The sequence below is a fragment of the Phoenix dactylifera genome, chromosome 11 (assembly GCF_051530095.1).
Source record: "Phoenix dactylifera cultivar Ajwa chromosome 11, Ajwa_hap1_PhDact_Kaust_v1.1, whole genome shotgun sequence".
NCBI lineage: Eukaryota > Viridiplantae > Streptophyta > Magnoliopsida > Arecales > Arecaceae > Phoenix > Phoenix dactylifera.
The window spans coordinates 3,407,449-3,551,627 of NC_143200.1; the positions used below are offsets into that span (position 1 = coordinate 3,407,449).

General features: G+C 38.0%; 8 protein-coding genes, 1 long non-coding RNA gene and 1 pseudogene across 9 annotated transcripts; 5 read left to right on the forward strand and 5 right to left on the reverse strand.

Annotated features, from left to right (window-relative positions):
- Positions 1-4,658: 4,658 nt before the first annotated feature.
- On the forward strand, positions 4,659-9,224 carry LOC103710619 (70 kDa peptidyl-prolyl isomerase-like). Its single transcript, XM_008796435.6, has 13 exons — positions 4,659-5,080; positions 5,241-5,327; positions 6,515-6,775; positions 6,863-6,937; positions 7,032-7,112; positions 7,213-7,407; positions 7,495-7,584; positions 7,675-7,850; positions 7,942-8,064; positions 8,161-8,307; positions 8,410-8,537; positions 8,624-8,744; positions 8,868-9,224. The coding sequence occupies exons 1-13, from the start codon at positions 4,894-4,896 to the stop codon at positions 8,916-8,918; spliced, it is 1,722 nt and encodes a 573-aa protein (XP_008794657.3). The 5' UTR covers positions 4,659-4,893; the 3' UTR covers positions 8,919-9,224.
- A 2,154-nt stretch (positions 9,225-11,378) lies between these two features.
- On the forward strand, positions 11,379-11,702 carry LOC148700568 (uncharacterized). Its single transcript, XR_015971017.1, has 2 exons — positions 11,379-11,514; positions 11,597-11,702. It is a non-coding gene; the product is annotated as an uncharacterized LOC148700568 (long non-coding RNA).
- Positions 11,644-19,864, reverse strand: LOC103710618 (FK506-binding protein 2-like). Its single transcript, XM_008796434.6, has 6 exons — positions 19,707-19,864; positions 19,544-19,593; positions 17,364-17,426; positions 14,309-14,399; positions 12,150-12,254; positions 11,644-11,988 (listed from the first exon to the last, which is right to left on the reverse strand). Exons 1-6 carry the CDS (start codon positions 19,759-19,761, stop codon positions 11,894-11,896), a joined length of 459 nt encoding a protein of 152 aa, XP_008794656.3. The 5' UTR covers positions 19,762-19,864; the 3' UTR covers positions 11,644-11,893.
- A 1,585-nt stretch (positions 19,865-21,449) lies between these two features.
- On the reverse strand, positions 21,450-28,782 carry LOC103710634 (uncharacterized). Its single transcript, XM_008796448.4, has 5 exons — positions 28,606-28,782; positions 28,281-28,484; positions 28,058-28,183; positions 23,888-26,296; positions 21,450-22,423 (listed from the first exon to the last, which is right to left on the reverse strand). Exons 1-5 carry the CDS (start codon positions 28,655-28,657, stop codon positions 21,807-21,809), a joined length of 3,408 nt encoding a protein of 1,135 aa, XP_008794670.4. The 5' UTR covers positions 28,658-28,782; the 3' UTR covers positions 21,450-21,806.
- A 7,957-nt stretch (positions 28,783-36,739) lies between these two features.
- TIC22-III (Tic22-like family protein) lies at positions 36,740-43,319 on the forward strand. Its single transcript, XM_008796433.5, has 7 exons — positions 36,740-37,435; positions 39,634-39,708; positions 42,074-42,130; positions 42,485-42,544; positions 42,624-42,704; positions 42,793-42,828; positions 42,908-43,319. The coding sequence occupies exons 1-7, from the start codon at positions 36,917-36,919 to the stop codon at positions 42,995-42,997; spliced, it is 918 nt and encodes a 305-aa protein (XP_008794655.2). The 5' UTR covers positions 36,740-36,916; the 3' UTR covers positions 42,998-43,319.
- A 101-nt stretch (positions 43,320-43,420) lies between these two features.
- On the forward strand, positions 43,421-46,782 carry LOC149751592 (uncharacterized; annotated as a pseudogene).
- A 1,790-nt stretch (positions 46,783-48,572) lies between these two features.
- Positions 48,573-95,972, reverse strand: LOC103710616 (putative acyl-activating enzyme 16, chloroplastic). Its single transcript, XM_089926078.1, has 17 exons — positions 95,798-95,972; positions 95,044-95,158; positions 78,906-78,993; positions 72,882-73,093; positions 70,334-70,452; positions 69,777-69,926; positions 69,469-69,536; positions 69,225-69,330; positions 68,847-69,005; positions 68,654-68,707; positions 68,497-68,577; positions 66,944-67,081; positions 64,182-64,341; positions 62,461-62,540; positions 61,531-61,673; positions 49,070-49,127; positions 48,573-48,969 (listed from the first exon to the last, which is right to left on the reverse strand). Exons 3-17 carry the CDS (start codon positions 78,986-78,988, stop codon positions 48,865-48,867), a joined length of 1,716 nt encoding a protein of 571 aa, XP_089782204.1. The 5' UTR covers positions 78,989-78,993; positions 95,044-95,158; positions 95,798-95,972; the 3' UTR covers positions 48,573-48,864.
- On the reverse strand, positions 82,767-90,057 carry LOC148700569 (hAT transposon superfamily protein). Its single transcript, XM_089926032.1, is given in 5 exon segments — positions 82,767-83,049; positions 83,052-83,183; positions 83,266-83,478; positions 88,406-88,677; positions 89,646-90,057. Coding segments are annotated over 5 exon segments (1,035 nt in total). The 5' UTR covers positions 89,911-90,057; the 3' UTR covers positions 82,767-82,896.
- LOC148700570 (uncharacterized) lies at positions 95,972-111,580 on the reverse strand. Its single transcript, XM_089926079.1, has 3 exons — positions 111,073-111,580; positions 104,669-104,860; positions 95,972-98,704 (listed from the first exon to the last, which is right to left on the reverse strand). The coding sequence occupies exons 1-3, from the start codon at positions 111,559-111,561 to the stop codon at positions 98,264-98,266; spliced, it is 1,122 nt and encodes a 373-aa protein (XP_089782205.1). The 5' UTR covers positions 111,562-111,580; the 3' UTR covers positions 95,972-98,263.
- Positions 111,581-117,216: 5,636 nt separating this feature from the next.
- LOC103710615 (GTP cyclohydrolase 1) lies at positions 117,217-128,244 on the forward strand. Its single transcript, XM_008796430.6, has 2 exons — positions 117,217-117,685; positions 126,605-128,244. Exons 1-2 carry the CDS (start codon positions 117,448-117,450, stop codon positions 127,852-127,854), a joined length of 1,488 nt encoding a protein of 495 aa, XP_008794652.4. The 5' UTR covers positions 117,217-117,447; the 3' UTR covers positions 127,855-128,244.
- Positions 128,245-144,179: the final 15,935 nt, after the last annotated feature.

Below are 144,179 nucleotides of genomic sequence, written 5' to 3' on the forward strand. Positions count from 1 at the left end.
TTAAAGAGGCATTAAAAACCTAATTTTTATTAAGGGCACAATAGGAATTATACATAATTTTCTCATGAAAGTGGATGGCCAAACCAAACATAAGCACTTTGGAAATTTGTCACTTTCCCATTGTCAACCAAACATGCCAAAAGTACTTTCCTAAGCATCCTCTTCTTAGAAATTTGTTTCCCAAGAATCATATTTCTAGGAGAGAAAATGCTTCCCGCTAACCAAACGAGCCCCTAATCAGCAGATTATGTGGATATCACAAGGCTCTTTATGGGTTCAAATGGGCCCCATGGGCCTGGTCTCATATGGCGGATTGTTTTTTTTCATTGCACCAAACCCGATTGCTCTCTTGTAACCCAAAAAATCTGATTCCTTTCTTTTTTGTTGTACTTATACAATCCTCCATTGGAATTGCTAGACCTGAGATTGCCTTTGCACTTTGTAGAGCTCGTTATTTGGGAGTTAAATATCATGAAAAAGTTGGCCAACTTTTCTATTGACTAACTTATCCATGCTCATCTAAAAAAAAAATGATATTACTAAGTTACTTTTTCATGAGCATCATTTATCTATAAAATAGGTGGAAATACTTCTCACCTAAAAGATGAGTAAATTAGTTTCCCATTAACCGGTAAAGTGGCTCTATTTTTGTTCCTAAAATATCTTTATAATAATATACTAACAAATCCTAACCTCTCACTTGCTCTTTATATTTATATAGAACCCTAACCTAAGCGGCACCGCTGCAATCCCCACCTAATTTCTGGCTGCAACATCTACAAATTCTGGTGAGTCCTTTCATTTCTTTTTATTAAGTTCCTATGATTGATTTGGTGAGATTCCTACGTTTTTGTTATTTGAAGCTGGCGTTGATAAGCAAAGGGGAAAAAAAATTGCCTTTAGGAAAGGAAATTGATCATTTGGGTCCAGGAATGTTATAATCTGTCATTATGTATAGTAATTTTTTTAACAACCTGATCTTTTCTTGTACCATTGCTTACCTTTGGTATGAGAAAATTGAGCTTCAATCATAAAGGAACAATATATGATAAGTGTGCAAATCGGATCTACAAGCATAAAAGACATAATGGGAAATGCTGATATATCTTAGCAACTTATCCGAGAATGTAATAATGCAAAAAAAATATGGATAATAGGTTTCAAAGCCACTTTCTAATGCATAAAAGAATATAGTTGAATTAGTTTCATGCCAAAATATTGCCCGGATAATACTTATCTAGAAAAATATAGATCCTCGAAAAAAAAAATTTCACGCCCTCCAAAGAATGAGCTCATAAAGTATGTCAATATATGCAACTTCTTTGCATGCTTTCTTATAAGTTGACTGGCTTTTATTTGTAACATGCATCTTCCTCTTTTATCTGCATGCTTTCTTAGATTCTATTTGGGCTGGTTGTTCGGATGACGCATTTCATTTTCTTGGACCTCATCTTATGGAACTAGAAAGAAACACACAGTGACATGATCTAGTATAGAATCTGAATCCAACCCATGCCATATATAAGAGAGTTGTGTTGGATTCTCTCTCTTCTTTTAGGTGAGTTGTATCTCTCTCTCTTTCTCTCTGTCTTTGCAAACCTCCTAGCTATGGTGTGATAACATCAGGATTACTTATATCCTGTTTTCCATACAAGAACCAAGTACAAACAATCAGATGTAGGCTTCACTTCGACAATTGTTCAGGGTTTTTTTTTTTTCCTGTGAAACGGCAGCTCACACACGCCGGATGTGAGTACAACCAATAAAATTAGAAAAAAACATATAACACAGAGACTAGAGCACAAACGCATGGTTACCCCTGATGAATCATTCTGAGTGATGGGCCGCAAATGAGGCCACCTAGTCGGCCGCAAATCAAGTCTTCAATTTCCAAGAGATAAGCTTACCATGGTTCTACCAGTCTCGATTGTAGGAGACAGAAGGTTCAATGCCAAGTTAGCTTCAATTCAAGAATTGTTGGTTCCATGACCACCTATATTAATTATAAAAGCCTATTTCCTTAGTTATCATCAGCTTCTAGAACAAATATTTTTGTATTCAAATACTATGAGAAGATAAAGAACCATGAGAGAGAGAGAGATCAACCACATTCAAACCTAATTCATCTTTCTTTTCATCCTTTCCACCCAATCAGCCATACTACATGGGCAACTCATGGTTCCGGATTTACTAAAGTTTGGTTGTATCTTTCATTTAAAATAGGGAAATAACAATTTTCTTCATTTAGACAAAAATCGAGAAGAAAAAAATAATATTGGGAGAAGATGGATGGTTTTGAACATGTTTGATCAAAGAAGTGGAATGTGGATAATTTTTAACAATATTTTTTGACGATACATATGCAATTTTGATTCTAATGTTTTTATTTTCTTCGAGTTGACCCAAGTAGTCAAAATATTTATATTTACTATCTCATTGGCATAAATTATATTTGGCAATGCTTCCGTGATTTCAAGTGAAGGAACTTGCAAGTGTTCCAGCAAAGAAGATATATAAATTGAAAGAAAAAGAGTCTGATCCATAGAACAGGTTGGCAAGTGATTATAAAGTTTGTCAATAATATGTAATCACCAGGTTGTTTAATGAATAATCGACAAGTGGAGTCATTCTATGGGTATTTTTGCTATGTATTATTAACTATTTCGAGTTTTTGCCTAATGACAAATTTTGTCATTATATATAAATTGAATTATAAGCCATTCATTTTTCTACCCATGTATTTGATGATTTCAAAAAATCTACGATTCATTAGTATTTTTTGTTTATATAATATTAACATCTTTGTAAATCTCATACCTGTTTTTATTTACAAACCTAAAAACTCATTTTGAACGGGCAGTTAGTCGGTAGAGTACCATTCTTATTCTATTTTATTTTTAAACAAAAGTGCAAAATCCAATGAAAAAAATATGTTTGGTTATTATATTTCTATTTCTATTTTATCAACAACTTCTATTATTTATAAAAAAATAAAAATAAAATTTTTTTACTTCCATTTTTTTTTAAAAAATAAATTTTTATCTTTCTCACCCTATCCTCACCCAACCATACTAGCTCTCTAGGCCTCACAAGCCATCTCTCAATCTGATATCGGGCTATGCCTCATTTTCAATCACGTAGTTGGCCCCATTCTTATATTTTTTGTTTTTTACTTCTTCGACTGTCTCTGTACTTGATGTAAAGCTCTACTATGACACTAGCCTCATCACTACTCCTCCCTCATCGCGAATGCTCATAGTTAAAAAAAATAAAAAATAACGAGCGAACTAAATATATTTTTTGTTGTCAGAAATTTTATAAAGTAGAAATAAAATTCATGCTTTTTAATTTATTTTAAAATTAAAGGAGACAATTGTGCCAGCCACAGCCTAAATGGTTTTCTTTTCTGTTCCTCTTGCGGATCCATTTTTTTTTTTTTTTTTGGTAAAAAGCGGTTACTCATTCATATAAGTCTAACCTGAGTACACCCATCTAAATCGCGTGAAAGTAAAGACAACAAAGCAGAGGGGACATCTGAATCCAACGTTCACAAAAAGTACCCGGAGTGCCGGGCGACGTAAGAGGCAACCCAATCTGCAGCCCTGTTCGCCTCCCTAAACACATGAAAAGCCTGAAAGCCGCCCATCGTCTGAGCCATCCTGCGTGTCTCCCGGATAAGGGGGTGACCATCACCATACCTGTCCACCCCCCGGATCCAGTCAATCACCACCACAGAGTCTCCCTCAAGAAACACCCGCTCCACACCAAGCACCTGCCTAGCATAAGATAACCCCTCCCAGGCAGCTCGCAGCTCTGCCTCAACAACCGTGAGCCCAGGAGTCCGGCGCCCACCTGCAACAATCATCCTCCCATGATGGTCTCTGATCACAAAGCTGATCCCTCCAGTCACGCCATCCGCTGACCTGCTACCGTCGAAATTTACCTTGAGATAGCCTGGGGGTGGGGGTACCCAAGAAACAAGGGCAAAACGTGGCGCTAAAATAGCGTGAGTACCCCAGGTGTCCCTGTCTATCCCAGAGGAAATCACAACAGAAGTCGCGATAATCTCTCTCGCATGACGCTCTGCTCTGTCTACCACCATCCACGGAAGCGATCGCCTCCCCTCGAAAATACTAGCATTCCTGTCCAACCAAATATGGTAGGACAGGTATGCCCTAAGAATCCCATCCTCAACAGATCTAGGACACCTCATGGAATCTCTCAATAGCTGCAACAGGTCCTGAGCTGAAGCCATCGAGACAGGTAGTGGAGCCGATGACCTCCGCCATATCTCATAGGCCCTGGGGCACGACAGAAGGACATGCTCGATGGTCTCCTCACTATCACCACATACCTCGCAATGCTGAGGTACTCGCATACCGCGCCGGACCAATAGACTCCTGGTCGGAAGGCATCCCCAAGCCACCTTCCAGATGAAGAGTGCCACTCGGGGATGAATCCGTAGCCTCCATATCCAACCACCCGCAATCTGTCGACCTGGCTCCCTACTGAACAGAGCGAGAAGATCTCTGACCCGCACTTGCGGATCCATTTGATAAATTCGGTTTACCAAAAAAAAAAAAAAAACACCTTTTGAGCCCCGCCCGGCACACGTGACGGCCGTAACGGGATAAAAACCCTAACCGCACGTATTAAAAAAACAAGAAAAAAAAAGGGGGCACCCTCTAGAAGCATCGGGGCCCTTCGTATCGGTCTCGGCCCTTTGGAACTCTCCAGAAGACCACGAAACCGTCTTCTCGCCCCTATAACCCCTTGCCCTCTCCTCACTCTCTTCTCGCCCAATCCAATCCGATACGATCCGATCGGTCTCCGCCACCACTCGCCATTGATTGCTCGCTGCGTAGGAATCCGTAGAGGTTTGGAGGTGTAGGAATGGACGAGGACTTCGATCTCCGGGCGGGCGATGAGATGATGAACGAGGACGCCATGGATTTCGCCGACGAGAGCCCCGTCCTCAAAGTTGGGGAGGAGAAGGAGATCGGGAAGCAGGGCCTCAAGAAGAAGCTCGTCAAGGAGGGCGAGGTCTGGGACACCCCCGAGGTCGGCGACGAGGTCGAAGGTATAGTCAAAAGGCCGTTTTGGATCCAAGTCTCTTCTATCTTTCTTACTCTTCTGCCGGTTCTTCCATGGGTTTTTGGGATGTGGGTGTTGTTTATTTAGTGTTTTCCTGTTAGCTTCTTTGAAAAAAAAAAAATGATCTGTGAGGTTTTGGATTGCAGTGCACTACACTGGAACGCTGCTCGATGGGACAAAGTTTGATTCGAGCCGTGATCGGGGGACGCCGTTCAAGTTTAAGCTTGGACAAGGTGGGATTTCTCTCCTCCATTGGATTTGATTTCTGTTTGATTGATCTTTGAGGTTTTAGGAGTGATGTGAAGACGTGCAGAAACTTTAAACTTCGAACTGGTGTGCTCTTTTTACTTAACTGAAGTGTGTGTGTGTGTGTGTGTGTGTGTGTGTGTGTGTGTGTATATAGATTGGATGATGCTTCTGAAATAGAGAATTGAATGTAAGGTTTATTTATAAGATTTGGCAGGCATGGATCATGTTGATTATATAAATGTACATGTAAGACGATCCTCTCAGAGATCTGTACGTAAATTAAGAAAGTTGGAAGCTACATCTGGATGGGTGCATATCTTTTGATTCGATAACTTTTTTATATAGGCTTAAACTTATGGCAGGAACAATAGATGGTAATTGTCTTTCTTGTTGACAAATACTAGATCTTTGTTCCTGGACTTGTAGTATAATCCTCCGTGGGTTTGACGAATTGGTAGAAAAGAAAATTAGATGGACTCTGTGTTTTCTTTTCATTATTTTGTTACGTACCTCTCAGTGTGCATTCATTTAAAAAGCTCGTATCTGTCCAATATCTTGTCTGATCAAATAATCCATTGTGTTTTGAGGGTGAAATTTCCCATTAAGCCTCCTGTAAACTGGATTTTTATGTCTAGTTTTGGCTATTTAGGGTTGTGACTTGGTTAACGTGTCTTTTTTCCATGGTATAATTAGTAAGATTCTCGACTTCCGTAAGCTAGGTATGCTATATTCTGCATCTTATTTGCCTAAAGTCAAAACCACGAGAAAACAATTATAATGTGACGTACAAATCTTTTTTTAATAAAATAAAGAAGTTATCATTTCTGGTTAGTGTTTTTTAAGAATTTCGATATATGGTCAATGTAAGGAAACAACAAAGCATGCAATTATCTAGATTTGAAAATGCTTAGGCAAGTGAAAATTTGGACGTTGAGGCAAAAGTTCTGTAAATTTTTAGAATCTACTTACGTAGGAGTCATATCTTGCACTTATAGAAACTTGTCTTATTATTATTATTTTTTTTTGATTGTTAAACCAAAATTTTTGGCGTGGCCAAAGGCTTCAGCCAATTACCTTTTTTGAGTACTCCTGTGGGAACCTGTAGTTCTAGTTTCGCTTTAGGATTTTCTTTCACTTCCTAAAATCTTTGGTTTCTTTTTTACTATTGCAGGCCAAGTGATAAAGGGATGGGATCAAGGTATCAAGACGATGAAGAAGGGTGAGAATGCCATCTTCACCATCCCTCCTGAGTTAGCTTATGGTGAATCTGGCTCGCCTCCCACCATTCCGCCCAATGCCACTCTCCAATTTGATGTTGAACTGCTCTCCTGGTCAAGCGTTAAGGACATATGCAAAGATGGAGGCATTATCAAGAAGATCTTGAAAGAAGGGGAAAAATGGGAGAATCCTAAAGATCTTGATGAAGTACTTGGTATATTCTGTTGCTCCCAATTTCTTGTCATTTCCATTATACTTCTGCCTTGCTTCTGAAACTGACAACTCCCTTGTATGAATGTAGTGAAATATGAGGCCCGGCTTGAGGATGGAACTGTAATATCAAAATCTGAGGGAGTAGAGTTCACTGTCAAAGATGGTAGGTATCGTTCATTGATATTGTTCATGTAGTCTGTTAGTAAACTGGTAAGTATAGTAACCTTAACCTAACAGGAATATGTTTTTGGAGCCAGGGTTCTTCTGTCCTGCATTGGCTAAAGCTGTGAAAACGATGAAGAAGGCTGAAAAGGTGCTCCTTACTGTGAAGCCACAATGTAAGTTTGTAGCACAGTTAATTCAAAATGCACTCCTGTTCGGATGCTCAATTAGTTCTTATTTGTAAGACCTTTGTTTTGAAATCTTTCTTGAGGACAGATGCGTTTGGTGAGAAGGGTAGACCCGCTTCTGGTGATGAGGGTGCTGTGCCGCCAAATGCCACCCTTAATGTGGAGCTTGAATTAGTCTCTTGGAAGACTGTTACAGAGATAGGGGATGATAAGAAGATCCTTAAGAAAATTCTTAAGGAAGGCGAGGGATATGAACGTCCAAATGAAGGCGCTGTTGTGACAGGTGATAATTTAGTGCAATGATTTCTTCCAAGTCCATATGTTTGTCATATATTTGGATTCTAATTTTATTTGATTTTGGTGTTGGCAGTGAAATTGATTGGGAAACTTCAAGATGGGACTGTGTTCGTGAAGAAGGGTTATGATGATGAAGCACCATTTGAGTTCAAGACTGATGAAGGTAAAGCCTATCTCATTGTTCTGTGCATTTGTTTCTTATTTATCTTTTTCGCATGATGACAAGAGTCCATGCAAATTGTTACGGACACAGAACAAGCCATTGAGGGTCTGGACCGAGCTGTGATTACCATGAAAAAGGGGGAAGTCGCTTGTATCACAATTCCACCTGAGTATGCATTCTCTTCCACTGAATTAAAGCAGGATCTTGCAGTGATTCCACCAAACTCCACTGTGATTTATGAGGTTGAGCTTGTATCCTTTCTTAAGGTATATGCCTGATCTTGTTCCCACTAGCTCGATTGCGACAGCGTGCGAGAATAATACTCCGGAGAGTAATGTAATAACTTCTTGCTTTCAGGAGAAAGAGTCTTGGGACATGAACAATGCAGAGAAGATTGAAGCAGCTTGTAAGAAGAAAGAAGAAGGAAATGCGCTTTTCAAAGCGGGCAAATATGCAAGAGCTTCCAAGCGATATGAGAAGGTACTTGTCGTACTTGGGTATTTTGTTAAGTGTATGCCCTTCTTTAGCCTGCTTGTTACGGTTTGTTGATTCTATTTTTTAATTTTTTTCATACAGGGTGCGAAGTTTATCGAGTATGATAGCTCATTTAGCGACGAGGAAAAGCAGCAGTCAAAAGTGCTGAAGATTACATGCAACCTCAACGATGCAGCTTGCAAGCTTAAGCTCAAAGACTACAAGCAGGCAGAGAAGCTTTGCACAAAGGTACTGATGATTGATTTGCAACCTATCATCAGAGAATTGCTACGGCACGTCTCTCTTTTATTATTATCTTCTGAATATGCGAATGTTGGGAAAAATTATCAGGTATTGGAGCTTGATAGCAGGAACGTAAAGGCCTTGTACCGAAGGGCCCAAGCTTATATTCAGCTCGCAGATCTGGATTTGGCAGAGCTGGACATTAAGAAAGCTCTTGAGATTGATCCTGACAATAGGTATGCACACCGGCAAGGATCCGCCTCATCCTCTGCTTATTTCTAAATGACAATATTGACAGTCTTCTGATTCTTTGTGGCCTTAGGGATGTGAAGTTGGAATACAGAACTCTGAAGGAGAAGGTGAAGGAGTATAACAAGAAAGATGCCAAATTCTACGGGAACATGTTTGCCAAGATGAGCAAATTAGAGAATATGGAAGCCCATGTAAGGCATCCAAACTTTGGAAAATCATCCATAATTGATGCCTGTTTCTGATGCTTCGTCATTAGGCAATGCATATAGCTGCATTTCTAACTTAAGTTTTTTACTTTTGGTTGATGGTACAAGGCTGCATCAAAGCCGGAGACAGAGCGCATGAGCATTGACAGTGCAGCTTGAGCTGATAATGAAGCTGAGCGGGTTTTGTGAGTGGCTTCCTTTTTGTGGTTAAGCTGCTTCTTTTGGAGTTTTAAGTTAGATTGCTTGATTATGAAGCCTCAGAGAAATTGCTATAAAGTTGTTATATTTGATGCACCGAGTAGTGATCTAAAAATATTTAGAAATTAGCGACATTCTAAGTATTAGTGGTCGAGAGTGCAAAACGTAATCTTGCTGCTTCTCGAATTGACAGACCACTTAATGATTTCTTCCAAGCGATCTTTTTTTTTTTATATATATATTTGTTTCTCTTGTGGTTTTGCTTTATGTTGCTGGTTTAGTAGTTTAGTTGGTCTCCGAAACTGGTGGTGGTGATACTAGGTTAACATCAGTCTCCGCCCATTTGTTAGGCCAGGGAGGTCGGGCATGACTGGATTTAGCTGGGATGAGGATCAAAATGCTAGAGCCTGCGTGATTGCCTGCTGCATTTATTTTTTTTGTAGCGAGAGCATCTTTAGTTGTTGCAGGCTAGAATCCTCGGCTGGCTGGCTTCGGAAAGTGTGACCACGTATCTTAATACGTTTCCCATATGGGAAGATACAAATTGTTCATGGGAGGTGTCATGCGAGAGGTGAGGGCGGAGCTCCGTGAGAGAGGGGTTTTTGTTGTTAAGAGGGTTTTGTTTTTCTTATGTGGGGATGTGTGCGACATGACGTGTGCAAGAGTTGTTGAGGTCTTTTCATTTTTTTTCTTTTTATTTTTTGCCCTTTTTGTGATTCGGAGTAAAGAACGGTATATGCCCAAATGTGCGTATGTATGGTCGTGTGAGACGTGGCGCAGATACCTGCACAAAAATCCCAATGCCTTTGTTTGATCGTCTCCTTACTCTTTGAAAACGAAAAGACCTTTTTTGTCGTCTATTGATTTCTTCGGCTTCATGATTTGGATTTTTTGGCTCTTCCAGTCGCACAGATTGGCGGCTGTCCCAAGCCCCAAAATCCTGTACTAGGGTTTGTAACAGTATTTTATGCTTCAGATTGGTATTTGCAAACTATTTATTTTTAGTTAATTTTTAATATTTTTTTATTGATTTTAAAACGAGATGGAAGTGATTACTCCTTGAGGCTTCACCCCTCCTAAACAAAAATCCTTGGGACAATGATTAAACACTAACTTTGGACTGCTAGCTGTCACTGAGAATTTGCTATATATGATTGGCATGGATGGATAACAAATTGAAGCAGGATTGCAGGAACTTTGCAAGGTCATTTTTCCCAAGCTCCAAAATGATGGTTTGGGAAATGTTCGGAATCCGAAAACTTGATTAGAGAAAAAAAGAAAATATAGTTCTCTTACCTCTCTGAGGAAATATCTGATCAAGGAAGCTAGCATAGTGTGTATCGACTTGCTTCGAGCTCATAGGTTTGTCCAGTCCCTAAGAATGCAGGAACTTCCATAATGTGCTTGAGAAGGACAATGAGGTCCTAGGGATTCGCACTCTCAAGATTGTTAGATCACATTCCAAAAAGTTGAGGTTGGCCTCACTAATTCTTAACTCGGTCACTCCCACCTATGTGGGAAATATAAGATGGGTGGCATAATCGAGTGGTATGTTATTTTCGAAAGTCATGTTAGGTAGCTTTGGGTTACAATTCAAAGATTGCACAGCTCGGTCAAAGCTTATTGACATCCCCATGCAACAGGTGTATGAGTGTCAATTTTCTGAATGTGAACAGATGGTGGAATACTGTATCTCATCGAGAGCTTATTTCCTCCCTATCTTTTGTGATTCGATCTGCTCAAGTCCACCAGTTCTGCATGGTCCATGGGCAGAAACGAAATTGTGGGAAACGGGAGCAGCTCTGATGCGCAACACCTCTCAGATTTATAAGTTCATCACTCAGGATTCATTGGAATTTGCTGATAAAAAGCTTGGTTTTGGACTTTAGAGCGGTCAGAAGCAGCCTAGAACATGTGCTGCTTCAATGTTCAGCGACCACAAGGGTGTGCCAGCTGATGCCAATTCATCATTGCGGTCGCCATTCATTTGGCTCTAAGAGAGGAACACAAGAGGAAGGAGCTAGCGAAGAAATTTACAGGGCATACCCGAGTTCTTTTCCTGCATGACTCTTCTCTCAGGATCAATTTAGGCACTTCAGACAAAAAGGTATCGGTAGAATCTTAAGGTTGGTGCAAGGCATTTCTCCCCAGCTACGGTTCCTTTGGCAGAGCTATGAGCAGCTGCATGGAAGCTTGATCTATGCAACCGACATTGTCAGAGCGTATGGTTCGGTGGTGGCTCCATCACCGCAGCTAGATGCAATTCTGAGTGATAATCATCCACTTCTATTCTAATACCTCACATACTTCCTCCAAAGCCAATCAGCTAGCAGGTAGAGGTCCTTCCCAGCTTAACAGATCTTCTCAAAACTGATTGGAACGGTTGTTTGCAGTGTTACAGTGTTAGCCACTGCAAACCGTCTGGAATGTAAACCGCGGACATGCGCAGTTGAGGGATCCAGTCAAGATAATGGCAACTAACATAGGATGTGTGTCAAGCTGCACCTACTCTAGTAGAGAAACCCATGCGCATGGTTCGACCTTGGGAGCCTTGCAGGTATGGTTAGGGTTGCGCAAGTTACCACATTCCTTACCCCCTTTTACCATCATCCTGTCATGTTTGTGTGATGTAAAAACAGGTATTGCATGTTATGATATACTTGTGAAACCCATGCATGGACTAAACTTATGTGAGCAAAGTCTGCTAGCTGAAATATTGAAGATCAAAGTGCCGCATAAGGTGAAGAATGAACCTCTCGCACCATATGACAAATCATTTCTCAAAGATAAAGATTGCTGCTACATAGGTCCTATGCCGAAATGCCACAATTTTTATATCCTGTCATACTGAGTTGTGTCCATCTAATTTAGGGGTGCACTCCTCTTGGTGGAAGGTAACCAAAGTTGGAAGATCAAAATGCCATACTCCTACAGAACTATAGCTCACTATTGCCCTTTGCGGATTTGTCTCCATCTAATGTCTTCCCATTCACGGCCACAAGCTCTGTGTCGAATATAAGTGTCGCTCCACCTGTCAGTTTTCAGGATCATTTCAGAGAAGTATTCAAAAAAACTATCATGGAGATTGAATATGAGACTAGTGAAAGAAAATGATATATATCTTCTATCTTCAGGATAGTTCCCTTCTACGTTTTACGGTAATCATCATCAGGTAAAAAAATAAATATATACCTGGGATGGTCGGAGGGGATCCTTGAGCTCCATAGCCAAGTTTTGCAGGTATCTTTAGCTTCCGTTTTTCACCCACGCACATCCCCAGAAGACCTTGGTCCCACCCTATGGAGCAGTATTATCTTAGTTCATGGATGAGTGAAATAGTTCTATCAAAATTAAATGTACAAGTCCTCAATAACTGAATGAGTGAAAAGCATACAAGAAAAGCTAATGGATTAATTATTATGACACAATCAACATCTTAAATTATTATGATCCAATCGATATCAATTTAAGACAAAAATATTGTGCTTCTGGTGCTGTTAATATTAAAAGCAAGCTTTATACAGTTTGATAGATGTGGAACTGAGAGAAACCTCTCACATCTAGATATCAATCTCTGCTCTTCTTAGGACAGCTTCTAGCTCTTTGTTTGGGAAAAAAAGGAACGAAAAACTAAGAAAGTGGGAAAATTAAACCTTTCCTGTTATCATGTTGAGTATCGCATTATAGGCAAGATCATATTATAGGTGCAAATTTGATCAAAAGCATGATCAAATAGCAAATAGCACATCTTGTTGAAATAGCAGCTACAATTATGTAAGCAATTAAAACCCATTGACATTTCAGGGGACTTATCGAGGAAGCTTAACAATGTGCTAGGAATTATGCACATTAGAGCACACTGGCAAAATTTACGATGAAATATTTGAAAGTTTGCTAGAGGTGACTGCAAATGCTTCATAATTAGGAGTTCCTTGTCTCAGAGGATAATTCCCTCCTCTTCCTCCCATCTCTCCATATCTACCCTCTTCCTCCCTTCATTCTCTAGCTCTCTCACTCAATTTATCACCAAACCCCATAGCACTCCATCCCAAACTCTTCTGAACCAAAGACATCCTTGTATGTTCCTTTGTAGGAGGATAGAGGGGAGAAACTTGGTTTGTAGACATAACTGAGAGATGGATTGGTTCTTCAGACCAAGGCGAAGTTTACGAACTAGGGATGGAGTTGGGTCAAGGATGCAATTGTCGAGGGGGCAGAGACAAATTATAGGGAAGAAGCAAAGGAGATAAACTTTGGGAGGGATAGTCCAATGGACAAATATAGTGAAAAGAGACATGGGTAACAATGTACAAGAGTTGAAAAGAAACAAGGGGGGTATACTTGGAGACTGCTATTCTTTTCCTGAAGGAACCAAAGGGAATGGTTTTCTGTCTAGCTGTTCCACTTTTGATGTTGGCTGTGGTAATTTTTAGGTGCAGCAAGCAGGCTTGGGAAGTCAAGACTTGGATACTTAGATTCCCTCCAGAATATTTGAGAGGTCTTTTTCTTAATAGAAAGGAAATACTCTCATTATCATCCTACAATTACGGTCTTCAAATTATGAGGAGGCTAACATGCTCACTCTCCTATAGTAAAAGATTTAGAGGTACCCAATGAACTGCCATCGTATCTGCCCCTTGAGTCAAGAAATCCAATAACATTTCTTGCCTCTCTTCTCTCAGCTCTCCTCTTTCCATCCTCCTCCTTTTTCCCAATCCATTTTATTTGGCTTCAATTTCATTCATCCTTTCCAAATGGAATGATGTTAGTGCTAAATTTTGTTGACTGCCATAAAGATTGGAAATCCATGACAGGTTCGACTCTGATTATCAAAAATGCCCCAACTTTGGTAGGTGAAATTATTGACTTGGTCAAGTTGGGATCTTTATGTTATATTCAATATATTTATTACACAGAAATGTGATACTATCATATATGGTTATTCTTATAATTTTGAAAAGCAAACAAGAATAAAAAATAAAAAAATAGCGTAGCTCATCTATGTGCATGGCAACGTGTAAACAAATAATAAATAGGTTATAGCAATTGTAACTTCTTTACAAAGCACCCAAGCCTAATGACAACAAATTTCAAAGTTCAGAGAAATACAGACGTTAAAAAACTTTTCCAGATGATATTGGATTGAAGGATAACATAAGAGGGGCGAGGCTGGGGTTCCTTGTTGCTATCTTGCTCCCATTTTTCCCAAGGATGGATGGAGTCCTTAAATATAAATGGTATTTATTTTATCTGTCACCCATATTTAATGGTATGCCTTTCTTCTTGCTATACATCTTTAGACATTGTTTAAAGAGAAATTAACACAAGGAATGGATTATCAGAAGACATACCTTTGATCACTTGGCCACTACCTAGTTCGAATTCAATTGGGTCGCCTCTTTCAAAGCTGGAATCAAATACTGTTCCATCAGTGAGAGTCCCCTGCAACATCAATTACCAGTGGTTGAGAAAATGAAGAAAGAGAAGTTTCAGAGTAAGAAGGGGAAACAGTAGTTTCATTCTTTCTTTCTATTTCTAAATGCGAGAAGTCTGTACATGGGGCAAATGAAATAAAATAAAAGTTAGAGGCTTGAATATTGAGGAGAGCCCAACCAGACCCTCCAAGACCAAACATCAATTAAAAACATTGCATCAAAAAGAGCTTCAGACTCCCACCCAAACCCTTAGCTTCTCAAAAAAGAAACAAGAGGGGAAAATAATGAAAAAATACAACAAATACCCCTAAAAGAAAACATAACTCCTGAGGGGTACCAACAATACCCAGAAAAAAAGCCAAAGCAGAACATCCATACGCTTAAAACCGGAGACTCAAGCTACATGGTAGGTGGGTGGTCAAGCAAATTAAATGGATGAGTGAGGCACAGCCTTGAAGTAGCAGACATTGAGCAACAAGGTTCGGGTTTGGCCTCATGAGCAGATCCTTAATGGTGGGGTAGCACTGACAAGACGGTAGGTGCTAGGCAAATAGGAGGCTGGGCTAGCTTGGTGTGGTGGCATTGCACAATGGAGAGGTGCAAGAAGAGAGAAGAGAAAAGAAGAAAAGGAAGGAAGAGAAAGCAAGCCATGATGCTAGCAGCCAGCCTCTTGATGTTTAGTACGAGTCAAGAAACCAAGTAATTAACTCCTATCTAAAGTACTTGGTCATGTTTAAGTCCATAAACCTATCTCTTCAAAAGCATATAAAAGTGCATACATCTGGACCATTTAAAATAGAAAATCCAACAGCTAGAAAAATGCAAGGGCTAGATGTCTTCTCCTCTCAAGAGAAAATAGTCCATCTCTCTATTTATGAATTCAACATCCACCCATGGGTCATTGTTAATATTCAGGCCAAACAAGACCATCAATACTATGGACCTATATATTAATTAAACTTTTTTATTTTCTTTCTTCAAAAGGTTCTAACCTTGTGCAAATTTATTTGATCAGACAAGCATGGAATGGTGGTGAAAGAGATTGTCCATGACAAAGGCATATAGATAAGGATAAAGCACTAGCATATTTATGTGAGCACAGTATTTCATTTTAGCTGTTTCATAATGGTTGGAATATAATAAAATATCTAGAAGAGCATAAAGGTCCAATCCTTGGCTGCCCTGTTAGGGAGAAACAGATAGTTAAGCTAAACCCAGGACTATAAGGAAACTATTTGTCACATAACAGTGGTCGCATGTGTTCCATACATGATTAGGGATCAGGTGCCTTCATGGAGCCTTATACTGTAGTCATGTGTCCACATAAATACATATCTACTCTCTCATTGTTGTCATCCATCTACCTTGATAGTATATTGTGATCAAACAAGTGAAAAATTAACATCCTCTCACCAATATTGTGTACCCTACTAATTAAATGAATTTGCACAAGAGAAAATGTTACAGAAAAATAAAAAATTGTTTAATTACTCTTTAAGACCACAATATTTAATACTTTCTTGTGCTTGTTAATCTACCTACTCCTAATTATGCCATCTTTTGATATACCAGTTTGCCTTGCTTTTTTTTCATTTTATTGATAACTGTGAATTCCAAACACTAAGTGCATGCCCTATGTTCCTGTTCCACACTATATCATGAACTCCCTTTGTTAGTTCTAATTTTATGTGGACATAACCTTCATATCATTTTCTCAGTGCATCTCAACCATTGACCCCTCTCTTGTTTTAAAACTTGGCCTTTGCTCCATACAACTTCCCCCATCTCTCTTATGTTCCCCCTATTGTCTCAAACTCTCAATTCTCCACAATCACAATATCTTCCTAAAATCATTAAACATACCAGGATGAAATAAAACACCTATGGCTACATTAATGGAACTTGAAACATTTTTCAAAATACTTAATTAGGATCATTTGCTAGTGGGTTTTGCTCAAGTATATGTCAATGATGAGAATGCCCCCATGGTGATTTAGATGACAAACATGGTATACTTCATTGCAATAGTTATTGCTCGCACATGACCACTCCATTGTATAAAATTTAAAAATACTTTTCATGTACAATGATCTTACGATAGAGATTCCTATTCCATGATAATTGTTAATAATGTGTGCAACATAACTCCAAACTCGCCTCTCACTGGTCATGCCTGCCTCATAGATAATTAAACCGCTAATGGAGCTCCTTTTCAGATTTGACCTCCCAATGGCAAGCCACTTTTTCGTCCCTTGTGCAGTGATCAACTCATCATTGGCCCTTTCTCCCCTTTACTTTCCCTGCAAACGCCATAGCATAAGATCTTTGCTGCATCTTGTACTGCATCAACGAAATCACTGCTTGCTTGTTTCTCCCATCATATTCATCTTCCTTCAGGTTTGATCTTTCAACTATGTTGATCAGATTGCACATTCAACTTATAGACACTCAATTATCTCAGCCAGCTCTCAATAAATCCCTTATCTCTTGACAGTGCAAAAGGTAAGATGCCACTCACTAGTGATTTTAGAACTAAGACCAAGAAATGTGCGGTGGCATGAGATCGCTTTCGAGTTTAGTTAGTGTTAGCATGTTCTTCATGACCTCTAAATTAACTCTCTGGCTTGTTTGTTGCCTCTTGATGAGCAGTGACTTTTGGATAAAGATTTGCCCACTTCTCTCTATCATGAATTGTGAGGTTCTAAACAATCAAATAAACCATGAGGCTGAGAGCTTCTCAATTCCTGCTTATTATCTATAGTATATTATAAGACCATGGTGGATTACACAACGCAACTATATTAACCCTGACCCATTAGTCTTACTCAGTAGGTCCAGGAGAAGGAAGGCAAATAGAAAAAAGACAAAGAAAACAAAACATATATAGTGGAATATTTGAATCTCAGAGATCCTAATTTGTTATCTATTGCAGCATCCATTGTACAGATACATAAATTACATCACTACTTACACGATAGTGTACTTTAATGCTGTCACCTTTGTGAGCTTGGATGCTGCATGACTCCGGCTTGTACTGCAGATACAAAAGCCAAAGTAAATAAATAGATAGATATAATAGTGCAAACAACAAAGTTGGAAGCCCTAGGTATAAAAAATATATATTCTACTAGATCTGCATATTTTAGCAACTTGTGTGATCACATTAACTTTTGGGGCCTGAATGCTGCAAGATTGAAACTCGTACCAGGAACAAGAGAAACCAAATCGTATTACAAGACAATTGCAATAGCGCAAACAAGAGAAACTAAAGATCCAAGAAACAACATATTTTACATGGCATGTGTATCTTTAAGTTTGTACAGGTATATTGTGTAACTCATGGATTTCCAGTAATGGATTAGCACATACTGAAAGAAATCTAAGTACATCTGACAGAAGGGTCATGATTTTTTTTTTTTACTTAGTATATGAAAATATCCATCTCAATTCAGCATGGTGATCTATGGCAAATTAGTCATTTTACATGACTTAGTATACCTAATGATAGAGCTTGCTGGGTAGTAGAACTGGTTACAAAGTCATCTCCAAAGATGAAGATAAGTTCAGATATCAATCTGCTTCCACCTGAACCATAATAAAATGTTGCAGCAACATCTTGAAGCCTTATAAAGAACAACAAGAAATGTACACCTTTTCTTTTTTCTCTTCTAGAGTGAATTTAGCATGTGTCAACTACTACAGATGCATGCTGCATTATTTTCCCCACTTTAGCATTTTATGGACACATAAGTATCCTTTTATTTGTAGTATACCACTGTAGCATATCCTCTTCTAAGCAGCTGCCACACATGGTACCACATGATGAAGGAATGTCTTGGAGATGGACAGCATAGAAAAAATTAAAATCAGCAGTTAACAATGCATGGAAATCTTAGCAAAAGACTTCTTCCTGAGGATTAATTCAACAAAATGCAAGAACAAAACCTGCAAAACTTTGCTGGAGAAAGCAATAGTTCCTCCAACTGCATGAAAAATGTCCTAGTTCTTTGGAACTGATAACAGGAAAAAATGACAAATAGAACAATCTATGGAGTGGAGAACAGATTTGTTGTTGCATTACAGGTTGATCTTAGTCCTCTCCCTTATCAAGAAGGATGATTACTGATTGTTGCTCAAAGCAGAAAAATAGCACCTAACAAAGGGCTGATTCTGCCCTTAATCAGTCCCTTAGAAAAAAAAGTACTGCAGCTAGGATTCTTGTAGCAGAGAAAGAATGTACTTTATGTTAAGAATACACTTGACATCCTTCCTAGCTGGTCCCAACCAATTCAGTAGCGTGCAACAGCATCCAATACAACCAATCAGACCTTTGGATCTAGCAGCGAACTTATCTGCTTAGAAGATTAGCATAAACCTCACAACTGCAACCACCGCCATGTACATCATGCAATGCAAAATTGTTGCATATCATTGCACTTATCGGATTGATGAACTTAACGCCAAGCATACCTCTCCAAAATCACGGTTTTTTGGGTTTTTATATGCAGAAAAGTTTCCATCACTCTTTCCATGAAGGTAATTAAAGAATTTAGGTTGTCCTCACTGCATTTACTTAATCAGACCTTTTACACCCATTAAAGTAAAATTGGTAACTAGCTATGTGATCTAACTTATCCCTCCATGTTATTTGAAAATTATAATATCTTTGATCTTTCATCAGACTGTACAAACTACAAAACCTAACCATTCTCCCCTGCATGTAATACCCCTCAACAGAGTAACATCTACATTATAAAAGGAAAAAAAACATTTCAACCAACATATGATACAACTCTAATCCTTATCATTAACAACGAATCTCTAAAAAAAAAAAAAAATCTAAAGGAAACAAAAAATCAAATATTATCTCATCCGGTAGGGAAAAGAATCTTTTCTTGAACCAAAATCCAAACTAATCTATATTCGTTCAAGTAAGATCTAATTCTTTGATTGACAACGGATCCCAAAAATATGATGTTAAAAAAATACTATCATTGTCTCATATCATTAAAGAAAAAAAAACCCTCACTTTTTAACCAAAAATTCAATCTAATCTAATATCTATTCACCCCCAGCATTTAGAAGTTATAGATTTGGAATATGACAGCCGAAACAATGGAATTATCGAAAGAAATGGAGATAAATATTTACTTTCACACCGATCTGGAGCTCCGTTACATCGCCGGATTTCTTCGCGGAAACTAAAGAAAACAAGAGCAGATCAGATGGAACAAATCTCGAGAATATCGAGGAGATCGGATCGCATGATTCGAAGAAAAAGAAATCTAGGAGTAAGACTGCAGTGATATCTCACCAACAAGCAGGATTAAAGAGGCGGCGAAAACGACCCAGAGATGAAGGTTCGCCATGGTTTTCTTTTCTCGCTCGAAGCCGGCAGCCTTCCGGATGTTCTCGACTCCGCTGTTATGGAAGAGGCCTGCTAAGATATAATGCTCCGGCGGAGCATAGTTAAGTTCCAAGTTCCATCGTTACACTTTTCTCTGTCGTGGCGCAACCAATTGCCGACTGCCACATCAGATGGGTAACAAAGTGGACCAGTGGACGAAGATAACACAGAATAAAAAGGTTCAGAATAATTAGATTAAATAAAGTAAACTCCAGGGGGAAATGAAGGATTAAATTATTCCACCTTTTGTTGGGGTAAGTTGTCCATATACTAAATGGGATAACTAGGCTGGGAAGAAGAAAAGGGTGAAGTATTTATTATTTTTTTCTGAAATTCATATTCTATCTTAATGAGAAGTGATTCATATCCGAGTTTTTTTTTTTTTTTTATGAGCCGGAAAAGCAATACTATTCTAGTACGAATATATCCAATAAAATTAAAAAATAAAATGGCATAAAGAGGACAAAAATTAGTGTCATAATCAATCCATAAAATGCTATGTAAAAAACAATCTGGTCCTTTAACTTTCGATAGACATAAATAGTTCGAAAGAAGCACAGATTTCTACTAATCTTTATATATTCTACAACAAGGGATGTGATTTATCAAAGCAAACTAGTCTTTTGACTTCTAATAGACACATATAGCTTGAAAGGAGGCATGGCTCCCTACTAATCTTCATATATCCTGCAACAAGGGATGTCGATCCACCAAAGCAATCTAGTCTTTAACTTCTGATAGACATATATATAGCTCGAAAGAAGGCACGGGTCCCTACTAATCTTCCTGCAACAAGGAATGTTGGTCTACCAACCACGCCTATCTCACAATCTACCCAAATGATTGTTTGGATGATAAGAGAAGGAACAAGTCAAAAGATTTATTCATCCCCATTCTGCTTCCAAACACAAGATCAGAGACTAGCACCAAGACGGCCAAGATACCGCAGCTTCGACAGACATTGTTGTTGATTAATATCTGCTTCATCTGTGACATTATTTGTTTGATTCTGAAGACTGTTTCCTCACTTAAGGCTGTAGATATATTCTCTCTTCCTACCCAAAATCCCCTCATACGTTCTTAATGTGGAGCTAAGTTAACCCCTCGGATGAACTAGCAACATCTATATCAAGTCTTTTCTTCTTGGGTTCCAAGCATTCTTGCAAGAACAAAGACATCAATCCATCATTACAAGCTAAAAGCTAATCCGAGCTTGAGCAGCTGAGCTGGGGAACGGAGAAAGATCTAAATGCTTTTAAGGTGTTCTATCACTAAACTTTTTTTTGATCAATATATTTATTGTGAGGACAGGGTTTCTTCATTTAACAGTAAATTGGAAGGCTAAAGAAAAGAAATCTCATCAGACATTCAGACTATTTGTCTATGTGCTTGGTTTTATGGGCATCACAATGCCGGGTCTTGATCTGCCGAACATATCCATGAATGTGTTTGCCAACTGCAGTCTGACCAAAACCCACACTTCAAAAAACCATGGATCCTTATTTGGACTCAGACCAGTATACTGATTCCAACCTAACTGCCGGCACCGAGTGGTCTGCAGGGCGATCAAATCTGTGCATGCAAACGAGCTATGTTTCATCAAATTAAATTCAAACAAAAAAAAAAGAAATGTAAGAAGGCAGGAGAAAATGATTGATAATTAAATATAAAATAACAAGGTAAACCATTCATAATTTGGTTTAACTGAAACAACGTCGAAAGACACCTATCCAAGGATATGATACCTATCCAAGGATATGATACCTTGTACTAACTTGACCATTAGCATCGAAATTGCCCTAATTAACAACATGGTAGAAGTTCTGAGGCTAACACTATACAAAAACCAGAAAGGAAAGGGAACACCAAATCACCAACAAAGCTAAATACAGAATTCGAAGAATAATGGTTCTATATTGCAATAGTAATTAAGTGGTGAGGCCACTGCTCCATTTGCAATGGGTGACCAGCCTATGAGAGAGCAGCCACTGGGCACAACAGATGAATTCAATAAATGGATGGGCAGCAACTAAATGATACCCATGGTTGTTTTCCTTTAGCTCTCCTCTTCTGGTTCTTATTGACAGGAAGCCTCGCGGGAGAATTCCACTCGCTGTAATCTGCTCGACTAAGAGAGGACTCAGTAGGCCTCTCAGAAGCTATTTTGGAACTCCAGGCCTTTGCTGTGCATCTCTCATCCTGCGAGGCCCGACTTTTGTCCTCCTCCAATGGTTTGTCATGCTCTCGGGCATTTGCTACCTGCTGGTTCTCAAAGTTCGCCTTGGCAAGGAGGGTTTTCAAGGGAACATGAACTTTTCCAGAATTCCACCTTGCAGCCTTCGCAGTTATCTCTTCATTCTTCTTTCCAGCTTCAGATTCACCTTGTGAATTCTGTATCGACTGGATCTCATGAGAAACTGATAGTCTACCAGGTTCCACTTGGGTCATGAAAGAAGGTTCCTTAAAAATAACACTGTCAATGTCACAGCTCTCTGGAAGAGAACCTTCTTCTACATTAGAAGTACAAAGATCTTCTGGAGTCTGGGTTTTTGCAGGCGACAGAATTTGTGGCTCAAGTATGGATATTCCATCTGTTCTATGTCTTATGGGTGGTACTATCCCATCTGTAGCAACAAATAAACAAACAAATATAATTTCAGGAAAACAGGCTGACGGCTGAAAATAAGAAAAACATTTATGGATATATTTTCAATTGATTACATTGCTATGAGTCAAAAATGACATGACAGTATCCATGTTCAAAAACAAAGGAAAATCTGTAAAAAAACTTGTCTTATAGAAACATAGGCCATGACACACACAACAGGTGAATTCTTCAGTTGCGACTTGAGACACTACTTGAAATAAAATTTTTAATCACAGGTCAACGAAACCATAATTTCTACCAGAAGGTAACAAAACACATTAAAGCAGATTATTAATTCATTTTGGAAGGATGTTGAAGACAAGGATGCGATCATATGTTAAATCAGAGGATTAAATTACTTGACTTTCCAATAAAATCCCATAGGTCGACACAACTACTGGAAGCTAACAATAATTGTATACTTCATAGTCAATTGCAGCTATTGAGTGCAAAATTTTTGACTGAAGCAGTAATCTTAAGCAAAAAAGAAAAAGAAAGAAAGAAAAAGCTTTATATGCAAATCAAAGCCAATCTCCTTAACTAACACTTCTTTGATCTCTATGCCAGATAATCATGCTCCCTTAACTTATTGTCTTTCAGTTTTTATTGCAACAGTGGCTGTGTCCATCCTAATCTAAAATTTGAAAGTGGAAGTTTCATATCATGTTGATGAGATTGTAACTGTATGGATATGAAAGAGAAGTAGGTAAGGTATAACATTGGATTCAAATGACAAAGTAGTCTGGAATATTTCTTAATACATAAAAGAAAACTTAATGAGCATCTTTTAACTCGAAAACTCATCTACAATGAAAAGGATAAAAACTAGAAATCCAAAACTCATCTATATTGAAAAGGATAAAAAACTAAAAGATACATAAAATCATTAAAGTCAACCCACGTGGTAGACTGCAAGAGAAAACTAATGCACTTCTAGGGGTAAGTAATTGGCCCGAACTAAGTCCCAAAATTTGATTTGTTACAACCAAGTTCAACAGTTGTGTTTCAAAGGAACTCATCAGACTATTAGCTTCGTCGTTTTGGGTTTAAATCTAGACAAGACTTATTTTCTTGAGTTTAAAATAATATATGTGCCACCAAGTCTGAAAATCCATTTTGTATTTTCACAAAGAGATAAGTACATTAGCTGAATACAGTAACATGGGCATTAATGTTTATTAAATACATTTAATTAATCAAATGGCTAATGAGATAGCCAATGTTGAATGTAATAAAAGAGAAACAAACAGTTTCTATATGTCAACACTCACCTTCTTTAAAAATTATTAGATATTATGATGTTTTAAGCTTAAAGCAGTTTGTATGCAACCACAAGTAATTGAAGTAATTTTTGTGTTGAAGATAAACTGCACTAAAGAAACTCTCATTCAAGCAGCTTAGGAAGTCAAACATAACATGAAATTGAGGGATAAATTCTTGCCTGAAACAGAGCCCTGTATCTCTTCAACACTGTCCGTTTGGCCATTAGTATCTGCTGAGACATTAGGCTGTTGCTTAGGTTCACCACGGACATGTTCTTCTTGCAGGGACTGATAACATACACCAGAAGCAACTCCAGTTATACCATCCATTTCCAAGTCATTGCAAGTGATGGTATTTTTAAAAGATGACTCCACCGATGTTGATGAAGTGACGTGCCCCTCGAGTGTGAAATCTTGTGCACTGTGAATACATAAATGAACACTGCTTTCTTTTGAGTCTGGTTCTTCACCAGATAGTTTGGCAAGACCATTTTCTGTTTGAATGCATGGAACCTGAACACCCGTTTCTGGAATGGAACAATTATTGTCATCACCAACTGAAGTGACCATTGAATCATCCTGAAAGCCATTCTGAGGTCCCAGCTGAGATCCAGATAAGTTTTCCATACGCTCAGTCTGAACTTTGACGTCATCCAATTCATCATGAAGTTCTTCTGAAAGGCTATTCGCTGTGTTTGTGTGATCATTTTGAAGCTTCATTCTCATATCAGGAACATCAGTATCATCCCCAATTATATATTCTGTAAAATTTATCGGAAGAAATTTTTCGTGTTCTAGTTGATCTGAATGATCTTCAGTTCTATTCTCCAAGTTCCTGGAATTATTTTCATTATGTTCTAAGCCTAAGACATGATCCAAAAGAGTGGATGCACTTAAATCTTTGCCCTTTTCCAGTTGATTCACTCCAATATACTCATAAGGTAGGGGCTCTGATTCCACAGTGTCATATTTCAGTTGAGGATAAGTCTTTGTTGAATGACAACTTTCCTCTTCACATATTTCCTGTTTGAGCTCCCCTGCACTAAAATGATTACTAACCTTTGTTTCTTCATCAATAACAAGTTGAATTTCATTACTTATCTTAGTTGTTACATTAGCTTGACTAAAATCAGATGTTGCAACACCACTGACTTCTGCAGCCACCATATTATCACATAACAAGAGTTCAGTTGATGAGTAGGAGTGCTCTTCAGATTGAAATTCAGTTTCAAATCCCTCTAATCGGATTGATGCAACACATGTTCCATGTGAACCAGTAACTTGATCATCTAAAATTATTTCCTGGACTCCTGATGTTCCTGTAATTGTAATGCATGAATGGGTTTCAAGCCCATCTGATCTTAACCCTTCAAAACCTTCAGAAATTGCCAGAGATAACCCAGCTTCACGTTCAAAATCATCCACCAGAGTAGACCTATCTCCATTAACATGCTCATCCTCACGACTTTGTTCATCATTCAGCTCATTGACTGCATTGATATAAACAGTGTCCTTATAAGGAGGATTGCTCTCATGAACTTGAATGGTTGAAGGGATGCCATTGGCAACTTTGTCCAGTTCCACCACTGGAACTATTTCAGGCATGGTACGCCATACCGGCTCAGTACCTGGTACGGATGGCGTATTGACACTCGATACGCCAAAAAAATTCTGTACCGTACCGCACCGATACTGTGCTAGTGTGGCATCGGTACAGGGTCCGGTACCAAGACGGCGAACATTGATTTCAGAGGCTTCACCTTCCAGATGAAAATTTAGCTCATTTCCAGCCTCAGCACCAGCAGAAATTACAGTTATGTTGGGTTCCACAGATCCATAATCATCACAAAATCCAGGCTCCATTTTAAAAATTTCTCCCAGAGGGGTGTTTGATGGCATTTGTAAAGCATTTATATTCTCCAGTTCATTCCCATTCACCTTCCATTTGTCAGGCTTACCATTTTGATACTCAGTTCGATCAGAATGAGCAGAAGCATCCAGGCACTCACCATCATTATTTTCCATTAGGCATGATCCAGCCTTGGATAATAATTGATTTTGAGACAGTTGTCCTCCTCCATCAGTTTGCTCATCCTGTGCGTGGCAGGGATCTGAATTGGGTTCCTTTATACTTGCTGAAACTTCATCAGGGAAGATGTTCATCAGAGTGCTTACTCTGGCATGATCTAATAGGGCATTGATCTCCACACACCCATCCATCTTCTGTAATTGTGAGTCTAAAATAGAGAAATCACTTGCATGATTACCAAGTAGGGTTGGAGAAACAGGAATATCCCCATTAATATCCCCATTGACAATCACAGTGTTATTAATCTTGGACTGAGCACTAGCAAAATCTTGTCTCTTTTCAGAAGCAACCACAGATGCTTTGGTTAATACAGAAGAAACAGAGCTTTCTGTATGTTTGGTAGCAACATCCACATTCCCACTATATGACACATCAGCATTACAGGACAATGCAATATTATCAAAGTGTTTGTCACTTTCCAATTGACTTGCACTGCATTGAATGCCAGGACCATTAACTTGGCTGCCATGAAGCAAAACATATGGTTCCAGAGTATTATCTGCAGATGGAACTTTAGATTTTTAAGTCCCAGAACTTTGATGGACCATGCTTCCCGCAATGAATTAGTGTCAAAAGATCAGAAAGCATCATCTGAAAGTTTTACTTTACTAAGACAAACAAGAATTCCTAATAATATCAGCATCAATATAAACAAGTAAGTTCATTTTGATGGTTCGAAAAGCATATTTACTTATCAACAATGACGTACTAAAGAATGAAGAAAAAGACCCAGATGTTTCAATGCATAAAGGGATAACAATAAAATAGACAAAGGTTGCGTGTAAATCTACATGGTTGTCAGAAGTTTCCCCAAAATCATTAATGGATCTTTCCAAATTCATATCATTTCTTTCTTCCACTTTATTTTCTGGTATATGGGAACACAAACAACACACAACCATAGTTTGTATGTTTAGAAATGCACAGCGAGAACTGAGGACAAAATGTACATCAGAAAAAAAAAAAAAAGATAAGCTAAGACAGTTGGACCCTACATTCTGATGTGAGTGCAATTTTATACGACAGAGAACTTGGAAGAGCCCAGTTTTGGATTATTTTAGCAGTATCATATGTGGGTAAAACAGGTCATGGTTTATATTAAACAGAAAGTTTCAGAACAGATCCATGCAGTTATTTATGTGTTTTAGGTTTAATGTAGGTTTGAATTGATATGTTGAATTTTTTTGGTCTTCTTTTCAGCTAATTTTCTGTTTTATTAGGTCCTAGGTTTCTTAGATTTAGATCATTTATCTGAAGGTTAGGTACTTATATATCCTGTGAATTTCATACTTGATTTGAGGGCTAATATGGTATTGAGTTTCTGAGTCATATTTTGCTTTGAATAGGTGCATTTAAGTCCAATTATAGTTTGGATTCTCTGGAGAGATCCAATGCAATCTCCAGCAATCTGTATATTGTGGCAGGTGATTGGACTGGGCCAGGGGTGACATGAACTGGACCTCTCCAGTTCAAACATAAGGATTCTGTTCAGATCAGGAATTTTTTCAGATCCCACCTATAAGGGGGTTCAATCTTCCAAAACAGATCTTCATTAATTATCATTATCTGAGGCATCATGATCAAATTCAATACTATCAACAACATGTTAAGACAGAAAGGAAATATATTATACCTCTAACTCTTTGAGATAAGCAATTCAAGATCTAGCATTAAGTGCAAGGAAAGAAAGCATGACGTTGACTTATATGTTATACTAGTGTTAAAGGCTTCTTTTTGTTTTTCTAGTACCATCAACCTAAAAACATAAACTACGTACATTATCAAGGATGTAGGTACCGCTGCAAATATATTCTAATACAGCATTTTACAATCCAATGCGCAATACCACTATTCCAACCAAGGATTGTATGCCGACATTGGGGCTCGGATCGGTTGCTTAGCAGCATGGTTTGGTATGCCCCCATGCCATTTCGCGTTGGATCCGTACTGATACAGCAGAGAGGGTAGGAGAGAGAAAAAGAGAGAGAGGGGGAGGACCGCACCTCTGGTTTCCTAATTTCATTCAAAAATGGAGTTATAGAGCGCTTTTTATTTTGAAAAATTGAAGTTAAGTATGCAATAATTTTTTCAAACTACAAAAAAATATTTAAAAAAAATTAAGTGAAGTCGGCAAGCATTGCAGACTTCACTTAAAATTTAAATCTACAAAATTATTCAACAAATCATAACTTGAGAAAGAACCCTCAGAAAACTCATTACATTTGAGTCAGGAAGAATACGGACATAATAATCCACGTACCAGCATTGTTAGTCTCCAAGATCGCATCTTTACCCAAATTTCCTACTTCTCCTTCAGATTCTACGCAACATTTTACTCCTTTCCCCTCTTCAATCGCTACCTTCGAATCCTCCACCACCAGTTCAACTGCCAACATCAAGAATATCAAGAATTCAGTCCACAAAAACACCATCTCGTGCATAATTAAGAGTCGAACTGGAAAAATAAACCGAGAAACCCGTACCAGAGTTCTTGCGGCGGTCTTCGTCAGAGAGCTCCTCATCCGAGGCCGTCTTCCCGCCACCACCTCCGGCACCGCTTCCGGCCGTGGAGACGGTGGCGCCGGCGGTGGTCCCGCAGTGCTTCCGGTGGGCCCTCCGCTGCTTGGCGCTGGGATGGGGGTTGGGGTAGACCCAACCGCACTTGTAGCACACCGCTCCCTCATGCCCTTTAGAAGAATCACCAAAAAAGAACTCACAGTCGAAGAAATCCCCACCCCAAGAAACTCCATTCCAAGAAGAATCCAAGGGAGAAAAGAAAAAAAAAGAAAAAGCGAAGAAGAAGAAAACCTGAGGGCTGAGTTCTTCGCTTCTCCTCGGTCTCCATTTCACGAGAACCCATCAATGGCGACGCCGGCGCTTCCTCTCTTCCTCCTACTCTTTGGATTCTTTAGGAAGACAGTCCGGGAGTCGTTGGGGTGTTTTAAAGGAGGCGGTGAGGGGAGGGAGGAAGCGGAGATTATATATGGGAACCTCGGTGTGGTGACGCTTTTGGTATTTAACCGTTGGATTGGATTTGGTCGGGTTCTGGATCGAGTGGAGATTCGGGGTATCACGATCGGACGGTCAAGGACGCGCTGGACACGGGAACTTACCATGTGGAGACGCGAGTAGTATCAGACACGGATACGGTCGAGATGCTCCCCATGTGCACGCGCATGAAAGGGGGATCCGGGACTTATTTTGTCGTACGTTATCGCGTATAGAAGTGACTATGCGGGAAATAAGCGACCGTTGGATGCCTCCCTCAAGGCTTGAAAGATGGTATAAATATGGGATTGCATATAATGGATATGCGGAGGCGTGTGATAATAGTTTACGCTAAGTGCCTGGAGATGGGATGTCGTTTTCCCGGGCTGGGAGGAGGCAAAGCACGGGATTCGCCTTTATTTGTCCCTTTCTTCCCTTCCCCGGTTTGTTGCTTTCATTGGACGAAAATAAGTGAGGTAATATGACTCTCTTGGCTTTTGTTTAGGGCTAGGGGTAGAAATTATATCCTTATAGCTATGAGGATCTATGCGGGCGTGTATTTAGTCCCACATCGGTTATTCGTTGGATAGATCTTGGATACTTATACAGGATCAAGAAACCCAAATAATACCTTCCGGCTAGCTATTTTGGATGAGGTCCTAAGTTGTTACAAATAAAATCAGAGCGGATCCAACCCATAACCTATGTGCACTAGAAGACACTGTAGCACAGATCCATTAAGGCTGACCATAAGCCAATCATGGTATTTGTGATTAGATTTGAATGGATTTGAATCCTTAGCCTGACGAGGACGACCGGGCTTGAATGGAGAGAGTATGTAAGGACCTATGCGGGCCTGTGTTTAGTCCCACATCAGATATTTGTTGGATAGATCTTAGGTACTTATACAGAAAAAGCGCCTGATGAATAAAATCTATATAAACGAGTGGTTGTATTTGGCAGTATCCATTGCCATGTAGTGAATGTCATGTATGAAATTTTTTTTTTTGGCTTGGAGAGATAGTAATTAGATGAGCCGAGGGTCAAAGTTTTTAGTTGTTTCTCCATGATCCATCTTAAATCCCATTGCTGTATCTTTTGGTGTTTGGAAATCAGCAATGTGTCCTCCAGCTTGGGTTGCAGAGGTTTTGTAACGAATACACTAAGATTTCAAAAAGTAAGAGTCAAGATATCATGAAAAGAAAATAAGAAAATTAGTAGTGCTAGGAAATCAATATATGATATCAAATATATGACAAATGAAAATTGTTGTAATGTTTTCATTGTCTGCATTACAAGTACCTACAAAAATAATATTGTCGAACAACTGGTTCTGAAAATATATTATTTAACAGACTGTGCTACTGTATGCATGCCATAAATTCAACCTATAATAACATGATACTATTTTGGTACTCTTGGTTAACTGATGCTTGTACAATTGGTCAGTTTCCATGAAGTTGTGTTATAGAATTGGTAGTTGATGTTGAAAATATTTTGACTAAAAATTGATATATTTTTTATTTTATAAAAATTTTATGAAAGAATAATTTATTAGAATAAAAATAGAAGACTAAAAAAAATTTGTCTGGATCGAGATGTGTGATATATATTGCTCTAAGAACGTGATTCGCCCCCTATGTATAAGTCTGCGGCGATCTCGTCTTTAAGGTATAACAACTCGACTCAATCCGATCTTTCTTTTAACAAGCACGATCGTTGAGGAGGTTTAATCCGACTATTCTTTCAGATGTCCAAAAAAGAATAAAAGATAAAAAATATAAAGTTAAAGAGTAGAAGAACTCTCTGTCTGTAGAAGAAACTCTCGAAAGACAAGGTATCAATAAAAGGGAGAGTTTGGTTTGTTTTTGGATTAATCTCGAAAGAGTCTATTTATAAACTCCATTCAGAAGACCGAATAGATGTGATGATTCCAAAGATACGTAATGTTTCAGAAACACCGTATTTTTTTGAAAACGAACGTTATTTTTCAAAGAGTCACAGCTCTTCTGAAAGAAACGTTGCACAAAAAAGATACTTTAAACGCTTAAAACAACTAAAATTTAGAAAATAAAAAAATAATTTTTAATTAAAACCCGGATGAGACATCCAAGTGGTTTGAATAAGAAAAAACAACTGTATTGGAAATAAACCATAATTTTGCTTTTTGAAATTAAACTTTAAGCTATAACTTAATATTTTGCCAAAAAAAATTATATATATTTAAATTAGCTGGAGTTGTTCTCACTTCTCCACTCCCCTCTGCCAGGAGATGAAAAAGATCTCAAGTTCCAAGCTGACCAGAACAAAATTCATGAGGTGACTTGGACATGGTGGTGCATCTCCTTACTGCCATCTATGTACATGAATTTGTATTCTACCATGAGAACAAAAATGCCAAAGAAGCATGTAGAAACCTTCCTATTTTATGATGTCAGAATCCTTCTGGTGTTAGGTATGAGCCTATAGTTCCACATTGAAAAAGTTGCAGTGCATCATATACAAGCTATGATGCTGGTGTGCACAAGTGTGCATATGCATGCATACATGTATGTATACATGCATATACATGCATGTTATCTCTCATTAAAGATATGGTGTGCTGTTGGCCCAAATTTCTGATTGACTTATTTTACCACATCCAATTAGATGCAGCATGTTAATGTTCTCAGAGATGTTAGGAGAGGAGGGGTCAAGCTAGCCCTTCCTTTTAGCTATATATATATATATATATATATATATATATATATATATATATATATATATATATATATATAGAGAGAGAGAGAGAGAGAGAGAGAGAGAGAGAGAGAGAGAGAGAGAGAGAGTTGTGGTACCACCTCTGATGTTATATTAAAGTATACAAATAATTTTCTCTCTCTGTTCTGCATTAGAAGCACACTCCACTAAAATTTTAAACATTATTATGATGACAGTAATTTTTTTAAAAAATGTATATATTATTTACATCCAAACTACTATTAGAAACAAATTATATGATACCCAACTCCACCCATGGAAAAAAATAGTGCTCATCTTTCTGTTTATCAATATTACCCCTCATCCTCTGTTGGCAAATGACCAAATAAACACACTCATCTTTCAGTGAAAATGTCTAATGACATCATTGTAAGTGCTCAATGATGCTATATCAACAACCATCATCATAAACCATGCATATAACACTTGTCATTTTATAATTCTACATGTCATTTGAATGCAATGGATGAAATCTAAAGTCATTATAATATGCTAATGGTTGTTGTAATCTTATGACATCCATGGCCTCAATCCCCAAAACTATATATTGAGCCATTTATACCCTATCCAACTGCCACCTGCCAGGCCTTAGCTTTTGGTTCTCTTCTCCAATGGCCAGAAATCCCATGTTGTGGAAACATGCAACATAGGGACCATGTTTTGCTTGCTCCTACCTCATCAAAGTTGACACCTGGACTTGTCCACTGATAGCCTGGTGTGGGCTCTCTCACACTCACATGTCTCGGTCCCTTGATCTATTTGGGGCTGAGACGAGACCGGCTACCTTGGTGTCTCTAGGCAGTGGCCGGCCGACCATCAAAATATCAGATTTTGCATGAATACCTTGGTGTCTCTTTGCATGAATGCTCTTCTAAATATCAGATTTTATATTAATATCTTTCCAAAATTGATATTTGCATATATGTACCCTCGTAAAACTCTGTTATTGTACATATACCCCTAATATAACGGTTATTCTAACGGTGTTGAGAAAAATCAAATTTATATCAATTAAAAATAAAATAAAATTTTAAAATTACACTATTATTCTTGTCTTCTTTTCTGCTAGAGGGATCGTGATCTATTTGCATATATACCCATTAAGGATATTTTAGTCATTTTAACTTGAAACTGTTAATTTTTTAACCTCATTATATAGTATGGGTACATATGCAAAAATAAAAAAAAAAGTAGAATAGCCAAGTGTTTTACGAAGGTATATATGCAAATATTAATTTTGAAAAGATATTCATGCTAAAAAAACTCTTAAAAAAATCATAAGTTTGTTCTGTTTTCTCTTCATCAAATTTTTTTTTGACTTTATCTGTTGTACTTATGTATGCTCAGCATGAGTCACCATTGTATCAAAAAATAAAAAATTTTTAAATTACAAAAGAGTGGCAATAACTTCAAGCACAGCAAGCTTGTGCCAGGTGAGGGCAATATACAACATCTTAGATTGTATCTAATCCAACTGGATATCAGATCAAAAAAATTTGTTGAACCATTCTCACTCATGATTTGACACCGATTATCTTTGATTTTTGACATAATTTGATTGTTATCTAAATTGACCCGTCCGGCTTATAATCTATTTTGCTATGTTCAATTTATAAGACAACTAACATGTCTAACCAAATTCTTACAAACTTTTAGTGATTATTCTCAAGCTGATTTGAATAATTAGCATTAGAATAGTGCAACTTTTTTTTTTTTTTAAAGAAAGAAATCCAACGTCATATCTCAATCTAGTATAAATCGTTCCAATTCAAATAAAGCTCTACTCTCATAACATGAGTCTAGTCAGAGCTCTCATGAATACATGATCCATTTAAAGTTCGGTTAAAAAAATTTGACCTACATCTAACCAAAATAGGGTTATATCTAATCATCTTTGCAGGTTGGGTTAACTTTTGCCACTCCTAGGTAATATCTTAAAGTAATGCCATAAACCTAACTAAACTGAATCATTTTCCCTTCTGTCGCAAAAAAAATGATAACCAGATGGTTGGCTCCCAAGTATGATATTGTTTCTGCTTTCTAAATAAGTTATAGAATAAAAGGAGAAGCCAAAAGTTAGGATTTTTAGCTTCTTCTAATTTTTTTTTTTTTTAAACTTTTCTTCTTGTAAAAGCATATTTCAAAAATTGTTACCATACATTTCGTACAAAATACTTTTTTGTTATATATTTTTCAAAGGGTGCATCCATGTACAAAAGTTACTTCTGATGTGTAATAAAAAAGTTGAAGAGCAACCTATGATCATAATGCACTTTGCTAAGTTGCAACTGTTAAGATCGTTAAGGTCATCTATCTACTGCTAAATAATGTAAAAAGCTTGGAGTTTGATTACATGTTTGCTTTATCGCAAAATGTCACATGCGACTATGTTTAAAGAAAAATAAAAGACAAATGACACATTGCTAGATAGCATGATGCATATGGAATGTAATTGATGAAAAAGATTGGCTTAAAAATAAAACAGAGGAAAGATAAAGTGTTTCAATTGGAAAGGTATTAAACTGTTAAAATACAATTATGTGGTTTGTCAACAACACATTGATAGAGTTCAAATTCGCATGGATATTTTAGTAAAGATCTATATAGAAGTAGGGCTGCAAATGGGTCGAGTCGACCCGTGACTTGACCGACCCGCGTAAGATCCGACCCGAATTTTAGGACCCGCGGGGCCGGGTCGGGTCCTAAATTTAGACTCATTCTATTTTTCGGGTTGGGTCGGGTCCACCCAATCTCGTTTCGGACCCGGACCTGATCCGACCCATTTTTTTTGCTTGATGTTATTTACTATTATATAGTACAACTTTGAATATAAAAAATATATAGACTCGGACCCGACCCCAATCCGAATCAAAATTTGTAGGCATGGACCCGACTTGATCGGATCCGATTTTCAACCGGATTGGATCTGGATCTAAAATTAGAATCCGAATAAGAAACCGGATCAGATCGGGGTCACTCAGAACCCGACCCGACCTGACCTATTTGCAGCCCTATATAGGAATGGTTGAATGTGACAAATAAATTTATCTTCAAGTAAGCTTGTCTTGACAAGCCAGCGCGGGGAACTAGATTAGTCATATTTAAATTCTTACTATTGATTATATTTTGATAAGGAAATGGAAAGATATGCAGCCACATTATACATGAGCAATGTTTAGGTACTCATGTCACATTTGGTACATTCTTATAAGTATATTTTGGAAGTTAAATGGTATATGATATCACATAACCTATACATGATTCAAAACCTATCATGACTGGCTAATCAACCCACTGATTGATTATCTTCACATTACATGCAACCAAAATATATCAACTCAAACTGATGTGGAATTTGTCTAATTCTGTGTAAGGGTATGGATCCTTATATAGAACAGGCTCACCACTTTTTCAAATAGTTAAAAAGATAAGACAATCACTTTCCATGATCATGTAGGTAGCTTTTATATTATCAGCAATGCGAAGAGTCTTCTTCATAGAGTTTACTTCAGCAACCAAGGAAGAGTCCATCAACAAGTTCCTTCCAATAATGCTTGTGCCATCAGCCTTTTCATTAGGGTATGTTTGGCTAATCCTACAAGATTAGTGGGACTAGGTAAGCAAAAACGCATCAACATGATGCCCCCCTCCCCCTCCTCCTCCCCCTCTAATCTTTCTTATTTTCTTTTCTTGCTTTCTGGAGCCTCTTCATCTCCCTTATCATCGCTATTTCTCTATGGTTATTCTTGCAAGATTACCCAAATAGGTCATTCATGTTGATTTTAACCCATGATGCATATGATAGTTCTCATCAGACCCAATTGGATCTTTGATGTGATATATGCCTTAGGGAGGTCGAGATTCCAGGACGGAGCCGTATGAGACAAGAGTCTCATGTACGGTTCCTTTGAGAAGGGTGTGATACCACCACCTATCAGGCACGACGAGCGGTCCACAGAGCTACATCCCTACTCACCTGGTCCATGCACATCGCTCTCTCCAGGAGGTTGGCCGCCTATTCTAGATCTTCCCATTTCCAAGAAGATCCCGGGCTCGATCCGGTTTAGTATCTCGTTGCATGGCGATCCTTCGATAGCAGGCTAGTTCAATTCTGTTGGAGTTGCAGTCATTAGGCGAAAAATGAAATAAACCAGTAAGCTCTTTTTGGGTAAGAAAGTTATCAAACTAGTTCAAGTGTGAGTTGCCAGTCATCCAATTTTGTTCTCTCTGCTGCTTTGCCTTTCGAGAGGGGGGGGGGGGGGGAATATAGTATTCTTAATAAAGTAGAAGTGCAGTTCCTATATTTCTTGTGCGTACCTGTGAGGACCCGTGCGGGTACCAATTGAAGTATTTTGAAATGAACTGAAGAAAAAATAGAAAAAAAAACTTGCTAATTTCTTTTTTAATACAACCGCCGACTCTATCTGATATTTCTCTGAAGTACGAGTTCTATAAAAAGGTATTAAACCCATGGATCTATTTTCTATTTTTGTCTAATAATTTAGAACTCGGATCTATAAGGAAAGGAATATCGAAATAGAATAAGGGTCCTTTTAGAATAAAAATGAAAAAAAAAGAAGAAAGCCCAATGCTGCCATTAGCCAACTCTTTTTCATCATCTTATTATAGATTCCATTTTGTCACCAAATATACAGTGTTATGTCCATTTAATTTGTGGATGATGCTGTAACATTTTGTGAACTTTTTTTTTTTTGCTAAAACAGGTGGTATCATACATAACGTGTACAGATACAACCAAAAAAACCAAAATGCAAGACATCACGGAAAGCACTAAACAACTCTGCCTTGCCCATCCATATATGGGCTCCTGAATGGTTAGCAACAAAGAAGGCCACCCAATCCACAGCCCCATTCGTCTCACGAAATACATATTTCGTTTGAATGACCATTCCATCACGAACTAAGTCCCTAGTGTCCCTCAATAACAGATGGTAGTCGCCGACTCCCCCTGACATTTGCAGAATCTATCCATTAATCGTCGCGGAGTCACCCTTCAAAAGGATCCTCCTCGCCTGCAGAGCATGCCTGATATAATACAATCTAGACCAAATTGCTCTCAACTTTGCCCCAAGCACTGAGATGCCAAACAACTGAAATTCTCCGATAGCAATCATTCTCGAATCTGGGCCTCTAACAATGTCCGTTTAATTCTCGTTTTGCAGCCAAAACTATCATATCATATCATATTTCGTGGTCGCAGCACAGCGAAACCTTGTCCTTTTTTTTTGGGCCTCGGGCGCGTATCCCGTTGGGCCGAAACCAAAACCATCTCTCGGCTTGAAGGAGCTCATGCTGCTTCCCTCTCTCGCAGCTTCTTCTTCCAAACTCGCAGCCTCTCTCTCCTCCCAAAATGTCCTTCCCCTGGCTTAAACCCCATCCCAAAACCCCAATCGAACCAAAATCCCACCCCACAAACCCCTTCCTCCCCTTCCAAACTCACCTCTCGGCCGTCCTCGCTTCCCTCTCCAACTCCAATCCCCTCAAAACCCACCTCGATTCCGCCTTCGAATCCCTCGGCAACGCCCTACAATCTGGCCTCTTCCGCCTCGCCGCCCTCTCGGATCCCATCCGGAGCCCCGCGTGGGCCCGGGTGACGCCGCCGCCGTCCTTCGCCGGAGGTGGCCCGGCCCGCCGGTTCGACCTTGCCATGTCGACGGAGACCATCGAGGAGCGCCTCGCCGGGGTGCCCGTCTACGCCCTCAGCAACTCGGCGGAGGAGTTCGTTTTGGTGGCCGGCGTCGGTAGCGGGAAGTCTCTGGGTTTGTTCTGCTTCAAGAAGGAGGACGCCGAGGCTCTCTTGGACCAGATGAGGTCGATGAACCGGGACATGCGGCAGGGTTCCAAGGTTGTCGCTCTTGCTCTCAATAAGGTGAGGAAAATTCTTGGAATTTAGAGTCGAAATGGCATAAATTCTTTGTCCAGTTGAATGACTCTCTATAAATTTGATTCCTTGCACTTTATCGTAATGTTTTCGACAGAATATCCATTGGGTGATGACAACTAGTTGCTAGAAATTGTTGAATTTGATTTGAGTCCGATAGATTTTGAATACATTCGATAATTTTTCTGTAGATTTAGATGTTAATCTTGCTGTTATCTATAGTCTACATGGTGCTCATCTGTCTCCACGTGTGGGAAATTTTATTTTATTCCACTCCAAAAAGAGTTTTTTCCCTCTCCGTCTGCCCCATTTTTCCATAGCATGGTACTTAGAATACATGGCTTTAGATGTTGTTGTGTATATGAACTGATATTTCTCTCTATGATAAAAAGTAAATTATTTCACTTTCTATAGATCTGTGATCAAGAATCTTTGATTTTAATTAAATTTTGCCGTGCAAGGACTGCATGCAAGGACCGCATGTTATCCATAATGACGTTATTGTTTCTGTTGATCTTCTTTCTTTTCCATGCCTCTGCTTTGTTCTATGGTGTAGTATCTTTGACATTAGCTGCAGAGGAAGCATCAGGTAATAATTCAGATGTTCATTCTTCCAACTTTGGGTGGTCCATGTTTTGTCTTTTCCTTTTAAAATTGAAAAGATGGTTGGGGACAAGGCTTGACGGTTTGGGTTGTTTTTTTTCTTTTTTTTTTTTAAATTTTGTTTTTAAGGCTGAAAGAGTGTTGAATTGGACACACCTGAGCTGCTACAAAGCAGTTGAGAATAATACATGGCTTCTTTTGGAGCAAGTGATTTCAGCTATTACTTAGACATACTAATAGTTCATCTACTAGACCTCACTCGTCTCCTTAACATTAAATATAGGGTTGAAACTGGTAACATCAGGTGATAAAGTTGAGGGATGAAACTTTCTAAGTAAAATGTTGATGTCCAGGAGTTAGATAGAGTTATGTTGCATTTGAATCTGGAGTAGCTCATTCAAAGCTGGTTCTCTCATCCTCTTCTGAATATCATGTAAATTCTTGCATAAGATATGACTTACAATTACTGAAATGCTATATCACACACAAAGCATTCCAAATAAGATATGTTATATTGTTATGATTTTCTTCTAACTTTGAGAGAGAGAATGCTCATTGCTTAAAACTAGTCCTTATTTTATCCTGTGTTAGAGCATTCTCATGATTTTGAGTGCTGATCATCTCCAAGGTCAATAATCAACATGTGGAGATGACTTCGTTGTTGTATTCCATCTACATGAACAGAAATTCTCATAATTCTTTTCCACCAAGTTTCTCAGATAATTGATGCAGAATAAATGTTTACTTTTTGCTAATCCTAACAGTGAATCCATTGAGAGTAAGACTTTCTTTATTGATGATAATTGGTTCACTTTGTATCTGCTGATTTCCTCTGGATCATGTAAAAGTGAAATTACAAGCCTTAATAATATCTCATGGTTGAAATCCATGAGGCTGTGGAGAAGATGGATCATGTGAACCTTGTCCGGGAAGCTCAGTGTTGTCAAGAATTCTTACCTAAGCAACTCCTGTGCTAGAAGTTACCAACTTATGCAATGATCTCAATTATACAAGAAAGGGAATCATCCTTGCATGATACTTGCTGAAATGGAGTTTTTATGAGTTCTAGAAGAAGGTATTTTAGTTGCGTAATGGATTTAGTTTTTAGATTTCAGACCTTTTACGATTGGGTTGTCAATTATTTATACCATATATATCATTGGAGTCCCTGATAATAATCACGAAGCCTTTGTGACTTAAAGCATGCCCTTTCAAGAAGAAAACTACTATTTCTTTTCATGTCCTCCCCTGTCCTCAACAACAATAGCCTCTCCTTTGTCCTTAAATCAACCCATGCATCACACCTTCCCAATACTATGAGATTTAAAATGTAATATAAGTAGTAGTTTTGGAGCTTTTCTGTATTGAATGTTCTATGTCTATACACATCCTAAGTTCTTGCTACTGTTTTTTATGTCCTACACAAGAAAAAGCTCGATAAACTGATATGATTTATTGTCCTTCGCAATCTGGATAGATCCCTTGTCTGTATTCTTTTCACCTATTTTCCATTTTCCAATATGTTTGCTTTTGTCTGATAACCAATTAAACCTTTGGTTAATCTTACTCAAATATGACTGCAGGTTTTCCAGCTTAAGGTTGATGGAGTTGCCTTCCGGTTCATTCCAGATTCACATCAGGTGGCAAATGCTGTTAAGGTGAGAGCTCTGGTGATCTTGTAGCAATAGCATTTGCAGAACATATTTTTTCCCGACGTAAAAGATGAGCTATCATTGTCCTAATAAAAAATCATTGCTTTGCTTTGGTAATAATGCATTAGCCCCTCCATGAAGCTCAACAATCTGATATGAAAAGAATAACACCCTACAATTGCATCCGATAGTCTTGATATCAGATATGGTGGTTTGTGGTATACATCTATTCCAATTTACTCTTAGTGGAAGTCGAAGATCTGTGAAAGAGCAACTGCATTACTTCTCTTACATTATTTGGAAAAAGAAGGCCTGTAGTCCAAGGATGTCAAGAATTTCTGGTTAAGTTGAAGAGTCTGTTTAACTGCCAGCTTACCTTCATGAACTCTGGAATCCTGAACTTTGCTCGTTGACACGATCAGGCAAATTTCGGGCATGATATCTGTACTTAGTGAATGACAACTAATATGCCCATATTGAATCTTGCAAGAAACACAGGGGCCTCTGAGCATAGCAAACCGGACAAAAGCTTTTGGCTCCATTCATTTAGGGGCTCTTTTTCTTCAAGCTGATTGATCATATATCAGACTTGGGCTTGTTGTAGTGGCAATTAGCTTATATTTAGTTTTTTGATTTATTTATTCTTTTATGATTTTCACAACAATGCGAGTCCAAAAGATTATGTCCAAGTTAGTTTGTAGTTAGCAGTATGCTTAAAATCATTCCTGTAGATAAATTCTGTGCATGCTAAATCACTCTATTGATCAAGTTACAACCTAGTATACCTTGAGAAAATTTAACTTGTCTTTCAATATGAGCCAATACTTTAAAAGAATTACTCCTGAACTCCTTGCCAAGACAACATTGGGAAAGAGAGAGACATGGTCATAAAATCCAAAAAAACAAGTTGGTATGTGAAGATAACTATCTTACTAATTGCATAGCTTAAGGCATTAAGCACATGAATCATGATATGAGGAAGCAACAGCTATCTTCAAGTCAAAATTATAACCTAAAGAGCAAAGCGGAATATAATTGTTAACTTGACTAACACACTAGCTTAAAAAAACTGAAGAAAAGTTTTTTTTTTTTCAAATTGGTCCCTGTAATCTTCTGTATTTGCATATTATTCCCCATCTTCTTTATATTTGCATACAAATCTCTGCAAACTGCTCCTGTGTAAACTAGTCCTTCCCGCTAGTGTCCCATGACGAGCCTTGGTTAAGGTTAAGTAGAGTTGGAAAAGGATGGAAATGCTCTTACATTTGGGCTCCAGTGAATAGGATCCAAGACTTCCCCACTATCTTCTCCTTGTTCTCCCAAACCACATTCCTAACCTCAATTCTCACTGGTGTTCTCACTGCCACCTCCCCAGATACTCTTGCCATCGCTGACTCCGCCACCTTTTCTGACAAAGGAGTCAGGTAGAGGTGGATGCTTAGTGCTTGGTAAAATCTGGTGGGAAAATACTATTAGTCCTTATCAAAGAGTACTTCCACAGATTTCTTCATATGTTTGTTGTATGGGAATCACACGCTGCAAGAGCACTTTTAGCGGTCTCGAACTCAACCGGTCTGCCCCTGGTTAGGTTTCAATAAGATTTTAATTATATGGGTCTGATATAGACTTTAAAACAAAATTTGGATCATTTACACTCTTCCTCTAGGTGGTTCTGTTCCATTTTAATGCTACAAGGTATAATATGAAGGTTTACGATATGCACCCAATTGTTAAATCAAAATAACAAGTATGCTCATGCTGGAAATAAGAACGGAGCAACAACTTGTCCTTATGTGAGATGGACTAATATTTTATATGGTATCTGAACTTAAGCCAAAAGCTACCTTTTCTAGCCTATCAGAGAACAAATCCTTAAGCTTATGCTTATCCAAGTAGCATGGTTACATTGATGTTAGCAAACAGTTAATTTTTTGTGGGAGGCACTTGTTTACCTTAAAATCTGTAAAAGAACTTCCTATAAGCAATGCCATGGACACCCTAACCAAAACTTAAAATACATACTTGCATAAGCTGGGTGACAATGGAAAAAATGAAAGTAACATGAATTGGTAATCTTTCACTTGGTCATACATTCTTGCTCTCCTTTTTTTTTTGGGCGGTGTGGGGGTGCGTGTTGGGGGGGGGGGGGGGGGGGGTGTAGGGGATTTGTAGTTTTGGACTAAATGTTATCACTGACATTATTTTCTGCATATAATAAAAATATTCCAGTAGCTGCTATACTTGGGAAAGTTGACATATTCGATGTTCCCTATTTTTTGAATTTAAAGAGCACTCTACTTTTGGCCTCTTAGATGCAGTCTTTATTTATATTTTTTTTAAATGAGCATGATTTCTTGATTTCACTTAACAGGTGAAGGAAAAGGCCGGGGGTTCTGTAGATGGTTTCCCTGGAGTTCCAGTTTTTCAGGTTCTAATCTTATTTTACCAATATCTTGTGAATATTATTAACCTGTAGTGGATGCTTTACTTGATATCTATCATTACACCTATGTATCTTGAGAATTTTGTTGTTGCAAGTGATTTATACATATGTGCTCTTCCAGGCCTTGTGTCATGCATGTATGGATGTGCTATGTTTACCAACTCTTATTTGGTTTTCTGGTTGATGTATCTAGAATCCTGTAATTTTGTACTCCTTGCAAATATTTGTTACCGATTTGAGTAAAGCACATAAATGCTGGGCGAATTGTATATTTTCTTGCATGCATCTTTAACCTAATTCTTTGGGATAAAGCTAACAATATTCCTCTGGGTAATTCAGTCAAAGAGTCTGGTCTTAAGGAGTGGGAACAAGAGATACCGCCCATTTTTCTTCAGAAAGGTCAAGAAATAGTAAATTTATTATGTTTTCCCAATGTTAAATTTGTTTTGGGAGTCTAAATTTTATTACTTCAATGAAGGAGGACCTAGAAGAGTCACTGTTTAGAGCTTCACGCCAACAGAATAAGTTAAATCCTGCCTTAAGGATGGGCGACATTCAGGTAAAGCATCAGGTACCTCTTCACTTGTTTGTGATTGAAAGGAATTTTAAGGCTTAGCTTATTACAGTCTATTATTTTTTCTTCTTAGGTTTGTGTCCTGGAGGAAATTATCAACACTATGAAGGTATCTCCTTTGACATGCACTTTTGGCAAATACGGAACTTGTTGAAGAATATGCTGCGGCTTACCAATACATTTTGCAGGGAAGCTCTGCGTCAAAGTGGGATGATGTTGTGTTTATCCCACCAGGTTTCGATATCTCAATTGGTGTTCGGGAAACAGCTCTTGGATAGGCAAGTTTTTGGGACTTGGACAATGCATTGTTGACTTGCTAGCCAAGTCCTCAGCTGTTTTTTAATGAGTTGTTGGGCTCAGCGAGCTTACGAGATTATCTCACATGTAATTGGTCCACCAGATTAATATGAGTGCGCCCACAAGAATTCTGATAGTTTGTCCATCACAATTTTGTGAGATATGATGTAATGTTCCTCCTTCTGCACCATCAGTAGTTGTCCATGAAGATAACAAGACCATGTATTATTATCAAAAGTCAAAATTCTTATTTAAGGATATATTTCCGTGCTCGTGTTTAGCGAGCTTGAGAATTCACATTCATTCACTTGAATTGAACTTGTGCTCATGTCTAGCATTCTGATGTTCTTGTTATTATATTCTTTTTTGTCACATTAGCCAGGCATTCTAAACTGATGGCAAGCATGGCAAACAGGTTCCCAACCTTGATGGAATCGTGTTAAACGTATCGGTCGAAGCTTATTTGTTCTCATCAGTCGCTGGATTTTAATTCATTGAAGTTGCATATTCTAATGCTAGACGAATCAATTTGCTGGTTATTCATTGCTCCTTCAAGGGAATACTATCAGCCAGTTCATTTCTTAAAAATCCCACATCATGTCATGAGCATGACAAGGACCGAGATTCAGCTGAGAGGAAGTAAGGGAAGTGAAGTGGGAGGAATAAGGGAAGCTGTTGATTCCATAATACTAAAATTTCAGGATGCCACATATCTCTTTACTAACAAGACTCTGGCATCTTGTCTATGGGTGCCCTTGAGGACTCCACTCCCACATCATCAGCCATTTGGGTAACCCCTCCATGATACCATAAGAACTAAACTTAGCAAATCAGCAATTTTTGTTATGCTGGATTTTGTACATTGTTGAAATGATTATAAACTTTTTCGGTGCCTCCCACGCACCAACGCCCAAACCACCTCTAACTGTAGTGAAGGCCCTTGCATGAGTTTTTTAGAGATACTTTTATTTGCAAATTGTTTACCTTGTTTGCAAATTGTTTACCATGATGCCACAGAACCAGGGAGGAAATCCAGGCTGATGCGGCATGTGTGGATTTGAGGATCCGTTCTCCTACATTTATGAGTTGGGATGCAAGATCGTCCCCCTGTAAGTTCTCTAATCTATAAGTAGCCAGACAGATTATTACAGCAGCCTCTGTAAGAACACTTGTCTTGCAAAAGTTGTCATGCTTGGAGATTTAAGCATGTTAAGGGGAGAAGGGATAAAGATGCAACTAGTAGGAAGACAGTTGAATTTATTTTATAAATTTTATTCTTTATTATATTTTTACTCCATCAATAATTCTTCAGTGCATGTCTTTATATCCAGAACAGGTGGTACCTTCTTAATGCATCTACGCAAATCTAAATTATTATCATGCTGTACCATCTCTATAATTTTGTATGCTTCCTCCATATTCATGTGACAGATTGGTTTATAGCTTGTTAGTTTGATAGAGCTATCATAGTTAGGGATCTTGATGACAAATATCTAATTTTAGAATAGCAGCAAGGTGCGACAGTTGACAGATAGAAAAGAATTTGATTTGAGGTCTAGTAGATGCTTTTGACTCGTGCCAGCATTGAAGGGTCTGATAAGGACTGAAGCTAAGGAAACCTGTAATATAAATCTCAAATTGCTGAATTTGATATGGTTAGTGTGAGAAGATTTATGCCCAACTTCAAATAAAATGGGACATTGTACAGAAACAAAAAGAAGATGGAGTCAGACTGATTCCATGCCTATGTTTAGGGTTGAAAAAGAATCAAATATGGATCATATGCTGGCATATCCATATTTATTCAGTGGGTATTCGTACAGATATGGGAAGTAAAGGGATACTAGATTTTTTTTTTTAATATTTATTTTAGACAGATATAAATTGGATATTAATCATGTCCATGTTTGTTCTAAATAGGTACGGATATAATGTTAAATATCATTTAGGATACAGAAATGAAGGAGTTGCATTGCATTATTTGGCAACAACTTGAGCAAGTGTATATGTGAAAGCATGAATTAGATCATAAAATCCAGATATATATCTCTTCTCAGAGAAGAAGAACAACAAGAACCTTGTTTGGAGATTTCAGATAATTAAAAGCCCTGTTGGTGGTCATCATGAATGCGTGCTCATCAATGTCAATCTTAGAGGAGTCCCTATGCACACTTTCAATTAAAAAGGGTTTATTTTTTTTCATGAATATGTAAAGTATCTGGATATCCGAATCTAAAAATCTTGAAAAAAAAAGGATATTTAAATCTGAATGCAGAAAAACTTAGAATCTGTATCTGTATCTATATCTAGCAAATTTTTTCTCTTTTTATCCCTGTGCCGTATATATTCTCTATATCTGAACGAGACCTGATATGGATTTGAATTAAGACAAGATCTGATTTTAACGGACCCACTTTCAGCCATGTTATTGTGTCTGCTACTGATGATGTCAAGTGATTCAGTCTGCAGATATTAGTCCTATTCTGATTCAGAAGGGAAGAACTTGGATCAGTATCTGACTTTCAGGGCTCGTTTGGTTCGCGGGAAAAGAAGGGGGGAAAGTGTGGTCAACGGGAAAGTAATGAGATGCCTCTTGTTTGGTTGGAGTTTTCAAAGGAGAGAGAAGGGAAAATTGAATTCTCATGGGAATATGATTCCCACATTTCATGGGAAAGTCTTTTCCATGAGAAACATGGGAAAGTTACTTTCCCATGAGGCAGGAATTACTCCATTTTTACTTTTTCCCAAAAAGTCCCTTCAGCATTAAAGAAGCATTAAAGAGACATTAAAAACCTAATTTTTATGAAGGGCATAATAGGAATTATACATAACTTTCCTAGGAAAGTGGATGGCCAACCAAACATAAGCACTTTGGAAATTTGTCACTTTCCCATGGTCAACCAAACATGCCAAAAGTACTCTCCTAGGCATCCTTTTCCTAGGAATTTGTTTTCCAGGAATCATATTCCTAGAAGGGAAAATGCTTCCCGCGAACCAAACGAGCCCTCAATTCAAACATGGGTTTATATGCTGGTCTAACTATTGATAATGAAAATACTTATGATTCGCCAAACTCTTTGCTCTGTAAATGACGACTAGCTAAAACTAGCAATTTTCTTTAAGGAATTTCTATTCCCTATGTTCAAGCTATCGACATGGATTGATGAGATTGATCTTTAATTAAAAGAATGGAAAGAACTACTTCTCAGTTGCATGAAAGTCTGTAATCTCTCAGGCTCTGCTGTGGACAGGGCTAGCAACAAGAGTATCGGATCCTTCCTTCATTATGCATTCACTAGTAGATACAAGGAGATATTAAGCAAGTCACATGGTGCATCTGCTGCGACGGTTCTCCCACATTCTTGACACGTCTTACAAAGGAAGAATTCCAATGTGAGCTTCTGTTCTTTGAACGAGTGTCTGAGTTTATTTCCTAATCATTGATTCGACAGTGATATTTTGATTATTTTTTTTTTGTTTTTTTGCCTGTTGGAAGTGTTGGAAGCTGCTCGGTCTTCAATGTTAGCATTCGAAAAATGGCGGCTAGGTGGAACAAGATTAGAGAAGGCATCTATTCTTGGTAGGAAAAGGAAGACAACCATACCAACTCGCCCATCGACTCCATGACTAAGTTTGAGAAACTGACAGTTCCCTATGCTACTGTTTCCTGGAAGGGTTCGTCATTCTTGAATAATGAGAGCAGAACAATGAGCTTTTAGTGCTTGTTGTGATGCAAAGTAAGTTTAAACTGGCTTATTGTGGTTTCTGGATGCAGTCGCAATGTATGTTACTCAAGTAAGACAATCCAAGTAAGATCAAATACCATAGTAGGCCCAGCATATTTTTTTACATAAAAATGTGAAGGCATGTGTTGGTTGTTTGTGATGAAATTTTACGTAATGGTGTCTCGGTTGGACAGGTGAGCAATTTTTAGCATTCAGCTTTCAACCATAATAGCACGCATTTAGATGTCTTATGAATGCATCCAAAGCTACTTGAGTCTACTTAGTGTAGTTACTTTGTTCCCTATCTCCGCTTGCAGGATCCTGAAAAAGAGAACTTCGCTCCCACCGAGCTGAAACAATATGCCAATGGTGGTAATAACCAAACCATCAGTTTTTTCGGTTTTTTGTTACTGAGACATTTTTCTTTTGTTGCCAATTGGATAGATCAAACGCTAGGTCAGATAGAAGATTATATCTTTTTGAACAAAAGGCCACCTCAAATGACTCTTGATAAAAGTAACATCATGTTGCAGCTGGGGGTTTGGGAGACTTGAAAGCCTCACTGAAGCAACAAAATGGTACAATTAGATTGACAGGATAACAAACACAACATCCTACTAAATTGGACTGTTAATATTATAGAGAAATATCCTAGTTCAACTAGAAATCCCCAAAAACTCAGCAAGAAACTAGTGTAGCCCATCCAGTTGGAAGTTCTACATGCAACAATCCATGAACCTGGAGATCCAAAAGCACCAATCAATGTACATAAGTAGAAGTCAACTATCACAATAGGAATATAGATTTTACATAGATGCCTAATCACCCATGCATATCTCTCTTAAAAACATTCAGATAGCAGCAAAGAAATTCCTATACCTTCATCCCGAAGCTTGGTCCAATTGCATCGGTAGGCCGAAAACATCCTACCAAGAGGTAATACGACAATCTCAATTATTTCAAAATGTCCATAGACAACTTTAAAGGTTACTTGAACTGAAGTTGAAAAAAAAAATATTCTCATTCATGGAAAACACCCCAACAGATCAATACACTATCCATCAGGGGCATCTGTCAAGTGCATTGGAAACCCTTCCCTCCCGAGCAAGAGTTCATACACATCTTTTTTTGATAAGAAAGGAAGAGCATAATTATTAATATCTATCGAACGTTGAAACATACAAGGATTAGAGACAGTAGAAACAAAGGATAACAACTCATGAGGAGAACTTTTTCAGTCCACAAGGAACTGGAGCAGAAATGCGGCCTTTAGACAACCGATCTACGGCTTGATTTGTTTCTCTGTAGATGTGCCGAACTTTGAAAGATCTGGCATGTTGAAGAAGGATACAGTCTTTCAAGACTTGAGTTTGACTTATCAGATGGCTTTTTGAGCCAATTAATAACAACTGAAGAGTCTTATTTCACTTCACTGTCCAGCAAAGCCCCAAGGGAGAAAGTAGCACTTAAGCCTTCCCAGACAGCACGGAACTCAGCAGAGACAGCAGGGTAGCTAAATCTACAGCCAGAATGGGAGGAAAAAAGTTGAAAGCGCCAGAGAAATTAAGTTTGGAGGCAGAATCTGGCAGGCATGTCCTAGAAAAGAAGAAAGAGGTTGAAGAAGAAAGCTTCAACCCAAAAATATTTTGGTTTCCAAACTAGTAGAGAATAGGATTCCAGTCTAGCCAGGGTCCACGATGATAGTAGAACCTTCCAAGTTCATAAATATTTTGGCTACACATATTGCTAAACGTTGACATATATAAGTAATGCACTTGAGTCCTAGAATCACAAGTCTAATGCCATCAAAAATTACCATGTGTCAGTCAAGTGCCAAACACAAGTTCTTCCATATGTCATAAAATTTATCTCTAAGAATGTGTGATCAAAAAATCTTATAAGATGATATTATTACACAAAACCTGATCCACTCCATCGGTGAAGAAACCTAATTTCCCTTTCAGTAAATCAGGCTACCGGCCAAATCATTTAATTGAAGCCCAATAGCGGTGGTCCTTGAACCCTTCTGGGTGGAAAACATTCATCGTGTCTACTACCGAAAATATATACAGATATATTTCAAACTTCCAATTTTCACATAGTAAAATAAACTAGAAGAGCTTCTATGCATTTTCTACTTTGTAGAGGTCTGTGATCTGTTCACTGTATTTAGCAGCCACTTTGTCCCTTCGCACTTTCATGGTTGCAGTCATTAAGCCATTATCAATCTGAAGTCAAAAGGGAATTAGTCAAGATATTCCATCGTCTCATAGAAATAATAATAAATCTAAGAGGAAAATTGAGACCAAGGACATTGATGATGTTTACCGTGAATGGCTCATCCACTATCAGTATAGGTCCAATTTGGAAAGAGCAACCCGCAGTCCTGTGATACAACAGTATTAGCTAGTTCAATTTCTACTAATCAGTTGTATCACATTTGTAAAAGAAGAATCGTGGAGAGAAAACTGCTGAGATATCTAATTCTTAGCTGAAAGCTCAGTAAGGCATGCAAATATTGTTCCGGAAGAAGTGCTGATTGATTTTCCTAGCCTTCTGGAATAATTGGCAAGTTTTAGTTTGCAAAATTTCATGTCACACTGGCCTATGATTTGTTGTAGCCGGTGGCATGTAGCCAAACTATGCATGAGCTGTACTATTAAGAATCTTTATTATCATATAAATCGATTTAACTACATTTTGTTTATAACATGGCATCATGAGGAACTTAAAGAGTGGTGATAGTCAGTAACAAGAATTTAATACTAGAAAATAAATAAAATGTAACTGCCATTTGACTTGAGGAGAACTTCAAAATGTTTAATTTTTTTAACAATCATAAGAACCTCATTACTACAGGCAAGCATGTGACTGATAATATGGCACAGTACAGAATGATATCAATAATGTTGCTCTAGCACTTGAAAAATATTTTTGTTCTTGCAAAAAGAACTACGAAGCATATAAAACCAAATCATAGGGAAGCATGATGTCTGTCAAAAACAATAATGATTTTGCAGTTTGATAAGCCACTTGTATACTATACTATTTGCATATAAAGGAAAATGTTAAGGGGCAGTATGTTGTTATTGGCAATATCCCAGCTAATGCATGGTGACTTGGTCCAAAATTTGGGGGACATGAAAGCATAAGGATTCAAGAATCCGTAAGAAAAGTTATATAAGGAATTGACCAAAGAGGGCACAGGGTCAGCCATCAGCCTAAGTAGAGACAGAATCAGGTGCCAAAACAGATTTAAGATATATAACAAAAATAGAAAATGAATGGATTTGGCAACAACCTGAGATCAAAATTCAAATATGTGAAGAAACTCTAATGTTGATCAGTGCATTTATCCTTGCAATATTTATGCTTGACCTAGATAATCGGGAAGGAGAAAGATCAAAATATGCTCTTCTGATGATATGTTATTGCAGCATACTATATAATTGGGTAAACTGATTTGAGTGGAGGAATCAAAGATATGGACACCTCAAATACATGATCCAGATGAGATGGTGCAACTGATATAGCTGATCTTTAAAATCTTTAGAATATGAGATGTGGTGGAATTAAAGATCTAGGATTAAGTGGCTGCAGGTCAAAACTGCTTTTTCACAGATTGATGATCATCACAAGACATCTAAACAGAGTCACTCCAACCACGAATCAGACCGAAGGTTGAGCAGACTGATATCCAGGAGATCAAGACACTTGTTTGAGACCACTGCAGAACCAGGTCGCAGGATGCTGGCGAAACAGTCCCCATATCCCTTCCAACCATTCCTAGTTTTTTGAATGCCACTGAGCAGGATGAGCTGGCACCCAAGGTCAATCTAAAGAACATAGTGTAGCGGTCAGCTCCCTGGCGTTTGACAAGGTGCGGAGGACCAGTGGGTTCCTACCCAGTTTCTGCAAGGCATGGTGGAGGATAATTAAGCAGGATGTTGTTAAGGCTATGACTCATTTCTTCTCCAAGAGCAAGATGCCAAAATGGAAGCCTATTGTTATGATTCCGAAGAGGAGTGACCCTCAAGAAATAGCCATTACTAAGCCTCTGCAACACAATCTAAACAAAATGACTATGAAAATATTGGCTCAAAGGTTAAGAGTTGTACTAGGGCACCTCACTAGTGATGAATAGACAGCCTTCATACCAAGCAGGAGCAGTATTGACAATATCATGATCATCCAGGAGGCAATACACTCACTCCAACATTGTTCTCCCTCCATGCCACTTATGGTGATTAAGCAGAACACGAAGCGAGAGCACATAACAGGATGAAGTCGAATGACATCAGCACTTTAGATTCCTAGAGGTTTGGAGTCCTTGGGTAACCAAGTGTATTAAAGATAAATATTGTCTCGTGCTTGTGAGTGGAACTCCAACCAAGTGTTTTCCTTCATCTATGGGACTCTAACAAAGATGGCCCCTCTATCCTTTTATTTTATATTAATTAAAATACACATATTATGTAGAGTTCTAAAAGGAGGCTCAAGAGAAGCAACTTGAAGGCTATAGGCTGCAGAAGGTCTCAGCTTCCACATCCCATCTTTATGCATAAAATTGTTTGCTGATATATAAGGCAAGACAAGTCAGAAGGATTATTTGACTTTCAAGAGGGAGATGGGCGCTTATTGACTCCAGTCCAAGTATTTGTTGAACTTAAATAAATCTAGTGTTGTGTTAAGATCTTGGATCAATGATGACATTGCTTCTTAGCTTGTAGCTTGTTTGAGGGTTCAACAATCATCCAACATCGTTCCTATTTGGAAGTACGCTTAATTGATATAAAGATGCACCTACAAACTTCCATTTCTCGGAGGATAAAATTCTTTAGTGGTTAGACTCCTAGAAGGGGCAATACCTAGCCTTCCTTAGACTTTTGACTTGTGATTGAATAAGTGCAATTGGCAATTCCTATCGTTATCTTCACCAATTACTAGATGTAGCTGAAATTTGTTCGATTTCCAAATCAATATGCCAGTCTTTCTTACAGGGGCAAGAGCTTAACAGAAGGAACTTTTATCTTTCTTTCTTGAGTGGAGAATATCCCAAACTTGGAGAGAGGCCAACCGTGCGGCGGATTTCCTTGCTAGCTACTTCCCCTCGGAGAATTCATTTTGAAAAAACCCTAATGCATGGGGATGACCTGCCCCCGAATCTCAGGGATATTCTAGCTGAAGACAAGTTATTTGCTAGCTTGGGAAGCAATTTGCCAACTTGGGAAGCAATTTGCCATCCAAAGGTTGGGTTACATTAGTTTTGTGGTGTTGTTATATGGTCAGACAAGCTAATTCTCTAGCCAGATAACATATGGTGCAAAACAACTATGAGCAAGTATGACTTTCAAGGAGAATGGACCAATTACAGATCACTAAGGGTGTGCTCTTCAATTTGGAAAACTAAAGGCAGCTTCTATCATTTATGCTCGTGAGAACAATCTAGATAAACCAATGGTCATGGAAATGTGCAGGTCCATCTAGAAAGGCCATACCGGACTCCAACTCTAGCTCATTGAGCATGGAAAATTAGAGTCCACCCAAGTGTCTAGTGGTTGGCAGGTGGTCAGGCTGTCATACTCTCCAACCTTGTCCTGCAAGGAATATGGGCAACCTAACTGCTCAAGGTGCGAGGCAGATTGTGATAACCTCAAGCATGCCTAGTTTTTACACCCAATAACTACAAGGTGTATAAGTGATTTGAGGAGCCGAAGCCAATCGTAACACCTATATTCAAAGTCTGTCGTACCGTTCAGTACGAAGCGTACCATACTGTATCGGAAGAAAACCGGTACAAAACATCCCTTCAAGTCGGTACAAGCCCCGTACCGCCTATACCGCACGTACCGAGGCGTACCAACATGTATCAAGGCGTACCGAGATAAAAATTGAGAAAATAAGAAAGCTGTTTCGGCATAGAGGTGTACTATACCATATCTTACCATACCGAACTGAACCGATAAGGTACCAATATATTACCCGCTACCAAGATTGTGGACCTTGCCTATATCACATTATGGCTTGACAAACATTCTCATAATAGCTAACTCAACAAGTCCAAGCTTTCAATTACAAGCTAGAGTTGGCTATGTGATGTGGTTGGTCTTGAGAAACATGAATTAGAAGTTGTTCCATAGCTATTGTTAAATCCCAAACTAGCTTCTTAAGATGGCTCTCTTTGTGCCTAGGAGTTTGCGCCATCAACATTGTCATCCCAATTTTTTATTAAGGTTAGTCGTTTCTCAGGTATTACACACCCTTGCAAGCATCATTTCCCATAAACTTTGCTCGTTGGATACCCCTCCAACCAAGATAGGCTAACACTAATCTCAACAACATGGTGAAGAGATGTTGTTGGAGTCGGACATGCCATTAGGGATGGCACTGGGAAATTGCTGCAGGCAAGAGCTATTCCTCTTCCTACCACCTCTACATCCCTTGTTGAACTCAAAGGGTCTTGGAAAGGCATCTGGAATATGGTCGAACAGTTGCAACACGGCAATGCGTAGAAGGGACATTGGCACCACTACCAATTGGCTCAAAGGAAATAGGCCATCTAGCCACCCTGATTTAATAGGTATCATGGATTTTTAGCATGCAGATGTTCTTATTTTACTTCCTATGTATTGGGAGGAAAATTAGGTGTTGATTCTTTTGCCAATCCCCAACCACCGCTCTCACTTGAAGACAAAAGATCAAATTCGATTCACAAAGATCGGCTCTTGGAGGTCAAATTGGTTAGAATTTGCATTGGGATCATAATTTCTCGAATAAATTTCTTCTAAGGGTTCAAGCAAATGCTCAGGATGCTTTTTTACTAGGAATTAGTATGACAGTTCTCTCTCTAGGTATTAGGGGCTCATCACTTTTTTTAAACCAAAAAAAGATGCCTCACATGCTGGTGAAGAAAATCTCAAAGATGCATCGATGATTGCCAAACCATCTCATACTAGGCCGTTTGGGCTTACCAAATTGGATCAACTAGTATGTGCCATTACTATACCGAACTGGTCGCTGGCCAGTACAATGCCCGATACCAGTTCAGCAAATGCATTATAAGAGTTTATAGCTTATCTCAAGGGTATTATGCATTATCAACTTAGATAAGAAAAGATCATCACAATAGTCCTTTGATATACAATAGGTCTAATATTTTTTGTGGATAATGGTCAAAAATGCTAATTCATTTAAGTTGTTGTTTGGTCGTGTTTGCTATATATCCACTCCCATGTTTGTAATAAAACCTAAACACATATAGTAATCCAATTTTTTAGTTTTCATAAATAGAAATTAAAAATTTCCAAAAAATTCTAGTACCACAAATTTTTGCTTCCAACTTTTCCATTTGGATATTTTGCTTATAAAGCTACAACCACCCCTTGCAGGCCACTGCAAATGCCACCAACTAGACTTGAAAAGGCTTGGCTTGGCCCATGGGACTCACCCACCTAATAGGAAGGCCTAAGCAAAGATTTTTGGTCCGTTGGGCTGGTCTAGGTTTGCTATATCTGCTCCCATGTTTTTAATAAAACCCCAAAACACATGTATAGTCCTATTATTTTTTTAGCTTTTATAATAGAAAAATAAAAAGTTTCGAAAATTCTAGTAGCACAAAAAAAATTGTTTCCAAGTGTTCCATTTTGAATATTTTGCTTAGTAAGCTACAACCACCCTAGCAAGCCACTACCAACCCCACCAATTAGACTTGGAAAAAATTATGCTTGGCTCAGTTGATGCGACTCACCAGGCCCAATTTTAGGAAGGCCTAACTGCCTAAGCAAAGACTTCTAGTCCATTGGTTGTGCTAGGCCTAGAACTTGTGACCTGATTAAATTTTGGCTCAAGTCCAGTTAGCTAAAAAAGACACAAGCCTAGCCCAACTAGTGTAAATTTAGAAAAATAAATAAATATAATATTAAATATGACAAGTTTACAACTACTATTCTTAAAATATGCATTTTTATATTTTCACATATCAAATTCTTAATTCCATTTCTTCCTCCATCACAGCATCATCCTACCTCGTCTCCATCACAGCATCATCCTACCTCATCTCCATCATAATCACCTTGCTCGCCTATGCCAACCCCTCCCCTTGCCTCTCCTTGCACCAACACGTCATCCCTAACTGCTGCAAGCAATCTTGCTAATATTGCTTGCCTTTTCCACCCTCCTCCCTTCTTTTCAGTGATGAGTAATTGAGGAAGGGAACATATCAATGTGCCTTGTATTGAGCAGGTTAGTCTAATATCTAGATTGAAAGGGGCGTGCCAAGCTTGGATTGAAGAATTAAAGCCAAGTTAGGCTCAGGCAAGGATCTAGCTCTTTGATATTGTGCTTAGGTCCCAGCCTAAATCCAACCCAATTTGATTGATGAATAGGTCTACCACCAATCTCGAGGATGAGGCTGGGATCTTCTAGTAGAGGAGGCATTATTGCTACTTGATAGATGGTTGTTGAAGCTTAATTACAATCACAATTTATCAACATTAATTCTCTTTACTTTGATATTTTTAGTTAAAAGTATTATTATAGATAAAGTTCAATTTAACCAAGGAACATCACATTCAGCTTAATATCAATAAATTACTTCATATAAAAGTCAAACTTTCAAGTTTCAACAATTATTAGAATTCCACTTTATGTCCTTTTCCCAATTTTTGGTTTTTTTCCTCTCAACCAACTAGCAAAGTCTAGATACATGTTCAGGTCCAGACGACAAAACTTGGTGGAAGCGACAACTTGATGAGATGTTGATTATCTAGTTTTGGCTTAGAAGCTTGGTTCTCTCTTCAAAAAATCTGCTTATATTTGTAGTAGATTGGTGCTTCAAATTGGAAGTCAAGAATATAATATGGTTTTCCATGTAAAGAATACTTCTCATCTATCGCTGGCACCACATCTGCTGACTAGTCACTGGTGTATGAAAAGCCATCATAGATACTCCATTGGAAGTTGAAACCGAAGTGCTGGTTGGCAAGACTACTATTTCTCAAGGAATGCTGAACCGACCCATACCGGCCGGTTCAACCCATACCGAACCGGTCCGGTTCGGCTTTAAAAAAAAAGTACCGGCCTGTACCGACTAGGCCAAATTTTTTGCACTTTTGGAGGCCAAACCAGTGGTACCGGTTCGAACCGGTCCGAACTGGTACCGAAGGGTCCGGTGGCCGACCAGTACGCCTACCGGTTCAGCAATCCTTGCTATTTCCTTCCCTCAAAATCTCTATTTCCCACTTTGTGTGGGAGGGAAAGAAATTATTCAAAATCCAGGTTTTCCTTATGGCTATCAAAACCCGTAAAATAAAGTCTAACATAGAACCTTTATATGCCCAGTCTATTCAAAGACTAAGACATGAGACTTTTTATCTGTTAGATAATAAAAAAAAGGTTGATAAGGACCGATTCATATTATTATGAATGACTTTTCTAAAATTTAGCTTATTCCTTTATCCAAAAAATAAAAAAGATAAGTTTATTCTAGACCCTTTGCAAGAACCACTCATTATGATCATCATCATCCATGTCAAGGTTTTAAATACTGATACAAAAACCTATACCATTTTTTCATTGGAATAATATGGTATAGTACCCGATACCACAGCACATACCGATACATAACAGCTTCAAAAAAATAAAAACTATAAATACACACCGGTATGGCTGGTATTGAACCATCAGTACACACCAACACGGACTGGCATAGACCAATATGGCCAATAGGTAGAGGTACACATGGTTTCGGTATACTGGCACCCGCACTAGTGTCAGTTTCATGTTGGCATTATACAGTTTGAGTTGTACCTTCCAATTCAAGCAGTTTTTGAATCCATGATCTATGTTGCTTGATTGTCATTTTGGATCTAGTTCCAAACGGTATGTTCTAATTGCATGTTGGGCCAAACATTTTTGGAGAATCCCCCCTGACCATGTTTAAGTATGATCTAAGTATAGAAATGATCTTTACAGTGAGAAGGCATTATAGTTCTTTATAGATATGCTGCTTCAAAACTAGTGATGCAATTTAAGAATGGCCGATTTATTTTGGGTAGATCAAAATACTAGTTGGATCAAATCGATTGGCGACGATATATATCCATTTTGATTAATAATTTGACCTAGAAATGTGGGAAGATCATTATTTGCTGTATGGACCTAAAGCACCTGGCACCTAGTATCAGGTATATCCAACCATACTAGCAAGGCATCAATACAATAACAAGGTTCAATATGGCGTGGAGACCAGGTGGAACCAACCAATTTCACCCAGCCTTGTGTTGTACTGACATGTATCGCTTGATTTCAGGTGCTACCATAGCTAGGCATGAGGAAAAAAAAATTCTACATAAAATAATGTCATAATTGACAAATTTTTCTTTTGCTACTGAGATCTTGTACTTCTGCATTAATGTATTAATGACTCATAAAGCAATAGGTTTAGGATTATTATATGGATTAACTTGAAAAATATATCAACAATTACCATAAATTAGTCCTATCATTTTTCAAGGCAGAAAAATGAAGTAATAACCAAATAACAACTAACAAGAGTGCTAACATGTAAAATAAGAACATTGCTGCATCAAACCAAATAGTACAAAATACTAAGACACACTAATAATTTCCTTATATTGTATATTTGCATATTTGAGTAAAATAACATATAGACTAGCTGCAATTATAGATAAGCAAACTATAGTTATACATTATTGCCTATTAAGCATTAGCCAAGAGAAAACTATTTGTCAGAGGTTGTACAAAGCAAGGTCTGCCATACTGACCGTACCGACGTACCAGTGGGCACTGGTACTAGTATCGCACCGAACCGAACCGGATCATACCGACCCGATTCGGGAACAATGCGCGCGGCCCACAGCGCGCGAAACGCGTTTCCATGCATTCCCCTCGTTTCCCCACTTAAAATCGTAGCCCACAAACGTGTTTCCCTGCGTCGTTGATGAGGACCCCGCTCCGTCGAGCCAAATTCATGGCATGCCCGACGACTCTGCCGAGCATGACACTGACTACAGGCATGATCCAGGACAAATTCATTGCTTGGAGCTGCGCCAAGCCGTCGGCCAAGCACCTCATCAGCAATTCCGGCCCTGTGCAGGCCATGCCCAACGCCTAGCACCCACGCTCGCGCCCGCGCTCGGCAGCCAGCCCGCGCCCGAGTACACCCGGCCAAGCCAATTCACACTCGAGCGCATCCAATGAAGCCTATTCACACTTCGGTGCAAGTAAAGGGACCTGACCAATAGAACCGAGTCCATCAGCCGGTGCCCACCCGAATGCATTAGCCCACATCCAGCACACGGTCAGCAAATATGCCCAAAGGCCAAGACAAGTGGCAGCCATCCACCGGCCCTATAGTTCCCACAGGACTAGGAGACATCATTCCATCCGTGTGCCACATGGAAAGCATCAGGGGGGCTCGGCTAGAAGGCGCCAACAGGGCAGCCAAGTCCTTACCAAAGGAGTTGATACAGGTCCAGCAATCAAACCATGGAGGAGTCCCTGCCAAGCATGGATTCTTCCATGTCTACTCGATCCCGGAAAAGAAAGGGCCTGGATGCATTAGGCCATTGATCAGCCACCCATGCACATGCCACTTCAGCAATCCATGTGCATGGGCAAACAAGGACACTAGTGGACAACTAAGGAGCTGCAAAGGCTGCCAAAAGAAGACACCATCAACGCCCCATGTGTGCGTGCCACATCATCCATCCGCGCGCATGGGAGAATTCAAATAGGGAAGGATCCACGGGGTGCCAACCATGGGCAACTGCAAGATAAGGAAGGAAATCTTCATGCGCCCAAGAGCAACCGAAGGAGGGCTTCTTCTGCGCGTGACAAGTCAGCAATCCGTGGTGGAGGACACTTGTCGCAGCCTAAAAGAAGCACATGCCAAGGCCACCGCCGGCAGCAACCAACCAGCAAGATCACGCGGCCATGCCAACCACAAAACGCGTCCAAAGATTCCCCTTCTTTGCAGGATTTTTCAGCATGAAGCCCCCATTCCGAAAATGCCAACATCAGCGATCCGTGGAGGAGTCCTAGGACTCTTCCATAGCCATCTGATCCGAAAAAGCGAGGGCCCAAATTCAGCAGGCCAAAGATCAGCACCTCATGTGCGCGCGCCATGTCACCAATCCGCACACATGAGGAAACACAAACAAGGCAAGATCAGCAAGGCACCAACCAAAGGCAAGCGCAGAATAAAGAACGAGATCTCCTGCGGCCAAAGACAACAAGAGCAAACAAAAGGAGAATCCCCCATGTGCGTGACAAGTCACCGATCCATGGCCAAAGAGGACATCAGCCGGACACTTGTCAAAAGATGAATGGATCACGTGCTTCGGCCAACCAAGCGTGCGCCCAAAGGATCCAGCCTTCCATCTTAGAATTTTAGCATGTGACCCGCATTGGAGAAGTTTGAATTTGAATTTCCCATGCGGCTGATAAGAAAGTTTTTTAAATTTCAAATTATAGTCCGCCAGTAAGCCATGTGTGGCACGAGTCTTAGGTATATATAATAGAGCCTTAGGCCTTTTGTGAGGATATTTTTGATGATTGTATTTGCTCATTTGAGTTGTAAGTCCCTTAGAGAGTCGGCCACAAGGCTTGGGAAGCACTTGTGCCTATTTTCGGTTTAGGAGTTAGGCCTTAGACTTGGGCTAGAGTAGGATAAATCAATCCTCTCTAGATTGTATTAGGCTCGTATGGACCCTTTCCGTCCTTACTAGAGTTCTTGTTTGCGTTGTCTTTTGAAATTGAATCCATTGTTTTCTTCCCCATATCGTATGATTCTTCTTAACGGGCCCTTAGATAGAATCTTCAAGCATAGGCAAGGATTCCAAGGCAGTAAGAGATAGTCGCGTTACCCGCCCAAAGACAGTCCTATGACAACCATCCCCATCTCCCTCGACGGATCCTTGGCGCGGGGTTTGGGACCGCAACGCCCCGCGGGCCAACACTGGTGCTTTATCCCTTGTTCATCTAAGGATAACACAACGAGGAGGCTACTGATAGTACCCAGTGTTATTTGACCCAACTGTTCGCTGTAGAGTATATTATGGACCACATAAAGGAAGGCTACTGGTAGTACCTTGTGCGTCTTTCCCAACTATAGTGCTTCAGGGAACAAGTAGTGCATCAAAGACCTCTTTGGGTTGAGTGATTTTTTATCTTGTAATCTTCTTTTTGTACAACCCATCCGTGGGATATTGGTGTTGATTGAGTGGTGTAACAACTTTCAAAGAGGAGGGCCAGATCATCCCTTGGGTGACGGCCATAGGAGGTTTGGTGTTTGTGATTGTTGGGGGCTAAATCTATAGAGAAAAATCATGGAGTCGAGAGGTGATTCCAACACCCAACAAAAGATAGTTGAAGTCCTTAAAAGTAGCAATGCCCAACTCGGTCGGGTATTAGAAAATGTAATGGATGGCAGAATAGAGAGTGCAAAGGAATCTTTGAGAGTGCAAACGGAACCTAGCCTCATTGAGAGTGCAGAATAGAGAGGATCGAGGAATCATTGCTGGCAATTGCTTCAGGAAGAGGTTTGGCTAGTGGAAGGCGATGGTACGGTAGAAAGTGAGAGGTTGAGAGAGAGAGAGAGATGGAGAGAACTAGAAAGGGAGTCTCGGTCAGCCTAGGTAGATTGCATGGAGGCATGGTCCCATGGATGCTAGTTGTTGACATTGTCATTAAGAGAGTTTGGGAGGAGAGGTGCAGTTATGAGGCATGAGACCTACTCGGAGAGGAGGATAGAAGTCCTTAATAAGGAGAGCAAGGTTTGTCGTATTGGTACACAGTCTGGTCCCATACCAACACTTGGGATGCCACATCGCCTCATACTGTACTGTGTACCGACACGATAATAGCATGGCACTGGTATAGAATCCAGTACCGAGACGACAAACCTTGAAAGAGAGAAATCAAAATTGTAAGTCCAAGTCAAAAGCTTAAGCTAATAGGTTGTTGGGCCCACGAATATATAATACCAACGAGAGTCCCTAACCTATTTAATATGGGATTATGCCTCAGCACCCCCTCTCAGAGTAAAGGCCAAGGAGCAGCACATGAAGTAGTAAGTGGGAGCGTGGAGGAATAATCAGTAGGTAAGAGGGATAGGGCTCTGATACCATGTTGAAGTCCAACACAAAAGCTTAAGCTATTAGATGGAGGGCCCATAAGTGTATAGGACTAACAAGAATCCGTATCCATCCGATGTAGGACTATTCCTTAACAACAAAAACTAGCAGTGGAATAGAATAGAATTGGCCTCATATCATGTATAGAATCCCATTCTCCACATCATTTATTTTTCTCCAGGTCAATATCTGCGACACTATTTATTTGCCCATGTGGTTGACCGAAGGGATAATGGGAAGGCGTCCCATGTGATCAATGGTGGTTTTTTTTTTTTTTTTGGGGGGGGGGGGGGGGGGGGGGGGGGTTGGGGACATGTTTTCTAACAACACCAAGATTGAGAAAAGACATATTCAAACAATAATGACCATACATATCATTATATCTAACAATTTTTTTAACAATTTTTAATTACTCTTGAGAAAAAAGGAGGTACATATTTAAGCAAATCTATATAGACACCATAGCTATGTTTTCGAACAAAGTATTCCTCACATATGTGAAAGAATGTACAAATATTCCATAGTACATAAGCTAGCACTGATAATACCACCTTCTGCAGTGCAAAGAAGTTGAAAATCTCATTTGCAAGTATGCATACACTACGAAACTGAATAATTAAGAATAACACTTACCAAGTTTTTACTTCATCATATAGCAAACTCATCATTTTTTCTTTACTGAGTTCAGAGGTTTCATCTATAAATGACAGCTTTTTGGCTACTGCCAGGAGTTCATCTTTGTTTGGAACAATCAGAGCACCAAGTCGTCGTTGATCCTATATAAAATTTAAGCTGTTACTGGTAATCCAGGAAGGAAAGTACTTCCATATATGCTATGCACAAAGTTTAATAAAATATATATTGACAATGAATTAAGAAACAAAATGGTTAAGAAATTGGGGTGAAAGCATGATATTGAAAATAAGAAATAAGCAAAAAATTGAGTCAAACTAAGAACATAGGCAAGAAAATGGTAAACAAAAAGCACTCTTGTTTAACAACATTTCGGAAGGGAAAAACAAACAAGAACATATATCCACACACTTTCGTGAATCATTTTTCTTGACTTTTTTTTCTTTTAAATCTCCTCTTCTTTTCTTCATCTTACAAAGAGAACATCAGTGGCATTAAAAGCAACAAAAGATGAGGTTTTTTCTTAGAGAAATCATGACATTTGAAAAGGATTTAACTGGTTTAAAATAAAGGTAGAATGAAAGCCACAAGTCTGATGAAACAAACATGGCTGCAAATAAAGGTTCCTGACTTCATGAATACTCATCAAGGATTTTTCTTTTAAATGGAGAATATATTGTAGGTAAGGTGTCGCCACATATTGTATAAAAGTAGTAAACAGATGGTAAAGTTATTCCAACATATGAACTCATTCGTTGCATGTTTAACATAACTATCAGATGAAGGGAAGATTTTTGCTTTCAAGGTAGTTCTTCTGTAAAGTACTGGAAAAATAGAATTATATAAGATTTTTTAGCTTCTTCATTTTTTAGATACATTACATTTATAGTCCTAATTCAAAAAAAAAGTATGAAATTTATATTCCTTTACCTGACCGATGACCACAATTTGCTGAATTAGATTACTCCTCATGGCTGCCGCCTCAAGCTCTGCAGGTTCAACATTTTCTCCTACAAGTATTCCAGTCAGAAGTCAGCCTATGACAAAACTGGGGGCAATACAAACATGAGATGGTGATGAGTATTGCTTTTACCTTTTTTTTGAAGTGGTTAGCAAAAAAAGAGCTTTGCATTACAACAAACAACCACAAGAAAAACAATAGTGAATGAACCATGACAGCATGTAAACTTATACAAAGAAATCTAAAAATTATCATGACTTTTAGTAAATTTGATTAATTATGAGAACCAGGTCATGCCATTGAATAGAACAAAATGGATATTTGAATTTACCTCATCAATTGACAGAGCTTTATTATGACCACAAGCCTTGTTAGAGGCAAGGTTGCCACAGGCAGCCACCAAGCTGCCTGGATAGCCCAATCACTGAGGCGCCTGGATAACCCAACCACTTAGGTGCCTATTCGCTTTCCAGGTCTTCTGGTGAGGCAGCAATCCTAGCAGCTAGGTTGGAGGCTAGGCAGCCCCACTTCCTAGGGCTGAGAGTGAGCACCCTATTATTTGATTTACTAAAGAAACTAATTTTTAATTAATTCTCTTTTTAAGTAACCTGGACTCCTAGGGGCCACATTTGCCTTGTTTGATTTATTGAAGGCATTAAATTTTTAATTAATTCTCTTTTTAAATAAAAAACTATTTATTTCAAGGAAAAATTAATACATTGATAATTTGTTCCCCTAGACTCTAATCGATACTTGAACATGTTGTGTTTCTGGAAACATTTAAATCACTTAATAGAAAAAATTATTAAGTAAAACTATAGCAAGAATATCGAATATTTCATTGTCCAATAGCTTAAAGCAGCAACCTTATTGTTTATCAATATGATGTTTTTGGATGTGCTTTTTGTGAACCAAATACATGATTTTATATATGAAAATAAACAATGTGGGTCATATATGAAAATATGATGTTTTCATCATATTAATATTTTATGGTGAGCCTGGCATTCAAGGGGCAGCACCTAGAACCACCTAGCATTTTGACAACCATGATTAGAAACAACTTATTCAAGAAAAGAGTAAGAGCTCCTCGATTGCCTCATTGATCTTTTTGCCTTCAACTTTCTTATGCAAGAAGCATCTATACTTCCATTATCTATATATTATTTGTGACAGGAATGTCAGGATATATATAAATACTTTCAAAATTACGAGATGAATTCTTTTGCATGTCCAATATCAAATTCCCATAGAATAATTGTATATCTTACCTTTTGAATCTTCCTTCTCAACTGTCACTAAATTAGGCAGAAAATTCATTTTTTTTTCTAATTGAAATTACTAGGTTGCATAATGTCAAATCTTCAGTTGCAATGAAACAAAAAGTATGCATTTTCATATGGTACCACCTTTATGAATCATAATTAGCAAGCTCCAAACTAGCACTTTTTAGTTGTATTAGTTGCCACTATGTTGACATGTAAAAATGTACACCATGAATAGTAAAGAAATTTAGAGATGTCTCAAGTAAATTTAAAAATCGAGCAATCAAGGTTTTAAATACTAGTGGCGGGCCATCATTAATGTCAGGATAGGGCACTAATACTAAGTGTCTGGAAGGGATGAGTCAAGAAATAGACCAGAACAAGACAAGACATCCACCATCCTAAGTTTTCGCTTCTAATATTACCTGTGCTAAGAACTATTGTATCCTTTGCACGTCCTTCAAGAACAAGCATTCCTCCACATTTACGACTCCGCCCCGTGGAATGTTTGGGCACAATCCAACCTATATCACCAGTGTTGAACCAGCCCTCTTCATCTAGAGCTTCCCTTGTAGTGGATGGATTCTATTAACAAAAAAGACAATAAGAAGTTGATGGAAGGAGTGGCACTAAAACATTTATAATACGAATCGAACAAGCTTCTACAAAGTTCCATTATAAATTCTAATCTTTCATTTAAAGGTTCCTCAGTTCTTTTTCATTTCTAAATGAATTTTCATTTCATTATTCATCTTTTATATTTATGTGGTCGAAGCACCACTACACCAGGTGGTAATAAATTTAGTGTATCGTTCGCAACCTTCATTCCTGCCTGCTCGCTTCCACATAGGGACAATTATCAAAATCAAGTTCAAATTGCAATCACTTTCATGGTTACAGAATTCCCAACATATCCTCGAATCTTAATTACTGCTTTATTGGAAAAAACCCAAATAGTATATGGTTATGATTTTGATGATGTTTAGGGATATAGGATATTTTTCAAAGTTCAACAAATTTCTATAACAAAGGACCATGATTACATACATTATTTACTATTTTGTAAAATAAATCACCAATAAAATAGTGTTAACTACATTTCTCTTGCAAATTTATAACAAACAGCATCACACCAATAGATCCAGTTAGTCCAGTTCTTGCTCCAAGGGAGAGAATTAAAAGAACACTGGCTAAAAGTAGAAGTGTTTATAAATTTACAAAAATATTAGATAAAATCTTTATTCATATTGGGAATTGGATCCAACCATGCTTCCTCTGCATCAGAATGCCAAGATGTTGTCATGATATAACATATCAAAAGAAGTGTGGTTTCCATGCTCAAGTTGGGGTTAAATAACTAAAATTTTTTAATAACATGCCATCCACTTCAGGATAAGATTTCTAAAGAAAAATATTTTTGGATTATGATAAATGGCCTAAATTAATAAAATGCAAATATTGCAATAGGCAGTGCTAAACCCTTAAAATAAAAAATAATATTTTTTTCAAATACACCCTATAAAGAGCTATTGAAATAGGAGTGGTATCAGTTGTCAATTATATAGTATTTTGCAAGTGCACATGGTACAGGACTACATACCGTATCGACACTGTACCAACACTAATTTTCTGCCGGAACAATAAGGTAACGCTCGTATCATCCTATTCTAGTGGTTTTTCAAACCTTGGTGTTTTGTCTCCTTGCTTCTCAAACTCCTATTTCCTGTAATTCTCTTGGACTAACTCTATCTAGTTCCCGCACCTTAGTCCACTCTTCTTCCTATTTTTGCTTCATGAAACTATTTTTCATTTGATTTTCTAGTTGCACCACTTCTAAAGAAAAGTGTTAACATTACTCCCTAAACCTTTCATACCTACTTCTGCAAAAAATAATAATAATAATAAAAAATCTTGCCATGATCTTGATAGGATCTTTTCAACCTACTAACCCACACCTTTGATATAATCCTAAAGAAGACTAGGGATTAACAGTACAAACTTGAATCTTTCAAAGTTCCTTTCCAAATAGTAAAATTCATAAAAGCTGATGAGCAACATAGTACAATTATCAAATAAGTGCCTCTAGATATAAGTGACTACTCAATGCTACGTATTTTTCCTCTATTACATGGTGAAACCTATTGACTAGCATCTCTATCATCTCAGTTACATATGTAAGTATGTACTTGCATAGAGTGCAAGGAGAGAAGGGACGGGAGGCAGGCAGGGAGGGAGAGATTCTGAATTCTCTATTAAGCTGTCACAGGTGGTTGATTGTTTTTGTCATACACTCATCATCACCATATTTTGCAGTTAGCCTAAACAATTCGTTATGCTTGAATTTCATGTTCTGAAGACAATATTCATTTTATTCATCTCTTAAGAACCCAAGATGCAACTTCAAAGTTATCAGAAAGACTGTCCTAGGGATGCATTGACACCAACTGAGTTCCATTAATAATATGTGACCAAGTAACAGAAGAAGAGCCGTTTTAACTTATTCATTATATTTCACATATCAACATAATCATAGCATCTTATAATAGGTTCTTCTCCACTAGACATTCACCGCATGTTCTAATTATTTTCAGGAAGGCTCACAAATCGTTTAGCATGATTTTGGAGCAAGCCCATTTCCAAAGAACAGAACACCAAATACTTATGCCAGCAAGAGCAGGTAATTTCTTGGCATTCCCGTATATGCTCATAATCTCATTAAACTGGTAAAAACCAGCTTGTAATGAATAACAACCCCCAAAATTAGGCACAACGACAAATAATACATATATTAGACCCAACTGCTACTTAGATCGACGTGTAAGATTATATCTAGATAATTAGAAGCAGAAAAAATGTGAAATAACCATTTTACTTTTTAATGTTGATGAAGGGGCTTGTTCACGTAATTATCTTAATATACAAGCAAACCTGCAGGGACCCACGCACAGGCACTGGTTTGCCATGAACAGGAAGAGCAGTGATTGATTTAAGCTAATTATTGTACACAAAATTAGGTCAACATTTTCTAAAATGCCATGATTAAATAATATTCTAACATGACTTCTTACTACATGATTGATTGGTTCGTCATATGGATAATGTTTACATAGTCCAGATATTTTTCAAAAATACTTCAGGTTTATTAATAACATGCAAATCGAATTCAGTTCAGATGGAAAACTCTTACCTTGTAGTAACCTTTCATCACCTGGGGCCCTCTAATTTTGACAATGCCTTTTGAACCATATGGGAGGATATTACCTGTTTCTGCATCCACAATCTTAATTTCTGTGTACTTCAGTGGATGCCCAACCGTGCCAAGAACCTTCAACAAAAGGGAAACAAGAGAAGAAAGTAAAGTTACCTATAATAGAGGCAACTTTATATATGTCAATTATTTTATAAAATAAAATGAAAATATGGTAGAAGAATGACTTTGTATTGTTATGGAAGTTTTAAGGAACAGAATCCCTGTGCTTAATATAATGCAAATTAAACCAAAAAAGGAAAATCAAAGCACCAACATGAAAAAAATATATTAGCTTCTGAAGTTAGTAGCAGAACCTCCTTCCTGTAGTCAGAGAAGTAGGTCCTGCAGAAAGTCCCTCATAACATAAATGCATTAGGGCTCATGATAAAAGCAGTAAAACAACAAGGCAAAAAAAGCTTAAAATTTTATTTTGAAACAATCTAGCCATCAATATTTGATTGAAACTACCTAATAAAAAGCTGCAAAGGACTAAAGATTGTTAAAAATTTTTACAGAAACTTAAACTTGGTCATCAAGTGTTTGAAATCAATTAGGAAGCACGGATACTTCAAATCACGTCATGACTGTCTTGAATATGAATCGGATACCAATACTTGGATACTTCTTGGACACGTGTTCAATACCTGGGAAAGTATCCTATTTTCAAAATTAAAAGAATAACCTGGATACTTCATAGATACACTTGAGATAATTCTCCGATACCTCCAAATATGAGGGGAAGGCATTTGCTTTCCTTTTGCATGCTAACATTTTAATAATGATCGGTTAATTTTGCTGTCTATGACATTAATATCAAAATATGACGTATGAAATGGATTCTTTGGGTTAATTTGAAGACTAAATGATGAGCTGGTGAAAGTTGATGCTATCATTTAAAATATGCACTATGTTATTTTAGTGACCTATTATGTTTTATAGATTTTTTAAATTACATATATATATATATATATATATATATATATATATGTATATGTATATTCATTTTTTTGGTGCATATATATAAATATATATCATATCCTACTATTTCAGGGTTTGTCGTATCTGCATTTCTGTATCCGTATCCTGTATGCTAGTCTGTGCTTCAAGGCAATCAAGAAACAAGGATCTAGCTTAATGCAAAATGTTAGTAGATACTAGATAGTGATGTATGTTTTTGTCAAATGGTCCCTATGATCATTCAGAGACATCTAAAATTGCTCCATATTTTTTGCATAGATTAGTCAGCCATCTAGACTAGTCTACCATAGAAATACCTTCGTAGCACAAAAAAAGGACAAAAAAGGGAGTTCAATAACCATAAGAATATTTTAAGGTGCTTGAAAAGGCCACCCTTCAATTTTCCACCACAAAAATTCTTATGCTCTTTTAAAGGAGGCATATTATATGCTTTTAATATTCACAAAGTATTTTGCAAATTTAAGTTTGAATTGTGTAAATCATTCTTCTAGGATCGAATTTGATTTTTTTACATTGCAATCTGGCCGTCGAGCAGCCACAACAGGAGAAGTTTCTGTTAAACCATAACCATTCTGCACCTTCACGCCAATAGCCTGCAAGCACATATACAAAATATTGCCATGAAGAAATCCTTACCAATTCTACAAAACATTGTCCAAAGATTCTAACCTCAAAAAACCTATCAATATACATTGGCAAACTTCCACCACCACTTATGCCAGCCTGCAATGTGTCATACAAAGCTCTGAAATTTATTCAAATACTAATATTGCATGAAAAAAAACTTTATCATAAAATTGAACAAAATAAGAAGCAAAGATAGATCTCCCTAGTCGAACAAAATACCATTTCTGCATTATACCTTTGATATTCCAATTGCTGAGTGAATTTTACCGTACACTAGCTTCATTCCCAAGTTATGTAATGGCCATAGAAGTGCAGCAACAATTCTTCCCAACAACCAGTCAATCAAGACGATGATGGACGATTTTTGCCCATGCTTTTCTGCTATGACCCTTCCCTTCATCAGATACAACGTAGAAGAAAAAAAATGCAATTCAAATACATGATTTGACCAACTTGCCTTGGCAATAATTTTTTAAGGAGTAAACCATGAAAATTTGTGCAGTTTATATTCACAAGAGTTCTCAGTGATTTAAGGCCTCAAAAATATATCTCTACCAGGAATTTGAGCATACTGGTAATTCTATGATGAACAAGTGAAAGGAGTGAAATGTACCTCATAAATCCTCTTTGCCTCCATATATAGCAAACTAATATTGATTAATGTAAGTGCAACAAGCTTTCGAGCAGCAGAACTTGAAGAGATCTGTTTATTGATTGACCTGCAGAAGACCATCAAGGAAACATTTGAAACCATCATAGGTCAGATTGATCCATGGCTCCATTGTCATAATATTAGGTGATTAAGCATCAATACTTTCAAATTATGCTGCATTCTAGTTCTCATACACAGTACTAACCTGTAGAGTGTTTCATAAACCAAAGGAACAGAAATAAGATAGTGCGGTTGATACCGCTGCAAATCATCCTATCCAAAATATTTAAACAAAACAAAATCAAAAAAAGGAAGCATATATATGTATGCAATTGATAACACTCATCTTCAACTAATGGTAAAAATGTCAAAAATTAATTAGCAAAAAAACAGCTAAGCCAGTTCAAGAATGAATCTACCTTTCTGGCCCATCACCTTGATGCCAACCAAGGGAAGTTCTAAGGCATGAGTTATTCAAACTTGGCAACCAAAGGATGTAAGTAAGAATAATACCTTCAAGTTTTTCACATTTGTGTAAACTTGCTCGATCCCATAAGTGAAGATGAAATACTCGCAAGCACGCTCATATGCATGCCAAGGGGGAAGCATGCTTAGAAATCTGTCTCCAGCTTCTGCAGGCACAACGTCCCACAAGTTCCTTATCTAAAACACAGGATGCAAAGAGACAAAAACTGAGAATTCACATAGGAGAAAAGGAAGAAATAATAAAAATACATCCAAAACCACTTGAGACTATTGATGCAGATTTTATAACGTGTGGAGGTTTGAACAACATACATAGAACACAAATATGGTTCTAGTAGAAATTGCTTGTGCATGTATCTATGTATGTAGAAATTTGGAAAGTAATAAAACATTTGCATAGTCAAAAGATAGAATAGATAAATTGGGTGTTTCTCAATATTGAGCAAAACATTTACAAACCAGGCTTGAACAACATACATAGAACATTAAAGTGGTTCTAGCAGAAATTGCTTGATGCATTAGCAAAGAAATAAACATTGATTCGAGCCTGACTAAGCATAGATCAGAAAACCCATTCTTCAAACCTGATGCAAGAGATTTTGATGTGTAAGCATTACACCCTTTGGTGTGCCACTTGTTCCACTTGTATACATCAGCGCAGCAACATCTTCAGGGCCGATGGTTTCACATGCATAATTCTGGCCTACAAAATATTAGTCATTTAGTCCATCTATATATCAATCTCTAACAACAACAACAAAAAAGAAGAGAGGAATCATATAACTCTGCAGTGTATCATCTGGTTTTTCTTCTTTTTCCTTTTATAACTGTTATAAATTTAATAAGGAGATGAAAAAGAAGAAAGCAAAAGAGTTCTATAGAAAAAATTGAAAAGGATCCAAAGTACCATAGGACAGCTGCATTAGATACCATGAATATACAAAATTTAACACACTTACCATATTGTGACCCGACCCAATTGACCAACCTATTGACTGGGTTGGGCCCAAGTTTAGGTTTGAACTCACCTAATTACAAATTTATGATCCAACCCAACTTGCTTATAAATTTTTACAAATATATATTACATAATATATACATTGTATGCCATCTGCCTGAACCACCCGGAAAGCGGATCAGTTTATGCTGGTTGTTACAACCCACTTATGTAGTTGTTACGACCAAGAAATGCTGAACCGGCCCGTACCGGCCGGTTCAGCCCGTACCGAAACGGTTTGGTCTCTGACCGGTCCGGTTCGACGTTAAAAAATAGTACTGACCCATACCGGCCTGAACCGGCCTGTATCGGCCAATACCGTTCCAATTTTTTTTGAGCTTTTGCATGTGTGAAGCAGGCCGAACCGATTCCGTGGCCGACCGGTACGCCTACCGGTACTAGTTTGGCGATCCTTGGTTACAACCCACCCTAATGAAAGTTTTAGGACATCTAAACTTGACAAATTTGACTTCCCCAGGAAGCTCAATAGGTGCAAGTGCAAGGTCCATTATACCGACCGTACCGACATACCAGTTACGGTACCGGTACCATACCGAACCGAACCGATACTCGAGCCAAAAGTCAAAAAAAAAAAATTGAGATCGGTACGGGCCGGTACCGGTTTGGTACGGATCAGTACGGGCCGATACGGGTTACGAATAGTCGGAACCGAAAAATATAGTTGTACCGTACCGGTTCCGTCCAGTACTGGTACGTACCGGCTCGTACCGATCGGTACGGCAGACCATGTGCAAGTATTTACTACCATTTGGCCGAGGACTTCCAAACAAGTCGTAAGCTAAACCCGTACTAATGAATAACCAACCCACAATGAATAGGCAAGATATAGTAATGCTATGAATTCCCGGTTTAATCAAGTGGCAGCTATCGAGGTACTGGTAACTAGCGTGTGGTCCCTCTCTCTTCTTCTCTAACGGCTATTGGTCTGCGTGGCCGTTAAAGCATCAAACTAGTGCAAACCGCTTTAAAAAAAAATATTAAAATATATTTTCAATACAAAAAATTAAAAAAATAGTAGTATATATTACATAATTCAGAAGTATTTTCTGAAGTAGAAAACATATTTTTCTAAATTTAAGAATTGATTCCCTCTCTCCCCTAATCTTCTCTAGAGCTTTCATCTTCGATACATGTTGGCTTTGTACGATACTGGGTACAGTACGTACAAAACCAATAACCAATATACAACCTCCGGTACTAGTTCAGCAAACCTTGCTTTGGAAACTTGAGAGTCAAGTTCCATGAGATTTTTCAAAGCTATATCATGGCCATGTTTCAATGATTAACACTAATGTCATATCCAATGAATTTCTAGCAAATAAAGTTCAAAGCTGGCAGAGAAGTCATGAGGGCATGATGATCCAATCCATTAAAGACGATTGCCAATGGGTGGTTAAATTGGCAGCATAAGAATACATCAATTGGATACCAATTTTATGCTCTTATATCATATAATTAGGGAGGCAAGTCATAGGTTATTGCAAAAGTTTAATAACATAAAAGCTAATGGTGTATATACAGACACTATATAATATGGTAGACAAACGTGAATGTTATTATTTAAAGAATTCATAAATTTATTGATGGCAAGGCTGTTTAACCCAATTCTTTGTTTCTTGTGCCGCATTGTAGTTCTCAATTTTTTTTACTTGATTTACTTCCTTAAATCTGTGCTTTACATTTTTCGTGCCAATAAATAGTATGTAATAGATGTACTTACGATTATTTAATATACTAATAACAAAATAATTGTTGCTACTAAAAAGCATGTGTGACTTAATAGAAATATTAGATGATTACTACAAGTACATAATAAAAAATAAAACCACTTTAAAAACACAACCAACTTCATGTTTAGATTATAAGTAGGTTCACTACTTAGTACATCATCATCTATCATAACATTCATCTTATGCAACCATAACTTAATAAATGAATCACCCTCAATATATTACAGATGGTGAACATAGATATTGAAAATGCATACTGTAATAGCAATTTATATTGATCATTGAAGGAAACTCTTAAATATAAGATGAATATATAAATCTGGAAGAAAGAAATGTTTTTCTGCAGTCTATTAAATCTCTAGATGTCTCTGAAGAAAGATTTACCTTGTTTCCAAGATTGAAGCAATGTATGATGGCTTTCTCGCCCTAATTCTATGATCTCCCTATAATCATATAAGGGAATGTCCTTTACAGCTTTACCATTGAGGCATGATTTCTCACCCCAGAGTAGAACAATAAATCTGACAACAGCCTTTGGAATTAAAGATTCTGCAAGTCTGTCTAAAAATTGTGGACTGTCCACAACCAGGGCAACACTGTGATGACAAAATGAAAAAACATCAAAAGATTTTAGTGATCCAAAAGTATGCAAAAAAAAAAAATCACTTTGCGATAACATGTAAATGATACATTGGTTTCAAGATATATCAAGGTTATGGAGGTTTTCATATTTTAATAAATTAATTTTCACTCATCGCTACAAGCATGATTAAATAATGAGAGCAAACTAAAGACAAGACTAAAGCATAAAACAAACAATTTTTACAGAAGCTTTTGAAGAAGGAAGCGAAGAAAAAAGAATGAGAACAAGTTCTGTCAAAACACATGAAATTTATTAAAGCAGAAATTGTCATGTGGCGATAATGCTCCAACAAACAAGTCCAGCTCTACATGACACAAGATGGAGCGCACAAAATATTGATGGTGGGATAAAGGAATTCAATATCCAAATTGTTCTCCAAATCATATGGCAGGCTTTGGACGAGCTTAGGATATCCTTTAACAAAGAAAATGAATGTTTCAATCAAGGTTCACCGTACCGGTCCGGATCGGCGTACCGGTGGCCGGCCGGACCGGTATGTACCGGTCGGTACCGGTACCGTACCGGCCAGTTCGCAGAGCCGACAGGCCACAGCTTTTTTTTTTTATTATTTGAAAGAAGTGGCCCGTGGGCCACTTCTTCCTTAAAACCACGCGCAGGCACATGGTTTTTGGCGCTGTGGTTCCCAAAAAAAAAAAAAAATCCAGCTTTTTTTTTTATTTGAAAGAAGTGGCCCGTGGGTCACTTCTTCCTTAAAACCACACGCGGGCACGTGGTTTTTAAAACCACGCGCCACGCGGCGGTTTTAAAAACCACAGCGCGAGGCGCTGTGGTTCCAAAAAAAAAAAAAACCCGGCTTTTTTTTTTTGAAAGTCCTTAAAATCACGCGCGGCGCGTGGTTTCAAAAACCACGTGCGGCGCGTGGTTTCAAAAACCACGTGCGGCGCGTGGTTTCAAAAACCACGTGCGGCGCGTGGTTTCAAAAACCACGTGCGGCGCGTGGTTTCAAAAACCACGCGCCATGTGGTGGTTTTAAAAACCACAGCACGAGACGCTGTGGTTCCCCAAAAAAAAAAAAAAACGTACCGGTGCGAAACGGCCGGTTCGCACCGGTACGAGATGAAAACCGGAAAATACCGGTTTTCATATGTTTCCGGTACCGGTCAAGGACCGGACCGGTACGTACCGGCCCGTACGGGCCGGTACGGCTTTCCTTGGTTTCAATAAAGCAAGCCAAATCATCAAGTGGTTAGTGTACCATAATAAACATTACATAAGGTAAAGGGCTACGCATGGTGGTGTAGGAGCATTCAGTCAGCAAGATTTTGGGCCACGTAAAGTATATTGATGAATATTCACTACAATAGAAATATAAGATGCTAAACTACCGGCAAGAGAGCAAACCAATTTAGTTATGCATATAAAAATGTATAAAACATGATAATTTAGTGCTATATTAAAGAAAACTACAATCTTGAATAAAATAAGCCATAATAAATGTCAAATGGAAAATAGTCTAATTGAAACATAAAGAACTAAAAATCTAGGCAAGAAAGAGTAGACTTCATGTGTTCAATAGACGGGGTTTATCAAATCATAACTTCAACTAATAAAACTGTTAATTTTCTTCTAGCATATACATCAAAGATATTTATTGATGTGGCATGGGAGGAGTTTTGGTTTAGGGGAGGCAGCAATCTTATATTTTTTTTATGGAAAAAATATAGGGATGCCCCCTCAATTTAAGGCCTATCTTAGAGACACCCCCTTGACTTTAAAAAGTTCTAAATGGGCCCTTCAAGTTTACAAACTGTTCCAAACTGGTCCTCTAGCTCCCCGATTGGCAAACGGCATTAGCCTATCGTTTCAAATGATGACCCTTTTTAGCCTGTTTGAACGTCTTTTCGGCTACCCCCAGTTCCAACCATTCTCATCAAATCCTTTGCTCCCGTCCTCCCTTCGGGCGATTATCAAGCATTCATCGACATTTTGATCAAGAGGGAGTGTTGTTTTGTTAATAGAGGCTGCTAGATTAGGGCTGAACTGCATTCCCTTGGTTGGAACACTGAGGTGATTGTCTTATAGAAATTCCCAATGTGATCGATTTAATGGGGTGGAAATGTGAGTTCCTATAAACGAGACATAAATTAGTTGGTTATATGTTGAATTCAGATAGGGGTAGCGATTTATAACTCGACCCACGAACGACCCACTTTAAGCAGGTTTGGTTTGACATAAACGGGTTTGGGTAAATGGTTCAACCCATCTATACCTATTTATTAAATGGGTTGGGATCAAGTTTAGACCGTTGACCCATTTAGCCCGTTTTGACCCATTTATTAATTAGTTTGGGTCATAACCAACCCATTTAACCTATTTAAAACCTACTTAACCTGATTATGACCCATTTAGCCTGACATGCTTAACTTGTTTAACCTGTTTAAATCCATTTAATCCGTTAAAAATCCATTTAACCCATTTAATCTGACTTGACTTGTTTAATAAATGGGTTATGTGGTTGGGTCGAGTTGCTTGTTTAATAAACAGGTCGGATTCAGATATGAAATTTTGAACTATTTAATAAAAGGACCGGGTTTGGGTTGATTAATTTTTGACCCAACATGCATCCGACCCGACCTATACCTGTCCCGATCCAACCGATTGCTGCCCCAGAATTCAGAGGAGTCAATTACTCCTTTAGCATTGGTTTTTTGTGCCACTGCTTATATGCAAGATGAAGAGTGCAAGAGAAGGCTTTCCTCATCCTCCACTAGGCCTTCTCTACGAATGCTTCTAACCTACTTTTCCTTTTGGCAGCAGGACATCTTTAGTACCACAGATATTTAATTCTGGTGTGCCAAATTCATCAATGCTCATCTTATGTTCAAAAAAATTTCTGAATATCTTATACCTTGCCAAATGGAGAAGATGCTAAAGGTAGAAGATGAGGATCTTCTGTGAACTATGCCAATGAAAACCAAAATAATCAAGGCTTTCAAGTGTGGTGTAATAATGAGTGCTTCTAGCTGAAGATCATTCTGTTATATATTCTGTACACATCCTGGAAAGGGAAAGCAGGTCCATATTCTTGGTGGAGGTGCACGGCATTGCACTTATTTTATATCATATCTTGCTGTTTCGGATGCATTGTAAGATCAAAATATTTGCAAGGCATTGAACCCCATTTATGAGCATTGTTTCACTGTGCATGATCCATTGAAAGTACATTGCGTTACTAATGTCATCATGGCTATTTTTTAACTCTTGCTAATCCACCAAACAGCTTCTCTATAATCACTTAGATAGCCAGAGCTTTCAGCTTCTCTAATACTTAAAATTGGGCATCGTTAGACCTAACAATCCTCCTAAGAAATATGGCCCCATTTATGACAATGGAATAGACAAGCTCTGCCACTTAACATGCCTTCTCACTTGTTATACTTAAAATGGGTATCATTAGACCTAACAATCCGAATAAGAAATATGGCCACACTTATGACAATGGAATAGACAAGCTCTGCCACTTAAGATGCCTTCTCACTTGTTATACGGCCTTGATTTATATTGCAATCAATCCTTACAGAAATTTCAATGTGAGGCAAATGAGATTACTTCAAAAATTTTCCCAGCTGGAAATCATGGTTCTCAAGAGCCATAACATAGATCTCATCATTCAGTTAAGCCTACTAGCGGTAACAACTCATAGCTTAGCAGTTTCTTAACAAGTACTGGCTGTAAGATTGTTTACTGATGGATAAACAACCTCATCAAGACTTGAAGGAATACTCTACTTGCTGAAAAGTTACCATATTAGGACAGGAAAAACAAACAAACTCGCAGATATGCTTTGGAAGCTAAGCAATCAGACAAGCACTCACTGCAGTTTTGGATTAAGATTTAAGATATAGCAGATTAAATGTTCAAACAAATGCTGAAACCAAATGTAGCACAGGATTTGCCTCCTCTCACCAACAAAAGAAAATCCTTAAATGGGCATAATAGTATCGAAGCACCAAACTTGGTAGGTCATGAAAGGTCAATTGAATTTGCCTAATCATCAAACAACATCGGCTTAATCTACAATGTATTACAAGTCCGAGTAAAGAGTCTGATATAATTACAATGTCAACAACATTAACAAAAGAAAGAAAGCATAGCTATGCTTGTAAGTTGGAACCGATTTGACCATTTGCTCCTTATTCCTCTTTCCTAACAAAAGAAAGCCAACAAAGCTATGCATGTAATTTATTCAGCCGTTTGCTTCTTACTTCTCTCTCCAACTAAAACCATCAAGAAGAGGATGACGAATATTAAATATATCAAACAGTCTAAACAGTATAAAGACTCTAAACCATGGGAATAAGCTCCATATTATTGAAAAAATAAATAAATCATCTCCCCATTGCCCTCCACTTCCCTCCTTTTACATCCAAGAAATCCTATCTCCTAAGACAGTGGGTCTTGAAGTAGGTTGATGAAGTTGTGTTGGTGGACCAGCTCTTCAAGACTGCGAAAATGGTGGAGGCTAGAGACTCGGATGGCACGCATGGGATATTAGCGCAGCTCAATCACCAAATTCCCTCCCCAGAAGGGAAGCCCCTCCTCCTCTCTAATTTCTACTGCAAGGATACCCTATACCACATCCTTGGTGATGTCAGTTCCAATTCCACCCAATCACCATTGCCTTCCTGAAGCCCATTACCCATGCTCTAGAGTCCGTGCTCAAGCTCTTCCAAAATCCCATCACCCGATCGGGCACAAGATTTCAAGGATTTCTGCTCTTCCGCCTACGAGATTATAGAGGAGGATCTTGATTAAGAGGGTCCGCCAGAGAAAAGGAGATCACATGGTAGGGCTAGGCGAGTAGAGAGAGGGGGTCCTGGGGCATCGAGGATGGACCTGGAGAGGGAGGAAGATGACCTGATTGTTCGTCTTGGTGGAACAAAATAGGAAAAAACTGAAAAAGGAAAGGACTCCACTCAAATAAATGATACGAAGGGGCATTTTCATCCTACAATCACTTTATGCTACCATGTGACTGTCACGTGACACCATTCTATTAATAGAGATGAATGGGAGGGCAAATTTGAAATAGTTTGAAACTTGAAATAGTCCATTTGGAATTTTAAAGTCGAGGGGGTGTCTGTGGGACAAGCCCTAAGTTGAGGGGGGGTCGCTATAATTTTTCCTTTTTTTATTTCAAAATGGATTAGATCTTGGGTAGAAAGATTGATGTGCCTCTGTGGATAAGTTGGAGCATAGCCACATATTCCAGATACACAGATAAAATCAGGTTACAGCTTTCATCAAATACATGTGCATGTAGTCATGTTCCTAGGTTGGCATACTGATCTGACTTCCAAGAATCTCACTTGTACCTACCCTACCTTTCGCTATCAATAACAAATGCCATTGGGGAATTTTATCATAATTTGCATTTTCCTTTCCAATGTAACAAGAGTAATATGTATTCTGATCAAAATACTTAGAAAAACATCAACTTAAACTTTTGCTTAAAGGAAAAGCATGACATTAATATTACTTATCAGTTTTGTTCCCATTGAAGAAGAATACTTATTCTGCCACTAGAGGAGGATAGAGAATGAATGTTGGCTCTAACTTTCACTCCAGTTGAGCACCGACATACAATTTAAACAATTGAAATGAATCATCCAGATTAAAGTCATTCTCCAAATGAATAAAGACAACTTATCCATTCAATTTGAGTAAGAGTAAAATAACAAATAGTACCTTGAAATTTAAAAGTGCTCCCCATAAAAGAAAAAAGAAAAAAATAATTCTCTAACCTTTCAGAATGTTTATATATTTGGAATAGTTCATCATCTGAAGATCTTGTGCCCCGGACCACATTGATTGCACCAGTAGCCATGATTCCTACCATACAAACATTTAGACACAAGATATGAATTGTAGTGACACATGATAAAGAAACTGGAATAATAAACGAACATTCTTGAAAGACAGAATTTTTTTCCCTCCAAAAATTGGAAAACTGTATTGCTCATGAAACGATACAAAACTTCCAAATTAAGCAAAATAAATATTTAATCTTATAAGAACAGCAACACGTTAAGAATGTAAAGTTTGTAGTATGGGGATTTCATCTTCACCATCATTCAATCCTTCTTCCATCATAATGAAGTCAATTATGGATGGCAACTCTTAGAGAAGGCTCTATAAATGGATTGCTTGGGTTACGAAGTAATGTAACAAGAATACTTCAGAAATTAGTGCCAATTACTTATTAGTGTAACTTTAGATAAGAGAAGTATCTGCCATAAGATTAAGGGTCAACTACCATTTAAATGACAAGGTTTGTCATCAAAGGACCGCCAGAATTTTTTCTAAAAAAAATCATCATAATCAAAAGTGTACATGAAGAGTAGGAAAAAAAGGTACTGGGTAGAAGACAAATTTGCAATTCCAATGTGGTAAGTATTTTCACAAACAAGCAGTAAATAAAATAACACAACGTTAGAAAACATCATTTAGCTCAAGCAACACTAATGATGACACTCTTTAGAGTGGCATCCTCCCTACTCTAGTGCAAACAGTTAGCGGCAGTCTATTCGCTAGATACAACAAAACATTCATAGTCTCCTTGAAATGCACTCCAACAAAAGAAGGCTGAAAGTCATACCCAAACTAGCCAAGCGCAGAAGTAGTGGAAAATGGTGAAACAAACTTAGCCAAAAAAGCCCAAAAGAGTCATTCTTTTGACCCTGTAAACTTCGGTGTTAACCTAAGTGCCCATAAGGTGCCTTAAATCTCACTTGAAAAACTAACCACGTGCCTAAAACATACATTTGAACTTAACCCTTTTTCTTGATCACTCTTTAGACCCTTGGCAAAATGGAGAAACCAAGGTTTGAAGTACCAGCGGGATAGGGACCATCCCATCCCATTGCCATGAGATAACAGGACTTGGGACAGGTGCGGGGATCCGAAACCCATGTCCGCGGGCCATCCCGCCCATCCCACCTTCGTCCCGGCCGGGTCACGCATTGAAATGGGTGATTCACCCATCTATCCTGGCGGAGAGAAATAAAAAAATAAAATAAATCTTCCTCCAACAAATAATCATACCGCTTTTCTCGAAAAATCCCAATCATCCCATGACCTCTGCTGTAGGATCTCATCCTGCTTCTGTTTAACAGTAATACTTTCAAACTAAGAAGAATGGAGCATCGTGTTAATTGCCTGGAGCAGCAATTTAAGAAACTTAAGCAATAATAAAATAACTGCATACATACACTTAAGCTTATTTTGTTATACAATATGACAGTCTTGTTTACTTCATTGCCACTCATGGGGCACTGAAGATCAATTTGTAAATTTCAACACGAGAGTACTGAAGGTAAAAGTGACTGGCTATGCGACTGAGCTTTGTGCGATAAAAATTGCCACATTTTTCATCAAATCTATCATTTTTGTCTTGTCAAGGGCTCATGCAGTGTCATTTTTAGGTAATCGAGGAAGGATCTTCAATAGACTAGGCATATATAAAGAAGACAGAATGATCAGAAAGTGTCAAAACATTTAAAAATTTTCAGCACATGATGGACCAATATAACCAGATCTCCTTAGCTTAGAAATGTTTGCTCTCATGAAATCTAGCAGTAGCAAGTCATAATGTAACATAGTCAGCTTGATCTAATGTAGCACATTAATATTAGCCGGTATTATTTGACAACAGAGAAACACTTATAGACATTATTCAGATAACCATATTTCCATTCGTATAGCTTCTCACCTTAGACTTAGAGTACACTAAGTAGGGTCAATTTATCTTACATACATTACTTTTAAAATTCAAATATGTTTAAAAAATAAATAAAATTATAAAACTTCACAAATAATTAAGAAAGAAATAAAAAAAAGCATCCTGAGCAAGTATCGGGACACTTGACTACGATGGCCACTGCAATGAAGTGGATGTGGGGCATCTTGTTTTGCAAGGAAATCGGGACACTTCTATCTCACAAGATTTAAAACTTTGAGAGAAACTAAGATTGACTTCACAAGTTTGAGATGGGGGCCCAATGGAATATCTTTTCTTATTTATAAAGCACAAGCAAGGTCGGCGAAACCGTCCCGAACCGGCCAGTTTCGACCGTCCCGAGCCATACTGGTGGCTCACTGGTATGGTTCCAACAAAGAAAACAAAATCCATTGCCGGAGCTGGAGATGAAGAAGAAAGAGCGAACGGGGAAGGGAAGGAGGGAGAGGGCGGGACACCGATGGAGGGCCGGCATCCGACACCCTCCGTCGAACTCCCTCCTTCTCTCCCCCTTCTCTCTCTCTTTCTCTCTCCCACGATCTGCATGTCGTCTCCTCCGTACCAATTCATGCTACCGGAGAACCGGTACGGTGCCCAGTACTGGTTCTGCCGACCTTAAGCGTAAGGATGGCTGAAACTTGAAAGGATCAGATTGAGTGGGTTTAAGCATGTTGTACCGTATCGAAGCGGACAGTACCGGACGTAGTATACCGGTTCGATACCGGTGGCGTACCGACACTATACTAATGTGGGCCGTGTGGCACTGGTACGAGATCCGGTACCGATACGACAAACTTTGGTTTCGATGCACCCTTTCATATGATGCATGCAAACTTTCATCTAAGAGTGCTTCTATCCATCTAAGAGGACAAGGGGTTGAGTCCAATGGACAATAAAGGATCAATATGCTCAATATGCACAAGTACATCTACCAAAATTAAATAATAACTAAAGCAAGAAAACTTCATTTCTTCGTCGCTTATGGATCTTGATCATGTTCAAAATACAAAATAAGAGTCTCATTACTACAAGTCAATAACATGAAATTCATCTATGTATCCCAAATAGTTGCATTAGAATCCATCTACTTTCCTATACCCACAAAACAAGAAGCTTTCCAATTCCAGCAAAATTTTCACATAACAACATGCACAAAACACATCCTTAAAATATGACCATAACAGGATATTTTTCAATCTAGATCAATTGAGGAGGTCTCCATCTCCAATTAATGTCGTCATTTGTCTTTGATCCCTTACATCAAAATTGACCATCTCCAAGATTAGGTCATCAAGAGACAAATTTGCTAGTTCAAGTTTACTTGACCCATCTATATCGAAATCATCTCCACCGACATCCTAATACTTGGAAGTGGCATCCTTGTGATATGTATCTTCTTTTGTTGATAGGATACACTAAGTTGAATATATATATATATATATATATATATATATATATATATATATATATATATATATATATATATATATATAAACGCAATCCTTTGCATGTTGTGATGTCAATCTATTCGTTTTGATACTTGATATCATTTCAAAAGTACTGCAATTTTTTCATAACATAATGAGAGCCCGGTTGTCCTAATAACCTACAAGTTATCACATTAATTGAATCAATCTTTTATAATTAATATTTTATAATTGCAGAATAAAAGTAATCAACTGGAAAATGTATAAACAAATATATTATGAAAATGATACACTCTAATCATAAAAATATTACCTAATGCAAGGCTTGCAGGTGTTGGTGCATTAGATGCTTGGATGAAATAGGATACAAACTACAAAGAACATCTAGCTCTGAGAACTTGCCAATTATCAAAGTTCCATATTGATGTACAAAATTTTCCAAACTCCTCATTAACTTTACTGTGAAGTGGAGGGTTTGAAAACAACCTATCAAAGCATGCATTTCTCCACTGGAAGATCTTTTCGTTAAGATGAGAAGGAACATGACCAACTCCATTTAGCCATTTTTCACTATAAAATTTGGCATTGAAACAATGAGCAATAAGAAGTGGAATACTGGTATGCTATTCTTGGTCCACCTTGGCTCGAACCTTCATATACTTCATTATATAACTTGCTTTCTTTGTACAGATTTTTCTTCTCATGCTTAAACATCCTCTTTTTTGTACTTCTTCAATCACAGAGTCCCATTTTTCATAGACTTTATGGAGCATGGCTCTGACGATGTCACAATCCCCAAACATACAAACAATTGGTCTAGTGAAATCCAAATCATCCTCTATTTTATCCCACATCTTCTAACCAAGATTCCTTTAATTTTTTGGGTGTTTGGGTGCGATTATCATTGTAGAACCTTCCATTCTCATCAACCACCATTCACTGCAACTTGCAAAAGGTCAATTTTGCCTGATAAATTTGTTTCACAAGAATATGTATAGAAGCAAATCTAGTTTCGATAACTCCAAGAAGCTTTAATTTGAATATTGTTATTATAAAGCCCTGTTTTGGATTGCTATTGGCAGTGGAGCTTTTAGAGATTTTAGAAGAACTCTCGAAAAGTAGAGTTTTTGAAAGTAAAGTTTTTATTAAAAACTATTTGCTGTTTGGTAACTACAATTCTAAAGTACTGTGAAAGTTGAACATATGCTTGGTAACTAAAATAAAAAAGTGCTTTTGGTATGATAAAATGACAATAAAGGTTATCGCATAGAATTGCATAGTGGAAAATAATACAATATAATATCATATACCAAGGTACGCTGAATTGGTACCGGTCGCCTATCGGACCGGTTCGAGAACGGTCCGTACCGGAACCAGTCCGATCTTTGTTTATATGTATATATTTTTTGGTTCACGGACACGCGCGAACGCACGCGGAAATTTTTTTTGGGGGTTGCGTCCACGTTCGCGCCCGCATGGACGCGCCAGAGCTGGCCACAGAGTGGCCATGCACTCTCACACCACAGCGCGTGCTATGGTTAAAAAAAAAAAATTAGTACCGGTGCGAACCTACGGGCCGATACAAGACCAGTACGCCTATAGTTAAAAAAAAATGGTATCGGTACGAACCTACGGGTCGGTACGAGACCGGCATGCATACGTATCGATTGCTACCAGCCCGAAAACAGCTAGAACCGGTATCCACACTATTCGAGTACCGGTTCCAGGCCGGACCGATCTATATCGGGCCGAACCGGCCAGTACGGACCGATTCGGCAGACCATGTTATATACTATTATATATTAAAATATTATTATTTAGTATAATATTATTATAATATTGTGTAATATAATATTGAATACTACAGCATAAATATAACATAATATGATATGATATGATATAGTAATGTGTTATTAATAGTACAATATTACTACAATGTAATGCAATATTATTATAATTATAGCATAATATATAATATATTATAATAATATTGTAATATAATACAGCAATATAATATAATATAACAGATTAGAATCTAATCTAATAATAGATTATATTATATTATTATTAAATATTATTATATATACTTAATAATATGATAATATTATTATCATATAATCATATAATATAATATCATATAATATCATTTATATTATTAATAATATATTATAATATTATTATTATTATAATATCATATAGTATCATAATATAACTATTATTATTATTATATAAAATTATGATTGTAATAATATATATATATATGCCCATATATACATATAGGGACATATATGTATATAAATATATATATAAATCTACATATTTGAATATATATAGATATATATCTGTACATATATATATATAGATAGATATATATCTGTACATATATATGTGTGTGTGTGTGTGTGTGTGTACAGATATATAGATATGTATATATGTATTATACATAGATATATATCTATACATATATATAGATATATATCTGCACAAATATATTGATATATATATATATATATGCACACACACAGATATATATATATGTCCATACATAAATAAATATACACATATATATATGTGCATACATATATATATATATGTATGTATGTACGTATATATGTATATACATACACAAATATGTCATACACACACACATGTATATATATGTACCGAAATATATCTATATATGTGTACATATACATTGATATATATCTGTACATATATATTCATATATATATATACACACGCGCGCGCTCGCGTATATATATATATATGCGTGCATGTGTACATATCTGTTTGTTATATATCCATATATGTATATATATACACACTTTATATATGCAAATACATACATACATACATATATATATATGTATATGTACAGATATATATATATATACATACATATATATATATGTATATGTACAAATATATATATAAATGTATATATACATTAATATATATATACATTTATTTATATATATATATGCACACACACATATATATATATATGTCCATATATATATACATATATATACAGATATATGTATATATGCATATATATACATATATATACACATGGTCTGCCGTACGGGTCCGTACCGGCCGGTACGTACCGGCCGGCCTGGGACCGGTACCGGATCAGCGTGAAATCCGGTACCGGTAATTTATTGTTGAAGAACCGATACGGGACCGGTTCGGACCGGTACGGGACCGATACGGACCGGTTCGGACCGGTACGGACCGGTACGCCGACCGGTACCGGTACGGCGGATCTTGTATATACATATATATAGATATATATCTGTACATCTATACAGATATATATATATATGTACATCAGTATAGATATATATCTGTATAAACATATTGATATATATATATATACATTTATATATATTCACACACACACATATATATATATAAATATTATTACTATTATTAGTATTATTACTATTATTATATTATTCCTATTTTTTAGTACTATTACTATTTTTAGTATCATTACTATTTTAGTATGATTACTATTATTAGTATTGATGGGGAGCAAAATGGATTGTCCTGCTCACAACAATAGGACCATCCAATTTCAGCCAAATAGACCCCAACACCGATTGAGCCGGACCTCAGTCTCGCTACGAGCGAGCCAGCCCGACCTCGGACTCCGCCGAAGGCTCAGCCTACCTCAGCCGGATCTCTCCACTGCCACGACCTACAGCAACCTTCTCTGATATTTATAATGACGACCCGAGCCCAAGCTCGGAACGTCCGGCTGTGTCAGTTGCGAGCCAAAGAACTTCGACCGCAAGACTATTCACCGATACGCCCCGACCGAGCTCAAGGCGCCCTCTATATTCGCGGCTCGGGACGCCCTCTATATTCGCCGACGCACCTCGACTGAGCTCGGGACGCCCTTAATATTTGCCGATGCACCCCGACCGAGTTCGGGGCGCCCCATCTAATAGCGTGCCCCGACCCTTGAGCACAGGGCGCCCTGCCGAGCAAACCTCGGAATCGAAGAAGCAAGGCCGACCTCAGCACCCGCCAAGACGACCTCGCCGAATACACGATGCAGCCCCTCATCAAGCTCGGCTTCACCCACAACCGCATCCACGTGCGTGCCCACGCCCACCTACATGGCCGTATACTACAACGTCACCGCGCTATGCTTTGCTTGCTGGCTAACGACAGTCAAGAACAACGCCATGCTGCTCCAGCTATACCCCGTCACACCTATCAATGCCTTACCGTTCACAGGAACGACCTACGCCGTGCGCCTCAAGCAAGCTCTAGCTGTCATCTGTCTGAATCCTATCTCCTCCCATGATGAAGACAGGCCATAGCTCTGCCACCTGGATACCTCTCCGAGGACTATATATAGCCTCATCAGATAGCACTACAGGAACTTTTTTGGACCAATTAAGATCCACCCTAACTTGAGCGTCGGAGGGGCCTCACCGGAACCACCAGTGAGGCTTTGTGCAGGTACACCGTCGTGCGGGAGGTGGCTCTCCTTCCACTCCAGCCGGCAGCTCCCTCGACTCCTCCGGCGTGGTCACCCTCGGGCCAAATTTGAACCACAACAAGTATTATTACTATTATTAATATTATTAATCTTATTACTATTATTACTGTTATTTGTATTATTACTATTGTTAGTATTATTAGTATTATTACTTTTGTAGTATCATTACTATTATTAGTCCCATTACTATTTTAGTAGTATTACTATTATTAGTACAATTGCTATTATTAGTATTATTGCAATTATTAGTATCATTGCTATGTTTAATATTGTTAATATGTTTAGTATTGTTGCCATGTTTAGTATTATTGCTATCATTAGTAATTGTTGCTATCATTAGTATTGTCGCTATCTTTAGTATTGTTGTTATCTTTAGTATTATTGCTATCTTTAGTATTGTTGCTATTTTTGTACTATTACTATTATTAGTATTGTTTTTATTATTAGTATTGTTACTATTATTAGTATTATTACTATTATTAGTACTGCTATTATTAGTATTATTACTATTTTTAGTATTACTACTATTTTAGAATTATTACTATTATTACTATTATTAGTAGTATTACTATGATTAGTATTATTACTATTATTAGTATTGTTACCATTTTCAATATTCTTATCATTATTAGTATTATTACTCTTATTAGTATTATTATTGTTATTAGTATTATTACTGTTATTAGTACTATTACTATTATTAGTATTGTTACTATTAGTATTATTATTATTATCAGTACAATATTACTACAATATAATATAATACTGTTATAATTATAACATAATATATAATATAATATAATATAATAATATTGTAATATGATACAGCAAATAATATAATATAATGAATTAGAATCTAATCCAATAACAGATTATATTATATTATTGTTATTATATTATTATATATTTAATAGTAATATAATATTATTATAATATAATCATATAATAGAATATAATATAATCTAATATAATCTAATATATTATCTTTTATATTCTTAATCATATATTACAATATTATTATTATAATAATATCGTATATTATCATAATGTAACTATTAGTATTATAATAATAATGTAAAATTATGATTGTAATAATATGTTATATTATGCTTTTAATAAAATATAAGAATATGATATATTATAATTATGTATTACTGCAATAATATAATATAGTATACTGTTATAATATAATAATATAATATAATGCAACATAATATATTGTTAATTTATTATTACATTAGATTATATTATATTATATTATATTATATTATATTTATAGTATAATAATATATTATGATATGATATAAGTTGCAATCATGAAATTTTTTGGTGGGCCTTTTGGTTATTAAAAAAATTTAATTAAAATCAAAATAGTTTTCCGATATTGATCAGAAAGCACTTTTGGGGAGAAGCTCTAAAATAGAGCTTTTTCTAAGTAGACCTTTTCAGTTTTCTAGCAAAGCCAAAATGGCTTTCTGATTTTTTACCAAATGTTACTATATCATCGAAGAACCAAAAAGTACTTTCTAGTCCTCCAAAAGCTTTACCAAATGGGGCCTAAGTCGTTACCAAACTATGATTGCCTACAAAATTTCTAATCATTTTCACATACTCGGCAATTTGAGCAACCCATTCAAATCGTTCAAACCTTTCACTTAAGCCTTGGCCTGATGCAAAAATAGTTTTCAATGTCAAATTGAGAAAATTCAAAACACAAGGTGTCCAAAAGACAATTAAATAATTTGCTTCAACTCTCACACTGGCCATCCAACACACCACCACATTATTCCTAATCAATTTTACAACATCTGAATGCTCAACTTCAATGATGCCTCAATGAACAACCCAGTTGGATATTCCACATTCTTTATTCAATTGGTTGCAAGAGGGTGGGCTGCACAATGATAAGGTTGCTCCATTATGACCTAGGTTCGAAATATGGAAATAGGTAAGATTAGGTAAGGTTGTGTACATCTAACCCTCCCCAAACCTATAATGGTGAGAGCCTCATGCACTGGGACACCTTTATTTTATTGGTAGCATCAAATGAATGCCAAACTGACCCGAACACGAAAGTTTGGCCCATACCGAACCAAACCGATGCCAAGTCAAAATAGTTCAATAAGTGGGGTCAGTTCGGTTATAAAACCACCTCCCCACCCTTGGTTCGATTTTAATACCCCTCCCAACCCTGGTACGATTATAAAACCACCTCCCCAAACCTGGTTTGATTATAAACCCTCTCCCCCCTCCCGCTTGTGATGGTTTGCAAGCAACGACCCCTCTTTCAAGGGTTTCAACTTTCAAAGGTTTGAGACTTTCGCTACCAAACGCTGCTCGCTCCCCCCTTGACCATCACCGATAGCCTCCCCCCCTTGATGCAGTTGGATCCACTAGACCGCAGTGAAGAATCTTGAGATACGGATCGAATTCTATCGGATCGCATCACCCCTCTCTCACTTACTCCACTAGGGTTAGGGTTAGGGTTAGAGTTAAGATTTAGCCCTCAGCCCTCCCCTCGCTCCTGCACTCTCTCTCGCACGCGCGTGCATTCCCTCCCTCTCTCTCGGGCGCCGCTAGGGTTAGGGTTAGGGTTTAGCCTTCGACCATCCCCCTTCCTCCCTCCCCCTCTCATTCCCTCTCTCCCTCTCTCTTCTTCTATCTTTTTCTCCCTCTTCCCCTCCCTCTCCCTACTTTTAGTACGTCCACTAGGATCGGGGTTAGGGTTTAACCTTCGGCCATCCCCCTTCCTCCCTCCCTCCCCCTCTCCTTCCCTCTCCCTCTCTCTTCTTCTATCCTTCTCCCTCCCTCTTCCTATTTTCATTACACCCCAGAACAGCACGATACAAACCCGTATCATGCCGAATTAGTCGACAGCCAGTAAAACCTTCGATACTGGTTCGGTGAACCCTAGTTGCATCTATTGCTTTCAAGAACTCCGGCATATTTTCAAATGCTCCCATGAAATTAACCAAGCTCTGCTTTCTATTTCAATCAATCCCATCACTAACAATTGGCACTCCCTTGTGAATCCATGGTTGTTCGATTGCTTTGAAGAGCAACATTATTTTAGATTTCTCGGCTTGTAGAATTGTGGTCCGAAGCCTATCATGTGTTGGTGGAGTGTACACCCTCCAGAAATTGTCCCATACATGCTTGATAATATCTCTAAAATAAGGTGATCGGATTAAAATACATGACAAGACATTGGCACAAAAAGAACGAGCAATCAAAGAGTCAATCTGATCTTCTGTAAAATATTTAGAGTGTTATCCCCACTTCTTTTCTTCCCAATATTCTTCAGAGTTTGGTAACGATTTGTCTTGAACCCACTCTGGACTTTGTTCAATGTTTTCTTTGTTTTAGCCGTGTCGTATTTTTTGAAGTTGGCTAACTCATCATCATAATCTGAAAGTTCTAAATGATGGCCTGTAACTTGATATATTCCTTCAAAAAAAAAGCCCTTTACAAAAATTGCACAAAAATGTGCAATTTCCACCACCCAATTATAGCTCACTTTTTCTCAACAAATTTCTAAAAAGGTCCATCATTTGAATTATCATATTTTTCTTTTCCTTTGCCAGCTCCATCATTAGCATTTTATTGTTAAAAAAGAAAATTTTAAAAAAAAGTTTTCAATGCATGTGCGCGAAACAATACTAGAGAACAAAATGTAAAAATTATTTTATTATGCTACACAAAGATCATAGAAACATGCCAGATATTAGTCAGAAGGCAACCACATGACCACATGGTAAAACCATTAGAAAAATAATTGTGGAAAGGAAAAATGGCAAGAAAGAGAGGAAGTGGGGAGAGAGTGGATGGTCAGTTCTAAACAAGGAGAGTGAATGTCCCAAGCATTTTTTCTAAAGGTGGGGATAACATAGTGCTTCGGATGTTGTCTTTCTTTTGCCCTGTTGAGAAGTGGGGAAAAGAGAACAAAACCTAGCTCAAGTAGATGAGAGAAAAAGAAGATAAAGAAAAGAAAATAGAGAAAGGGGAAAAAGAGGAGAACAAAAGAGTGACACTTGAAGGTGGAGAAACAAAAAAAGTGAGCTTCCAGTCCTATCCTTTCCTCTTCCAATATTTCTTTCTTTGCCTTTCTTTCCTTTTTCCTCTATTTTATAGCCTAGTTGGATTCAAAAGCAAGTCAATGAGATATTTAGAATAGTTTGCACCCGTCCAATCACTAGATTGAGTCAGCCTTTCTTTTTCTCCCCTCTTGTGTCACTTTGTTCTCCCAAGGTGGGTGCTTCCTTCAAACAAAAGAAAGAAGCAAAATGAAATAGAGGGCAAGGCAGGCTTCAAAGCTAACCATCCGATCAAATGACCAAGGGGTCTATGGTATATGTAAGGTAGAGCAGTGGGAGAGCACATATCTCAGTTGAGAAAGATACATGAAACAAGTTTAACATGCCATGTCACCGTAGGGAGGGGGGATAGCAAAATTTCCCAATTTTGATATCACTAGGAAAAAGCAAGAAGGTAACTTGATGCAAGATCCCTGAGATTGGCTTGTAAAGTCCTAGATTGATCTTAAGATCAAGAAGAGTTGAGGTTTCGATGAAAATATTGCCTTGCCTTATTATAGGAAACAAGACAGAGAGATAAATTCACCAATTAATTAAGTTACAAAGATAAGAATATGTTTTAAAATTTATAAAAAAAGTAATGCTACTAATGGAAAAGCCTTAGAGTTTTAACTTCTAAGGCAACCAAACATTGATCCTAGAAAACTTAAAACAAAAATTTAGATTTCAAAATATATTTTAGAATTTAAGAAAAAGGAACACAAGAGATCTACTGCAATTTAACAGAGAAAGAAGAAAAGAAGCCAAGAGATATAACAGAGATCAGGGGAAAAACAAGGAAGAGATTAGAGGGAAAGAAAAAGGAAACAAAAAACAGAAAGGGGACATAAGAGGTAGCCAAACTTGGCCCAAGAGAACTTTTTATTCATTTAAACAATCACATTTAGTGGCCAGCAAAAGAGTCTGTATGTAGCCTCTTAATGAATTGTTTTACAAGTAATTTAGGATGCTTTATATAACCAAGTAATCAATCTCCATATGGATGGCCAAGACCATACCTGAAATCGAAAAATGGAATTCCCATAGAACCCTATAGAAAGACACCAAAAACTGCACAAGATGAAAAAGCCTAGTGAACAAAGGAATTTCTTGACCATTATACACCTATGATAGGATCTTTGCATACCAATCCTACTCGAAATAGGACACTAGACCTCACATTAAAAAATATCTAAATAAAAGATTAAAAAGTATAGTACAACAAAAGTAGACCAATTTCTTTAGTCATCAAAACACACCTCCCACTTGATAATCTAAATCAAAGCCAAACCATTCACATAAACGTGTTCCCATACACAATTTAGATAAAGTCAGCTTATTATAAATTACGACGATTGCAGGTGAGTTGGATAAGGCTGACTCTAGGTCTAGCTTGACCCAGATCCGACCCAATACTGCCTTCAGCTTTAAGTTTTAGATCCAGATTCAACCCAATAACTTGGCGGATCGCATCCAGGTCAAGGTCGATATTCGGGTCCACGCAAATAATGCCTAATTTTGTGAGATCCACACCTGACAAATTGAAGTTCAGGCCTCAAGTGGAATCCATATCTGATACCCCACTTACAAGTTTTAACTTCGAGCTTGAGTCATGACAAGATCAGATTAGGTAAAGCTTATCTTCGGATCTGCATATCCACCTGCAACTCTATTATAAAAACACCACATACAGCCCAAATATCCTTAACTATATTATTCTAACATGCCAACTTGGAACTATGGATTTCCTATAGTAGCCGAATTGTTGTTGCAAAAAATGTGAGTTTTAAACAAGACCACACGATAAGTAATTACCTTTCGTGATGGACTTCCAAAAAAAATGAAGATCACCTGAATTGAGATACATCAACATTTCACGAATTGATTGCATAAACAACAAAGACAGACTGGTATGTTAGTATGTTAGTATGTTATAAACTACCCATGTGGAACAGCTTGACTTGTAGACTGGACTTTAAAACAGATGTTGCATTTTTTATCATTAACTGAACTAACAGTACATTTAAGGAAGATATGGGGGAAATGGAAAAATCCGTAACTTATTGAACCAAATAGTTGCAAAATATGTTGTAGCGCACTAATACAAGCCCTGAATCTTTCTAAATATTTGTATAACTAAGAAAAACAAATATTTCTATAAACAGAACTCTTTGCATGGATAAAAGTTTTATGATATATGAGCGAGTGTTTTAATATATGTACTTAATATTCACAATTTTTTATTTTCCAAATCAATTCAATGTTCAACAATATATCCCAAAATAAAATGACTTTAGTGTAATTTTTTATTGATCAAGATAGCACATAAAACTTCATAACAATGGATAAGATCGTGAAAATAAATATTCATTGTCAAGATTAATCAGTCATCAGTCATCACGATATCAGTTTAACTCCAAGCCGAAGAAGTATGTGATGGAGCACATACCCAAGCATCCACGTCATATATTTCACTCAACTCACAAATAAGATCATGTACTCCATTATTTTGTTCGGTGAAAAGAGTATATGCATGTGACTCCTTCAGAGAATTAATATGTACATACAGGCCCATCTCATGCCTCCATAGAATGAATGGTTTGGCATGCTAAAAGCTCTTCTCTGTGTGTATAATACTACATGTTTTTGCATCCATGAGATATCCCAATGCCTGTTCTCCAAAAAGCAGGGTCCTCTGAGCCACAAAATTGAAGCTCCTTCCAGATTCCATCCTAGAAACCGCCTCGGTCATCCTTCTAACATCTAACTCACATTTTTCTTTTCTTATCAAAATTTTTTGAGTACTCTTTAGGCCCAAGTAACCAGAAAAACTTGAACCTTGGAATGGATCTTTCAGGATGAGGGTGGGCAATTCTAACAGGACTTCAGGAAAAAAGGAAAAATCAAAGGAAATAAAAGAAAGCAAAAGGAGGTTTTTCTGTGACCCAAATTTTGCTCCCTCCATAACAGCTTTAGGATTATCCTTAAGGTCTAAGTTTCTGCAGGCATCATCTTTCCAAACACTAGGATGCATTTTCTTTCGACACTAGCATGATTTGTTTCTCTCGTGAACATTGTGTTCTTAAACTAAAACCAGAAAATGATACCAGAGGTGCTCCTCATGGAATAGCATGGAGTGCTATGAGCCACAGGCAACAAGATTGAAATCTGATCCAGGACTGCTATGGAAACAACTTAATTTAAGGAGAGCATATAGCTGCCTGCCTTAGGTTTCTCCAATATTGCAGTTTAGCACTGATAGAATGCTCCTAGCAGAGTTTATGATGCATGCTCTTCAATATACAACTTAATTTAGCATTATATTTCTTATAAGAGATTGAACCATAGAGAGGCAAACAGTGCGGTGGACTGAGTCGCCTCCTTCGCAGCACATCATTCTGGAGCCGTCACATGGGGGGCCTTGGAGCATGTGCCATCGGCACTACAACGTATTTTGTACGGGGACTATTCCGAGCATACTCACGGCAATATGTAGTGACACGCCGACACGCCAAAAAAAAAAAAATTTGAACCATGGATTGTCGACGTTTCCAATGAGACATAAGAAGCTTGATCCTTTACCCTCTTTCTTAATTTCTTTAGCTTAAATTAACTATTTGAGTACAGAATGTTATAAACATAAAGACTTTTTATATTCATTTTTGTGAATTATGGTGGGAGACTATAAGAAAAATCATAGAGTACGTAATTTTTTCAGCTTTAAATTAAAAGCATCAAGAAAGTAGATTATCAAATACTCAAACTTCCTTTTTTATGATGGTTATGGACCTATGGTGGACTAGGCAAAACTTGCATTTAGCATGAAATTAGAAGATGAGTCAGATGTTTGCTTAAACTGAACCAACCAAAGAGTTCCAAACTTTATTCCTTTAAGTTTCAACTCATTTTTAATGGGTACTAATAAAGAAAGTGTTATTTCTCGTTGTTAAAAAAGAAATAATTGTTCTAAGCAATCTCCTCGCGCAATATAGCTCAATCACTGCTTGTCAGGGAACAAATATAAAATTCATGAAAAGATCAACATATATAACCTCAACCATCAGTACCACGACTCTTGAAGCAAAGTAGTAAAAGAATGAGCATCAGCATGAGCATGCATTGTACCTTGATCTGCAATCAGCCACCTACAAGAATTGTCAGCAAAAAGTGCCAGCTTCTCATCTGGGATTACTCCAAGAACCCTTAAACCCTCAGCAAAGTTCAAAATTTCTTGCTCAAGCTGCCCTTAGAGGAACAGTGAGGAATTTGAAAAGTTAAAAACATCCACAAGATCTTATAAGCCACTTATTTGTCAGAACTCAAAAGTGTTCACATTATTAAATAAAAGATATCCACATTGCAAGCATGCTTCTACTGGAAAGTAATCTAAGTAAATGCTATCTGAATTTTCCACTTGATCACTGTTCAGCAAAACTAGAAAATAAGTTATGTGCTGTGTGCTGAGTTACGCCCTGTTCGATGCGACGTTCGCAGCGAAATTCGAACGGGACGTCGTTCATCGAATGAACATGCCTCGGATCGTAGATTCAAAATTTTTTCTGGATCCAAATCTAGAAGATCTTTGAACTCATTAGGAAGGAGAGATTAGGATCTGAGGAGGGTTGATTAAGATTTATAAAACTGAAACAAAATCAGAAGTTATTAGATTTGAAGATCTCATCTTCAAAAATTCTGCAGGTGTAGAACACCGCAGCCTGATGATCTATTCTAGGTTCCTGTTTGAGCCGTACAATTGTCCGGCCTCTACAGGTATCCACACGAGGATCTAATCATCTGAGAATGGGTCTTACCGGAGTGCTAGCTTCTTGCAAAGACCTCTCATGACTATCATAAGTTGGAATAAGAATCTGCAACTTACCTTCTTGATGAAGAACCTTTCTTCTTCAACCTTGCTCGCGATGGAGGAAGAGGAAGGAGGAACCTTACACGTGGATCTTCCTTGCCTTGCTACCGTGGAAGAAGAGGAGGATGAAGACCCCTTGCTGCCGTGGAGAAGGAGGAAGAAAGAAGAGGAGGCGTGGAGAGGAAGAGGAGAGAATTAATTCATAATATCTCCCTTGCTACCCTTTTATAGATTGGGTTTAGGGCCTCTCCTAATCTTATTAGGAGTATGGGACTATAACCCATCCTTGGATTAATGCCAAGTGTCCAATCCTTGTGCTCATAGATGCATGACATGTGTCCACTTAATCAACTGATTAATTTTCTAATCACATTAGGATTCCTAATCTCATTAGGAGAATTAATTGATTTGGGAGCATGCATCCTACGACGCCATGTGGACTTTAAAGTTCGCATAGTGTGAACATGACTTAAGTCATATTCATCCTACGACGACATGTGGTCTTTAAAATCCGCACAAACCTTGGTTTAATCAAATTGACCCAATCATGAACCTAAATCAATTTGGGTCGAACCCAATTTGATTTGGCTCATTAAATCAGCCCAATTGCAATCCAATTGCAATCAATTCCACTTAATTCTTCTTTCATTAACTTACTAACACTTAGTGGGTTAATTCAATCACCAATCATATTGATGATTGATTTCTATTGTGATTCCAAATCACAATTATGATAGTCTGACTAATTAAATCCTCTATGTGTGTGACCCCGTAGATTCTATTCTGACTGGTAATGAGACATATTGAGATTTCCATCTCAATATCACTGAAATTCCTTTCAGTGGACTGAAACGATTTCAGTTCTACTCTCAGGATTCACTGATCACCAAGTGAATGCCTTCGAGTCTCACAATCCACTAGTGACACCTAGCAGTATATGGTGGCAACCCAGCAGAATGGAATGTCTGAACCTCTAGGTGCAGTTAGCGTATGATACAGTCCCTCTATCATGGATCCCGATGTGACGGAGGTTATGGATATCTCGTCAAACCCCATCGTCTGTGATATGTCAAATTTATACGACTTCTAGTTCGAAATATGGAAAACTCTTTTTCCAAAATACCTGGTCAGAAATTTATCGAACTCAGTCTCATAAATCACATAGGATCACTCCTAATCTATCAAGGTCGATAGATCCCATCTAGATGCAACTCTATTCCAAAATGAACCTACTGTAGCCAATCCGCACTATAAGGACCCGAATGGCTAGGGCCCAAGTTCACATGCTCCTCAAACTACAGCAACCTCATAGTGAATAGCTGAGGTATCGCAGGTCAAAGGACCAGTCATACAACTGCAGCATAAGTAGTCACTGACGAGTGGATAGGCATTCATGTGATTACTACCTTTGGTCATTCTCAGTACTTTGTTCTCTAACAAGTACTTGCATAATCACTCCAGTGTCTCTACACCGTGGACTCAAAACTCGTCCATCTGACTAAATGATCTGTGCACTAATCTCAGCGGATCGATCACCATCCCTCGTGATGGATCCATCGATCAGGAGCATTTAGAAATTAATCCCTAATGACACATGCCTCAAATTCTCAACTCCTTTGAGAATATGTGTCATCATCTATTAATTTCTTGGACGATTCATGGACACATACAAAATATTAATGAAAAACAAATTGTCCAATCTTATTTATTAATAAGAGTCAAATTACAAATTTGTGCTCCAGATTACAAATATGCGTCAGCCATGTTGGCTTCTAGGGCATACTTCTAACACTGTGGGCAAGTGAAGGTGCACTTCATGTATTCTTTGAATAAGCTAAGATATATAGAGACAACAATAGCAAGAATAACAAGTTATACATGCATGATAACCTATGATCTTCCTGAAATTAATGCAGAAGTCTTGGTCAACTTGTATTCCTCACACCGTAGGTATATTGCTAATATCTGAAAACTAGAGGATTAACCTGGATTCCATAGAAAAGAGGACACTAAGTTACCACTAAGGCCTTAGGCAGCCTTAGTACTAAAGAAATGATAGATAGAGGGAAGAAATTAGAATTTATGAAAGGTTTCTAGCTGCTTGTGAAAAGCTTATGAATAGAAATTAATGCAATAACAAGAATAAATAACATGTTATATATGTATGATAACCTATGGTCTCCCTGAAATTAATACAAATGTCTTGAGCAACTTGTATTCCTCACACCATATGTATATTATTAATATCTTAAAACTGGAGGATTAATCTAGATTCCATCAAAAAGAGGACACTAAGTTACCATTAAGGGCCTAAAGCAGCCTTAGTACTGAAGAAATGATAGATAGAGGGAAGAAATTAGAATTATGAAAGGTTTCTGGCTACTTGTGAAAAGCTTATAAATAGAAATTTAGGATAGAGTAACATATTGAACCAATTACCGTACTCAAAAAACTTCTACAACTTTGCAATCTTCTATAACTTTATATCTCCTCAAAAAACTTATTGTACTTAAGTGTCCACCTGCACAATTGACTGCAGAAGCTCCTAAGCATTCCTTCCTCATCCCACAATTCGTTCATGTTTCCAATCTTTTTGACGCTTCCACAAAACTGATTTTTGCATGGCAAACTTCGCTCCAAGGGCCACTTCACCATAGTGATTTTCCTTAAAACACATGTTGTCTTTCTCCGGCAGCTAATGATGTGGTGGTTGGTAGACCTTTTAGACTTAGGGATCCCAGAGGTATCGAAAACTTCGATTGCAGTAAGCCCATTTAATAGTTCCATACCAAGGTACCTTGTAGTAGGGTCCCGAAAGAAGATGATACCAATCGAATAGGCCGCAGCACAATGACCACCAGCCATTGCCATCTTAAGATAGCGTAGTCCTAAGTTCATGTCCCTTTGGTTGTAAACTAGTTCCTAAAGAAAAACCAAGAGAAAAAAGAACAATCAAACTATGTCCACAACAAGATTATCAAGTAAATAATACAGAAAGTAACTAATGATAATATATTAACTAATCTTTGCTTAGAGAATAACTTCTTAGAGAACATGATTCCTAATGCATAACAACACAGTTTTGCAGATGTCATGATAAAACCATACTTCAGCATCTAAAGAATCCAAATTAAGGACAACGAGGCAGTGGTGAGTCTTCTAACAGACAATTTCCACTAGCAGGATTCAAAATCTACCCAATTTTTGACAAGTTATTTGTGGTTATATAATCACTTTTGCTGGTTTTATACATTAAATATACTCCATGAGCCTCGATAGTAACTTCAATGCGAAGTGATGCATGCATCAACTTCATAGAGGTGCATAGTGGGATCTGCCGCTAAATCTAAAATAAGAAACACAAAATATCCATTGTTTGACCCATGCGTGACTTGGGACTAAACCACACGTGACATCTCAGCTAGTGGATACGAATTAATGGGCCTTTCTAGGTTGTTTATTGAAATAGAACATATCCCGGTTTATCCATTTCTATTTAAGATAACTAACGTAATGATATTAGAAATGCAATTAGAGGGCAATGACTTAGCAATCCAAGGATGTAGCTGGCTTGCATATTACCACTCCTTGCGCAGCTCCGAAGCAAAGCAAAGTATCCCTCCTTATTCCACCAATGCAGCATCCATTCTTTGTCGACCGACGAGCACTGTGCAACCTTCCTCGCCTTTGATGCCTTGTAGAATTTCTTGCATGATTTTCTCAAGCTAATGATACCGCGAATTGGAGTCGTGGATGCCGAGGCGACATGTGCGATGACCTCGACAAGGAGGTCCTCTGGTAGGCAGTCAATGGTGAGAGCTGCCTTTCTATACCTCTTTCTTATGTTGTAGTCTAATAGAAGCAGAACAAAAAAGGAAGAGTTTAGGAGAACTCTTTTGTAAGGTTTAGAGTTGGGAGATTATGACCATGCGTTTACGACCATGAGAACAAGACAATGGCAAGGGTCTTAATTTATACACTAGGGCGGAGTAAAGCTTATTCATTGTCGGAATAGGATTTGATTGAAAATTGGTAAGTAGAGGGAGATTAGGACTTAAGTTGGAAATGAGTGATGATATTCTTTGCCAGAATAGCTGTTGGTTCGAAATTGGAAAGAGAGAGACTAGGACTTAAGCCTGGTAAGAATAGGAACATCCAATTAGAGAGAGACCATAACTTGAAGAATGTTTGGAATACGAATGTACATAAATGCATTGTAAACGCAAGAGGGACAATAATAGAGGTTCTCAATGCACAAATGTGTATTTAACACATTGAGCCACAATCATGCAACATAATTTTTAAGAGTACTGCAATATGGGGACAATCTAACAATGTTTATGTTCTCAATGAGAGAATCTAACAATCTAGGAGAATCTTTGGCCTCCACTACAACAGCCATTGCAACAACCCTTTCACAAACATTTGTTTTAATCGGATAAGGATCCTAATCAGATCCTACATTTTGAATCAGTTAAAGACATATTTTCTTAGTAATCTGATCTTAGAGAGCAATACTAAAAGCCTTTCTACACTGCGTAGAATAATGACTTTAGATGGTAGATACAATATTCCAAAATAGAGAAATTAAGGGCAAGAACTTACCTTCCTAACCTTTGAATTCAATCCTTCGTGGAGGCCAGAGAAGGAGCCGAAGATAATTCACAGAGGACGCAAGGGGATAGAGAACGGGGAGGCACAACGGAGGGTGAGGCTTATGGGATAGGCGAGCATAAAGGAAAAAGGATGGGGCTAGGAGATGGGAAGGTACAACGATTGATGGGAAGGCACGGCGATTGACGAGGAAGGCTTCGAACGGAAACACAGGAGAGAGTCCTGAAGGGGGCAGAGTGGAATGGAGGGGGTAAAGTGGAACAGAGGGGGCAGAATAGATTAGGGTTTTTCTTTAAGACATCCTCAAAAAGAAAATAATTAACATTGTTAAGGGCAAAATTGTCCAAGTTGACGGACTCCTCACGAGTAGGTGCCAATGAAGCTCGAGACTACATGAACCACTTACTAAACTTCAAGGACGAGTTTGCAACTTTTTAAAATCAAAGGTACAGAGTGAAACTAAGCTAAACTTGAGAGGGTGTTTAAGCAATTTCCCAAAAAAATTTTATTTCTTGAATTCCTTCATATATATATATATATATATATATATATATATATATATATATAGGGAAAAGTCCACGACGCTTAAACTTCATGTCTTGAGGTTTGTACAATGTTTGCCTTACCATCACGAACCGAATGATGCACCCCGTACTGTACTATTCTAGGCCCAAACTGGGATGGTACAGAGTTTCAAAATAGCAGAGGGGCCAAACAAGGAGGAATTGCTGGTTCTACCTAGTTTCGGGCTATACCAACCAGCACCTACCGGTTTGCCCTAGTACTACAGGACTGAAGATTCAATCTGATCTCAGTTGCCCAATCTCAATGATTTTGAGAGCATGATTGTCTCTCCTTATGATTTGATTTGTAGCTAGAGTGTTGCATACAATTGGTGCTAAGATGGATTTGTTTCCTTCTCAAAGCTAATTGCCTTAGACTCCGGCTTGAGAATAGAAATAAGTATCAAAATAAGGAAGGATTTAAATAAACTTCCCTCAATCTATTTCTGTTTCTATTTTCCTTTGATAGCACAAGTTTCATTCCAATGATAGCCCATGATTTGAATTTCCTTCTAAAGCTCCCTATAGCTATATATGGCAGCTCTCATATCTACAAAGGCAGCAATGCTAGGTTCCATATATGGCAGCTCTCATTTCTCCAAAGACTTCGCATTCCTAGGTTCATTAGGTTGCTAGGTTTCTTGGCTAGCATGTTGCAATTTTGCCATTTCCATAAGTCTGCTACATTCTTGGGTAGTATAGTTCATTCTTAAGGATCAATGCTCTATATCCCTTAATTTGGTTCAATCCTATATGGAAAGGAGAGGAGCAATCAGTTTGCATTTCCTTATATTTTAGTGTGTTTCCTCTATTTCCACATGTTCAACCAAAGTTCGCCGTCTAGGTACCGGACCACGCACTGATACCACACTAGCACTATGTCAGTACGGCACGATACGGAGTTCCTTTGGCGTACCGAATGCCGGTATGCCATCCGTACCGATCCCAAACCGGTACGGTACATCCCATACCGCCCGGTTCAGGCCAGTACAGCGAACCATGCATTCAACCAAAGTTCGTTGTCTCGGTACCGGATCCTGTACCGATGCCATACTAGCATAGTGTCGGTACGGTACGGTACCCAATTTTTTTGGCATACCAAGTGTCGATACGCCACCGGTACCAAACCGGTATGGCACCGTCCGTTTCGGTACGGTACGGCGTACCATGCATTCAACATTGAGATGTAATCTTGAAACCCATTGTTAATTAAAAAGAAAGATATAGAAAGAACCCTAGATTTGAGTTCGATCACCTTAGAAAAACTTTAAAAGAAAAAAAGAAAATACAACTTGCATTTTGGGGTATCGGTACCTGACCGGTATGGTCAGGTGTACCATATATCGATACAGTAACATACCATATCAACCTAGTATATGACTGGCATGGATCACAATACCAGTACTGTGAACGTTGGTTTGTACTCTGCTTTATAGTCCAAACATATGCGAACATGTGCCTAAGAATGTACGCATATATTAGCATTAGAGTAGGTGACACTATATGACTATATCATGGTTTTATGTACAAGCTATTTTCTTTAACCTTATATGAGATATAGTCTATTTCAAATGCTATGTTTGTTTATGCATATAAGCATGTGATTCCTATTATGGTATCAGATACCTATGATTTGCAGATACTTTGTTGGAAATGCAAAGGTTCATCATGAACAACAATGAAAGAACTGAGGTTCTAGATCTCTACTCCTAGAAATTATGGCTAGGGATGCATTTGGGTGATTCACTCATTTGACAGCCCCACATATTACAGCCACAAGATGGTGATAACTATTTTTAGGTATTGAAGAAGACTCCATCATCATTCAGGCATGTAAACTAATTTGAAAGCACGTTAGCTTAAAATCACATAACCAAGATAAGCCATGTTCACAATGTGATGATGGCATGTGCCCTGACTTGAGGGATCCATGTGTACTATATTTCAACCATCAAGATATCAATGTCCAAGCTTTGTAGTACAAGATAAGAGGTTACACTGCGATTTGGGTGCTTATGATCAAGGATCGCCAAACCGGTACCGATAGGCGTATCGATCAGCCATCGAACCGGTTCGGGACGGTTCGAACCGGTACTGAACCGGTACCACTGGTTCGGCCTGGTTCACGCATCCAAAAGACAAAAAAAAGCCTAGCCGGTACGGGCCAGTACCATTTTTTAACGCCGAACCGGACCAGTCAGAGACCGAACCGGTTCGGTACGGGCTGAACTGGCCGGTACGAGCCGGTTGAGCATTCTTTGCTTGTGATTGTTGAGGACAATATGGGAGATTTTCAACAACCAATTGACTACATAATAAAGGAAAACATAAAGATACATTAGGAGGATGATTTAGATTACTAGAATCTAGTTACAGTGATTTCTTAAAGAGTTTTGATGAGATAAAAATATAATATAGATGTATGTTCATCATTATAATAAAGATTGATAGTCCAACATGTTATTTCTGTGATATTCTTTTCCGCTAACAAATTGAGCTATTGATATAGAAGCATGAAATGAATTTTGTACATTCTCATATGGAGGATATGTCTCGAAATGTATTGACTTTAGGGAGTTTATTTAACATTGTAGGTCTCTTACAACATAAGCGTGTGAAATATATTTAATCAACATAACCAGTTAATGCAAAAGATCAATTGAGCACCAAAAAAACAAAAAAACTCTATCAAAATCACAATATCCACATATCTGCATGATCTGATGAAGTATTGAAGTGACTTTATTCTAGACCATGGTAATCAGTAGGGCACGTTATTAGGTGTCTAATCTTTATAATTCATCCATAAACCAATGCACAGCAATATGCCAAGACTCAATAGGCATTTAGCTCATTTCTAGATGATGCACCTACCAACGTCATTTTGTTTGTGTGTTTCTTTTTTTGCGGAGTGGGGGGGTGTTCTATGTATCCGTGAATGTCAAGCATGTGTATGTAAATGCATCTATATACATTAAATAGTAGAGACATTTATAATCACTCTAACAAGAAGTCCATAGTTCACAAGTCTCAGAAGCAATTCGGCTGCTTCGGCAGTACAAGATCTTTATTTATACACCAAAAAAAAAGTGCAAAACAAAATTTACTTGATTCCTAAGTTTGCACCCCATGCCACCATATTGTAGCTATAATACCATGTTCCATGTGAACTGGGGCCTGCCTCGCTGGTAGCACCCCCTACTCAAGAGTCAGAGGTTCCAGGTTCAAATCTTAGGGGGTGCATATTGAAGGTTTGAGCCTGGATAACTAAATTCAGGGTGGGTTTCCCACTCCCTTTCTCTCAACTTAAAAAAGGCAAAAAGAAAGAAATCACTCTTGTTTCTATCTTTGTATTCCAAGTACAAAGAAAAAAGAGACTTGTACAATAGCCATGTAGTTCAATGAAAGACACTCCTTAGAAATTTGTGGAAGAAAGCAATCACTCTTGTTTCTATCTTTGTATTCCAAGTACATGCATAACATAGTGTACCTGAGAGAATTCACGTGCATCACTTAAACTGAAGAATGGATATTAATAAATCTAATTTGAATGAATTTTGGATCTACAGGGCATCCCTAATTTTTATCATCTAGTAGCTGAAGGTTATACATGGGATGTTTTGAGTAGAAATATTGAAGATATGTTTATGGTAGACAGATAATTGATACGAAGCTTTTCTGATGACTGAAGAAAAGAGATATATCTAACCTGCTTGTAAGTTAACTTTGACGGTGGTTCATGATAAGGATCCACCAATGCTACCCGATCACCATATTTTTCTGCTGTTGACTTCCAAATATCTGGAACTGCCTTCCATTCATCCAAGGTTAAATTATTCGCACTAGGCAGTAAAGCACTTTCCAGAAAAGGGGAACACCTCCTTCTTACTGGATGCTCTAGCTATAATGCAAAATATGAACATCCATCAGATGAAAGTGTACAAGTATGGCCATCTAATACTTCATTCATTGTCTTTAGCAGAATGGACTGAAACTTATGACCTCCAGGTTGCCAATGTCTTTGACATTTAACTAAACTATCATAATTCTTATAAGGATAATATGGCATTTGTATTCAGAAATTGCAATATAAGGTGAAATAATGTCTAAATATTGAAAAGTCAAGTAGCATGCTCAAAGATTAAGCCATGAAGTTAATATGACTAACAGAGAGTTGTCAAAGCTTGACAGAATAGGAGGTTATGAAGCAGATCTGTCATATTCTCACTAAGAACATTTTTGAAGTTAGTGGATTTTATTCTGTAATACCTGTAAAACCAGTTATTTAAAAGTCACATTGATAAAATTTATGAAATAAATGAATCTTCAAGAGCGCAGGCACAATAGGCTTTTTTTATGTTACAATTAACATAGAATCCTGTCAACCTAGTGTAAAGTCCAAAACTAGAATAATGTATGGACTTAATTTATAAAGAATGAGAATAGAGGAAGACATAGAACCAATTTGTAACAACAAATTTGAAGCACCCTTCCTCTCCAATAGTTTAGAATACAAGCAAATTGAATATTTGATTTACGGTCATAAGCACTTACTCTATACTAATGACCAAGCATAATGATGTATGAAGAATCTAATAGATTAAAAAAACAAGGAACTTTCATTCATAATGGCTCTACCCCGTCCCAACTCCCCTGGGTTATAAGATCCGCGTGGGCTATACCTTGGTCGCCAGATCGGCATATTGCACTAAAAGAGCTGGAAATAAGTCCATCAGAATAATATGTAATTACCAGGTGAGCTGCCATTACATCCTCTAAGGAAGATAGGTTCCAAGTTCCTACTAGTAACTTTGAAAATTGAGAGGACAAAAAAAAAAGGCCAGCATCTATTAAAAGAAAGATATTATCAGTCTCCGCATAATAACCAGAACAGTGAAAAAATTTGGAAAATGCTACATGATTTAGAAATTAATGTTATCAATGATAGGCCTAAGAGGTTACTTGAAACCAATGAACAATATTAACAGGGATCACATGTTCAATCATATGTCCATAACTGATATGCTTTCGGAGAAACATGTAGCATAGAAATGGTCCACATATAACTTTCCAGGAAAGGAGCAAACTTGTCAGGTAACATGTAATAGAAGCATAACACATAACTTCCTTTGGGCATACATGTAGCTGTAGAAATATCCTCAGATGTAACCTCTCCTACATGGCAGATACCCGTGCTTTGACTTTGTTGGATGGTTTATTTGTAATGAAAAGCTTGGATCCTTCCCAAGGACTTATTTCTTTTATAATTCGAATGTAGCCCCATATTATACTATGACTATAAAGTGGTGGGGAAAAGTACTGAAAAAGAAACTAGTAAAGAGAGAAAAAGAAGGTGAAGTACATGACCTGATATGCACATCAAAGAAGATGGTATTTAGATCTAACATAATAATTATTCATGATTATACATACTAAATCATAAGGTCCTATTTACATGACTGGAGCAAGGTACCTAAAGGTCCTAAACCATATGGAACATAAATCAATCACCGACAATGTTAGTAATCAAACCAAACCTAACCCTTTTCCTTTGCATAAAAGAAAACATTATTCTATTTCTCTCTAACTCAAATGCCTACTCTAGTACCAGGCTTAAAAATTGATCTGATTCTTTGCACCAGAAATTATTCAATACATCCATACATATAGTATTAGCTTTCCAAAAAGTTTGACCTGAAAAGGATATGATAGAAAGGTATGTATCCATCAAGTTTGTCTTGGGTCGTGAATTGAAATAGTCAAAATTTGCATACTGGAGCTTGAAATTTTATTTATCTTAAAAAAATCAATCTAAGGATATATTATCATGAAGAGCCAGCACTAGCACATGGCACAGGTTGGAGGAATGCCAACTAATTATTTTTAAAATATTTTTAATTAAAGGTATTAATTTCTTTCTCATTAATCATTTTCGCACAGCAAAGCACTTGTGCTGGCATGGTGCATGCCCTGCCAACGGATGGCCAGCATGCCCACGGACATCGGTATTTAAATACTTGCCTCAATCTTCACTTTACTATCATGAATTATACCTAGCTGGGAAACCCATCCATGATTTACAACTTGATCGTGCTCGTAACTAACTAGTATTTGATCATTGACATGATGCTCCGTGAAGGTAGCCATTCCTTGACGTTAGGATCCCTGTACCAAAGAGACGGATGATGTTATAGGGAAACATATCATCATGTGTGAACTTGCTGGTAAACATACATGTGTGCCTCTCAAGGTGTGTATTGTTCTTATGCCTCAATCAGTCATAGGATGAAGCCACTTCTTAGCACAATCTATCTTCGAAGCTGCACTGCTCTCTTAATTCAAAAGTCTGCAAGAAAGCAAATGTATTATCCAATTCCTCCTTGTGGGCACATCTCGTCTTTATTCTCTTGGATGGAAGATGCATGAAGGGGTTCGAGGCCTTGGAACCCATCAAAACTGGTACAAGATCCATTCACGTAGTCCTCTTGCCATCTTCTTCTCCTTTGCATCTATCTTTTTCTATTTCTCCTTTGTCTCCTCTCCCATTAATTCTGCTTCTCTTTTCCCTAATTACATTCTACTCTTTAACCACCCATTCCCCTAGCCGAAGTAGTTAGCATTCTTACACAACCACGTAGGCTGTGGAACTGTTGCCGCAGATGGCCCTGCCTGTGGCCGTTCCTAGCAGCTGCAGGCCTTCAAGGCAGCCATCTCATCTCCTATATAGCCCCTTCTAAAAACCCCAAAACCTTGATTAATTGTTTGTTAAAACAAAATTGCAGATCCTCCCCTCCCCTTGCAACAAACTTGGTATTGATCTGAAAAGAATTTGTTGTTCTTTTCCTTTTAAAACAGAAAACTGCAGGCATTCTTGTTTAGCCTTTTTATCTTCATGTGGGTGCTTTATGATTGATCAATTTCTGAAAATATCTCATATCTATTCCTTTACTTTTACCAGCACAAAATTCATCACCTAGGGTCTAAAATCAGCATTAACCTGTAAGCATTGCATATTTGAGCATTCTCTCCTCGTCTTCTTCTTGTTTCCATCTATCTTTCACTATTTCTCCTCTCTCCTCTCCCTTTTATTCTTCTTTGATCTTTCTGTTTTTTTCTTAAATATAATCTACTCTCCAGCCACCCTATCCCCTAGACACAGCAGTCAGCCTCCTCACAGGACCAACTGGACCTGCTCCTGCAGCTGGCCCTACTTATGGCTGTTTCTAGCAGCAGTAGCTTTTCAAGACAGCCGTCTAATCTCCTATATAGCCCCTTCGAAATCCCCAAAACCCTGAAATTTTGTTTGCTAAAACTTAGCCCCTCTTCTTGCAATAAACCTGAGATTGATCTCAAAGCACATTGTTGTTATTTTCCTTTTAGAAAAGTAAACTGCAGGCATTCTAGTTCAGCTCTCATATTTGTTTGTGTGTTTTATTATTAATCAATTACTGTGTGCATCTAATTTATTGTCCATTAATTTTATCAGTACAAGTTGATTAATTAGGGTTTCAAATCAGTTAACCCGTGTCATTGCATATTGGAGTGTTCCCTATAGTTGTCTTGCATCAGCAGTCCTCTGTTTTTTGGTTGTTTTCATTTCTTTCTACCATCCTGGTATTAGAAACTTTTCAGATATATTATCTCAAACTTGTAACTAATCAAATAACTGACAGTAATAAGTCTTGACGTAGAAAGCCAGTCTAGGGCATGATATGGGGTGTTCTCCCTTTATGTAAAGGCACAACTACTCAGGTGCAACTACAGTTGTTGAAGTACAAGTCCTAAATACAATAAGGATGTATCTTCATATGAAAGCAAAAAAGAAACTCTGCAAGCTCCATATTGCTGATATTTTAATTATGGAACCAATAAGAAACTTGGACAAGAAAGGAAACTTTAAACAAAAGAGGAAAAAGCAATGAGACTTGGGCTAGTAGGCTTCTGCCTTCTGGTATCTAAGACCAGGTTCTTGTTTCTGGTCTTGTAGGTGTGTAGTTCTCCATAACTCTTGAATCTTGGGACCACATTAACAGCTTCGATCTTTGAGCTTTTCTTGAGAAAACAAGATTTCTAAGAAAAATTGTATAACTAACCCTTTAAAAGCAAACATTTCCTGATCACTGACTTCAACTTTTAGAGTGTTGAGAGCCACATAATTTCTACCAACTCAAAAGAGATTATTGCTAATTAAGGCATTAGATTAGGATCAAGGAATGTCGTGCCGGTTGGTACCGGTGCATATCAACCGTACTGTACCCTACCAGTACCGAATCGATACGTGCTACAGAGAGCATACCGAGTGTTAGTACATCCAATCGGTCCTTGTACCGAGCATACCGACATGGTAATTGATTGCTACCGACATGGGGTCGGATACCAAGACAGCATACCTTGATCTAAATGATTAAAAAAGAAAATTTTGAAATATAAAAGCCTCCAAAAATTAAAATTAGTTCATTTGAACAACTGAGCATGAATAAATCTAGATAATTTAAAACCATATATCGCAAGTTTAGACCCTCTCCCAAAGATCCAACTTGGTTCCAGCAAGCTTTGGTCATGTAGTTTTCATTATGCGGTAGCTTTGTGTAATTTCTCGTTCGAGAAATGATCTATGCTAGGTCAATGTACTTGGATAACTTAAGGACAGTGCGAGGGGATTTCAAAAAATTTATTTTGTTATTCAACAAACTAACTCAAGTTCTGCAAGTGTCAACTTCCATTTTCATCTTCCCCTTCCAAACTACCTTTCTAATAAACATAGATATTATCTCTTTTCTTGTTTTTCATTGTGACTACAACTATGAGGAATAAAATAAATGTTTTAAAACCACAAGCTGAGACCATAGCAACCATGCTTTCTAGTTTGAATTTGAAAATTTGTTAAGGTTCACTTTAAGCATATGGCATGGCTTTTAAAATGCATTTTGACTCTCCTTCTCTAAGACATTGATTGAAAGATGCAACGGGGTCATAGGGGTCGTTAACATATTAGATAATGCAGGTCAGATGACACCAACCTGCTAGATAGTCAAATTTAACCAACATTGACTTGATCGTAACAAAGTACTGGTCCAAGTTTCATCTTAGCTGATATCTTGGCTAAGGTCTCCATTTGTATTGGTACCGGGCGCCCCCCAATATGACATATAAAAAATCTCTGCCCCTACTATCTTGGCCAGTGTTAATTGATAGATCCAAAAATACAACTTGATACAATATAAACCAATTGATAAATATTTTTCAATCCCCTTTTGACTTCTTTAGATAGATTTTTAGTCAATAAATTTCAAAATCAATGCCTAAATATAGTTTCCTGATATCGGGTTTATCATATTGGCCGAGACATTGGAAAATCTCAATTCTTTCAAGTTTCCTCCACATTCCAAACCAGCCAAGATAAACCAAAATCCCAGTTCATCTCTATTTTGGCCGCCATATCAAGATCTTGGCTTTTAAAAACCTTGTGCTAGTCTAACTTAAACAAAGCTATTTAGAATAAAGCATTGAGTCGAAACAATTATGATAATCTTAAAGGGTTCTAGTATTTTGCTAAATAGAGTGAAACAACTATTTCTCGTGACAGTGAACCTTTTCTTGGGGCAACAGTTGGAACAATTTTGTTGCCACAATTAGTGATTAAATTATTAAGATAACACTGACATATATATATATAGAGAGAGAGAGAGACACACACACACACACACATACACATACACTCTTCCAAGTCCTTAAGTTTGAGAATAATGTTAAGTAATAATCGCAGATGATAGATATAGGTAACTTTAACTTTACAAAGATATCCAACAAATTTTTATTCTCAGACAGATGCTTCTCCTTCAACCATAACATAACAATATCCATATAAAGTTTCCTTGTTAACAGCATACCAATTCTGACTAAAATACATAATTTTTTTAACTTTTCCAAGATAAATAATGCAGAAAGTATCTTTTAATGTCTTCCCCACATCCCCCCAACCCAATGAAGCAGCCAAGACACATCAAAAGAAAATCCAGTTGTATTGAAAGATTTCAAGAAAGCGTATCTATCCATTGTAAGTATCCATAGAGAACAGGGGGGGAAAGGAAAAATTCAAAACGAGAGGCCCACCTCCAAGTTGCAGAGTACCCTAACTTCCCGAACCCGGGAAGGCCGAAGCCGAAAACATTTAAACCGTCGACGAGAAATCCCCGAACTGCTGATCCTCCGGCGAGAGCAAAGCAACGCAAAGGTTTGTGGACGATCTTTGCCCAAGAAAGCAGGCTTCGGATGGAAACTAATCGCCATTTGCGTCGCCCAAAACCGTAAAAAAAAAAAAAAAAAACCAAGAAATGGACAAGAAGAATCAAAGAGAAGCAGGAAAGAGAGAGAGAGAGATTTAAATGAAAGGAGAGGGGCAAGAAGCTTTGGGGGATCCGCAGGGGTGAAGAGACCCAAGGAATAGGAGAAAAGATTGGCGGAGAGAACAACGAGAGCAGCCGGCCTTCCGGTAGCGCTGTTTATCGCGCAAAGATCCCAACTTCGTAGCCCGTGGTGGGCCTGGTGGCCCGCAGGCTCCAAGAAAGTCTCCAGGAACGTTCGCGCTTCGAGACCTCGCATATGAGGGAACGACAGAGGGACTATGGATATAGGGATGGGCATTGGAGCGAGGCTACGGGCTACCCCAATCTGTGTCGCCAATAGACCGCTTCCCACACACGTGCGTGCACACACGTAAAAGGTTGGAGAGTGACAGATGGCAGTGGATCCTACTACCTTGGTCTTCAAGAACTTTTCGATACTTGGCTGTCGTCTCTGAGGAGAAGGGAATGGTGAGTGCGGGCTACCCCAACTGTAGGTTTCGTTTTTTCCCTCCTTCTTCTTCTTCGGGCTCGTTTGGTTCGCGGGAAATATTTTTCTTCCTAGAAATATAATTTCTGGAAAACAAATTCCTAAGAAGAGGATGCCTAGGAAAGTACTTTTGGCATGTTTGGTTGACCATGAAAAAGTGACAAATTTCCAAGATGCTTATGTTTAGTTGGCCATCCACTTTTCTAGGAAAGTTATATATAATTCCTATTATGTCCTTAATAAAAATTAGGTTTTTAATGCTTCTTTAATGCTGAAGGGACTTTTTGGGAAAAAGTAAAAATGGAGCGATTCCCGCCTCATGGGAAAGTAACTTTCCCATGTTTCTCATGGGAAAGACTTTCCCATGAAATGTGGGAATCACATTCCCATGGGAATACAACTTTCCCTTCTCTCTCCTTTGAAAACTCCAACCAAACAAGAGGCATTTCATTACTTTTCCGTTGACCACACTTTCCCTCCTTCTTTTCCCGCGAACCAAACGAGCCCTTCTTCTTCTTCTTCTTCTTCTTTTTGGCATCGGCGCCTCACACACAACGAGTATGAGTGTAGCCCAAAAAATCAGAAAGAAGCAAAAACTATAAAGAGTCTGGAATCGAGCCACGTCTGTCCCAGATAGCATCTCCGGAGTGTTGGGCTGCATAGGAGGCCACCCAGTCCGTAGCACAGTTGGCCTCCCTGTACACATGAATAGCCCGAAATACAATACAGTCGCCCAGAAGGCGGTGAGTATTCTGAATCAACTACATGCTCCCATCAGACCACCCAGAGCTCAGGATCTCCTCGATCACCGTGGCAGCATCCCCTCAAGAATGATGTGATTCGCACCCAGCACCTGTCTCGCATAGGAAACACCCTCCCAAGCGGCCCTAACATCGGCCCCGATAGGGCTCTGGTCAAAAATACGCCGCCCCCCAGCCGCCACTAGTCTGGCCTGCTGATCTTTGATGCAAACACAGCGCCACTGCAACCACCCGCCCTGACGGTGCCGTCAAAATTCACCTTGAGAAAACCAAGGGGTGGGGGCTCCCAGGAGACAAGCTTGATCCTGAACGCTGTGCTTGCGGAATGCGAGCCTCAGATTTTTCCGGCCAACCCAACGGATGACAACGTAGTGGTGTCAAAGACCTCTATTGCATGACGTAGGGCCCTTTCCACCACCGCTCTCGGGTGCGCACCTTTATCCTCAAATACTTGGGTATTTCTGTCCAGCCAGCAATGGTAAGTCAGATAAGCCGCCCTAATCCCCTGCTCCAGTTTGTCAGGCCACCAAAAAGACTCAGCGAGAAAGATCAAAAATTCCTCAATCGATGCCCACCTCCGAGGCACGCGCCCAAACCCGAGCAGCCCGCTGGCAGCCAAACAAAACGTAGAAGATAGACTCCTCCGCCTCCTGACAAATCTCACAAACTGGGGCGAGTCTCACACCCCTCCAGGCTAACACTCTCATGTGGACAGGCAACTCTAGGCCACCTTCCAAATAAACAAAGTCACACGGGGGTGGATACGCAGGCGCCAGATCCACCCCCCCCCCCCTTCAATCTGTCGTGTTGCAGGCCTCCCGACCAGCTCGAGAAGGTCCCGGGTCCATACCACTGACCTACTAGTCTGGCCCCACACCCGCCGATCCTCCAACACATCTGCTAGGAGCGGCACCGCTAGTACCTGCTTAGCCAACTGCTCGCCAAACAGTCACCGCACCAAGTCCACATCCGATCCTCGAATGCCAAGGACCAGTAAATCCCAGACTCTACGCCCCTCCAGCCCTCCGGGGTCGAAATAAGTGGGCCATCTGCTCAATGGTACATCGGCCAGCCAGCTATCCCCCAACACATCCACTACTCGACCATCGCCAATCTTCCACCGAATCTCCGGTAGCACCAAGGGAGCGTGGGAGCAAATCTCTCGCCATAAGAAGAAGCTGCGGCGACTCACGCAGAAAATGGCATGGTCCACCGGATTCCCATACTTAGCCCTCATCAGAGAGCCCCAAAGACTCGCGGGCTCCAGAATAAATCGAGCTACCAATCTGGTCACAAAGATCTCCCACCGCTCAATCAGTGAGTGAATTCCCAACCCACCATCTCTGGTCAGCTGGCAGATTGGGTCCCATGCTAGTAGATGGACGCCCCTTCTGCCCCTCTGTCCACACCAAATGAAGTCTCTGAACCGACGCTCCAGACACCGTAGCGTTGCAATGGGCACTAAGGTATGGATAACAAATAGATCTGGATCGAGCTGAGCACTGACTGTACCAGTATGATCCTGCCCATCATAAACAGAGTGCCCGCCTGCCAGCTCTCAAGCCTCCTCCTAATGCTCTGCTCCAATGAAGTGCATTCCCTCCTACGCAAACGCCGGCCCGTGATCGGGACCTCCAGATAGTTTAAGATACCCTCCTGCTTCCCAATCTCCAAGATCTCCATAATAGCCTCCTTCACCCCGGCTTGGGTCTTCGGGCTGAAATATATAGCGAACTTGGCCAAGTTGACCTGTTGACCTGAAGCCACACGGTACCCCCCTGAGTGCCCTGGCTGATCTCCTCATCGCCCGGGCTAGCAGCAAGCAATCATCCATGAACAGCAAGTGAAAGATCTGGGTAGTGCCCGGCACTGGACTGTAGGCCTCCAACTCCTGCCTAGCCGATGCCTGCCGAAGTGCCCATAATAAGTGGTCAGCGCATTGCACAATGGCACAAGTTTTATTGATTTCAGCTCTCTTAGTTTAAATATCCTCCAGTTCTAGAACTTATTAGAGTGGGGCATGGTTTGGTTAAACTTGAAAATAGACCAGATCTTGTTATTATGAGTATACCTAATCTGAATGCTTGGGCAATTAGATTAACCAGACGCCAGGCTAAATCCCATATTCAACCTAGCCTTATTTGATGATGATATGTAGATCCATAATATTACACTCAACCTAGATCTGGAGAAGAAATATTTATGATCAAGGTCCATTAGAATAAAATATAATTAGATCCATCTAACCCCATCCAAGTGGCAACCAGATTTCTTTGTCGTGCTCAAGTTGAAAATTTTGGATCTAAATTATTGCCGAGTTGACTGTCGAGTTGTGTAATTGTGCCAGGTTGGCTTGATATTTCTACATTAGCTTAGGTTTAATGAGCTCTTATTTTATCTCTTCAAGTTGCTCCACTAATACTGTACAAATCCAAATCCAAATAATACAACATCAAATTCAAGCCCGTATCCAAAATGGTCGACAGACATTTCCAGAGTTGACTCCTAATTGAGTCCAATTTTAAGGACAAATTTGTGTGCCAATCTAGTGGCTAATATATGCCGATATATTCTAAAAAATGGAAAAGAAAACGCACATAAATTATGAATAAAATATACTGGAGGTTTCGATCCGGATCCAATAAATTTTTTTCTGGAACCATTGAGGGTAGGGAGGGAACCCAAGCCTCAACTCATAGCACAAAAATGGGTAGTTCTATATACACCCCCCTATTGCTCAGGACACCCCCCAAAAACCAAAAAAAAAATACCCAAACTAACCTTTAGTGTAATTACCATATTGCCCTTGAAATTTTCTCATACACCCCCCCCTTCCTCCTCCTCCGTTTCGTTTTGAAAAGAAAAAAAAAACCCCCCCTCAAACCCCCCTTAAACCCTTCGATCCATTTACATCGTTTAGGCGATCTTTGAAGGAGATTTAAGCCCCATTCGAAGCATGGACAAGCAACTAGTGATTTGGGACGAAGAATCGGCCGCAAAGGTACGTGTTCCACCTTGTTTCGAAATTTTTTTTTTTTTCACGGTTCGTGCTCCGTTCGGCACTGGATCGCCGAACAAAAGGCTTCTGTTCGGCTGAACAGTGCCGAACAGAAGCCTTCTGTTCGGCTGAACAGTGCCGAACAGAAGCCTTCTGTTCGGCAACCCTCAACCGAACAGATCTGTTCGGCTGCACAGTGCCGAACAGAAGGCTTCTGTCCGGCACTGTTCAGCCGAACAGAAGCCTTTTGTTCGGCGATCCAGTGCCGAACGGAGCACGAACCGTGAAAAAAAAAAAATTCGGGAAAAGCCGGCGAGGTGGTTCCGGGAGAAGCCGGCGAGGTGGTCGGAGATCGGGAGAATGCCGGCGACGAGAGGGAGAAGGGGGAACGGGGGGGTTTTGGGCGTTGGCGGGGTGTTTTGGAGGGGAAGAGCGGGGTGGGGGGAGTTTGGGGGGTGTAGAGAGCAATTTAGGTGAGGGGGTGGGGAGGGTGGGGGGTAATTTAGGACTTTTTAATTTTTTAGGGGTGTCCTTAGCAAATGGGGGGTGCAGAGAGTATTTAATTTTTTTTTAATTTTTGGGGGGTGTCCTGAGCAATAGGGGGGGTGTATATAGAACCACCCCACAAAAATTGGGACGGTGTCCGCGTTGGCGCATTCCAAGAAGAACGGGACCAGGGCATTTGACTCCAATACTGCCCCGTTAAAAGCCGCAAGCCACGGTCACCGAATTGTGGGACCCATGACAGCTTCGCGGACCCTCCACGTTCGAAACCCAGCAGGGGCGGCGCCGTGCATCTGAGTCCAACTTTTGGGGAAAAAAACCATATAATAATGCTAACAGCCGCCATCACAATTTCAGCTTACCTTTGCTTTGTTGTATAAAACAATAATAATTTAAATGACTCAATGTTGTGGGTTGAGCTGAGCTTTCAATTTTGGTTTCATATAACACCAAATTTAATATTATGTATATACATAACATTGTATTTTTTAGGTGAAAAATTTTATAATGCTGATTTATAATTTTATTTGCCAATAAAAGTATTGAACATAGTTGTTATTGTCATATAATAATCATATTTCGAATATAATAAAAATATATGGATCATATTAAAAGAAGTTTTGCTTAGCTCATAACATCTCTTCTCATGCATATAACCAACATTGAAGCTTCTGCTGTTTGGACTCATAATAAATTTATCTTCTTTCTTTCTAATTTTATGCATATATATATATATATTAAAATACAATTTTTTATGCAAATGTAGAGAATGTTGGCCATCTATCTTTTTCTTTTTACTACACTCTTGTATAATATCTTTTTAAATAAAAAATATCAATATATATATATATATATATATTTCTGAACTTGTCCTCTTCTCTCCTTTTTGAATTTTGAAATGAGAGTTAAAATACCAAGTCAGCCATGCTGTTAATATTGTTATTATAACAATTTTTTAATATAATTAGCATTAGAAGCTACTCCATCCATGCAGTACCTGAAACTTCACCCACCAACCCACCCACTATAGTGGGCTCCATCCAAGAAGGAAGGCTGTATCGTCTTCCTCCCTTAGAAGGCCCCACCAATAATTACGCCACCAACAGAAGGCCGGTCCAGCCAAAAATTACTCGACTTCCTCCCTTGGAGGGGCCCACCGCAGGTCCACTCCCGTTCTCCACTTCTCCTCCTCTCCTCTCCATATATGTATGTACGAAAACGAAAACACGGCGGGGCGGCGCCGATCCACACATCCCGAGGAGCAATTCAATCTCTCCGGTCTTTCGTGGCTTTCCTTCTGACCCTGACGGCCTCCGTTCGTTGACTGGGGCTCTGGTCTCTCTCTTGGGTTGGATTGGATTGGATTGTTATTGGAGATCGGGGCGGCGGCGAATGGGAGCTCTGGAGGAGGCGCGGTTCGCGGGGGAGCTGGACAACAGGGTGGGGCTGGAGGAGACGGAGGAGGAGGAGCTGGACGCCGAGGCCGGATCGGGCTCGGTGCACGACGCGACGCAGGCCATCGAGGAGGCCGTCAGGGTCCTGCTGCAAGGCCTCGGGGAGGACCACGAGCGGGAGGGGCTCCGTAAGACGCCGCTCCGCGTCGCCAAGGCCTTCCGGGAGGGTACCAGAGGTTCGTCTTCTTTACCGAATCCTATTCGTTTCTTTCTTTTGCGTAGATCTGTTTGTTGGGTATTGGCCCTTTGCTTTGTTCCAGAAAGCTGGGATCTTTAGCTTAATTATGTTGTAATTTGACATCGGTTTCTGTTTTGGAAAGGATGGAATTTTTAGGTAGGATTCTGTAAGAATTCTGTAAGATGGAAACTAAGTGAACTTTCAATCATCTTTGTTGCTCTTTGGAACATTGTTTTAACGTTTCCAATGAAATATTATGATTCATTTTTGGAAGGCATCGTATATCATCTAGAAGGCACCTTGGTTCGTCGGTAATTTAACCATGGTAAAAGCAGCAAGGTATGAAACGACAGCATTACAGAACAACACTTAGAGTTGTCTTCTGCCTTTTCTGCCTTTTTATCTTAATGACTGGTTTCTAACCAAACTTTTCTTTGTAGTAAAATGTTTAAGGACAGAAGTTTTTTTTTTTTTTTTTTGCTTGAACTGGGCTTACAAAGTCACAAGTCCACCTGCCTATGGGTGTGTTTTTTATGAGGTGGTCCATGTTGCACCCAGCTTCGCTATTAATTCCAGTTTAACGAGACCATTGATGAATTGCTAGCTTTCTTGTCCTTTTACTATCAACTAGCAGCATTAACTTGGGATCTTTCTATGACATTATAATCTATGTTATGTTTATTTCCAGAACTGAATATTTGTCAATTTTAAATGGGTTTGAATACTCTAAGAAGAATTTAGATTAAGCACCATCTTTGATTGTTCCTACCAGAATAAATATTTCTGGTCACCTTCAAATTCTGTAACATTTGTTTCTATTTATAGTTTGCAAGGGCATCTTGTCTCCATTCCATTTGACTTCTCAGATAAATCTTCTCCTTCACTGTAATGAATTCATACAGTTTTTGTTGCATGTTGCAGGAATCTTGTCATAATGTGATTGCACCATTTTAGTGATGTTGCCCAGAGTTTTGTAGGCATGCCTATTTCTTTGCCCTTTGTGTACAACATGTACTCTCTCTCTCTCTCTCTCTCTCTCTCTCTGTGGTTGCATATTCCTAGCATTTTCCTGTGACTGTGGCACAGATTCTACTCATTTCTCTGTAGACATTTATTTGTAACTCCTTGTTTTTACCATACATTCATTTTAAAACATCTCCATAGCCTACTCTCCCTCCACAATGATTGCTGCCCTCTTAATAATTTTCCCCTTTTGCCTCACCATATCTGAGTCCAAAGTTACATTTGCACTAGAGCTACTCCACTCAAATTTTGGTTCTGAGAGCCATACCAATATTGTATTTTATATGACAAAGTTAAAATATTAATTAAATATTTTACTGTAAGAGACTTTGGTCTTGTTATGTCCATCTGATACTATCATGAAGTTGGGAGTCTCAAGTTTGCAACCTTTTTGCTATGGGTGTTGGATACGAGATGGTCGAAAAGCTAGTGGAATTCAAAGTTTGTTAATGAATAAACATTGGGAGAACAATGGTGTATCATTCATTCAGAGCTACGTTCACATCATCATATGTGTGTCAAACATGAGTAGTAGTCATCAAATTGGTTTCATTATTTGTGTACATGTCAAACTTGGGCTTTGTTTGGTTCAGGGATAGCAAAACAGGTTAAATCAATTAGGTGGAATTATTTGAGGGAAGAAATGGATGGTTGAATTGAATAGGTAGAGCAATTTTGATTGTCACTAGATTTTCTGAAATATCTATTCTAAACCTAATGCTCTAACTCAATAGGGAAGGTGTCTGTAAATGGAATGAGGAGGGACAAAGGGGACTTGCTCTGCTTTAGCCCTGAACCAAATGGGGCCTTAAGCCATGGTCATCACATTAGTTTCATAATGATTCACTGTTATGTGCTGCTACTTTGTATGCATGCTCAACACCTTCCTCCAAAGTAATGGAAGATTGGAGGCTTGTAGTCAAGTGTTTGTATACTAGGGTAGTGGGAGAGAGAGGTATACTAGGATAGCAAAGCCCTCACATTTGTCACTCTGCGAAGAAATACTTGATTTGAAGAATTGTGATATCGTAGATATAGTGATATGATGCTTGTGAGGTAGAAATAATGCTGCTTAGCAAATACGTGCAGAGTTAAATCCTTCAAGTGTGAAATTATAGAACATCCATCTTATTATTAAAATGTAGACATTTGAAGAGAAGTTGGATAAGGTGAAGAAATGAAAGTTAGGAGAGGCAGATTACTTGGAATCACCTATAAGGTTTACTCAATTCAATATTCAAAATACTCCATCTCATCAGGATGTACTTTCTCTTTAATGTTACTCAAGTTATATGAAGCATATATAAATTGAGAGGACCATATGAAGTTAAACTTATGCTAGTTTTGTTGGCTTTAAAAGTCTCTTTTACATGCAGCCAAACTTGTTGTGGACTCTTGGGACTTTCTAAACAAGAACATGATGAAACAAGTGGAATATGTAGTGAAAGATTTCATTCCTCGTGCAGCTTAATGTTTTGCATCTAAGAATAACTTCATGTCCATAGTTTCATCTGAACTCTGGTTATAGTGTTTTCAGATGCCTTGTAAACCTCTTATTTATTTCAGGTTCTGTATGTTATTAATTGGTTATGGCATGTCTCCAGTCCTTTGGTACCCGTCCTCATCCACTGACTATCCTTCTTTAGGCTGTTGGTGTCCACCAGTTGGTTTGCATTTAGATTTAGGTATTGGTAGAAATGCTCTGTATCAAGTCCAGCTGGAGTGCGGCAATCTTGAAGGACCTGGGCAAAGCTGACCTGAACTGGTTCTGCTTTTAACATTATCTGAATTAACTGCTTTATGTGGTTGAAGTCAGTTAAGTCACATCTTGTGTTTAGTTGCCTGTCTTTTTGCAGGTAAAAAAATATGTTAGACTACAATATCCATGATTTGACCACAAGACATAATCTCACATGCTATCAGTCAACCACAAAGACGCAAAGCTATATAAAGATATGCAAATATAGAATAAGGGAAAATAAAATATTCACAATTACCAAGAAAAATACAAGTAAACAACATTATTACGTTTAGCTAGGCAAGCTGGTAGGTTGGACAAGTTTGGAAGTAACCAGTTAGTCTACTTCACTTACTAAATTGGCTTTGCTCAAGGTCAAACAACTTGGTTTCAACTTTGACTAGGCTCATGAGTTTTGATTCTGGCAGCTGCGGTTGTCTTAGTAGTTATCTCTAGTTTTGGTAGCATCAGCCAAAAATAATAAAGAATTGAAGGAATGTAATACATTTAAAAGGAATATTAGATAAAATAATGATTTAAGGAAATAAGTTAGACATCTTATTGAAGATATTGAATGGACCTTCAGATGTAGCATTTTGGCAATTTCATCTGGAAAAAAATTGAAATCATTTAAAAGTATAACTTATAATTTTATTGTTCCATAGCAATATAGCACACTATAATCTAAATATTTTATGAGATTCAAGCACTAGGTAGCCAATCCTATGTCAAAAATTGACTTTTCTTGTTTTCTCAGAAACCCATTGTAGCATGTCCTCCAAATATTTGAAAACTTTTCTTGTAAAAAGGCTTCTTGAAATTTGAGGAAATGAATAAATGATAAAAGTAGGCATGCACAAATTTTTATATATAGTCAATTTTTTCACAAAAAATTGTTTGGTTGGAACCTTGAAATTTACATGTGGATTTGTTCAGATCGAAAGTGATTCTCCCCCCTTTGGAAGTTATAACTGAGAATTGAGAATCATTTTATTAACTACATCTTTGTTAAACAGTTCCATCACATTTTAGCTTGCCTTTAAGCTGGGCCTAAACTTTATTCCTACTCAAGAAAGAACACTGAAGGGTTTAATATAAAAACCTTTATCTGATAATTGCGGAAGTATCTAACCATAATTAAATGGTACAATCATTTTTACTTATTACTGTAGTTCCAGCATATTCCTTTATCAATTTAAAGATGGGTTGGCCATGTGTCTATTGCCTGCTTAAATAAACTAGGGACTTTGGTAACACAGACCATCATGGAACAAATGGGCTTGTATACACACACAAACAGAGAGATAGGAGCTTCGGTATTCTTAAAATAAAAGGGTTGATAGGTAGAGTAGAATGATGTTAATGATTGCTTTACTGACTTGCTTTTGCTGCAAGATTTTCCACGTCGACATTACAAATGAATGAATGAAGAATCTTTTCATCACCCAAAATGAGATCTGTACTCTAGCATCTTGAATAAAAATGTGAAAAGATAGTTTCTATGAAATGAGCTAATGAAGATAAGAGAGGTGCATAACAATACAATGTTAAGAGTGTGCTTGATATCATTTGAATTTTATATAAAGTCTCCCAAGTTGTAGAGCCCTCTTTACCAGTTTGGACGAACATGTTGTTAGGTCTTAGTAGGTTATGGTAGTTTTCTAGAATTCATTGCAACAGCTTGATAATGATCGTCTGAACATATTTTAATTGATTTTTGAACTTTAGTTGTCTAATCTACGTTGGGCCAACATCGGGTATCATGTATATGGAAAATGGTGTCCTTCTGAATTATTGGAACCTCGGGCTATCTCAATTGTTAGTACAGTGGGTATTAGACATCCTAGTCACCGTCCTAGTTCGTTTTTCATCATTACCAAATGGGCAACCTAGTTTTTCATATATCAGGTTCCTGAATCCATCTTAGGGCCGTGTATCTTACTAGTCTGATCTAGGGAAGTGAGGACAGATGGGTACAAACCAAAACTTTAATCCTTAGACCAATGCTTGAAGCTTTCATCTTTTTCTTCTTTTAGGAGTTAAAGCTGACAACTGATTGGTGGGGTATAGATCTTATATTTTTAAGATCTTGATTGGCATCAAATAAATAGGAAAGGGTTGGTTGCTAAGTTCTGTAGGAGTTTTACTTTCTAGTTGTAGGAAAAGTCTTAAAAAAGTCTTTAAACAGGTCTTCTAATGTTGGAAGAAAGATCATTCTACAGGGTTTATTTTGGAAAAATGGATTTTTCTGGTCCTCCAACCCCCATCTTTGCCCTCGCCACCCTTCCCCAATAACACCGATCCCTTCTTTTGATCTCTGTTCCATTATCTTTGATCTACTTGCATTGACCACCGGTTGAATTTCAGCTATAGGTCTACTAGGACCTGTATTGAAACCCATAAAACCTCCTATCTCCTTGCACCAGAAATCCCTAGGGCAACTTTATTTGGCATTTTGTTTGCCTTAATTTCAAAAATTGATCATTAATGTCTCCTTGTTTATTGATCTTGCATAAAACTCTCTTTTATCCCTTTTTCCTTATATAATGACTTTCAATTTAGTTGTTCTCCATGTCCTATGATAGGATTGGAAATTAAATTATATTTTATGCTCCTGAAATGTTTAGCAGAATAGCACTAGCCACAAGTTTGGTTGCTAATGAGGTGAGAAAGGATAGTTATCTGGAGAGGAATATTTTATCTAATTGTTCGGCAATGAAAAAGGAAATGCAAGGAAATAAAAATAAGGAATAAAGAAGGGCCAATTCTATTGAAGGCCTGCAATTTTTTCTTTTGTAAAAGATTGTAGTTTTGGAAAAATGACAAAAAAACGAGCCAATCTTGATAATTCAACTTTATCTTAACCAAGGTTTGCCACCTTGGTCCTAGACTGCGTACGTGTAGGAGATCGGTAGAGTAAGTTACCTTATCGCAGCAAATTGTATCAGTACACCAAGAAATATATTTTTCTGTTTTTTGTTTTCGAGGTTTTTAAATTTTCTTTATTTAGTTTTGAATAGAAAATAAGATTTTGTGAGTTCATTTTTGATTTTTCAAATGTAATACACTTTAATTTTTTATCATGCCTAGAGAAAAGTGACTATACATTACATGTTAAATTAACTAAGTATAACATTGAAAATATAGAATACTCTTATTAAAAATTGGAAATGCGACATACGTGCATTTGTTCAATTTCAAGTTGAGTGTTGATGTCCCTCATACACGTTTATGTCACATTCATATTGGGGTCGAGGATTTGACTCTAGCCTTAATATTGTACCCATCTAGGATATTGTAGCCTGTATGTACTGGATGGCCATATTAATATTACTGCTTTGTCGGATATGGTGGTGGAATCTAAAAAAGGACTGAGCAAATCTTTAATTCATAGTCTGATTCTGGGGAGGGTGATACCCACTCGAATATGAAGACTCAGAAGTCATGTACCATATGGGTCATAACTCGGTAGGGAGGATATGATCCGGTATAAGATGATGATCCTAAGCACTCGAGGGATCCTAATACGCTAAGATTCCACTTGATGCACCACCTTATCTGCCAGATTGGTATCGTCTCCACCACCTCTAGGTCCCCTCCTTTATGCCGTGATGTCCTTCCTAGCCCTATGCCTTGGTCCATATCCTACATCATATACTCACTGGGACTCACCAATGAATGGAGTAACAAAGGAAACTGCATCCCACCTCCTTGTTGTCCATTGCTTTCACCCCGACCATCGTATCCAACATCACTTGAAGAGTTATTGTCATCATTGTTTGCATCACTAGATGACATGGACAATCTATCATCAGAGGGCTTGATAGTCTCGGACTCACTATGAACTGGCTCATCTTCTACTGTCCCAATAAATTTGCCTTCTTTGCTTTTTTTGCATTATTTGATAGAATGTCCGAGGATTAGCATCTTATTCTTACTTGACCTACCTCCTTGACTCTATTGGTTGACTCATATAAGCAAACCACCTCATTTGGTTTTGCCGCCTAGACTGGCTTTGCCTCCCAGACTGGCTTTGCCTCCCTAGCTGGCCTTGCTGCCCTAGTTGGCCCTAGTGCCATGGTGACCTCTTTTTAACATATTTCTATCATATTTCCGGCTTTATTATTGGCTGTCTAATCCTAAAATTTTCAAAACCATTTATCATCAAACACTAGGAAACATCGCATCAATTCTTGTTATGTATCTACAAATTTTTTATGACTTTTATGGATTAATTCATTTTTGAATTTAAAATTACTTTAAAAAAGAAAATTTTGAAAAATTCCTAAAAACAAGAATTGATATTTATATAATTGCAAAAATTTCACAAATGCTTATTCAATTGATATTTTTATGTTAAATTTATAATATATGTATAAATTGAATAACTATTGGAAAAATATGATAAATGCTCCAAAAATATGTTTGAAATATCTTTACATGCTATTGAAATTTCATGATTTTTTAATTAATAATAATTTTTATTAAATTTTAATTTTAATTATGGATAATGTAGCCTCTGATAGAAGGTACTGCGTACGTGTTTCAGCCCACATTAATCGCTAATAACCCAATTAATCTAGAAATTACTCTAAAGTGAGGCTTTTATTTGAGAAGCAATTAATGTCCAAAAGGTAAGCAAATGCTGTCAAAAAGATGACAAATAGAATGTTAGACCCTTAGTATGATACTAATTTTTGAAATGTAACATTTTCTTTATTTTTAATTATTGTTTATCCAAAATATATTTTAATAAAAAAATAAAATATGAGAAAATTAAAAGAAGTTATATCATTGGGTAGACCTGACTAAAATCTAGATATCATGAAATCATGCATGATGTTCCATATTTTTCAATTTTGATCCATTTATGGGATGTAACATAAATAAAGAAAAAGAGGGAAATACCTGGGTTAGAACTCCTGCTCATCCTTCCACTCTCTCCTCCATCCTCTTTCGCCTACTTTCTGCTCTCCTTTTTTTTTTCTCCTCCCTTACCTTAAAACAAAGGGAGAAAACGGTGTCAAGCCCTTTCTCTCCTAGTTTTGAGCTACTCGATCATGCAGGATTGGTTTGCACCATTTCAGGCCAAATACCATATGAGACCACAAATTATCACGATTCGTGGTTGCTATGGTACGATGCTGACCAAACTGAGCAATTCAGAACGGTATTGTATACCATGATCTTAACAACTTTCTTTGCAACAGAATGTAATCATATTCAACAAATCACTAGTTCCAATCATCTTTCCTTTCTTCTTCAATTTAGTAATCTTTTCTTGCATTTTATTGGCAACCAAATAGAGCTATGATCAAAGGACTTCTTTTTAACTTCTACATATTTCTTTTGCTGGATGGGCACCTTCGCCTATCTTGCTTTCCCACTTTAGCACCTAAAATCACCCCAGCCCCATCCAAGGCGTCTTTCTCCCTTTATGCTAAGGCAGAACTAGGTTGTATGAAAATTGCATGGTGGAATTTGCGTCGGTAGTTGGAAGAAGCACAATAGTTTACCTTTATTGTATCATCTTTCTGCATCATCAAGCATTCTGTAATATTTGCTTAAATAAAGCTCATTATGTTTCAGTAGCCAAATTTTTTCATTCTATAAGCAAGTGGTTGTTTTTTGTTACCATCCAATCTATGATTTTAGGATGGAAATGCCACATTGATGCTTTTGTTGTGATCTTTAAAAAGCAGTCACTTGATTAAATTATTAAGTTCAATTTTTGATGGCTTGATCCTCAATAATTGACGTTAATAATTTAAACAAACAGAGCAGCATAGAGGAAAATGTTTCATGTAGCCGTCTCTAGCTAGTTGGGGATTAAGGCTTAGTTGAGTTGAGCTGTTACTATTGATGACTTGACTCTTTTTTTTCATAATATGATAGTGGAATTAACTAAGTCCATTTCTTTTACATGTTGTGTTAGTAGATGAACTCCAATCTCTCTTCTTGCACATTATATTAAAAAACTAAGTGTATCAAAAAAACAGGAAAATTATTCTGCAAGTGAATGTCTAGCTGCATCATTCTTATATAGATTATTTATTCACAGATTCTGTGTAATTATGTCTCATTACTGATTAAAGAGAGAGGCTTGATTTGATCTTTTTCAACAGTTCCATGCACTCAAATTACTTTTTGCTTTAGGTTATAGACAAAAGGTGAAGGACATTGTTCAAGGTGCTCTGTTTCCAGAAGCTGGTTCGGACGATGGGACAGGTTATGCAGGAGGAGCTGGTGGCCTGGTGGTTGTTCGAGACATCAACCTATTCTCATACTGCGAGTCTTGCCTGCTTCCATTTAGTGTTCAGTGCCATGTTGGTTATGTCCCATCAGGGCAGCTAGTTGTTGGCCTAAGCAAGCTTTCTAGGGTTGCAGATGTCTTTGCCAAGAGGCTTCAAGACCCACAGAGTCTGGCGGATGACATTTGTTCAGCACTGCAGAACAGCATCAACCCGGCCGGTGCAGCTGTTGCTCTTCACTGTTGGCACATCCAGTTTCCAGAAGCTCTAAGGTGCATTCCCAACCCAAAGCATCCATCCAAATTGGACATGCAAGGGTGGATGCGGGTTTCAGTCTGTTCCAGGTCTGGAGTTTTTGAGGATAATAGCGACTCTTTCTGGAATGACTTCTTAGATCTTCTGAAGCTCAGAGGCATGAACTTGGAAGGGTGCGGTAAAAACTGCTTTCCCATTCAGTCTTGGTGCCCGTCGAGGTCTCTGGAGGTGCCCCTGTGCAATGGGCATAGCACAAAGAGTCCCATTAATGGTAAAATGTCTTCCAAGCCAGGAGCTATTCATGCTGCTATGGTTACTGCAGTAACCTCAATCCTCCACTCTCTTGGTGAAGACCCAATGAGAAAAGAACTTATTGGCACCCCTTATCGTTATGTGCAGTGGCTAATGAATTTTAAGAGTTCTAACCTAGAATTAAAGATGAGCAGTTTCAATCTTGGTAAATTGAGTTTGCATAAGAAGACAGCAGATGCTGTTAATATCCAAAGCCAGATCCATTCTGTGTTGAATTTGCCTTTCTGTTCTCAGTGTGAGCATCATCTACTGCCATTCCATGGCGTGGTGCACATAGGTTACTTTGACGAGGAAGAAGGCAAACGTATCGAGCGATCCATTTTGCAGTCGGTGGTTGATTACTATGGTTGCAAACTCCAAGTGCAAGAGAGGCTCACGAGGCAGATAGCAGAGGCAGTTCATGTTGTTTTCAGTAGGGGAGTAATGGTGGTTGTGGAAGCCAGCCACATTTGTATGATATCAAGAGGGATCGAGAAGGTGGGGAGCAGCACGGCGACAATTGCTGTTATGGGTCAGTTTTCAACTGATCCTGCTGCCAAGGCATTGTTTCTTCAGACTATTTCAAACAGTACTGCATCAGGGGGTTGACCTTGTTTTGTTGCATCTTCAAGTTTTGATCTGATTATAGTCAACATTTGTTTCCTGTCCAAGTTTAAATGGGGCAGGTACAGTTTGTGACTGGAGAATTTCTCCAGCTGGCATAAATGTTCATAATTTTGAATTTCCTCGAATTTTTTGCTCAATGCAACCTGAGAAGCAGCCAACATCTGTCTCTCTAGGAGCAATAGCATGCAGCAAGGGAGAAACAGCACAAGGTTTGATATGCCATGTTGTCAACAAAATCTATAAGAATGATGAAGACGTTTCAGCTTTTTTCTGATGTATTACTTTCATAAAATGTGAATACATTCTTATCAAGTTGATGATTCCTTAATACAGGGAAAAAAAATAAAGAAGGGAAAGACTTGTTTCGTGATATTTAAGGTTCATTCAATATACTTTTTGGAAGTATCTTCAGTCCATGGCAATGCTTGCAGCAGCAGAATAGAAGTTTTCACTGCCTGATATTTTGGCTAAATTAAATACTTATTGATGAGAATCTTCTAAAAGCACTTCGTTTGCACTTGTAAATCGGTTCCTGTGCTCATAATCTAGATAAGCAGTACGCTGAAAATTTTCGGAAGAACATCAGCAGGAAAATGTGTCTGGAATTGCTGGGCTGAAAGAATATTGAAGGTTTTCTAGAATCCAAACCCTATGAGATCTGCTCTTCTTTAGAAGTTCTCAGGTCCTTGAAAGATTCTTGTGTTTAAGTTACGGGTGATCCAGATATGTTTTTAAACATAGTTAGGTACAGCCAATGGTGAGTTCAATTAGATTCCTGTGGTGCAGATTGCTGCATTGAGAAAAGAAAATTCTATTGGGTTTAATATGATGTAGGTGGCATTTTAATGCTGCTGACAAAAATCTTGGACATAAGACTGGACTGAGAGGAGAGATTTGGAAGAAGATATCTTGAAACACGCTTCAATGATATTTCTTGTCCTTAAATTATTGGCGAGGATATTTGCAGCACCATTTCTTTATAGAGTTGACATTAGATTGATAGCAATCCTTCCGAGGAGCCTTCTGAGTTTGAGTTTTGTATGACACCCTAAATTTGATGGAAAAGGCTTTGAGGAGGAAGATGGTGATGACAATATTTAAATCCTCTGGCCAAATGAAGCCTCAGAAGACAATTTTTTTTCAGGTTCTCCCAAGGCCAACTTTAAAGATATTTCAGACCATGTCATCCTCCTTTTCTATGGACACACACTTTAACACTACGAAAATTATTCGAGTTCTCAAGAAACAAAGGGTGTTGCTCAATCTTTGTAAGTCTCGGATCTATCAAGGTCGACTTGGAATATTAAGTCGAACAATCTAGTTATTTGTCGCACCTCTGAATCCAAGAATAACATGCTTTGGCAGATCAATGTGGCTTTCGTAGGGGCATAATCGAGCCAAGCTTGAGTCAGCTGGGACTTTCTCAAGCACATGCAGACATCTTCGTGCATCGAACTTGAGCTTCACATTATTTTTAGCTTAGAAATCAAATATCAAACCTCAAACTCACATGAGTGTCCATGAACAGAAGGCTCGACGCATTCCCCAGAGTCATATTTTCTTTACAGTAAATCAGCCATCTAATTGACTCAACCCAGATATATGGCTGCCAAGTTCTATACTTTCCCATAAATGACTGAACTCTGCTGCTAGATCATCCTTTAGCATCCAAAAATTGTTTTCAACCATAAGAAATATTTCAGCTATCAGGTAAGGAAAATACTCTATAGAACATATAAAATTGATATGGTTAGATTGAGATTATCCTTATGCAGAATATGCTAACACTAACTGAATACATAATAGGTAAAATTATTATTAAGCACGTTCGAACTATTATTGTTATCATATTTGTGTATAAGCTAGTACTAAAAGATACAAAAATTGTTGTTTTTTTTTATATATAATATACAAATATTGTTGTCATATGACAATCTTCGCAGCATGGTGTCTTAGCTTACAAGTAATGTTGCTCCATATTTCACTTTTGTTGAACTGTGATCCTCCTTACCAGTGGAAAATAGAGTCCTTTAGCTTGCAGAGGAATACCCCCCAGAGAAAGGAATATAAACCTTTGGATCTGATGCTTCATCCATTTCTGAACCAAGGATAAAAGGAGATGAAGGGGCAGCCAAGATTGCTCCATGGAATGGGTGGTGATGAAGCTTCCAAAGATGACTTTAAAGGCACCTCAGCCTTCTCACCACACCAAAGTCTTTCACTGACCCCACCCATGTGTGGGCATTACTCTGTGGGGTTGGGCTGTCCAGAATCTCTCTTTGATGACTAAATTGAGCCCTCACCACTATATGCTCTCTCTTTCTCTCTCTGTGTGTGTGTGTGTTTGTGTGCCAATCTTTAAAGTGACATACTCTTTTATGTACTTGAGAGGCCAAGTGCTTCCCATATGCTCCCCTCCTTCCCTTAAGAGAAAATCTAATTAACCTCCTCTGAAGTCCTACTCAAATTCTTCTTTTGTCATAAGCATCATAGAATATGAATCAACAATAATTTTAAGAGAATGAGAATATCAAGAAGGAAAGCTTATTCATTCCCTATCACCATGTCTTCTTCCTCTATCTCCTTTATGGAAGCATAGACCATAGTGATCAACAATGTTCTAGAGCTGGCTTATGGAAGAATTATGTTCTAGAGCTGGCTTCGCAATGATGTTCTAGTAAAAACTTTTGCTTTTGAGAACTGTGTTTTCTAGAACAAAGTCATTAAAAGAAAAAAAAGTGGAACAAGTGAAGTTTCCAACCCAAGTGAATGCAGAGAGACTTTGGTTTGTTTGGCCAAATTTCACTTGGTAATAAAAGAAGCTATCCTTCGGTTGCATCCAAAAGGCCAGTTAGACAAGTGCTTGATCTATTGACTTGGCCACATTTTTATCTAATCAACGTGTGCTGTAAGGTACAAAACCTCGTCTTCTCCTTTGTTTTCAACGCACGCACACTGCCGAAGTCCAAACTCCATCACCGTTCCCAGCTATGAGTGGACTTCCGGAAGTGGGAGGCCAACCAAAATATACCGAGAAATCCACGGATATCCCTCTAGTCTTGCTATCCCGGAGTATCCGGGTAGTGGAACCAAAAGGATAAAAAATTCTGGAATTCTTCTTAATATTCAAAAGTAGACCTCTAAATCTAGTAAAGAGCAATCTGATCATCTTCTTCCAACATGATTTCTTCTTACTCTTTTTTTTCTTTAAAAAAAAAAGAGAGACTTTCTAGACCTCCTTTCATCAAAGGATAAAGAATATGCGAGATCTGTGATGGCATGTATTTAATCCCACATCAGGTATACAGAACTAAGGAACTCATTTATATCTTATGGCTAGTATTTTTAAGTGAAGTCTCGAGTTGTTATAAATAAAATGATATTAGAGTGAATCTCGTCCATAGCTTATACGAACTAAGAGAATATTGTACCACAATTCTTTTTAAGACTCGATCACGATGTTTATGATTTGATTTGATTGGATTTAGACTCTTAGTCTGGCAAGGGCATTATGTCTTAAACAGAAGAATATATAAGAATTCATGTTCACCTGTGTTTAATCCCATATTGACCATAATATCTTTTGGATATTTATTTAGCAAAAAAAAACCCAGCTAATATCTTCCAAATAGTCTTTTAGGGTGAAGTCCTAAGTTATTACGTAGTGACATCTTGATTAACTTAATCCACGGCTCCAAATAAAAATATCTTTGCAGTTTACACCTTTTTTATCACTTTTCACCAAGAAAATGGCCCGAGGACTTTGATCTAAGGATTCACACTCCTCCAGCTCTAAAAAAAAAAACACTCTAAATCCTAAAAATACTACATTATCATTATTTTTTTAATTTTTATATTATTTTTAACATAATACCCCAATCAAAGATCTTCATTCATAAACTGAGTGCTGCAAATCCATATTTATTATTTTATTTTCACTCAGAACTCGAATCCATGAACTCCCATTTGTAAACAATGTTGAAATCCATATTTTTTACATTTTAAATTTTACTTTTTACTCAAAACTCAAATTCAAGACATCCAAATTATAAAAGAAGATGTGGAAATTGACCTATAAAAAATAGTCCTATATAGTGAAAAAACAAAGATGAAATGGTCTACATACAAGCTGGGTTCAAAACTTAATTACTTAAACTTCTGGATTTATGTCAAATTCCAATTCAGCCTGAACTCCCCATCTCCCTAGTAGGGCAAATATACAACCCAGTGAACCCAAGTCGAAACAACTTTTTTTTTTTTATTTTTTCACTACCATCTTTTCACCGAGTCCTTCACACCTCCCGCGTGCAAGATGCTTTACGGAAAACCTGCAATCCTCGCATTCAACACAAGTACTTTTCCCAAAAAAAAAGAAAGAAAACGCGTACTAGCATTCTGACGAACCGTCCGACTAACTGTAGGCACAGTCGCCACCGACGAATCCGCATGCAGTATGTGGTGGGACCCAGGGCCGACGCGTTATAGCTGGCCATCCCCTCAAGCAACTCCTCCTCCTCCTCGGCTTCTTGTTTTGTACTAAAAACGAAAATATCCAACAAGATATATACGGATATAAAAAATTTTTTCAGAAAACAATACATTGCGAAAAAGCACTAAAGTATACTCTTGAATGATGAGCTACAAACGAATCCACTCAACCAGCAACACCATTGGCCTTCCGGAATACATGTTTCATCTGAATAGCCAACCTATTACGAACCATGGTCCCAATATTTCTTAACAGCAGGTGGTAGTCGCCGATCCCTCCGAAACCAGAATTCATCCGATGATCGTCGTGGAGTTGCCCTCCAAAAGAACCATTCTAATCTGCAGAGCATGCCGCACATAACACAGTTTAGCTCAGGCCACATTGTTAGCTTCAGCCATCACTTTCCCATTTTTGGGTGCCAACATGGCTTTAAACTTGATTGCAGTTTGTCGTAACATTAGCCCATCTGCATGGTGTTGCTAAACAAGTTTATTACATAAAAGGAGTATTTACAGAGGAGATGGTATGTAAAGATGGATGCTGTTTGGGCACTCTGCAAGAATCTTAAACCATCTTCTTAATTGACTATAATTGAGTCTTTAGGGTACTTTGGGATTATATTCCGCGCCCGAAAATTGTGCTTGTGGGCTAGGGTGAATATGGTGGACCAGTGGATTTGGTGGTCGACAATTGTTTGAACTTAGTAAAGATTGTCGCGGCACTTGTAGGACCATAAGGCTGATTGCAATGCATGCGAACCGATTCACTATGTCTCTGTCGCTGATGTTCGTCGAAGAGGCCATGTGAATTGGCCTGAGTAACAATTGAGATAAGAGTGCAAGCAATCCCATAAAATCCACTAATTACTTCTAGTGTATATATTAAACGGTAAATAGTAGCAACAATTGTATTTGCATTATGAAGATTATTAACAATCAACCAAGGCTTGTCAACTCCCACTCTAGGGATGGTTTGTCAATTGAAACTTCTATAGTAAACAAGAGTGTCCAAGAGCTGTATAGGATGCAAAGCTCACAGAGTATAGTAAGGACATTGCAAGCATAATTAGCAAACCAAATGCATGCATAAATGCTAAGTTATTGGTTGCAAATATAAGAGGTGGCATGATTTTGTAACCTGGTCAATTAAGCTCCTTGTGATAACATATGCAGGTAAATAGAAAAAAAGGTGACAAATAGAAATGAAGGCATGAAAGAAGGCATAATATTTAATTATCGGTTGCATAGATATGAGGATAATATGACATACATACATAGGTAAATAGATGTGTGTGTGTGTGTGTGTGTGTGATTTCAGCCATTTGAGCACCTTGTGATAACATATGCAAAAGGAAAGGAAAATATATATATAAATGATATATTTATGTGCTCTTCGTTAAAAAGTATATATAGTTCAACTATACAATAATAAAGAAAGAAAAATATGGCCAGCACCTTTCCCCTAAGGGCTTGCCCTTGGAGGAGGCTAAGATTCCAATCCTAGATATTGTTCAGAAAAGAAAGAAAAATATATATGGAGATGGTTTATTATGCTAATTGGATACATGACAAGAAATTTTAGATGGAGAGAAAAAAACATGATTGCTAACCTGCATATTCTGATAATTTTAATTAAAAAAGTTTTTTTTTTTAAAAAAAAATCTAACCATCCAATGAAGACCGTGGGGTTCGGTGAATCGTTCTTTTTTCATAGATAAAAGTCAGAAGATATACTTCACCAAACTAAGAAAAAGGAATAGAATAAAAAGAGAAAAAGGCACTCCATATAGTATTATTTATTTAATAGCAATGGTAACATTAATTGATATTATTAATATTCGAAGATAGCGATTTCTTGTTTAATAATTTACCATTTAAAATAAAAAATGATAAAATATTATTGAAAAATTTTCTGCAATGAGAGAAGTTCACTGCATGCAGTATTATTGGCTTCTCTAATGTTGATTCAGAAACCTGCAGCTTGCCTAATAGAAGATCAACAATTTATTTATGAAAGATTTCTCTTATCGATTCTTCTTTCTATCCTCAAAAGGTAGAATTAAGAATAAAAGGTAAGTCTGAGTTGATGTATCCTGATCCTATATCTTCCTTTTGAACCAACCATGTAATATTACACATCCAAGTGAGTGATATTATTGCCTCCTTTTCCTCAACAAAAAAAAGTGAGTGCAATTAATTTTTCAATTTTTCTCTACTATGTATTATCACATAAATACTCTAAGCCAACGGTCCATAATTCTCCACATATTTTTGTTATTTATCAAATATATTCATCTTTATTTCAAAGATTCAAAATTAAAGTATACATACAAAGAAGGTAAGAAATGTATGGTTGCTATTAAATGTTCCATTGAATCAATGCTAAGCATTGCTTGTGAATGCTGATTGTTTGTTTGAGAATGATGGCTTCGCAGCCTTCGCTCTAACCAAGAGTGCAATATTATCATTGGTTAATTTAGCACAATGTTGGATTCTGATTCGCCTATGGGACCGGGGATATTTTTGCTTATCGGCCAACCTCATGAACCTTCTGAAAGCCTAAGATTAAAACAGTGTGGTTTGGTAGGTGGAACCTCAAATATGGGATGACCCTGTGGGCACATGAAGCCTTAATGCCATTATACCCTACGATGTCATGATGCATCGGTGCGAAGCACATATTATGTCTCTAAAATTTCTTAAATACAAGAGAATTAATCTACTGACAGAAAATAGGATGATGATTGTCCAAGTGGCATATAATTTGGTGTACAAAGGTATGTATATGCTAGAATAAAGGCATATCTATAGCTCGGATCAACAGAGTGAGCAATTTTGTGTTGATTAGGGTTGGGAGCAACAAATCCAGGAGTGAGTCAAGAGACCACATAGATAACCAAGTGAGATGGTGTATTGTCATGATCTGGCTCACAAACCTGAGTCATTTTAGATTACAAGCAAAAAAAAATTTATAATTGGCTTTTGTAGACATCAACTTGCTTTATAATGGAGTTTCCTTCTTTGTTGATGATTTTTCAGCCAAACTGCATCCAAGTTTATGAACACTTGTGCTGGTTATAGATTCCAGAAAACAGAGGAGGAGGAGGATTTGCAAATGGAAATCTAAATTTATATCAATAATTGTTCGGATCCGAACCATGTTCGTCATTTGGGTAAAACCTAGATTCAGTCTAGGTTGGACCAATGTACGTAGCAATATTGGTCTTCAGAGACTTGGACCAACTATTGTTCGAAAGGTCAATGTCATGGAACTTAAGCACTCTAACTACTAAAAATATGCATCAGCACACAAAAGTTTTCCACCTAACAACACTGCAATTAGAAAAGATAATGTGTGGTTCAACTCAGTGTTTGATGGTTATTTTAGAGGCTGTTTGGCACAATTGAGCACCATTATGGCCTAGTGCAGGTCAATTTGGAGAGGGATGGCTACCCTCTTTGTGTAGCTGACCCTACCCACTAATCTAAAAAGAAAACTATAAATATAGCTTTCTTTCAAGTCCTACTTGGCTTATCCCTGTTTGGAGTTAAGCCATGGTTTTAGGCCTAGAATCATATATACCATTAGGTACTTGTCCACCAACACTATATCTAATCTAAAAGGACCCATAACTGAATTGTTGCATTTAATGAACTGATTTTGGTCCAATCCTAGTCCATTCAGATCAAATTTGGAACATTGGAACCAAGCAATTAGGGTTTGTGCACCGAAATTGGATTGACAAGGTTCGAACAGAACCAAAGATATTCGCCGTTTTTATAGTAACATATTCTGAAATCTCACCAAAAAAAATAACACATTCAGAAGATATACATCGAAACGGTTGGCTTGTAAGACTTAGCATCTGCTTAAAATGGTGCAAAATTAGATCTTGATGATTGCATGGGACAAAGAAAATGACACAAAAATAATTGGAGGGGTTAACACTAACAGAAAAACATAACTTTTCTTGGCAGGAAAATGCAGCGCTTCAAACATAATATATTCGGAGGGATAAACTTGTCATTTGATCCATGGGTTAACCCTCATCCGAATCATGCATGCTAAGTGTTTTCATATCTCGTGGAGGTGTTTGCAGATATTAGGATTTAGAGGGCTATTATGCAAATGGTAAAGATCTGATGAAGAAACCAACGCAAAAAGGGTCCCATTAATAGTTTCGCAGAATGTGATATGTCCCTAATATGGCAATACTATCGGAGATTCGCTGCATGACTGTACTTTGTTACTTCATTTTCCATACTTGGTGTCCAAAAATAAGATGTGATTGATTTGAGAGGGGAAATAGGAAGATCTGATATACCGCACAAACGAGATCTTTAACTTTCCATTTTCAGCAAACTTTGTCTTCAGCCAAAAAAAAAAAAAAAAAAAAAGGATAGTATACCATACCTATATTTGTTTTATTCAACAAATACGTATGTTAGTTAAATACGATATTTTATATTCATATTTATTTTAAATGGATATGAATACAAATTGGATACCAAAAATATGGATATAAATACGGATATAGGTCTGATAATTAAACTTTATGATCATAAAATCAAAGATATTACTAAGTGGATAATGAATTAATTTAATAGTATATTAATATAGTAATTTATTTAAAAAAAATTTATGAGTGCTACATAAAATTAAATAGTGTTACAAATAGAATCGGATATTCGGATACGGATCGAATAGTTGTCTATCCATATTTATATATATATTTCTTTGATAGATATGGATACGGATATGTATATAAATATTAGTCGAATGTTCAAATTTTTATCCAAATCTAGATAGTTTTAGATACAAAAATGAATTCGGTCGAATATTATCTGATCTGTGGAGTGATTGAGTAAACCCCTAATTGATTTTGATGAGCTCAAAGCGTTTGAGTATATTTTATGTTGTACTAATAAATTCAATCTAGTGTTTCAGGCAAATATGTGTGAATTTCTAGTTAAGTGCCTTAAGCTTTGGTTCAAAGTAATTTGGATAAGTATTGGACTCGATTTGAACCAAAGTCTGCATCCCGAGTCGACTCCGAAAGATTACGAGTCGACTCTGAATGGTTTAAAGGTTCTGGCACGAGGTCGAGTCGACTCCGATGCTCTACGAGTCGACTCCGACTGAGAACAGATAAAAAGACAGAAAGAAGAGTTTCAGACACTGTCGGCGAGTCGACTCCAAAAGGTTTCGAGTCGACTCCGATGCTTGCCGAGTCGACTCCCGACGGTTCCGAGTCGACTCCAAAGGGTAACAGACAGAAAGACAGAACGATGGATTTTAGACCATGTTACCGAGTCGACTCCGACGTTTGGCGAGTCGACTCCTAAATATGTCCGAGTCGACTCCCAGAGGAAAGCAGTCTGAAAGACAGAGAACCAATCTCAGAAACCCTGTGAACGAGTCGACTCCAAGATTTTCAGAGTCGACCCCCAAGTCAGCCGAGTTGACTTCAACAAAGCGCGAGTCGACTCCGAGGCAGATCAGTTCAATAGACAGAGAATCGGTTTTTCGGACTCTAAGAACGAGTCATCTCCTGAAGATCTCGAGTCGCCTTTCAAGAGAGCCGAGTCGACTCTAAGAATACCCAAGTCGACTCGAGGAAGAAAAACAGAAAGATGGGTTTCTGGAACCCTGAGAACGAGCCGTCTCCTAAGTGTCGAGTCATCTCCAGATATTGGCGAGTCGACTCCAGATTTGGTCCGAGTCGACTACAGGACGGGACAAGCACTTTAATTCAAATCCAGAACAGTGGGCGAGTCATCTCCAGTAAAGAATAAGTCGACTCTAGCAACAGCCGAGTCGACTCCAGATCGCACGAGTCGACTCCGATCCCAACGAATACTTGTCAGGATGTGCAGACGGGACAGAACGGCTATAAATCAGTCTCTAACGGCTATTTTTCAAATGGAACCACTTAAATAGCCAGAGTGAACAGTAGTAGATAACAAGGGAGCTATTCCATCTGAGCATTAAAGCATTTCAACTACCAAGAACTTCAAAAGAGTAAATATAAGAAAAAGAAGGAAGAGGTGCATTCAACTCAAATCTGAAAGTGCTTCCTTCGCATTCAAGGCTCTACTATTGTCCTCCATCATTCGACATATTCAAGAGGAGACTCAGAAATCGAGAAGCCCCCACTTCCTCATCTGAAATATGTTTGAGGGCTTCTAACTCTACTTTATTTATATTGTTCTCACACTTGTCTTTCTAGAAGCTTTCTTTGTGAACTCTCAACCTTTGTTTTTCTTACTGATTGAATCAAGGATTGTAAGGTTTGTTGGTGAGCCAAAGATAAAACCAACGGTGTAAGGTTGTGGTTGGTGAGTCCGGAAAAACCAACTGGGTTTGATTGTGAATCCGAAAAACAATCGGGTGGTTCTAGTCGGTGAGCCTATGAAAACCGACCGAGTTCGTTATAAACTCGTGAAAACAACAAGTTGGGTTGTGAGCTTGTAAAACAACCGGCTGTAATCCTAGGGATTATTGTGAACTCCTAAGTGCGGCTTGGGGAGTGGACGTAGGAGTAAGAGTTGGCTCCGAACCACTATAAACTTTACTGTGTTTGTATTGGCTAATTGTCTCTTTCTCTCACTTCACTCACTGCATCTAGTAATCTAACTAATCTGCTTGCATTAGATTTAGTTAATTACTCATTATACTTTTAATTGGTCAAGATTTAATTAAAACCCAATTCACCTCCCCTCTTGGGTTGTCTCCTTGGGCAACATGATCCACTTTCACCCCTAAGCATGTTGCATGATGGGCTAGTGATCGACATAATGCGACCATATACAATTTTGAATCAAATATGCCTAAAAGAATGATAGCATAGAGCAATGTTGGTACTATTGAATGTAATAATTATAATTTTTGGATACTGATGATAAGTTGATAAGGAAAATGATTTCTAACTAGTGATGCGTGCACCTAGCTCTAAAAATTGTAGTGCTTGTTAAATTCTTAGTGGAGAATTGGATGTTTAGGGTTGGGTGGTAAAAAAATGAAGAAATCTCTTGAAAAATTTTTAAATTCTTCTACAATTTTATTCGTTTTACATTTTATAGAGCATACCAAAACTAGTGATAATACAAAAAAAAAAAAAAAAATTGATTGACCCTATATATGACCTAAAATTGCGATATCAAACGTGAGATATCTTCTAGATCTATGGTGCATGGTACTTCTTAGAAATTGCTTTGCTGCAGAATCGTGTAATCTTCGAGCCCTAGGCGAAGCTTAAAACTAAACCCTTTCATTTATCTTTCAAGATAGAAAAAATTTTAACTAGCTTGGTGGTATCTCATTGAAGACACCGCAAAAGACTTAATTGGAGAACTCCATGAGTTGTGTAAGCATACAAGGGATCATTAGCACCCCATGTGATCTATACGACCCATCCAGATATAGACAAACTTCCGTTCAATTTACACCAATTTCCATGTTCACCATGCGAGCTTGATAAAGAGAGGTTTCATTATTAAGTGTAAAATTACCTCCCTCCATAATTTGCTTGTAATATGCTCCATTCCAGTACTCATAGGCATAGTTTTAATAGCACGATTATGCTTACATTAAGGCCATTGAGATAAAATCCTTATGCATCGTTCTAATATTTCGTTTGATAACAGGATTTAGTAACATTTTCTTATTTGATTTGTTATTGTAGTATATTAGTTACTATAAATCAAGGTCGGCAGTTCGGTCCGATTCAGCTTTTTCTCGCCATAAACTATATATATAAAAGAAAACAACAATGCTATGCATATTTTAGACCTCACATATATTCTATGTAAGCAAATAATAATATTAAGACCTTAGGAGTACTAAAAGAATAAAACCAAATTCTTCGTATCATGATATCTTATAAATGATAGCAACTAAAACCATTAGGGAAAGTACATCTTGCAATGATCATTATTTATAAGCACGATCAGTAAGTACAGTTTAGGTATGTTTATGAAGTTTGGGACCCTTTCATCGGCCATTATAGAATTATTGTTCTAATCTTTTTGGTAAGCTTGGAAACAGAGCTGATGAGAGGATTTTCCATGGATATTCGCTGGTCCCCATCCTAAATGCACTTCCCAATTGACTTGGAAATAAAAGGCTGTGAAGATTTATTGACTCTCGCTTATACTGACCGCGAGTTCGCGTACCCTTGGAGATGGACGCTGTGCCTGCCGACAGTTTAGAGAGAGAGAGAGAGACGCATAAAGACAACGTATACACCAAGTTATTCTTCGCATTGGGCCCCTTTTCGGCCCTTTTGGTGGCCCATCAACCCATTATTCTGTGAAATAATTAAATTAAAAAAGGTTTATATTAGAAGCTAAAACAATAGAGATGAGAGTGGATCGAATAATAACTGAGTCTGTATTTATATCCAAATATATCGGAATATCGATAAAAATTTGAGCAATCCACTAATATTTATACATGTATCTATATCCATAAAAAAATAGATATGAATAGACAACTACATGATCCGAATCCGAATATCCGATTTTATTTGTAACTCTATTTAATTTTATATAGCACTCATAAATTTTTAAGATAAATAAATGACCACATAAATATGATATTAATTTGGTTTATCATTCATTTAGTAATATTTTTGATTATATGGTTATAAAGTTTAATTATCTGATTTATATCAGTATTTATATCCATACATCTGGTGTTCGACTTGTATCAGTATCCATTTAAAACAAATATGGATACTAATTCTTACATCCAACTAACATCAGCGTATGTATCTGTATCCATTAAACAAGGTAAATATAGATACGAATATACTAGTATATGATTCATATCAAATCAGATTTCGGTCCTACGAAAGAAGAGTCACATTTTCGTCTAAAGAACTTGGTAAAATAATGCCTTTTTTATAGCTTGATAAGCCGAGGCATGTCAACATGATCGTGGTGTAAGATTTGAAGAAATTTCAAGATGATCGATGTCCCAACAATCATTGACATATAATAGTGAAAGACAAATCACACATTTGTTATAATGTCATTTGTTCTAATGTTTAATAATAAAAAGTCTATAAGGAGATACTGAAAGAAGAGATTAAGCCATCTTCATTGATCTGTTAATGCCAGTATCTACATATTTTTAGAGGCATCTTAGTTTATATAAGCCAAGTCAATAAAAGTCTAAATATATTATGATATGAGTGAGTCCTTCATGTCAATGGCCAACAACTGTTAGCAAAGTTGGTAGTGTTTATTGTCAATGGGCAAGAAACTATTGGTACTGCAGTGTTAGTAAAATCTGTGTTTGGGCATGGATCTTTTGTGGTACATGTTTAGAATTCTGTACAATTCCAGATAGCTACTACGTCATCCATCTCGGATATAAATGGTTGTCCCTCATCTCATGAAACCGAACAAACTATATTTGATGCAATATATGATGATATTGCATTGCAAGATGAAGAAGAGGCATCCATCTTCTTCTTTTTCTTTTTTTTTTGCTAGAACGGGCATTTCATACAACACGGAAATGAATACACCCAATGGAGTTGGAAAACAAAAGGCCCTGAAGGGGTCTAGGCATCTCTCTCTCTCTCTCCAGCCCATAAGGTACCTCCTGAGTGGCTCGCAACATATCCCGCCACCCAGTCGGCCGCCTCATTGGCCTCGCGATATACATGCATGGCCTGAAAAGTAACAGACTCCCTCGCCATCTCCCAAAGAGGCATCTATCTTTGGGCATTAATATTTATACGTACCTAGTGATAAATTTTTGACATAATTAATGAAGTGAGAGATAAATGAATGCATGAATTTAGTGGGACCTGGCCACCATTCTAGGATTCTATTTTGAAGTGGAAACCTAGCTCCTTGGTTTCTTCCTCTCATTCATTTCAAGTGGTGCCAATTCCTCTCCCATTCGGAGGACCGGACGGAGATATAAACCCGTCCCACCGCCAGGCCAAAAAGGCATGTGCCCTTCGAACCCATTTGTCACGGGGTGGAAGGCGAGGAAAGTTGATACTTTCTCTCATGGGAAGCAGTGGGCTCACAATACGCGGCAAGGCATGTGATTTCCAGTCCATGACCCAACTTTATTTATACTACATCTTGTGAGATTATACGACAAATTAATTTTCATGTATATATGGTTCCCTCTCCTCTCAAAAGTACTGCATGAATCCACAAAATAACTATGAAAGTTCATGCATTCTCAGAACATGGAGTGATAATGAAGACTTCGATCGCTTCGTTAATTTTAACTATCTTTATATATGCATATTGTTTGGAACCAAAGGAGAAAGAGGTTAATGAACATTATGCTGAAAAGTTGTAATCTCATTTAATGAAATACATATTATTATTACAATTTTTGAGGATAACTTTACTACTTTTATGAAATACGTACATATAAATAGCATGGACCGGCATCGGAAAAGAAGGAAAAAAAAGTGCCTATCCAGTTTGACAAAAGGATTATCTAGCTGAGATAATGCATGCCTGAGTTTGTATTGAGGCTTATTCACTATAATCTAAATAACCCTAATAGCCGGTTATTTCATATAACTTTCAAATGTTGTCTAAGGTGATTGAGGTAGCGATTTTGAACGCAAAATAGGTATTGCCTACTTTGTTGTGTTGCTATCACCATCTATGAAGTCCCTATCTGGCGAAGGGCATTTCATGTGCTCTCTTTTGTGCAATGTTATATAACAATGTTGACTATATTATAAAAAATATCTAAGTTGCATGAAACTTACGTAGCTTCGGACCATGAATGACCTAAAACATATCACATGTATATATATCAAGCTGCATGAAGCTATTGGGATGCAGAGGATGCACCTTCATCTACCATGAGGGGAAGAATTCAAGAAACTTATGGCCAACTTACGTATTGGACTTGAGGGGTGAGCTTTTGTCAAAAACCAAGGACAGTGCTTGCCTCCCATTAGAAACGAAGGAAGTGCAGATAGAAATGGATCGAGGGGTTGAAGTCCTACTGTTTGATGGGTCCATGCATGGGATGGAGAGAATTAGCTGGTTCTTCATGCATGTGCAATCAGAAAGTGACACGTATCGATAGGCACATCAGAACCTATGGAGCAAGACACGTGGCTACTGTTGGCTCGTGGCTAATGAGGTACGCTGTCTCAGGTGTTCTACGGGTTAAATGTCACGGTCCACGAACGTTATTCCGTTCATTAACCAAAGCCGCGGGCGACATGAGACGAAGGGCCACCTTTTACCTTTTCCCCATGCATCATCTCGTGGCTGCCTTTAAATCTTTTCTTTTTAACATTAAACCCATCTTCATGCCCTCTTTTTTTTTTTTTTTTTTTTTGTAGATCATCTTGATGCCCTTTGAATTATATTGAGACTACCAAAATATCACACCCTCGTTTCTTGGTTAGATATCATTAATATCTAAGTCTAACACTACCATCTCTCATCATCTTGGGCAAGAGGCAAAGGTTTGATTTTGTAGTGCATTGTCTCTCATTTCGATCCTAACTAAAAAGAGCCCAAGTTTCATGAGCTTAACTTGGTCTTTTTGGGACCTAGGCTTCATCCTAGATGAGATAGACTGGATAGGTGGGGTTTAAGTCCCACTCTGATCTTAAAAGGTAAAAAAAAAAAAAAAAAGAAGCTTCGAACACTGTATAGAGGCAAAAATCTTACAAAATGAGAATAAATTAGATATCGGAGATGAAAAATATTAGGTTGTTGAAATAGATTTGCCTTGCCACCCGTAACAACCACAACTCAAAACTAGCAATTTACTAGATTTTATACATTTTTATAAAAAAATGCATAATTAA

Coding starts and splice junctions, on each gene's coding strand:
- LOC103710619 (XM_008796435.6), top strand. CDS start 4,894: ATGGACGAGGACTTCGATCTCCGGGCGGGCGATGAGATGATGAACGAG. Junction 7,585..7,674: donor TGAGTTCAAGACTGATGAAG/GTAAAGCCTATC, acceptor TTACGGACACAG/AACAAGCCATTGAGGGTCTG. Junction 8,538..8,623: donor GAGATTGATCCTGACAATAG/GTATGCACACCG, acceptor TTGTGGCCTTAG/GGATGTGAAGTTGGAATACA.
- LOC103710618 (XM_008796434.6), bottom strand. CDS start 19,761: ATGGCGAACCTTCATCTCTGGGTCGTTTTCGCCGCCTCTTTAATCCTG. Junction 12,255..14,308: donor TAGTGGCCAAGTGATCAAAG/GTATGTCTTCTG, acceptor ACTGCTCCATAG/GGTGGGACCAAGGTCTTCTG. Junction 11,989..12,149: donor ATCCCCTCCGACCATCCCAG/GTATATATTTAT, acceptor GAAAACTGACAG/GTGGAGCGACACTTATATTC.
- LOC103710634 (XM_008796448.4), bottom strand. CDS start 28,657: ATGGGTTCTCGTGAAATGGAGACCGAGGAGAAGCGAAGAACTCAGCCC. Junction 28,184..28,280: donor AGACCGCCGCAAGAACTCTG/GTACGGGTTTCT, acceptor TGATGTTGGCAG/TTGAACTGGTGGTGGAGGAT. Junction 22,424..23,887: donor GATACAGGGCTCTGTTTCAG/GCAAGAATTTAT, acceptor TTGTTGCTACAG/ATGGGATAGTACCACCCATA.
- TIC22-III (XM_008796433.5), top strand. CDS start 36,917: ATGTCCTTCCCCTGGCTTAAACCCCATCCCAAAACCCCAATCGAACCA. Junction 42,131..42,484: donor CTGGAGTTCCAGTTTTTCAG/GTTCTAATCTTA, acceptor TGGGTAATTCAG/TCAAAGAGTCTGGTCTTAAG. Junction 42,705..42,792: donor TAAGGATGGGCGACATTCAG/GTAAAGCATCAG, acceptor TTTTCTTCTTAG/GTTTGTGTCCTGGAGGAAAT.
- LOC103710616 (XM_089926078.1), bottom strand. CDS start 78,988: ATGGCTACTGGTGCAATCAATGTGGTCCGGGGCACAAGATCTTCAGAT. Junction 68,708..68,846: donor CAGCAATTGGAATATCAAAG/GTATAATGCAGA, acceptor GACACATTGCAG/GCTGGCATAAGTGGTGGTGG. Junction 64,342..66,943: donor TGATGAAAGGTTACTACAAG/GTAAGAGTTTTC, acceptor TTTTGTTAATAG/AATCCATCCACTACAAGGGA.
- LOC148700570 (XM_089926079.1), bottom strand. CDS start 111,561: ATGCGAGGTCTCGAAGCGCGAACGTTCCTGGAGACTTTCTTGGAGCCT. Junction 104,861..111,072: donor GGGTACTCTGCAACTTGGAG/GTGGGCCTCTCG, acceptor TTTGCATTATAG/CTAGAGCATCCAGTAAGAAG. Junction 98,705..104,668: donor CAAAGTTAACTTACAAGCAG/GTTAGATATATC, acceptor GTTTTTCTTTAG/GAACTAGTTTACAACCAAAG.
- LOC103710615 (XM_008796430.6), top strand. CDS start 117,448: ATGGGAGCTCTGGAGGAGGCGCGGTTCGCGGGGGAGCTGGACAACAGG. Junction 117,686..126,604: donor CTTCCGGGAGGGTACCAGAG/GTTCGTCTTCTT, acceptor TTTTTGCTTTAG/GTTATAGACAAAAGGTGAAG.